Source organism: Chenopodium quinoa, unplaced genomic scaffold (assembly GCF_001683475.1).
Source record: "Chenopodium quinoa cultivar QQ74 unplaced genomic scaffold, ASM168347v1, whole genome shotgun sequence".
In the NCBI taxonomy this organism is placed as follows: domain Eukaryota; kingdom Viridiplantae; phylum Streptophyta; class Magnoliopsida; order Caryophyllales; family Amaranthaceae; genus Chenopodium; species Chenopodium quinoa.
Genome location: NW_018745286.1, coordinates 5,141,266 through 5,285,444, shown reverse-complemented (window position 1 = coordinate 5,285,444; position 144,179 = coordinate 5,141,266). Strand labels below are relative to the sequence as shown.

The 144,179-nt window shown below is 38.2% G+C and overlaps 8 protein-coding genes and 1 long non-coding RNA gene across 10 annotated transcripts; 4 read left to right on the top strand and 5 right to left on the bottom strand.

Annotated features, from left to right (window-relative positions):
- Positions 1-42,692: 42,692 nt before the first annotated feature.
- On the bottom strand, positions 42,693-51,813 carry LOC110711978 (L-ascorbate oxidase-like). Its single transcript, XM_021890416.1, has 5 exons — positions 51,503-51,813; positions 49,440-49,532; positions 47,247-47,459; positions 46,301-46,495; positions 42,693-43,899 (listed from the first exon to the last, which is right to left on the bottom strand). The coding sequence occupies exons 1-5, from the start codon at positions 51,800-51,802 to the stop codon at positions 42,937-42,939; spliced, it is 1,764 nt and encodes a 587-aa protein (XP_021746108.1). The 5' UTR covers positions 51,803-51,813; the 3' UTR covers positions 42,693-42,936.
- A 12,001-nt stretch (positions 51,814-63,814) lies between these two features.
- On the top strand, positions 63,815-69,133 carry LOC110711943 (pre-mRNA cleavage factor Im 25 kDa subunit 1-like). The gene is made up of 7 exons (XM_021890380.1): positions 63,815-64,261; positions 64,370-64,415; positions 67,248-67,341; positions 67,422-67,495; positions 67,600-67,686; positions 67,780-67,890; positions 68,676-69,133. The coding sequence occupies exons 1-7, from the start codon at positions 64,080-64,082 to the stop codon at positions 68,745-68,747; spliced, it is 666 nt and encodes a 221-aa protein (XP_021746072.1). The 5' UTR covers positions 63,815-64,079; the 3' UTR covers positions 68,748-69,133.
- Positions 69,134-70,318: 1,185 nt separating this feature from the next.
- On the top strand, positions 70,319-77,449 carry LOC110711874 (mitogen-activated protein kinase kinase 2-like). The gene is made up of 9 exons (XM_021890317.1): positions 70,319-70,538; positions 70,631-70,715; positions 71,847-71,984; positions 73,470-73,694; positions 73,810-73,992; positions 74,107-74,330; positions 75,770-75,815; positions 75,931-76,031; positions 76,996-77,449. The coding sequence occupies exons 1-8, from the start codon at positions 70,468-70,470 to the stop codon at positions 76,018-76,020; spliced, it is 1,062 nt and encodes a 353-aa protein (XP_021746009.1). The 5' UTR covers positions 70,319-70,467; the 3' UTR covers positions 76,021-76,031; positions 76,996-77,449.
- Positions 77,450-78,020: 571 nt separating this feature from the next.
- Positions 78,021-83,675, bottom strand: LOC110711873 (probable protein phosphatase 2C 50). Of its 2 annotated transcripts, none has more exons than XM_021890316.1 (5): positions 83,319-83,675; positions 81,832-82,914; positions 81,283-81,615; positions 81,070-81,175; positions 78,021-78,694 (listed from the first exon to the last, which is right to left on the bottom strand). In XM_021890316.1, exons 2-5 carry the CDS (start codon positions 82,549-82,551, stop codon positions 78,360-78,362), a joined length of 1,494 nt encoding a protein of 497 aa, XP_021746008.1. In that variant the 5' UTR covers positions 82,552-82,914; positions 83,319-83,675; the 3' UTR covers positions 78,021-78,359. The 2 variants fall into 2 exon arrangements, with proteins under 2 accessions (XP_021746008.1, XP_021746007.1); XM_021890315.1 differs by having other exon boundaries at positions 83,357-83,675.
- Positions 83,676-84,879: 1,204 nt separating this feature from the next.
- On the top strand, positions 84,880-85,773 carry LOC110712090. Its single transcript, XM_021890509.1, has one exon. The coding sequence runs from the start codon at positions 84,880-84,882 to the stop codon at positions 85,771-85,773; it is 894 nt and encodes a 297-aa protein (XP_021746201.1).
- Positions 85,774-100,281: 14,508 nt separating this feature from the next.
- Positions 100,282-101,035, top strand: LOC110711969. Its single transcript, XR_002509464.1, has 2 exons — positions 100,282-100,555; positions 100,724-101,035. It is a non-coding gene; the product is annotated as an uncharacterized LOC110711969 (long non-coding RNA).
- A 7,625-nt stretch (positions 101,036-108,660) lies between these two features.
- LOC110712016 (probable protein phosphatase 2C 50) lies at positions 108,661-116,329 on the bottom strand. Its single transcript, XM_021890443.1, has 5 exons — positions 116,154-116,329; positions 114,457-115,532; positions 113,881-114,237; positions 113,676-113,781; positions 108,661-109,347 (listed from the first exon to the last, which is right to left on the bottom strand). Exons 2-5 carry the CDS (start codon positions 115,315-115,317, stop codon positions 109,013-109,015), a joined length of 1,659 nt encoding a protein of 552 aa, XP_021746135.1. The 5' UTR covers positions 115,318-115,532; positions 116,154-116,329; the 3' UTR covers positions 108,661-109,012.
- Positions 116,330-130,666: 14,337 nt separating this feature from the next.
- Positions 130,667-131,371, bottom strand: LOC110712089. Its single transcript, XM_021890507.1, has 2 exons — positions 130,965-131,371; positions 130,667-130,883 (listed from the first exon to the last, which is right to left on the bottom strand). The coding sequence occupies exons 1-2, from the start codon at positions 131,369-131,371 to the stop codon at positions 130,667-130,669; spliced, it is 624 nt and encodes a 207-aa protein (XP_021746199.1).
- An 87-nt stretch (positions 131,372-131,458) lies between these two features.
- LOC110712088 (zinc finger MYM-type protein 1-like) lies at positions 131,459-132,499 on the bottom strand. Its single transcript, XM_021890506.1, has one exon. The coding sequence runs from the start codon at positions 132,497-132,499 to the stop codon at positions 131,459-131,461; it is 1,041 nt and encodes a 346-aa protein (XP_021746198.1).
- Positions 132,500-144,179: the final 11,680 nt, after the last annotated feature.

Sequence of the window (144,179 nt, the reverse complement as noted above, 5' to 3'; positions counted from 1 at the left end):
ATGTACCATTGTCCTCTAGAGCACGGTTTTCTTCTTTCATAGATTGGCGCCATCCATCAAATTGCATTGCTTCCTTAAAAGCTTTTGGGTCTTTACCCATAATAATAGCTGCAAGAAATCTTTGATAATTTACAGAAAAATTCTCACAATTTATGTAATGTGCTAAGGGATAAGGAGTACCTGAGGAGTGATTGGAAGGAAGAGAGAGTGGACTTTTAGCAAAAACCGTATGTGTCACAAGGTCACGATGCTTGACGTTGGGAATTTTTTGTCTACAACCACGACACAATTGCTGTTCATGAAGCCCATCATTAATGGAAGGCAATTCGAGCTGAACAGGCGTTGAACTCATGGGCTCCTCATCAGCGAACAAACTGGGCCGAGGAGAAGGCGCAACTGGAGCTGGTACCCCTGGCGCCTCAACCGAAGACGAGCCGGGCTGTGTTGATGGCCCATTAGACGCTGGAGAGGCACTGGGCTTATCTTGGTGTGGGGTTGGCTGAGCATATGTTGGATTAGGCCCAATAGGCGCTGGAGTTGGGCTGGACGTTGGATTGGGCGTGTGAGGTTGGACTTGATCCTCACGACTTTGGTTAAAATCTTCAACTTCTCCTTCTAATACAATTTCTGCAAAATCCTCATGAACTTGTTGATCAACATACTCATTATTATGAATATTCGCAACCTCCGGCTCCCAAACGGAAATACCTCCTCAACAAATTTCACATCCCGGTAAACAAAAAATTCTTTTGTATTCAAGTCAAACAATCTCCACCCCTTTTTGCCAAACGGATATCCCACAAATACACACTTTCTACTACGACTAGCAAACTTATCCCCCTTAGTTTTCTGGTTATGAGCAAAACATAAGCACCCAAAGGTTCGAATAGCATCAAACGAGGGAGGCTTGCCAAAAAGAATTTCAAAAGGTGTTTTATTTTGTAAGAGAGGGGATGGGGTGCGATAAATCAAGTGAGCGGCAGTGAGAACACACTCCCCTCAAAAGTAAACAGGTAATTTAGCTTGAAACCGCAAAGCCCGCCCTACATTCAAGATATGTTTATGTTTCCTCTCTACACGACCGTTTTGTTGAAGGGTACCCACACATGATGTTTGTAATAAAATTCCCGTGGCTCTAAAATATTCAAGCAAACAATTAAACTCAGTCCCATTATTACTTTGGACAACTTTAGTTGTTTGAGAAAATTGTCTATCGACCATAGCAACAAAGGACATAAATATTCGAAAAACTTCCAATTTATCTACTAACAAATAGATCCATATTGCTCTTGAGAAATCATCAACAATGGTAAAAAAATAACGAGCTCCACATGACGAAGCGTGTCGATATGGACCCCACAAATCGCAATGAATTTTCTCAAATATTCTAGAAGATTTATTCACTCAAAGGAAATTTATCTCTCGGATGTTTAGCATACACACATACTTCACAACCGATATCTAAATAATCTTTATTACTACGAACATGAGGAATTAACTTAACTACTTTTTTGGAAGGATGACCAAGGCGAAGATGCCATAACTCCAAATTTGATGTAGCTTCAACACGTGACATAAATTTTGGTTTGCTAAAATAGTATAGTCCATCTCTCCTAGTTCCCGTTCCAATCAGCTCCTTCGTTTGGTCCTGTATAGCACAAACATTAGAATTAAATTGGACAATAGTGTGTAAATCATCATTAAGTTGAAAGACAGAAAGTAAATTACAATTCAAGTTTGGAACATAAAGAACTCCAGTGAGAGTCATTTTATCTGACAAATGCACGGAACCCATCAAAGTAGCTACCACTTTTGCACCATTCGGTAATCCAATAGGGCAATCGAAGTTGAGTGTCAAATAGCCAAGAAATTCAGTGACATGATGAGTTGCGCCGGTGTCGATAATCCAAGAAGAGGCATCAAACTTACCGGTCAATCGATTTTCTAGAATTTGAGAGTTACCAACAAGACCCGCTATAGCCTTCCATTGCTTCGGTTTAAAAAGATGCCCCAAGGTTGAATTAGATGAAGAGGACGAACTGGCAGCCGCATTAGCACGATCTTGCCCACGTCCCTGCCCCTGCTTCCTGTTCTCGGGCCTACCCACAAGCTCATAGCAATGGCTCTCCGGATGCCCCTTTTTCTTACAAAACCCACACGCAGTGTCTGCCCAACAGTTAGAGGCGTCGTACCCCATTCGGCGGCACTTATTTCACGCAGGTTTGTCGGAGTTTCGCTCGAAATTTCGACCCTTACCACGAGCTGCACCTGCCGCCACCTCTAACCCTGTACGCACAGCGAACCCAGTAGCCTCAGTGGTTGTGGAATCGCCCTCCTGTTTTGATAAGCGAACCTATTCTTCCTGAGTGACCAATTGGTACACTCTGTCAAGGCTTGGAAGAGGGTCGTGAGATAGAATATTAGTGCGTAAAGAGGAGTAAAAATTAGAGTATAGCCCCATTAGAAAGTCATGTAATCTAGCTTGGTCTCTGCGTTCTTCGTGCTGTTTCCCAGCCGAACAAGAAGTACAACAAGAACATGAAATAAACGGCTCATGACGATCTAATTCTTGCCACAATGTATGGAGCTTGCCATAGTACACATAGACAGGCATTAATTTTGTTTGCTCACACCTTGCGATTGAAGAACGTAATTGTTGAATACGCGAACCGTTTGTTTGAGCAAATCGTTGCTTGAGATGGTCCTAGAGAGATTTAGCCTCCCTGAATTTTGACAGAGTTGATTTTAATTCGGGGTCTATTGTATTGGTGATCCATGAGATGAGCATTGCGTTTATTGCCGTCCAATCGGACTTCATACATAGGGGTGATGAGGTATTAATCGAGCCATCTAAGAAATTATACTTTCTACGAGCTTCTAAAGCTGTTTGAATGTCGGCAGCCCAAGAGTCATAATTGTTTGTTGTAAGGCGAGTAGGAGTGATGAAATTCCCCGGTCAGTCTTGTGAACTAAGGTAATATGGTGAGTTGGGTTCAATTTTCGTAGGTGGTGGTGGTGGTGTTTCATCACCGCCAGCCATGGCTATTAATTTAGCTATTAGAAAAAAAAAATTTAGGCCTGATACCATGTAGAATTGTGATAAACTTTGGCTTAATTCTCATTACTCATTAGCACACAAGATGTCAATATATAATACAAAGCAATCAAGTTTCCTTCCCTATATTAAACTCAAGGAAACAAGATAAAGATGCCAAAATATATCCTAAAACTAAATATATTATCCAACTCTAAATATTATCTTAATATTCACTAAATATATCTTAATATAAATACATAATTAAATTAAAACACAACAAAATTAAGTAAAGATAATGAAATTTACAAGTAAATTACCTTAAGATGAAGATTAACGAGTTTAAATCAACAATTTTAATGGAAAAAAATTGAAAACAAGAGAGAGAAGAGAGATGAGAGAGAAAGAGGATAAGAAAGAAAAATCAGAGAATGAGAGGTTGAAAACGGCGTGATCCGTAAGGTAGGTGAGAAGAGTTTTAGGGTTTTAGCCGTTAGACTTAGATAGTTTGGGCTTGGCCCATATTTAAAAATAAATCAAGGTTTAAATTAATTAAGTTATGCGGGTTGTGTTCGGGTTGACCCGACCTGAAACCAACTCAATTAATTAAACGGGTTTAGGCGGGTTGGTTTCGGGTTGGGATTTTCAACCTGGACTCGACCTGTTTAACTTCAGGTCGGGTTTGGGTTGACCCAATTACATAAACGGGTTGGAAATCTCACTCAAAACCCGTTTATTTCGAGTTGGGTTCGGATCGGGTTGTCAGGTCGGGTGAGCTTTTTCCAGCCCTAGGTCTACTTTAATACCAGGATGAAAAAGGTACATATTCTGAAGGTAATTTTTATAAACTAGTATTAGATTTAGACCATTTGGTATACTTCTTTTGATCATTAGTATTCCTTGAATTTGCTGACCATATTCCTTGAATTTGCTAACAATATTATTCAAAAGTTCAATAAACGCAGTCTACAAGGATCAAGAGAGTCAAAGGAAACATATTATCATCATAGAGAAATAATGAAATATTACAATGCTAGAGGTACGGTAGTAACATGTATTGCCATCGATCTAATTTTCAAAACACAAAATAATTTGTTAAAGTACAAGAAAAAATATAAACAATATTGTTGCAATAATTGAACTTTATTCTACTAGAGAATGATGATAATGTTAAAGATGTTATCTTATCTAGAGGTATCAAAATTTGACCCGATTGATCCGAATCGAATTGAAACTGATCCGAAAGATATCCGATTTAGATTTCAACTCGCATAGACAGAATAATTTAACATGACTCAAGTTTGAAATTAGACCCGACCCAATCCGACCTTACTGAACTCGATCCGAACACTTGAATTGACATCCCTATCTTATAAATCACTTTCTTTTGTTCAATTTCTCTCTTTATCTATTTATTAATTTTTTTTTTTGTGAGTTTGACTCTAATATCCTTACCATCCTTCATTCATTTGAACTAAGAACAAAATTTACTAGTATATTAATTGAACATAACAATATAACTTTTTACTACCTCCTTTTCATATTACTCGCAACATTTGTCAAAAATGGCCGCTTCACATTACTCGCAACAAATTTTTTCTTTCCTTATTTAGTAAGTTTTTGGCTGCAAAAAGACAATTTTACCCTTACTTTTTTTAACACCTTATTATAACTACTAATCTAATTTCATTATCTTTAACACTAGATTAATTATCATAACCATTCCTACCAAAATACATCAAACCGTTTAAAATCCTCCATCTCCCAACCACCTTCATTGAATGCATCTTGGGTGCAATCAATTCTGGAGATTTTTCCAAAAAAGCCACCCCCAAACTTTAGTTATTCATTTTCCCACTCTTATCTTTCTCCAAAAACGCTTTCCTTCTCACTCTTGATTTTCTGGGTTATCTCCTTTCTCTCTCTTGCTTTACTTTCTCCGATTTCATTTCTCTTTCATCACGAGTTTTTCAAAGGAAGAAAACCAAGATTTGTTTTGCTATGAGTTCCTTCCTTCTCCTACTGCGAACACTATGCCTCGTGCTTCTTCCCAGAGGTACAAGCCACGGCGTGGATCAGGTATCATGAAACCAGTTCATCGTGATTTTATAATTGTGAGGAGGAAGATTTGTGGGGCTAAATTGACGTATATCTCCAGCGATGAGGAGGAGAAACTACCGAAGACCGTTATGGGGTTTCTAGATCTAAGGACGGTGCTCCACATACTCCGGCCTTAGATCTGGTTCGGAAACCTGCCGCTGAGGGGAGTTTTGATGCTGTGGTGGCTGTTAATGGTGCTGGAGGGATCCCAGATGCTGGATCTGAGACTGGGGACTCTGGCCCAGTTGAGCTGACTGTTGAGAAAAGTTCTCCAGCCACCTGAGTTCCATCCGATGCTGGCTGGGAGTGCTGTTGGGCCTAGTTCTGGTGCGAATCGCATCAGATATGGCCTCCCCGAAGGTCTTGAGCCAGATGATGTGTACATGGCGTATCTGCAGATCTACTACCCCCAATACTACAATCCCCCAAACTAATTGGGCATCGTAATTTCTAAAACCCTAAATTTTTTTGGATGAATTGAATTTGATTTTGGTTTGGATTGTTTTTTGATATGGAAACCCTAACTGATAGCATACTGATGGTGTTGTTGGTTGCCTTGTTACCATTTTGGTGGCTTGAAGTTGTCTCTGTTGCCTTATTTTTTAGTGGTTGCGTATTGTTTGTGGTTTGATGCCTTTGTTTGTTATTGTGGGCTGTTTGTTGAAACCATGATCTTACTTTGTTACCTTGTTGATTTTATTTGTGGCCTGTTTTTTGTTAGTATGATGTTACTTGCAGGCCTGATGTTACTTGTTGTTACCATTATGGTGGCCTGATGTTACCTGGTGTTGCCTAATTTGAGGTTCTGATGTGAGCTTTTATTGGTATGCTGTTGAGTGTATTTGCCTAATACCATCTGAGTACCAGGGGTCCATGAGGCGTCCATGTACCAGGCTGTCGATCTGTGGGAGTGGGTAACTGTCCTTTGGACATGCTCTGTTCAGTCTACACATATCCGCCAGGTACCATTTGGATTTTTAACCAGGACAACGTTTGCTACCCAATCCGGGTAGTAGCATTGCCGGATGAACCCAGCATCTAACAGCTTCTTGACCTCGGCGGCCGCCGCCTGAGATCTCTCCTCGCCATGATTTCTCTTTTTCTGTCTAACCGGCTTCTTTTTTGGATCCACGGCGAGTTTGTGGACAGCTAGATCCGGGCTTACGCCTGGCATCTCTTCCACTTCAAAGGCAAAAATGTCTTTGAATTCCCTCAGCAGTTAGAGCAAGTCTGCCCCCAACACTTTAAAAGCAACCGTCCCAACCTTGACGGTTCTGTCGGGCCGGGTGTTGTCCAAGACGACATCAACGCTCTCACCTGCCGGTTGGGGTCGAAAGTCATCCGACCTTTCTCCGGCAAGTGATTGCTATTGTTTTTCTTTTTTGACAGGTGCCAGTTGGTCCGCCTTTCTTTTCTTACCGGCTGCCCTTGGAGCCGGGACTGCGGGATCACAGTTATCAACATCTATGGGCTCGCCATGACCGGCTGTACCCATAGTTGGTTTGACGTCAGAGAGGTAGCACTCCCTAGCCGTCTTCTGGTCTCCGTTTAGGGAACCGACTGTACCATCATCCTTCTCAAATTTGACCAGCATGAGAGATGGGATGATCACAGCCTTGGATTCGTTGAGGGTCGGTCGGCTAAATATCATGTTGTAGGCAGTCAGCTCTTACACAACCAAAAATTTTACGACCATATGGCGTCCTTGCCCCTTTTCACCCAGCCGGATGAGAAGGTCAATGCTTCCCACCGGATGCACCACTCCTCCCCCAAATCCGACTAAGGGGTGAGGCGTCTGATTCATGCTGCTGGGCTTGTACTTGAGCTTTGTCAAGCACTGATAGCTGATTAGGTCAGACGAGCTCCCGGTATCTATTAAGATCCGGCCAACTTTCTGGTTGGCAACCTTACATTCGATGACAATGGGGTCATCGTGAGGCCGCCTGACCTTGCCCTGGTCCTTTTCAGAAATAAAGACCTCAGGAAAGGTGTCTCTCGACGCCTGTCCCTCATCCACTGAATTGACCAGCTTCCTGATGTTGTCTTTGGTACCCCGGATGGTTGGGCCTCCGCTGGCAAAACCGCATGCTATGGTGAAGACTGTCTCTTCATCCGTTTCAGAGTTATCAAGGCCGGGTTTTGCCGCCTGCCCCTTGTTTGTTTTGGGGTTGCCTTTGGGCTTTGGCAAGTAGGACTTTAGAGCTCCCTCGTCAGCTAGACGATCTAACAGCCGCCTGAGGTTGTAGCAGCCATTAGTGTCATGGCCAACATCCTCATGGTATTGGCAGTACTTGCTCTTATCCCGGCTGCTGGCGGGACTTTTCATGGCTACCGATTTCTGGAGGGACAACCGGTCCTTGATTTCCATGAGAATGGAGGAGCAGTCCTTTGTGAACTCGTACTTGGGGACGTACGATTCAGATTTACTTCTTGCCTTCTGGGCCGGCTTACCAGACCGGTCTGCCGCCTAGATTCCTTTTTTCTTCTCTTCCTTTTTTGCCAGCTGCTATGGCCGGTTATCTTTTCTGTTAGATTTTTTGAAATCTAACGGTTGCTTTACAGCACAAAGCTCCGTCGCCTATATATAGGCTTCTGCTTTCATTAATGCCTCTTGGAGGGTGGCTACCCTTTTCCGGACGAGGTCGAACTTGAAGGTCGACCCATCCTTCAGACCCTTGAAGAAGTCTGTGTAAGCAACTTCGTCAGGCAGCCTTTGAATCTGAATTCTCATCAGATTGAACCGCCTGACATAGGACCGGAGTCCTTCCTTGTCACCCTGCTGTATTGCCCCAAGATCAAGGCTGGTCTTTTTGGCAGGGATGTTCATTGAGAAGTTTGACGTAAACAAGTACGCCAAATTTCTGAAGTTATTTATGCAGGCGACTGGCAGGTTACCAAACTACCGTTGGGCCATGCCCTTTAGGGTCGCCGGGAAGCATTGACACCAGGCGACATCATCCAACCCCGTAGATACATGAGGTTGGGTTATGTTTGGCGAGAACGCCGTAGGCTGTTCTCCCAAATTAAGCAGACGCAGCTACCAATCCGTGGGTTGGAACGACTGCTGCCCATGACCCCCGAAGAGGCCTGGTGTAGAAGAAGGGGATCCACCCGGTACATACGGCGGACCATATTGCCCCGGCTGGATCACTTTGGGACCAGATCGCGCGGAGGGTTCGCGAGACTGACCCCCTTGGTCTGTTTCCGAGTATCTGACGGAGGCACTGCGGAAGCTGTCAGGGAAGGTCGACGTTGAGGCCGACGCAGACAGCTGCAGATTTCTCTTCTCCTGGAGAAACCTCCGGGCATCAGAGAAGGTTTTCTTGGATCCATCCGGCTGTAGGTGCCGGATGGCTTTTCTTTGCTCCGCTTGAGGGAAGCGGAGCCTATTTAAATCGATCTTAGGCCCCTCCCCCACCTTGGGCTTTGGATGAGGAGTGGGCACACGATCCTTCAGAGCCTTCTTCCCAGAGGAGGAAGGCTTCTTGGCCGGATGACCCTTCTGGGGGGGTGGCTGAGCGGATGAGATTCTTTATCTCGCCTTTGAAACTATTCATGAAGGTCATGAGTTCGTTTCTCGTGACGGGAGCAGATCCCGCTGCTGCCTGGGCATCCCCAACCAGCTTATCGGTTGTGTGGCTTGGAGGAGCTTGGTTCTCACCTCGTTCCTTCATTTCTTTGGAACGGGTGCGTTTTGTTCTGAAGGACCCGTCTGGGGCCACATAGGTGTCGACTTCATAGTCGTCACCACTTTAATGGTCTGTCTGGACCTTAGGCTCGACCAAGGGCCGTTTGTCCAGATTCGGTGGTACAATCTCATAAGTCATCTTGGAAGTACTCTCCCCACAGACGCCGCCAAATGTTTCGGGGTTTTCTGAGGTGTCCTGCGTGAGAGTTACGATTCCGAGACTGAGCTGCCGATGCCTGTACCTGCAAGATCACGAAGACTCCGGTCGGTAGGAGCTCCGCCTCCGACGATCAAGTTAGTATACGTACAGGAGGAAAAAGTACGGAAAGGGTAAAGTACTTCTCGCTGATTGGGAGAATTCCGCAATTAATATTGCTTGGTAATTGTGTTTGTATTTATGAATGTCCCATTAATGAGGTTTGTCCCACTATTTATAGTGGGACAGACAAGTCCCCCATGTAGGGTTCCAAGGACACGTGTCAGCAGGGGATTGGAGCCCTGTTGACTAATGGCGATACGCCACGTGTCACCAGCCCATTCGGCCACGTGTCTAGGGTATTTTTACCCTAAACAGTTATCATCACGCCCCTTTTTGCAGGTTTAAAGGGAATTTATACTTGAAATCATGCCTAATAAGATAATTAATCATTTGATTTAGGCTTATATGATTTAAATTCAAGTGATCTCCAATAATAGATTTGATTGTGCATTAATAATCAACCAACGTAGATAAATATGCTTAGGATTAATTTGATGTATGTATGTTGATCGAAAAGCGCACATGAATATCATAAGAATTAAGTAGGGTTGATTTAGGGCGGGTTCAATCTCTTTTAGGTTGGATTCGTACCATCATCCTCGAATATCCAGTCATAATTCCGGACCACTATGAAGTTAGCGATCTCCGTGATCGTGAATGGGGTGTAACCTTTGCACCTGTGAACATTTTACAGGTTCCTTTAACTTGTTGGCGACTCTTCTATCTCTAGCTTCCTTCCCTTGGAGCGCCGCCATGCTTAAAAGCATGAACACAGTGGGGCTTAAAAAATTGAATTTGAAAAATTCCCTACAGTTTTTGGCGACTCCACTGGGGAGGATTTCTAATTTTGATTCCTAAAATTTATTTTGGCAATCGATTTAGAATGAGTGGAAGAAACTTGAAAGATTCTAGATATTCATTGTGCGTAATTTAAATTAACATTGTTGAATAAGCATAAAAAGGTTCGCATTGGAAAGATAATCCGTAATGCGTCTAAAACATAGGATATTTACACGTAGGAAAAGCCGAAAATATTTATCACAACTAAAATAGAATAAACGCTACGAAAAATCGGAAAAAACGTCGAATTCTAGGATTTCCACGACGCGCTGGAACTGTCGCGAGACGACAGAGACCATTGCCAAAGGACAGCTCTATCGCGGCGCGATAGAGTTGTCGCTGCATGATATACCCTGTTTTCTCGCATCGAGTTCTCGCGACATTGCGCTTGTTTTTTGATTTTGTGTTTTGACTTATTCTAGTACTGTTTTGCCGATTTTACTTCCTGATTGAGTTTTTTCGACTTTTTTAAACCCTTATGTGTTCTACATATGGTTTTAGCCCTTGGGAATTCACGCTCCATCCACCCTAGTGAACGCTCCGTGCAACAATGGGTGCACTCGAGATTGTGAATTCACCAAACCATGGAAGCGAGTTTAACTAGCGAGGTCCCATCCATCGTGCCAACCCTTCTAAGGTAAGGCTTCCGTGTGATGCATCTGGACTCATAACCATAGACCCTCTTAGACACCATAATCCTTAACCTTAGAGAACTAGAGTCATGGTTAGGTTGCAAACTCATTGCATCATGTTGTGACTAGTTGACTACTTGTGCATCTCTTACTTGTGCATATCCTTACTTGTGATTAAACTAACCCTTTTTGTTGACTTACTTCTTGTAAATAAAGTCTTAACGAACAAACTAAGGACTAAAAAAGACTTTGCTCATTAAGTTGGTTAATTAATTTGAACCTATAAAGTCTAAACGCTAGCCGTCTATAGGTTTACACCTTCAATAGAATCACCGAAAACAGATTAGATTAATGTTCCATTAGTGGCACGAAAATCTGGTCTGTGTCGTTAAACGTCAGCTTCATCGCGCCGCGATGGAACTAGCGTTTCGCAACAGTTCTATCGCCACGCGATGGTTCGGTGCGTTCTTTCCGAGTCTTCATGTCGATTCTAATTTCCATATTTAACTGGTTTAATGAATATATGAGGACCTCACTTGGTATTTGTTGAGTCTAATCACATATTTAGTCCCATGGTCATCACACGAGTCTTGAACGTGTCACTTTCACTCACGAGTCATTGCACACACCTTTGTACATGTTATTTCACCATGACCATGTCGTCTAAAGTCTTGTGTGAGTTTTTCCGTTATTTTTTTAGGGGGGCAAGTCGGATATTATCCTCCCAACATGAACCCTGTTGTTTGAAAACCAGATTTGATCCCCATACTTGAATCCCAAAATATGCACCCATTTTTTGCTTTTTCAACTGAATAAAAGTACGAGTTAATTCAAGTCAAATCATTAAAAGTGTCAATGGTTTAATTTTACAACGTTTGGTCAAGGAGAGAAGGAATTTTAATTAAAGACAACACCTTTATACAAGTACTCCTCTTTGATAGACCAGTTCGAAAAAGAAGAAAGATAAGAATGGCAGCCAGTTAAGAAGATTTTGATAAACTCCAAGAAATTGTGAATGGCCTTGCTGAAATGCTCAAGGAGCTTAGCACTCAAATGGAAAGGGCTGAGGACCCTACCAAGCAAGTACCAACGGAGATGATCAAGCACATCGAAGATAGTCTAAGTCAAATCTCCAACAATTACAAGTACCTTGGCATAAGCTCTAAGGGGGTCTCAATGGACAAAGATCTTCTTCCGCAGAAGTTCTCTGCCAATGACATCCCTAAGTTTAAACCTACTAACAACCTTTACTTTCATTTGAGGGCTTTTGAGACAATCATGGAGATCAAGGGGATTGACAAGAAGGTTTTCCCCTCGTTGTTCTCTCTTTTCCAGGAACCAGTATGTCAATAATGGTTCTTCTCTATGGATGCCTAGAAAATTGCTACTTGGGAGACTATTACACATGTTTTCATTGATAGATACAAATGTAATATTCAATTAGAAATCGATCATAGGGAGCTTGAAATTCTTAAACAAAAAGACAATGAAGGTTTCACCACATTTTATAATAGATGGAAGGAAACTTCTGCTAGAATGATTGAAGTTCCGAGTGAAAAAGAATTTGTAAGGATGTTCATTAAGAATCTCCAAGAAAAATACCAAAAACACTTGAAATATCAATGAAACTTGAATACCTTCAAAGCTGTCTTTAATATGGGCATTGAAATTGAAGATGACCTTGTGAAACCAAAAGCTGCTAACAATAATAACAACGGCGGCTGGAAAGGAAAGAAGAACAACAATCCTTCTTCTTCCAAGAACACCCACTCTAGTAACAATGTTAGTACCTTTAATCTTAATTCTGTCCTAGCCATGGATAGTCAAGGGTCAAGAAGGCAACTAAGGAAAGAGTTCACTCCTATTGGGATGAGCTATGACACCGCCTTTGATCGACTCCATGTTAAAGGATTTATTACTCCCATTGGACCAATGAAAGATCCTCCACCTGAAAGGAGAACATCAAATAGGAATCCAAATGCACACTGCAAATACCATCAAGGTAAGGGCCACTCTACTGAAAGTTGTTGGAAGTTAAAAGAAGCTATTCAATACTTGATTGACAACAACAAACTTCCAGTGCCTCCTACTAGCAAGAAGCCAAGCATCAATAATTCTCTACCTTTTGATTCTTTGGCAATTTCTGATGATCAAGATCCATTAGATCTATCCCTCCTTATTAAGCCAGTTGAAAATGCTTCAAAGGAAAAGATATATGCCGTTGAAGAAGAAGAGGAAATTTTCTTCGACGCCATGACTAATTTCCATGATGAAACTACCAATAAGGACATTGCTAGTCCTCCCTAAAATTCCATCAATGTGGATTTGAACAGCCTTTGTGACCCTATTCAAGAATTAAGCCTTGAACTTCAAGTCCTTTATAGGAAGGTAAACAAGCTTGAAAGCAAGCCTATCCTTAAAAGAAAGTGTGACACCTCTTCTTCCTCTCATAAATCAAACATCATTGGAAGAAAGCCATTTATCTTTAACGTTGTTGAGTCACAAGAAAAAAGGAACAAGAGGGCTTACACACTTATGATAGAGCCTTTGACATGCTCCTCGACAGGGGTATGGTTAAGCCTCTTGAACCCAAACCGCTCTAGTCCCTTAAAAGAATTGACAAATTCTACTGTAAGTATCACCAATCCGGAGGTCATACAACTGAAAATTGGTTCAAGTTCAAAGAATATGTCCAAGGACTTATAGATGATAGGAAACTTTTCATCAACGGAATGGATGTCAGTAGAATGTGGGACAATGATGCCAACATTAATGGAATTTGGGACAGTGATGATGAGGACGTATACCTCAAGGATATGGTGGAATCACCACTTGCTGCGCTCTACCCACTTGAAGACAATGATGACATTTGGGATGAGGACTCCCCGATTACTGTGCTTACGAATTCTAGGAGAGTACAACAACTAGTCACAACAGTGCCTATACCTACAACTCAACAAGCTCCAACACCCATTATTGAAGACAATAACATTGTCAAGCAACTCAAAAAGACTAAAGTGGAGATGAATGTTTGGAAGCTTCTGGCTTCATCTCATGAGCATAGGGTTGCAGTAATGGATGCTCTATCAAAGGTGGGAATAGATTCTGAGACTACTCTAGAAGGGTTGGCCAACTTCCTCACAAGTGACCTCCTCAATCCAAATAATTTAATCACCTTTTCTAATAAAGACTTACCGCCGGAAGGTGATAAACATAACAAAGCCTTAAACCTCACAGTGGTGTGCAAAAGAATGAATGTGCCAATGACTCTCGTAGACAATGGTTCAACAATCAATGTATGCCCACTTTGCACTGCTAGAATGTTGGGAATAAAGGATGAAAACTTAACTCCATCCACACAAGGCATAAGGGCCTATGACAACACTCGTCGCCAAGCCCTTGGAACCATCACCATGAATGTCACTACAGGGTCATTGAACTTGCACTACTTTTCAAGTAGTAGATATCAGGCTTCATTCAACCTACTGTTGGGATGCCCTTGGATCATGACCTCAAGACTGCCCCTTCATCTCTCCACCAACAAGTAAAGGCTATAGTTGGAGGAATTCCTATCACGATCAATGCATCCTCCATGAGAATCAAAGTGATTGACAAACCAATCATTCATGTGAAGCATGATGAGCATGACAAAGATTTATGGGGCTTTAATGCCGAAGAGGTCTCTTTTATCGAAGAAGATGAAAAGACCCCTCTTGACTATAAACCCTACTCGAATCTTGTTGTCAATGCTATTCTTAAAAGATAAAGACACTTTCCTGGAATGACTTTGGGAAAGAAGAAAGAAATAGCTAAGCGCATGGGACTACCTAGCCTCCCTAAAGGGGACACTTTTAGACTTGGATTCAACCCAACTCTAGCCAGAGGACCTCAAGCAAGCCTTGGAAAAATCCAATGCGCGGAGAAGAGCTCGTGCCCAGAAAGATACAATACCAATAGATCCATACCCTCTCACTTTGAATAGACAATTTATAAAAGAGGGAGAAGACTACCCATGCTACGAATTCCCTGAACCACTTGTCGGGAATGGGGTACGCTAGCCTGGGTTTGAAATCTTCTTGGATTGTAACTTTCTAGATGAGATTCCTGCTCCTACCTATAAGGAACGAGCACCCCCATGCTTTGAATTTAATGTCATGGGTCTCCTCTTTGGATACGAGAAAAAGAGCCTAAGTGTATCGATGACAACTTTGCACTCATATAGATTGCCTTACAAAGCAAAGAATTCAACCCCTCCAAGCTTATCACTCCAGCGGATGGACTAATCCAGGGATGGCGCAAGACCGTGAAAGTGACTACGCCAAGTAGAAGGAAAATATCTATAACTATGGGTGAAGGCCCCATGTTCGATGAGTCTGAGTCATCTGAGTCAGAGTCTGAGCCTGAGTTTCAATCTTCTATTGTTGAGTATTCCGTCTCTTGTAATGTACCCCCTACTATTAAACCTAGCTTAGCGTCTACCCCTAGAATAGTTAGTAGCCAGGTCACTACAGACCTTTCTCTTTTTGATGTAATGATTCTGGAATTTAATAATTCCGCTTACTCCTCGTGTTATTCCCTTACCCAAGATTTGACGAGTATTGCTTCTCTAATAATGAAAATGACAAAGAAATAATTAAAGCAATGGAAGCACTTGAGAATAAAACGACAATAATCGAAGAAACTAAAACTGTTAACATCTCAAAGAATCCTACTATTAAAGGAGAAGTTAAAATTGGCTTAACTCTAAATAAAGAAGAAAGGGCTGAATTAATAAATATACTTGTTGAGTTTATCGATGTCTTTGCTTGGTCATATGAAGATATGCCAAGTATAAGCAGAGAAATTGCTCAACATAATACACCACTAGTTCCTAGAATGAAACTTGTAAAGAAAAAGTTACGTCGAATGAAACCTGACGTAGCACTTAAAATAAAAGAAGAAATTTAAAAACAAATAATTGCAGGTTTTATCAAGGTGTCCAAGTATCCAGAATGGGTCGTTAATGTGGTACCAGTTCCCAAGAAGGATGGTAGGGTAAGAATGTGTGTCGACTACAAAGGTCTCAACAAGGCTAGCCCACAAGACGATTTCCCTCTACCACGCATCGACATTCTAGTAGATAATACATCTAATCACGCACTTCTCTCATTTATGGATGAGTACGCTTGTTACAACCAAATTCTCATGACAGAAGAAGACATGAAAAAGACTACCTTTATAACACCATGGGGCACTTAGTGCTATACAATAATGCCATTTGGGTTGAAATACGAGGGTGCCACGTACCAAAGAGCAGCAACTGCCTTACTTCATGACATGATGCATAAAGAAGTCAAAGTGTACATGGACGATATGATTGTAAAAACTAAAGATCGCCCTGATTATCAAATAGCCTTGAGAAAATTCTTCGAAAGGCTTCGCAAGTACAACATAAGACTAAATCTAGCCAAGTGTGCATTCGGGGTTACCTCTGGGAAAATTCTAGGCTATTTCATTAGCTCTAGAGGGAATACATAAGTAGGTTCATATCAAAACTCACCATGGTGTGTGAACCCATATTCAATAAACTCAAGAAGAATGTACCAGTGATATGGGACGATGAGTGTTAAGAAGCCTTTGATAAGATCAAAGCCTACCTTGAAAATCCTCCTGTACTAGCGCCAGCATTACCAAACATCCCTCTTCATCTATACTTGACAGTCACTAAAGAGACAATGGGGGCTATGCTCGCACAAGAAGTGGAAGGCAAAGAGAATTCCATCTACTACCTAAGTAAGAAAATGCTTGAATATGAAGTTTGCTACACACCACTTGAGAAGTTGTGCCTCGCACTTGTGTGGGCCACAATGAAGTTAAGACATTACATGCTCGTTCACACAGTCCATGTGGTGTCTCGAATGGATCCTCTCAAGTATCACTTTGAGAAAGCCATGCTTAATGGAAGAATATCAAGATGGATAGTCAACTTAGCTCAATTTGACCTAAGGTTCATTCCTCAAAAGTCCATCAAAGGATCCACAGTCTCTGATTTCTTGATAGACTTTCTAATTGAAGACTCAACACCAATGTAAAAAAATGATTTTCCTGACGAAGAGTTAATGGTCACTGAGGATGACACTTGGACACTATACTTTAACGGTGCATCTAACGATGTGGCGTAGGAGTCCTATTAGTGTCACCCAAGGAAGAGAATGTTCCAATTTCCATAAAGCTTGATTTCGACGTTACCAACAATGCTGCGGAATATGAAGCATGTGTGGTAGGCCTCGAAACATCATTAGCACTAGGAGTTACGAAACTTCGCATATTTGGAGATTCATCCCTTGTCATCAACTAGATTTCCAAGAGGAGGAAGGTAAGGAGTGAAATTCTTGCTCCATATCAAACCTACTGAGAAACTCTCACCGATCAACTCGAAAAGGTAGAGTATACATACCTATCCAGAGAAGAAAACCAATTTGCTGATGCCTTGGTAAGACTAGCCTCGATGGTTAGAATTCCTAAGGAACGTGAGCAAATGCCTCTAACCATAGAAAAAAGACATAAGCCCGCTTATGTTCAAGCTATTGATGATGAAGAAGAAATTCAAGAGGATGAAGAAGAACCATCGTATACAGACATTCTCAACTACGTCACCAAAGGGGAATATCCACCTAATGCTAACAAAAGAGCAAAACGTGCCTTAAGACTCATAGCCTCACAGTTCGTACTCATATAAGGTGAACTTCACAAAAGGGTACCTAAAGGAAGAGCTCTCCTACGCGTAGGCAAAAAGAAAGCTCAAAAGGCAATGAGAATTATCCATGAAGGAGCATGTGGAAAACACATGAAAGGTAAAATGCTAGTCTAGAAGATCATGTGCCAAGGCTATTATTGGACTACTGTAGACACCTAATTGAAAAAACCAAACCCAGTGATGAGTACCTTTCACGTCTTTGATTATCAAGTTAGGTGAAGAGTTGAAGAGTCTCGTGAATTTCTCTTTAGCCTTAACCATTTCTAACCTTTCCTTAAAATGTTTTAATTCAAAATCATTTATTTCGTGTCCTTAAAGCCAAAATCATTCATTTTGTGTCTTCGAAAATCATTCATTTTGTGTCCTCCTTATAAATCGTCCAAACCAGTTTATTTTGGTCCATAATCCTGGTCAAATTAATGTGTAGTTGGATGGGGCTTAAAGAAGTTATGGCTAAAATACTAAACTGAGCCTAAACCGAGCCTTACCTGCGACCCAATGACCATGTGGTGGGTCCATTAACCTTAACACCATTCCTAAACCAATTAGGATTTATTATAAGCTTCTAGAATCCTCTAGAAGGTTGGTATAGATCCTATATCCCTTAGGATTTAGCTTCTGGAATTCTCTAGAAGGTTCTAATTTATCCTGTTTTTTGAAAAGATAAAGATTTAAGAATTTTATATTGGATAAAACACTTGTTTTTCAATGATTTTTTAATTCTGATAAAATTAGAATACGTAAGGAAATTTGATTAACCCAATTTGATTGGAAGTCGGATTCCGGACGTATTCTATCTTTAAAAAGCATTGCTGAGCGATAGAAATATCGCACTGCGATAAGCCACGCGGCGATAAATTTATCGCGTCGTGATAGAAACCCGTTTTACTCCCAGTCAGATTCTGACTCTTTTTCTGAACTTTAAACCTCTTTTTTCCCTATAAATAGAGGTCATTTTACCCCCTTTTCATCTACCAACAATCATTATCTAATCCCCTCCCTAACCTAAAAGCTTTTCTCTCTATCTCTCTCTTTCTTTCTTAACCTAGACTAAACACATCCCAACACCTTCTTGATATCATACACCATACTTCCTTCACGAGCTTCGAATACTCCAAGCCAATCTCGAAGTTGCCTTCAACCTCAACGTGAAAGGTTGATAGCTCTAAGGGTTTGGTCCCTAATCTATATTTAAATTATTATTTGATTTATTTGTTTTGATTTAATCTTTCTTGACCTCGACGTGAAAGGTTGATAGCTCTGAGGGTTTGGTCCCTAATCTATATTTAAATTATTATTTGATTTATTTGTTTTGATTTAATCTTTCTTGAAGTTACTAACATGTGTATTGTTTTGATAGAAAGAGATACGAGGCGTCAAAGTAAGTAATTCAATTACTTATTTATTCCTTTGATATAGAAATCATGCTTGGAATATTATTCTTAGTATCATGTTAGGATGTTTATTATGATCCCTATTATCATGTTTAGGGTGTTAATTAATATTTATAATGTCATGCTTTCTAATATCTTGTTTAGGCTAAAGCTTTGATCTTTATTATTTAGTGACATGCTAGGGTTTGTTATTAATCCGTTTAGTATCATGCCTAGGATATTGCTAATATTTTTTTTTGATGATATTATGATGTTTTGATTATGATGATGATTTGTTGTGTCAATTATACATTGATTGATTATTCATTATTTATTGTTATTGCTTGATCACGCCCTTTCTTGCAGGTTTAAAGGAATTTGTATTTGAAATCAAGCCTAATAAGATAATTAATAATTTGATGATTTTAATTCAAGTGATGCCCAATAATAGATTTATTTGTGCATTAATAATCAACCAACATAGATTAAACAGATTTAGGGCTAACTTGTTGGATGTATGTTGATCGGAAAGCGCACGTGAATATCATAAGAATTTAGTAGAGGCCGATTTAGGGCGGGTTCAATCTCTTTTAGGTTGGATTCGTACCATCATCCCTGAATATCCTGCCATGGTTCCGGACCACTATGGAGTTAGCGATCTCCGTCATCGTGAATGTGGTGTAACCTTCACACCCATGAACGGTTTACAAGTTCCTAAAACTTGTTGGCGACTCTTTTATGTCTAGCTTCTTTCCCTTTGGACGCCACCATGCTTAAATGCATGATCATAGTGGGGCTCAAGGTTGATGTTTGAAATATTCCCCACAGCTACCATGGAAAGAGATTGCTAGGATATATGTGAAAAGATGTGCGAAATGCCAAATATATGCCAATTTGCAACATGTTCCACCTTCTCTTCTTTACACCTACACTTCTCCATGGCCATTCTCAACTTAGGGAATAGATATCATTGGAAAGATCACTCCCCCTGGATTAAGAGGTCATAATACATTCTCGTTGCCATAGACTATTTCACTAAATGGGTTAAAGCGGCATCTTACGCAAAACTCACTGCAAAGCATGTGGCACGCTTCATCGCAAGAAATATCATATGAAGATATGGAGTCCCACATGAAATAATAAGTGACAATGGAACTCACTTTCAAGCAGAGTGTGAAGACCTACTTAAAAAGTATGGTATTCAACATCATCACTCTTCTCCATATAGACCTCAAGAAAATGGTGCAGTAAAAGCAGCCAATAAAAATCTAAAAACAAACATTGTAAAGATGACAGAAAATTACAACGATTAGCCTCACAAACTCCACTTCGCTCTTTGGGGTTACCGCACGTCAATCCGCTCATCCACAAGAACTACGCCATTCTCTCTAGTTTATGGAATAGACGCCGTACAACCTGTAGATCTAGAAATACCTTCCTTACGCATAACGTTGGAAAGTAATCTTGATGAGGTTGAATGGACAAGAGCTCGATATGAAGAGCTAAATCTACTTGATGAAAAGAGGTTAGAAGCCTTGCATCATGTCCAATGCTACCAAAACCGAATGGCTAGACACTTCAATACAAAGGTCAAGACAAGAAACATCAAGGAAGGAGACTTGGTGTTGAAAGCACTTAGAAAGAATGTTCTGGATCCAAGAGGCAAATTTAGGCCTAATTGGTCTGGACCATACATCGTCAAAACCATCCTATCTGGAGGCGTGGCTAAGTTAACAGATATGGGCGGCAATGAATTTTCCAATATGACAAATCTCGACCAACTCAAGAAGTTCTACCCATAAGCTAATGAGTATTGCACTCAAGAGAGATAAGTTTGGCCTGATTCCTTATGAGGATACGTAGGCAAGCCTTCTGTAGGGTGCGGTCACTTTAAAAATTCAAAATCCAGCCTTTGAACGCATGAGATCAACAAAGAATTGCAAAACTCGAGCATCGCAACAAAACAGACTCTAGCGCGCCGCGATAGGACCATCGCGCTGCGTCAGAGTCATCGCGCCGCGACGGTCCTATCGCGCCGCGACCGTCGCGCCGTGACAAATTTGGTTTTATTTCAAAGCAAGCTAAAACTAATTACGATAGTTTCAAATTATTTTGAGAATTTTCCGAATTCCGTACTCGAATTATTCTGAAATTTGCTCAAGTTGTTTTCATTGCTTAAAAAGTTGTTTCCAATAAAGGATTATTAAAGAAATAAGGTTAATTTATTCGAAAGCTAAAAATTGCATTAATAATTGAATGGAAATTAGAATTTACATTATTTAAAAGCTTTAAAATAAAATTAACTTGAATTAAAATTTGTCTAATAAAATTAAAGGCAAGCAATACTCTAAAATCTAAACTTCCTTTTCCTTTCGGATCCTTTTCCAGTTCTTCTCTCCATCCTCCTCATCCGACAATTCCTTGACCAAGAGTGATCCTTTAGAGGAAGAAGTTTCCCCTTTAGCAAAGACCCCAACCTTCTTCTCAACCCAAGTCTTCTTTTCATTCTATATGAGAGTAGCTTTCCTCTTCCCTTTCCCCTCCACAACACTCTTCTTCTTAGGCATGATAGGAGTCTTGAATTCAACTTTGGAGCCCAGACGATCTTTAGGAGGAGCCTTCTTATCCCCTAAGCAGTCTTTTATGTTACTCTTCTCTACACCTCTAGAGTTTGATTTTCGAACCTTATTCTTGTCCTTTTGATCTCAAGTAAGCAACCATTGTCTATATTCCCTAGACAATGGAGGAGGGACTATCAGATACGATGGTCCATAAGGGTCTACCATACCAATAATTGTCGCCTTTCAACATTCTTTGATACGAAATATTCATAAGGACAGCGATCATCACCAGAAAGAATGGTTTGAGCAAGACCATACTGCCTCATCACCCTAGAATGGTAATAAGAGGTCAAATTTGATGAGCTTGGAACGCGGCAGAAAGCTTGAGTATTGACTCCAATCATCTTTTCAATCTTCCACCAAGGCATAACAAACTTGATGGAGAAGTCGCGAGCTTCAAATATTTTGCTTTACTCCCGACGTCCCATCTTTATGGAAAATCAATTCTTTCTTCTCACAAGACAATTAGGAGTGTATTTTTCAATATTATCAGGAGGACAGATTAATCTAAGTCTTTCCATTAGCCAAATCTTCAACATTGAAAATAAATTGTTATTACACTACAAAATTAAATATTTTTGATTTCTGTAATTAAGAGTATTGATTTTGTACTTGTAATAATATTAGAGATCCTCGAACTGGTGTTTTGGGTTCCTTTTTCAATTCATCTAAACTCATCATTGTCTCTCCAACAATTAAAGGCGTTGGATTTCTTCCAGCATCATTTGCTCCATAACGGATGCTAGTATAGCTTGACCCATATGGATTTAGTGAACAAGAATTGGCTAAACATTTAGAAAAGCTCTCCTTCTATATATGTGAAAATAATTAGACTTAGGTCTATTAAAGAAAAAAGATGTAAATTTCCTTAGATCTACTTCTTTTCCATGAATTATAGATTTTAAATCAGTCTCCCTAGGATTATAAAAATGCTCTAAATCCTTATAATAATATTCACATATTATGGGGATTTCGGCAAGATGCAAAGAGGGAAAGCCAAAAATAGAGCCAAATTCTTTCGGCAGGGGGCTAATTTCATCGTTTCCTAGCCTAAAACAATGAGTGTTGGGGTCCCAATATTCTATGGCGGTATGAGTAAAATCACTATCAAAATCTACCCCCTTTAAACCCAATAGACCATTAATATTGAGATGTTCAAGTTCTCTTTTCTCACTAGCGGTCAGAGACCGACACCATTCACGAGTGATTTCACAGAAATTCTTAGACATGATTACTAAATTATGGAAGCTAAGAGAATATAGAAGCTAATGACTCGAATTATGCAGAATATGACGAATTCGGGGGCTTTTTCTAAACAAAATTGAGTAGAAATTGAATTTTATTCGGAGACGGATTCTCCGGGTCCATCCGCCATGACAGAACCATTGCGCCACAACAGAATCATCGCATCGCAATAAACCTATCACCCCGCGATGGAACTTGACGTCAGAGATGAAAAAAGCGCGTCCTGATTAATTCATTGATTTGATTTTGATTCGAATTCGTACTTAGATTATCCGGATTTTATCCAACCTTTTTCATTTTTCCTACCTTATCCAATTTTTTTTCACCTTTTCCTATAATGACTCAACCTTTTTTGATTTAATTCTAGTTGATTTGGAATTTCTGTTTTAAGAATTTCAAATTAATTAATTATACTTATGTTTTTCCTCATTTTCTTTTTTATTTTTTCTTTTTGGGGGAGAAAGTCAGATGCCCTCTAAGTATAATAAAAATGACGGAATTTTTTGCGCAATTTTTTTGCAAAATCACACACTTGGATGCACATAAAGAGTACATAAAATAGATGGATAAAGTCTAAACAGATAGATCTAATATATACATACGTACATAAGTGTTAATAAAATGTATAATACAACATGAGCAAAGTCCAAATAGTCCAGAAAATAAATAATGATGCAGAGAAAGCTAGGGTACTGGAGGACGAGGCTCCTGAGATATGCCCATCGTATCATAGAAAAACGCACACCGAGGAGTCAACACCTGAGTAGAATCACCGCCCGTCGTGGGGATCACGATCGTAGGGCCAACTCACTGAGTGAACTGCAGATCTCCCTAAAAGTCGTGCTGCTGAGCAGAGGGAGTAGGCCCAGGCAGCGCGACGACGATCCAACCTCGTACGTCTCGCCACCAAACTGAGAAGAAGGACCAACCGCAAATGCGTTTGGAACCACGTGAGGGCGTACCACCGGAGTACAGTAACTAGGTGGGAATATATCCGTCGACTAGGACCCATGATTAAGGCTATCATCATCATCGCCCTCCGCTTGGCCAAGCACCTCCCGCTTGCCTAAGATCTCCAACGAGGTGCGCTGACGCCTCGCTCCCGCCTCTCTTGAGCCCTCTGGCCTCGAACGAGTACGTGGCCGAGGGCCAGGCTGTAACAAAGACAAGGAAATGCAAGTTAGTCATCAAAAAGCAAAATAGATAAACAAAAAGAAGTGCATAAGGACCTACCGGCGCGACATCCTCCGTACGTCGACATGATGCTCGGTGGCTCCACCTCGCCAGCTGATATCGACAGGAGTTGAGAGCAGCTGCCACTCGCACCATCACCTCTTGAGAGAACTGCGTGCAAAAATCAGATAAAATTAGAAAATAGAATTAAACATGCACGAAACAGAAGAAAGTATAAGAACTCACCCATCTATGAGAGCGAGGGATGGATTTCTCCACCAGCCGCCATTCCTCCTGGGCTGGAGGGATCTTCTCCTCAATGGGACCGTGAACCCCCTGGCAGTGAATGAACATGCGCGGGGGCTCAAACACCCCAGGCTCTCTCTCCTCCTGCAAGATAATCCAATAATTAGCACCGTTGGGGGCTACAGAAAAGATGAACTAAATGATGAATAATCTGCAAACCTCCTCGTAGTAGGGTGGACGAGCTAATCGAGGGAGCAACTCTTCCTCATAAGAGCGATCGGGGTAGATATGCCTCCGAAAGTCTTCACCTATGGCACCATCCATAGAATGCAGTTGGAGTCTCTCCTAACTCATCATCGAAGCAGGATTATCCCCGGGAACCAGAGGAACATCTCAGGAGTGCTGAATAGCACTCTCTCACCCAAGTACCACACTACATCGTAGGTACCCCAGAAGAATCGCCTCTCGGCTGTGTACTGGAAAGCCAACCGAAAATCGCCCAAGTTGGTCCGTGGACGATGTCGAACGACAGGGCACTGAAAGATATATGTCAAACACTCATGATAAAACCTAGAGATCCGAAAAGCAAGAAAAGTCCTTACATTAAGGATAGCAACCCTGACAGCAGCTGCGGAAGATCGACCAGCACAGCGGTTCTACCAGCTGGCAGCCACCGGGAGCCCTCTAGCCCTAGGCCTCATCGGGGCCAGTGAAGGAACATATTCGTAGAGCCAGATTTGCGAGAAAGCCAAGAAGGCTCAAAGCTAATGGAAAATCGAAACTTAAGATAAGATCACAAGTTTAGAGGAAGATATACCTCTACGACCTTCCAAAGGCCAGAAACGGAGATCTCCGCTCCGCAGCGTCGCTGCGACATCCTAGCCGCAGCCCCAGAAGGAGATCAGCATAACCAATGCTGGTCCAGTCAAATGTATTGATCTGCTGGAGGTCGTGCAGCGCAGGAAGATAGCGCAGCAAAGCACGGCTTCCTCTGTCAGGAGAAGTGGTCCCCGACATGAGAATGAGATCAAAAATGCGAACTCGCTACTCCGGCATAGTCGCATCATCAACAAAAGCAATCTCCAGCAGTCGAGTACGAATCAACCTCATACTCGAATATCACTGGCCTCAGCAGCGGCCTTATGTACAATTGAACCGAGAAGATCTGCAGTATCTGGAGAAGTCAGCGACAACAGCTCGTTCGCAGAAACTCAAGCTGGGAGAAACTTAAGTCCACTGCTAACAAAAAATTCGAGTGTGGTGATAGTCATCTCACCCCACGGGAAATGGTAGGTGTTCGTTGTGTCCCAGAAGAACTCCAGGGCACCCCGAACAATGAAGCGGCTATCCTGGAAAGACTAGAAGGCCTCAGCAACTCGCAAAAGGGGAGTCAACCCACAGGACTCCCAAAGCACTCTCATCCCCTCGTTCCTAGCAATGTGCTGGCGATACAAAGACAGAATGGTGTCGTTGCCTGAGCCATGGCAACATACATGTTACTCAGTAAGACCAAGCAAAACTTGCTCGGAGATGTGGTGAGCCGGTTGAAAGGCTAGGGTGTGCTTATCCCACTGAGGGAGAGACCACGCCCCACTGGTAGAGGCATTGTCTCCCTCTCGTACAAGCTCGTCCTCTCGGTGAGACGAGCGGGAACGTGAGCTAGAACCTCGACGTCGAGCCATACTATTTATTGTTGCCATAAAAACAATAAATTAAATGGTCTATAGTATCTAAGTTTGCCTAGCTGGATGATACTATGTTCGTCAAAAACAGAGTACAAAAATGCAAAAACGGATTTTGATTTGCACAACAATAAAGATTTTGAGCATCAAAACAATTTCTTGCGAGTTTATGACAAAAATTGCAACAAATTAAGCACAAAGAGCAAAAAGAATCATTAAGAACAAGCTACATTGTACTCACGAACCTAGAGTGTTCAACAATGGTTAAATGCTCGTTTCTTCACCAAATCAAACGATTCTAGTCTCAAATTGCTCACAAAGCAGCATAAAAACACATGTAAGCAATTTCATGACAAGAATTTTGATAAAAATTAAGCAAATAAGGAAGATACATTTCGGATTTTCCGGAAAAATGCAAAATAAATGCTCGAAATTCACCCGAAATATAAAGAGGTTGAGAAAAACTTACATATTAGTGTGGTTGAGTGAAAATGTGACGATTTGAGACAAATTTGAGCGAATTTAGTTAAGGAATGACCAAGATTGAGCAAGTTGAAATTCCGTGAGCGAACGTCAAAAATGAGAAGCAACAGCGAAAAATGGAAGAAGAAAAGTTTAAATTCGGAATTTCGAGAGTTCATCGCGGCGCGACGGGTTTATCGCGACACGATGAGCCTGAAGCGGCGCGATAGACTTGTCACCACGCGATGATTCTTTTTTTCGCTTGCGTTAGCATTTGAGGATCCCACAACTTGGTTTGTTGGTCCATGATTATCCCTTTGAGTCTCTTGATGAGCATTTGATTCTTTTAAGCCTCATAATGAACAATTGATAAATATTTAATTTGATTTGATTGGTAATCGGCCCGATTACAATTTTGATTGATGATCGGGCTGATGAAGATCACCTTATTGATTGATTGAGTACACTTGAGAATTGATTAAGCACATTTGAGCATTTATTAAGAGCATTGATTAATTAGTGATTGATCATAATCACAAAGGATTCCTAGGATGGAAGATTTCTACAAAAATCAATTTAAAGCTCGGTAAGACCTTGAGGAATAAGGTTTTACGGTAGATTTTCCAAGGTGAGAGAATCTACCCCTTCCAAGGAGTGAAGGCGAGAAGATTTGAAGACGGCTCAAGGAGTAGTGGTCTTCGACAACATTCCTAGGATGTGGAGGTTGTCCCCCTTTGATTTGAAGATAGAGAAGCACTGCAATCTTCGGCGACATTGTCACTTTGATTTGAAGATGGCGAAGCACTGCAATCTTTGTCACTTTGATTTGAAGATAGAGAACTACAACGATCTTCGATGGTGCTCCCTAGGATGTGGAGATTGTCAAGCAAAACAACTTTGATTCGGCGAAATTGATGTCACCCAGAGATGTGTGCTCGGCAAAACCCAGATACGCGTTTCTTTAACTCCTTTATTTGTAGAACTGATGTTTTCTACAGGTACCGGCGTTTAAAAAAATGATTTAGGATCGCAGAACGTTCTGGATAATTCTCTGTCCATTTTGACTTACTTTCACTAGCGTTTTCGAAATTTACGTTTCTCCAAACTCAGTCAAAGTGGGGGCTTCTGTAGGCACCTGATTGTGTCTCTCCAAAAACCAAACCAATTGATAAGTACCTTTCACGTCTTTGATTATCGAGTTAGGTGAAGAATTAAAGAGTCTCGTGAATTTCCTTTTAGCCTTAACCATTTCTAACCTTTCTTTAAATGTTATAAATCAAAATCATTTATTTCGTGTCTTTTAAAATCATTCATTTTGATTAGGGGATTTTTCCCTACCAATCATCACCTGACAAGGTGGACCATTCAGGCTCTGCCAAGTGTCCGCCACATGGACCAATTGGAGCCTGCCACGTGTCAAGTGTTGATCAGCCCACCTTGGACCTCTTATGCTACGACAGGTGGCCTCCCCCATGCCAAATGGGAAAACCGATCACCTAGGCCCAAAGTCTTGTGGAAGCCCAATCAACTTTAGGTTGACCTAAACCTAGGATTGGCACGCATCCCAAGGCATATAAATACCTTCATTAATCCTCATTAATGGGGGGTTAAGAACATTAATTACACTCACCTAAACACTTAGATCACTCCTCACCTAGAGGAACCAGATCTCCCAACCTTTACTTTTCCGCACTATTCACTCCTCATACACGTTCTAACTTGATCGTCGGAGGCAGAACTCCCACCACAAGGAGTCTCCGTTGTTTTGTAGGTACAGGCGCAAGGATACCAGTCCCAAAATTGTAACTCTCCCGCAGGACATCAGAAAACCCCGAAACATTTTGGCGCCGTCTGTGGGGAGAGTACTTTCGAGATGGAATCACAGTCTGTACAAAATCCAGAAGAGTGGCGTCCAGTGGACGACCCTCAAGTCTACTCAGACCAAGATTCTGATAATGAGGTCGAGGTGGAAATACACACGGCCGCAGATGGGACCCTGGAATCATAGTCTGTAACGAATCCTGAAGAGTGGCGTCCAGTGGACGACCCTCAAGTCTACTTAGACCAAGATACTGATAATGAGGTCGAGGTGGAAACACACACGGCCTCAGATGGGACCCTAAGGGGCCGACGTACCCGTCCCACCGAAAGGAGGGAACGGGTAGATTGCCAAGCTGAACCCAGCAATCCAGCCGACCCACCGCCTGAGCAACAACAGGCGGCTGAAGGATCTACTCCCATTACAAGGAACGAACTCATGACTTTCATGAGGGGGTTCAAGGGAGAGATCCAAGAGTTGATTAAGATGAGAACGCCTGTTCCTGCAAAGGAACAGTCGGCTAAAAAATCCTCCCACTCTGGTAGGATGAAGTTAGTCACTGATCGTGCGACAACCCCTCACCCAAAACTTGGGGCTAGTCGGTCACCGGTGATTGATTGGACGAAGTTTCACTTCCCGTCAACTGGGAGGAGAAAGCCCATTCGTCATGTTCAAGCGGATTGGACGAAGAAAATGTACACTGATACTCGGTTGATGCTAGAGCAGAAGGAGAGTGACCGACTGTCAGAGTCGGCTTCTACTTCAGATTTTCAGGACAATCTGAACAATACCTCCATGTGGTATTCACAATCCAAGTACGAGAGCCAGACAGGCGGCACCTCCCGTCAGTCCGAATCCCATAAAGACCAGTCGGCTCCGCATGTGCCACACCAACCATACGTGCCGCAACAACAATACTTCTTGCAACCTCCTCTGTTTGGAGGGCAGGCGGCAAGAAACGTCCAACCTTTGGACTGGCAACTACGGTTGCTAAGACTTGGAGAACTGCTGTCTGCCTTCTCCAAGAAAATTATAGAGGCCGCCCAGCCGGCCAAAGTGAAGAATGTCTTAGTAGGCGCCTATGATGGCACTACGAATCCAGAAGACCATCTGATGGCTTTCACCAACCTGATGTACCTTCAAGGATTGGACGATCCCACTTGGTGCAAGCGCTTCCCAGCCACTCTGAAGGGCATTGCTCAACAATGGTTCGACAACCTGCCGACTGGTTGTGTGAATAGTTTCAAGACCCTCACCTACTTGTTCACCTCCAACTTAGTCATGAATATTCCTGCTAAGAAGATGACCCTTGACCTAGGGACTATACAGCAGGGAAAAAAGGAGGGACTTCGTTCCTACATCAGGCGGTTTAACCTAATGAGAATCCAGATACAAGGGTTGCCGGATGAGGTAGCCTACATTGACTTCTTTAGAGGTCTAAAGGATAGGTCGACCTTCAAGTTTGACCTGGTCCGAAAGAGAGTCGCTACTCTCCAAGAAGCATTAATTGAGGCGGAAGCCTACATACAGGCGACAGACCTGTGTAATACTAGGAAGCAGTCGGATGGAAGAAAGTTCGACAAAAAAGAGAGCCGACAAAAGCAGTCGGCCAATAAAGATGAGAAGAAGAGAAAAGAAGTCTGGGCGGCCGCCTCTTCTGATCAGCCATCCCAGAAAAAGTAAAAAGAGTTTAAACCATACTCCCCGAAGTATGAGTTCAATAAGGATAGCCAAGCTATCCTCAAAGAAATCCAAGGCCGGATGACCATTGAGAAGCCGACCCCCATGAAAGGTTCTGCGAGTAATCGAAACCAAAAGAAATTCTGTGATTTCCATGAAGACATTGGTCATGATACCAATGAGTGTATTAGCCTCATGCGCTACCTGGACCGCCTGGCTGAAAAGGGTGATCTTGACTCCTATGTCAAGAAGTCCAAGGGGAAGGCTCCCCCCAAGCAAAAGCAGTCGGCCAAGAAGAATCATCGACAGGCCGACAGTTCAGATAATGACGACGCCATCGTCTACACTATAGCAGGCGGCTTCTCAGGAGGCGGCCCCACTAACAGGGGCAACAAAGACAACATCAGGGGGTTAGATGTTAATTCCATTCACCAAGGACGGACCACCAAGAGTTCATTCCCAAAAATTGTCATCACTGAAGAGGATCTGTGAGGTGTTAGGGGGCCGCATGATGACCCCATTGTCATTGAATGTAAGGTGGCCAACCAAAGATTTGGCCGGATTCTCATAGATACCGGCAGTTCCTCTAATCTCATCAGCAACAAGTGCTTGGCAAAGCTCAAGTACAAAGCGGACTGCATACACCCGGTATCTCACCCTTTAGTAGGGTTTGGAGGAAGTGTTGTACACCCAGTGGGACGAGTGGATCTACCCATCCGTCTGGGTGAGAAAGGGGAGGGCCGTCACATGGTGGTTCGGTTCTTAGTTGTTGAAGAACTGTCGGCCTACAACATGATCTTAGGACGACCCACCCTGAACAGCACTAAAGCTGTCATTATTCCCTCTCTTATGCTGCTCAAATTTGAGAGGGATGATGGAACAGTCGGCTCCCTAAGGGGAGATCAGAAGATGGCACGAGCGTGCTACCTCTCTGATATTAAACCCACTATAGCGGCTGCTGGCCCAAGTGGAGAGAACAATGACCTTGCACAAGTCAAGGAGGATGCGCCTACCTAAGCAGCAGGCGCCAAGAAAAGAAAGGCCACCCAACTGGGGGCCGAGAGAAAAGAAAAAAGATAGCAATCACTGGCAGAGGAGCGGTCAGACGAATTCCGCCCTCAGTCGGCTGGTAAGCATACGGATGTCGTCCTGGACGACACACATCCAGACCAAACAGTCAAAGTTTGGACGACTGCTCTTGCGGTACTAGGTGAAGATTTTCACCAACTCTTGAAGGAATTCAAGGATATCTTTGCATTTGAGGTACATGAGATGCCAGGCATCAGTCCAGACTTGGCAGTGCATAAACTAGCCGTGGATCTGAAAAAGAAGTTGGTCCGGCAAAAGAAACGGAACCATGTGAATAAAGAAGCCAGGCAGCCGCCGCCGAGGTTAAAAAGTTGCTTGATGCAGGGTTCATTCGACAATGTTATTTCCCAAACTGGGTTGCAAATGTTGTGTTAGTAAAGGAGTCGAATGGTACCTGGCGAATGTGTGTAGACTACACTGATTTGAACAAGGCGTGCCCCAAGGATAGCTATCCATTGCCTAAGATTGACAGTCTGGTCGACTCAACAACCAGCCACGCTTTAATGAGCTTCATGGACGCCTACTCTGGCTTCCATCAAATTCCTTTGTGGAAGAAAGATCAGGAGAAAACGGCCTTCGTCACTGATCAAGGGTTGTATCGCTACACGGTCATGCCGTTTGGTTTGAAGAACGCCCCGGCCACCTTCCAAAGAATGATAAACACGGTCTTCTTTGACCAAATCTAGATGACCTCCGAGAAACATTCACCACACTCAGGCGGCACCATGTAATGCTTAATCCCAAGAAATGTGGTTTGAAGTTGAGTCTGGGAAGTTCCTCGGATTTCTCATCAATCAGAGAGGTATAGAGGCAAACCCTGAGAAAGTACAGGCGGTCATAGACATGCATTCGCCTCGCACAGTCCGAGAGGTTCAGAAGTTAACAGGCGACAAGTGCCTTTAATTTTTTCATGTAATAAAGAAGAAAGTCAGGTTTGAATGGGGGCCGGATGTTGAGGGGGCCTTCCAAAAACTAAAAGTCCATCTGCATTCCTTACCAAGGCTGGTCAATCCCTTGCCCAAAGAAGTGCTTTACATGTATCTCGAAGTGTCTCACCATGCTCTAAGTGTCGTCCTCCTTGCTGAAAGAGACGGCTGCCAGCTCCCGGTTTACTTTGTCAGTCATGTATTGAAAAATGCCGAGTTGAGGTACCCCTTAGTGGAAAAATTTGGTTGTGGAGCAGACGTCATATGTCAGTCGCCAGAAGGCGACAGGTATGAGTATGCTCTACATTTTAACTTAAGTTGGCCTCCTCGACCTCCTGTGATACTCCAAGAATCGTCTTCTGGGAAGTTATGGAGAAGAGAAGTATCAAAGAAGAGCCTATTGGAATCCTTGACAGAAGCTCAACTTGGATGGACGACATCCGAGCATATTTAACATCCAGCACCTTGCCGAATAATCTCTCCCAGGCGGCCCTGCTGAAAAAAACGGGCGGCCAGCTTCGAAATGTGCAAGGGTGAGCTCTTTAAGAAGGGTTATCTTCTGCCCCTCTTAAAGTGTGTGACCCCAGAAAGAGGACGAGAGGTCCTAGAAGACCTGCATTCAAGGTATTGTGCTTCGCATGTAGGCGGCAGGTCGCTTGCTCAACGAGCAAGGCGGCAAGGTTACTTTTGGCCTACCTTAGAAGCAGACGTCATGGAGATGGTGAAAAAATGTGACAAGTGCCAAAGGTTAAGCAAGTTAATTCACCGTCCGGCTACTGATCTCACGGCCATGCATAGCCCACTACCGTTTTCTAAGTGGGGCATGGATATCCTAGGTCCCTATACGCCTGCTACACGCGGCAGGATGTACATACTTGTTGCAGTCGACTACTTCACCAAATGGGTAGAGGTAGAGGCTGTTAAGGGAATCAAGACGAAAGATGTGATCTCATTCATCTGGAAAATGTCATCACTCGGTTTGGGGTGCCCATGTCTATGGTTTTTGATAATGGTCCCCAATTTGAGACGCCTGTTCCCAAAAATTGGCTGGGAGACCAAGGCATCTCACACTGCTTTGCATCAGTCGGCCGTCCACAAGCAAACGGCCAAGTAGAAGCTTTCAACAAGATCATTTCAAACGGTATTAAGAAGAAAATTGAACGAGTAGGCAGCCTATGGGCAGACGAACTACCTCATGCTCTCTGGCCGTTAGGACGACTAAAAAAGGGGTGACTGGAGAAACTCCATTCTTCCTAACTTATGGGGCAGAAGTTGTTCTTCCAATTGAACATTATGAGCAGACTCTTCGTATAATGTTGTATGACGAAGAAGCAAATTGGGAAGCCATGCACCTAGCATTGGACTCACTCCCAGAACGAAGGGGCAATGCAGCCCTACGCTATGAAATCTACCGCCTGAGAATGACGAGGTCATATAACTAAAAAGTGCACAGGCGTCCACTCAAAGTGGGGGACTTTGTACTAAGAAAGATGGAAGCAGTAGGTAGGGCTAATGAGTTAGGCAAATTAACTCCCAACTGGGAAGGACCCTACCGAATCTATGAAGAGGTCAGGGACGGCACCTACCGCCTGGAAACACCAGACAGCCAACCCCTGCCTCGAACCTGGAATGTCGATAATTTAAAGAAGTATTATTTTGAATGACGTAACTAGCCGAGAGCTATTAATAAAGTTTGCTATTTTACTTCATCTATATTGTAAACAGAGAGGAATGCCGACTGCCCCATTAGCAGCCGGCTACTCTCCATTTTCTCATCAATTGAGGGGCATGCCTACTGGGGAAAACAGTGGGCTACTCTCCATTTTACTTAAGAGAGTCTCACCGCCTGTGTCTATACAGTCGGCTACACTCCATTATACTTGGTTCGCCATGAACTACCTAAGGCCTATGGCCGAATGATCAGACCAGGCGCCCAGCCAACTGATCCAATCTTCAAATTAATACGACTTGTCCCAACATCATAGCAGGCGTCCGGCGGCATCCATCCGGATGAAATTCGTCGCAGAGAGTAGCCCCCTTTTGGGTGGAACATTGCTCTATAAACTAATTACACGACACCTAGACGATTGTCCCTAAGGGCAACCTCGTAGCCGTTTTTGAGACAAGGATAGCTCTTAACACTAAACAAAACAAGTGTTAGCAGTTAACATCCGTGTCGAATGGCCGACTGTATTACTTGGGATAAGTACAGTTGGTACCTCTTGAGTAAATAGCCAACAAAAATTGGCGAATCAAGGGGATCAGCCGGCCTCCGCCGCCTGGTACCTCTACTACTCAAGCTCAGGAGCTGACAAATGAGTAATCTCAAAGATTACTCATAAGTCACTCTCTCATACTTAGTAGGAATTCAAAAAGGTATGAGGAGTCCGCCTGTCCAAAGGCAAACAAAAGCTCTCGTACTGCAACTCCTACTAAGATGATTTCCTTTCAAACCAAACATATTTGAAAATCTGGTTCGTAGGTCGACTGTTTTTAGCAAGCATTGACTCACGAACTATTCTTATCTAACCAAACAGGCGGGCTGGTTAAAAGCGGCATGTTCCTTTCTAAATAATATAAAAACAAACCTAACGTGTTTCCTAAATACGTTAGGATCCGACTGGGTGAATGGCCGACTAATTTCCTAACCTGGAACCAAGACAACCAATCGTCCAGGGGCTTGTCCATAATTTTTGCCTTACAAATTAATGTTTTCCTTACAAATTTTAAAACGTATTTTAGCCGAAATAGTCGGTATGGTATATAAGCGGATATCAATGATCCTCTACACTTGGCAAAATTAAAGCATGAACAATATTCAGTGAGCAAAGACGACCGAAAGATGGTCGCCAAATTCATATAAACAACCGGCCATAAAGACCAGCAAAATATTCAATAACCCCAGCCCCTTAGCCGGGTAAAGTGATACAAGAGCAAACGGCACGCAGGCCGGAGAAAAGTTTGAAAAAATGAAAGCTTTAAACATTGGGAGGAGCTTGAGTTTCAACTGCCGCCTGATCGAGCTTAGCGTCGGGTGCTTGATTCTTCAAAGCCCCCTCTTTTGACGACTTGCCTTCAGGGGTAGGAGCTTTATGCGCATCCACCTCAATTGGTTGCAGGGCCACCACCTACACTTCCTCTTCAGAGCTAGAGTCGGCCGCCTCATCCTCCTCATTCGCCTGCTCCATAATTCTTCGGTTATACTCTTCAGTACAAGCGGTGAACTTCTTATCCCAGGCGGTATAGTGAGCTTTTGGGAAGAGGGTTGTCCAAGTCATTTTCATGATCTGAGCCGAGTCGTCCATCATAGCCTGGACTAATTCCATCTTTTCTTTCTCGGCCTTGGCCGAAAGCTCGTCAGTGAGGCTCTTCTCCTGCTTTTGCAGGCGGTCTTTGACGGTCGCAAAAGATTTTTCCATGACCTCAAATTGGGTCATCTTTTTCCTAAGCGGCTTAAGCTCATCTCGGAGACCCTTGACCGTCGCCTCCAGCTCGTTATTCTTCTTTTTGGTCGCCTCCAACTCGGTGCGGATAGTGGAAGTGGCCTGCGCCTGATAATAAAGGATATCAGTTGTCAAAATTTCATTTTGGGCAATTTGAAACATTGCCTTATCAACGTCAGAGGCGGCCATAGCTTTAGCAGCCTTTACCTCTTTGTTCTTGGCGCTGATCGGCCTTCGGAGGCCGTGTACTCGCAGCATGGTCTGGAAAAAGGAAAAACAGGCGTCAGATTTGAGAATAACAGGTGGCACGCAAAGTTAACACTTTAAAATATTCTAAGTCTACCTTGGAAATGAGACCCATGATGCCGTCTAGGTCAAGGGTGCCGACTCCCTTGACCGCATTCCTCTCCTCTTGAGGGACGACCTTAATCATAGACTTGGCCATTTGGACCAAGTCTGGTTCTTGAGGGCCGCCTGCATCCAAAAAAAGAGAAACATCAAAAACATGAAGAAAGCGATGAAGAAATAAGTTAAGTCTAGCAGAGCAGTTTATACTTCTTGGCGGCCGACTGTCCCTAAGGACTTGTGATGGTTTCCCCACACTTTGTGGGGTGATCGGCTGCTTGTCAGCCGACTGCTTCCTGGCAAAGCCAGGAGAGCTCCCAATCGCCAGTTTGCGAGCCTTCGTATCCGGCTGCTGGGAAGAGGAGGGTTTGGACGTGCCCGCCTGTGAAAAATATGAAATGGTCAATAATAATAATAGCAGGCTTTAAAGGCAAAGTTTGAAAGATCAGAAACTAACTATGGGCGTCTCCTTGGCAGGAGAATCAGAAGAGGTCCGCTTCTGATTCATGATGGAGGTCCACAGCAAGGCGACCGCCTTCTTTGCCCAGAGATCTGGTCCATACCTTCTACTCCCTATGAGAGGCGGATGGTTCCAACCAGCCGTCCCCCTTTTCAGTCGCATGAGAAAGTCTCACCTCATGCAAACGAGAATGCCTTTCCTCTGAGTTTATAGAGAGGCGGCTTAAAGAGCTAGAGTCAAACTCACTATCAGAAGAGTCCGACACTTCCCCTCTCCCTGAGGGGGTCGACCCCTCTTCTTCTTCAGGGGCCGTCTGCTGACTGGCCAGGTCAACAGTGAAGTGGGAAGGGGCTACCTTAGCTCCCTCCTCAGAGCTCTCGGCAGAAGGGCCACCTTGGGTCCCTGCGGTATCAGGCGGCTGGTCCGACAGCTCACTAATCTGAACCCGGAAAGAGGAGCCATCAGAGTTTTCAATCCTCTTTTCCTTTTTTGTTCTTGCCATACTGTCCTACATAGATACAAAGACAGTTGGATTCCGGGACTTGCGCAAAGTTTGAAGTACCGCAGGGCAGTCGGCACCCCTAGTCCTAAACTCAGCCGTCCCCGGTGACCGGCTGATTGCTAACCTAGGTCGTGCCGGATGCTTTTGAGGTCTCATTTTCAAAAAAGAAAGAAAAAGTGCAAAAGCAAAAAGAATAAGGGTACAGACGGTTACCTGAAACTTAAGTTCTGAAGGAGAGCTTGATCGAAATGACGCCTAACAAAAGCACTCGGCCTGTTAGAAAAAATCGGCAGGTCAAAAGTTGCAAGTGTCAGAGCTCAAGTTCAGGGGTCCGAGAGTTCTCTTGAAAAGTTCGCAAATGTGAACAAAAGACTTGGTCAACATGCCCTTATATAGGGCAAAAGGAGAATGCGAAGGGTCGCTTCCAAATTCAAAAAACGAGCGGGAAAATTGCTCGGCCCAACATAGGGTGACACTTGTAGCAGGTCGTCGCCTATTACACGCCGACACCTGTTACAGGTGACATGTGAACAGTCACGTGCCACCTGTGAGGGGCAAATGATTAGGGGATTTTTCCCTACCAATCATCACCTGACAAGTGGACCATTCAAGCTCTGCCAAGTGTCCGCCACATGGATCAATTGGAGCCTGCCATGTGTCAAGTGTTGATCATTCCACCATGGACCTCTTATGCTATGACACGTGGCCTCCCCCCATGCCAAATGGGAAAATCGGCCACCTAGGCCCAAAGTCTTATGGAAGCCCAATCAGCCCTAGTTTGACCTAAACCTACCACTAGCACGCATCCCAAGGCATATAAATACCTTCATTAATCCTCATTAATGGGGGGTTAAGAACATTAATTACACTCACCTAAACACTTAGATCACTCCTCACCTAGAGGAACCAGATCTCCCAACCTTTACTTTTCCGCACTATTCACTCCTCATACACGTTCTAACTTGATCGCCGGAGGCGGAACTCCCATCACAAGGAGTCTCCGTTGTTTTGCAGGTACAGGTGCAAGGATACCAGTCCTGGAATTGTAACTCTCTCGCAGGACATCAGAAAACCCCGAAACACATTTCGTGTCCAATTCATGAAAACGTCCAAACCTGTCTATTTTGGTCCATAATATTGGTCCAATTATTGTTTATTTGGATGGGATTTGAAAAGAGCTTTCCAACGATATATTATAAGCCTAAATCCGACTTATAACGAATAAGTTATGGCCAAAATACTAAACTGAGCCCAAACCAAACCTTGCCTGCGACCCAATGATCATGCGGAGGTTCCATATACCTTAATCCCATTCCTAAACCCATTAGGATTTATTGTGAGCTTCTAGAATCCTCTAGAAGGTTCTAATTTATCTTGTTTTCCAAAAGATAAAGATTTAAGAATTTACATAGGATAAAACATATGTTTTCCAATGATCCTAATCCCGGTCAAAATAGAATTACGTATGGATATTTGGTTAACCCAATCCGATTGGGAATTGAACTCTGTACGAACTCTATCTTTTTCAAAACCATTGCTGAGCGACAGCACCGTCGCGCCGCAATGGATCAGTCGTGTCGCGATAAAGCTGTTGCATTGCGATGAGACCTGTTTTACTTTGATTTGAATTATGACTCTTTTCTGATTGTTTCGACTCTCTTTCTCTATAAATAGAGGTCGTATGACCCCGTTTTCATTCACCAACAATCATCATCAATACCCTTTCTAATATTCTCTCTCTCTCTCTCTTAATTCTTCATAATTTTAGCCTAGCCTAAACACATCCAAGACATACATCCTTGATACTCTCCTCGATTAAACACCATACTTCCTTCACAAGATTCGAATACTCCTAGCTATCCTCGACGTTGCCTTCGACCTCGACATGTAAGGTTGATAGTTTTGAGGGTTTGGTCCCAAATCTCTATTATTATTTGATTTATTTACTTTGTTGATTTAATCTTTCTAGAAGTTACTAACGTGTTTATTGTTTTAATGCAAGAAAGCTGAGGCATCAAACTGAGTAGATCTACTACCTTTATTCTTTGATTCTGGAGTAGAATTCGTGTTTACAATGTTATTCCTAGTATCATGTTAGGATGTTTTTATGATTTCTAGTATCATGTTAGGATGTTGATTTTGATTGATAGTATCATGTTTAGGGTGTTAACTAATATTTCTAATATCATGTTTCTAGCATCACGTCTAGGTTAATGCTTTGATTATGATTTTTATTAGTGACATGCTACGATTTGTTATTATTTAGTTTAGTATCATGCCTAGGATCTTACTAATGAAGTTTTGATGATGATTGTTGTGTCAATTAGATGTTGCTTGATTATTCATGATTGATTGTTATTATCACGCCCCTTTTTGCAGGTTTAAAGGGAGTTTATACTTGAAATTATGCCTAATAAGATAATTAATCATTTGATTTAGGCTAATATGATTTTAGTTCAAGTGATCACCAATAATAGATTTGATTGTGCATTAATAATCAACCAGCGTAGATAAATATGCTTAGGATTAATTTGATGTATGTATGTTGATCAAAAAGCGCACATGAATATCATAAGAATTAAGTAGATGTTGATTTAGGGCAGGTTCAATCTCTTTTAGGTTGGATTCATACCATCATCCCCGAATATCCAGTCATGGTTCCGGACCACTATGGAGTTAGCGATCTCTGTGATTGTGAATAGGGTGTAACCTTCGCACTTGTGAACGGTTTACAAGTTCCTAAAACTTATTGGTGACTCTTCTATTTCAAGCTTCCTTCCCTTGGAGCGCCGCCATGCCTAAAAGCATGAACATAGTGGGGCTCAAAAGGTTGAGTTTGAAAAATTCCTTACACTTTGTCTCTGTTGTTGCTTTTCTTCTTGGAACCTTCATACTTGACAAAAGGGAACAACCCATACTTCCCATCATGCAAGAGGTTCTTGTGTTCATCATACAGTGGCTTGCCTATCATACCCATGAGCAAAGCTTTTAGCTTGAACCTCTTAGATTGTTGTGCTCTGTGTGGGTCTTTCTCATTTGGTAGCACATAAAATGTTCTTGTTTCTGGGTTTTAGTAAAACCACTTCTCATCTATGTGAATTTTTTGCTGCATATCCCTAAAGGTAGGATCTCCTATAGCAGGAATGGGGTTCACAAAGCTTGGAACCCACTTTAGTCTTGCTATTTTGTGATTATCAGTGAGTGCTGGATGATTAGTTAATCTGTGTCTTCTAAGTCTACCTTTCTTCTTTAACCTATGTATGGTGGAGGATGACACGTGAAGGGCTGCAGCATAGCTCCTTTCAGTGGTCCTCTTATACAAAGGGACACATGACAGCCACTCATTTGAGTACTATTTAGATTTGGGACCTATTTTACCTATATTTTTTGTCCTAACATTAATAACATTCCCTTCCTCTAAGTGTTTTTTAACTACTTGGAACCATCGTGTTGTTGTTGATCTATGAACATTGTACTTTCTGGCCAATGTGGATAAATATGAAAGGAATGGTGTCCTTCCAACAAGTGTATTATTCCGATAGAGGGTTCAGAATTATTACAGAGCTAATTCTTCAGTAAGGTCAAGTGATCGGAATGCCTAGGTGGAGGCCGCTTCCGATCAGTAATATCGAGGTACAATTGATATTACAGCTTAATCTTAACTGAACCCTTCGGGTCGAACCCAATCGAATCTCCGATCCGAGACGTCGAATTAATCCGAAAGGATTTAATGAGTCGACAGATTTTTACGAATACAGACGTCGGAAATCGAGCCTAGGGCGTCGATACCGAGCGTCGCAAAATCACAAGCAACAAGTATGAGCGTAGCCGTAGCTAGGCTAGGCTAGGCTAGCTCATAGCATGCCTAGGTGCACCATGTGTGTGCTAGGCGCACCATGGTGTGCTAGGCACCATCGCAGCCTAGGCGCGCCCTGGCAGCCCATCGCAAGCTAGCAACATGCTAGCATGAGTGCCTTGGTGCGCATGGCAGCCATCGCAAGCCACACAGGCACCAGGCAGCCCATCGTAGCTAGCAGCGTGCTAGCGTGGGTGCCTGGGTGCATATGGCGCCTATCGCAGGCAATGGCCGCACCAGGCGCACCATGGCAAGCACTAGGTGCTGCGTGCGTGCGTGCCTGGCTTGGCAGCACCATCGCAAGCACCAAGTGCTGGCATGGTTGGCTGCCTGGCAATGGCGCGCCATGTGTGTATGCTTGTGTGCTAGCCTTCGCATGGCAGCACCAAGCATCGCAGCACATGCGAGAGGCTGCGCGCCAGCGTGATGCTAGGCCTCGTACAAGCAGCCTCGCACCACAGGCGCATTGATGCGTGTGGGCTGGCAATGCGTGAGGTGCAGCGAGGGACGCGAGTATGTGCGTGGTGCGTGGCGCATGGCTGATGCGTGATGCGGGGCATGTGCGACCAGCCAATGTGTGGGATGCGAGGGCCAGCATCAGCGATGCCCAGCAAGCACTAGCTGGGCGATGCATGGCTGTGCATGCGATGGCAAGGCAGCATCATGCATATGTGTGTGTGTGTGCCTGCGATAGCATCAAGGCAGCACCACGCATATGTGTGTGCGTATGCCTGCGGTAGCAAGGCACCAGCGCCAGCGATGCCAAGCAAGTGCTAGCTGGGCGATGCATGATGTGCGTGCGATAGTGGCGTTGGGCAGATTGGCTGGGTGATGCATGGTGCGCCAGCCAAGCAAGCTAGCTGGCTGTGCGTGCTGGCAGCGCCAGGTGGCAGCCAGCCTAGCTGCCTTGCAAATGGCGGTTTGAAGGAGAAGTGGGGACCAAAGCCACCAAGCTTCCCTTGGGGAGGAAGGCAATGGTCCCCCCCATGGGATATGGTCCTCACCTAACCCATTCTCTCCTTTTGCCACTTGTTGGCTTGTCATTGTTTTGCATAATTATTTATTTTAGAATTAAATAAATTATTGCAATTGCACATGATCCAACATTGATCATGAAAAGGGGGTTCAAGTCTCCATTCTCTATAAATACCCACTTGGTTGGGATTTTGAGAATACAACCTTGAGTGGAATTAAAAAGGCAACTCTAAGAAAAGAGTAAACCTTTGATTCGTAAAACTCATAGTTATTTTGTCCGGGTCTTGACTAACCTTCAAGACTTAGGACGCTCGGGTCGGGTCGAGGGTACGATCCGTCGGAGATCTCGTCTTTTCGGGATTTTGAAGTAAGAGCTCTTTGGGAGCGAAGCACGCGTCAAAGGTATAATTCTTGTCCTTAATCTTGTTTGATTAAGTTTATTATGCTGGTTTAATTGCTTTAATTAAGGGGCGGGTCTTGGTGGGTTTCCTTCCGCGTAGTGTCGGGTCACTACGAAACCCTACAAAATATCCTCTTGGCATTGAGTCCCCTTCCATGTTTAGCAAGATATCATCAACAAGAAGCCTCTTTTCATCTATTGTCGTTTCTCTCCTATCCCTTGTCACATTTGGTTCATCTTCTTGGTCTGCATCATCTTCATCTTCATCTGCATCATCATCATTTGGTTCATACCCTTCCTGTGCATGTTGATTGTTGCCTTGTTGGTATGCCATGTTTGATTTATGACTGAGTTAATCATGATGTCCCACGTCTGCTTCATCCATGTTGTGATCAAATGTTGCATGTTGTTGTTCTTCTTCATATAGCTGCTGAAGTCCATACAATTCTGCTTCAAAGCAATCTGCCATGAGTCCCTTTGAATTTTTGCAGATTTGATGAAGGTGATGAAGTGGCGGCTGATGTTTTTTTTTTGTGGTCTTCAATGAAGCCTAATTTCTGTACATAAGGATGCTGCTAGTGGAACTAACAGGGCAATTAGAAATTAGGATAATTGGCTACTAATTTTAGAAGAATGTAATTTGTAGGGCTGCCTGTTTTTGTAAACTTAAAGTTGTTGATTTTTGTGAACAAATCTGATGCTTATCCCCCCCCCCCATCTCCTAATCCCATTGAAACTGAAAGGAAAAAAAATGGGAGTAGTTGGTTGGGTGACCTCTTTTTATAGGGGTCCTTTTGATTGAAATGAATGGAAATTTAAATTTGAGGTTACTTTGGCAAAAAATTGAAATTTCGTGGAAAAATAAGGAGGGAAAAGGGGGGGGTCAATAAAATTTGGGTCCCTTTCAAAAAGTTAGACAAAAATATGGGTGGGAAAAATCCAACTCAAAAAATTTCCCACTTGTTTCCATAAAGTTAAAATAGGGACCACTACCTTTCCCTCCTTTTTATCTCTCCTAATACCATACCCTTCCAATTAATTAATCACTCTTCAATGTTTTGCCTAGGAATCCGTGCGCAACGTGTTTGTTGCGAGTAATTTGAAGCGGAGGTAGTATAATAATTATAAACTCATAAGAACCCTTACTTGAACAAATTATAGGGATTACATCCACAAAATTAAGCTAATAAATATGTAAATTAATATAAAATAGTAGTCCAAACCCCTAAATAAATTAAAAGCTTACATTACATGGCCTTTGCTTCTAGATGATCCGAAATTAATACCCTCTTCAAACTTCAGTCAAGAATTATTATTATCTCATAATAAAATTAATTAATCACCCATTAATCAAGGAAGATATTTCTTCTTCAAGAACATCTTAGCAGTAAGTCCACAAGAAAGTGCATCACTAGGAATACCTTTAACTCTATCAACTGCCAAAGACAACACCACTCCCATACCCATATGCAAATGAGGCTCAATATGACAATGAAATGCCCACGCCCCGGGATTATCCGCCACGAACCGTAATGCGGTCCATCCGTAGGGGAATATCACGGCCGTGTTTCGCAATGGCGGGTTCTTCAAGTTAAACTTAGCCTCATCCTCCTTAGTAAATTTCCCTTCACCGTAACCTAACACCCAAAAATCATGCCCATGCAAATGCCAAGGATGAATTTCACTTGTGTTAGCATTTAATGCATTAGCATTTTGTAAAATTATATCGACCGTTGTGTTGTACTCAATTTTGTAGACCCCACTTCCGGTAGTCGTATTAGGGTTTGGTGCTTGATTCATAATATCATAATCCCTAGGGTAATCCTCGGGCGGGCTCTTTTGGTCGAACGCGTGCTTTAACCCAAACTTCACTGACCCCAAAAAAGGGGTCGGTGGGAAAACAAAGGAAATATTATTAATAGACCATTTAATATGCCCGTCAATTTTGTTCTGAGTGTTGAGGAAAACGAGCTGTCGGTCGAACCTATTAGGTGGCGTCGGGGATCCCATAAGGGAGAAAATCTTCTTGGTAAATGACTTACTGTGGTTATAGTCATTCCATACAGGTGTTATTGGAGGCGAATTTGTGGGGAGTTCTTTAGCAGAAACGCCCTTGTAATGAAGTAATGATAATGCTGGTGGTGTCTTTGGTTGACGTCCTCGAACACCAATTGAAATCCAATAATTCTGATTCGGGTTTTGATTTGTGTTTATTAGTACTGAGTAGCTTTCTCCTGAGTAAATGTCTAAGTTTTCTACTTCAAATGGTTGTACGTAGTTTCCATCTGCTTCCACTACTATCATCTTATGGTTCTGCAAATTATACACAACATGAAAATATCAATAATGTGATCAAATTAAGTTAGGACAACAAAGGGGTGTTCTTTCAAGGTCCTTTGTTGTAAAACTTAAGTTTAACTACTTTACATACAATGACGGATTTAGAATTGAACTTAAGATCTTCAACTTAAAGTTAATTTCTTCAATCACTAGATAACTTAGAAGTGACTTATTTATTAATGACCTCTGTTGAGAGAAAGTAGACCCGTTCATGCTTATATATTTATATGAATCAAATTTTAAAGGTCACTAACATGGTATTAAGAGTCAGCATGACATAAAAGTCACGGATTTTTTGGTTGAGTTGGTCCTCTAACAACAACAAATTTGATTGTGATGGATAATAAATTAATAATTAGATTAATTAATGTCTATGTAAAGTGAGAGTGAGAGATAGCTCAAGTGGTTAGAGTTTTCTCTCCAATTTCAGGAGATTCTAGGATTGATTCTCACCCCCGCCCTTGTGACTCTCTAAACACCAAAAAATGTGTATGTAAAGTTAATTGAGTAAATTTCTTTAATGTTTTGTGTGAGAGAGGAACAAGAATAATTAGTGCTAGAAGAGTAAGTGAGAGAGAAACATGAATAACTAGTGCAAGTGAGGTCATTACTATATAAAGGAAATCATCAATAACATAATACTTAAACAGACACCAGGAATGACACGTTCTGGTACTGTTTTTTCCCTCCAAAACTCCCCACTTCTTTTTTTTTTATTTTTTTTTTAGCAAAAATCTTTATTTTTAGAATATATGTATAATACAATTATAATAATATATTATTTAATTTTATATATTATCAATAATAATTGTATTCATTTTTATTTCGTGTTCAATTTACTTAAAATAGTTAAACAAGGTTTTGAGATCTTTTAATTAAAGGATAATAAACTATAATTTAGAAGGTTGATATATGGTGGAGAGTATAAAATAACGGAGCCAAAAATACAATATTAACATTTATACTACCCTATCAAAAAAAAAAAAAAAAACATTTCTATTCATGGCTTTGATTTGAAATCTTATGAAATAATAATAATTAAGTTATTTTTTCTGTTAAATACTTCTGTAATAATTTTACCAAACTTATAACTCTTTTTCCTTCAAAAAATCTATTAACTATTATTAAAACAGGTTATGCTTACATCGATAATTTTGGACATATGTCGCTATCTTTAAAAAAAATTCCGCCAACACAATATATGATGTCAGCTTTAAGGTTTTTTTTTTTTTTTTTTTTCCTTTTTTTTTATACTTATTCTACTTAGCTTATTGTTTTGGAAGTACATTGTATAGTTTTTTTTTTAATCAACTTAATTCATTAATAAAAAGTCATACGACATATAGTTTTATTGGGAATAACATGCATCATTAATGTAATATAATGTATATTATTTTTAAATATTTTCAACTAACTAATCAAAACTTTTTTTTTTCTCTTCTCAATTGTAGTTTTAATAATTTTTGTCTTATCATTTCATCTTTCTTATACACATTGCATTTGTTTATTCTATACGAATTGCTTTATTTTTATATTATATTATAAATTAATAATGGGAAAAAAAATTATTTACTGTACAGCGTACGGGCACTAATCTAATAAAACAAAATTATAATGAACTTATATAAATATGGAAATTAAAGTGTTGCACATATTTGTAAACAGACAAAATAGATAAGTGTTGCAGGAATTTGAAAACGGAGAAAACATAATGTCAATGTTATTTTCCAAAATAATTTAATTGTTCACGATCAAAAGATTATCAATGTAAATAAATTATGTTACATATTCAATCTAGATTATTAACTAATGGTAAACAAATCTACATTTTTAACTTAGAACCTACTTGCTTATACTCAATTTTTTTGGAACTCATACTTAAACTCACATTGATTTACACTTAATTTGTAAATTCATTATTTATACCAATTTTCCTAAAAACGATATCAAATCTCATACGCGTCATTCTTATATTTTTTTTTTTAAGGTAAGATGAAGGAATCTAATGAATCAGCACCTCTCACAGGTTTAGCCAGCCTAAGCTAGCTCCGAAGGTCAACCGTTTGAGAGTAGAGGGGGGGAGGTAAGGGGATCCCCTTACTCCCAAGCATTATTTAGTTGGTGGGGCTCGATCTTATAACCTTTGAGGTCACACGGTGAGTTCCCCACCAACTCCACTAAGCAATGCTCGGTAATACGCGTCATTCTTAATGCCTCTCTAGTTACATCAAAATGACGTGTCTCTATATATATACGTACATAAACAAGTTAGATGATTACACAATCAATATAATTATATTCGAATAAAAAACTCTGGGGCATGTATAAATAAATATATTGTTGAGGCGAAAATGTATAAATGATTATAGCTTACCCCAATGGCTATGTTGAGGGAAGCAAGAGCGGTAGTACTTGCGAGTCTAACTCTATAAGTCTTGTTTGGAACCACAGAAAGCAATTGTGGGGCGCATTGCTCATTTCCTTTGAATTTGCATTGTGTTGATGATGAGTTACCGAAATTTGGCATTAGGGAGCAATTGTATTGTCCTCTTCCATTGATGAGTAGAGTCTAACATTAAAACAAACCAATTCAAAATAAAAATTGGATCGTTAAGAATTTATGCTAAGTCCTCTTTAAGTTTTTAATTGTTGCATTGTTTTTATCTCGACAATGATTGTTTTGCAAAAAAAATTGAATTAAAAGTGATATTCAGACGAATAGAGTAGTTAATTGGATGATAATAAAATATAATTATTCGAACAAAAAAGAGTTCAAAGTCGCTAAACACAGCTTCACATGACCACATTACACACTGGCATGAAGGGGTCAATTGGTCAATAAAGAAGAAAAAAGTGTCTACTTTAAATCTTTAATAATAATTGGATGGAGAATTTATTTTACCTTTGTTTAATCCTTAATGCACGTGTAATCATGCTTTAAGTATAATAAGAATTTGTTTATGTGATTAGGTTATATAAAGAGGTCCTTTTTACGAGTAGTACTTTTGCTTTGCATAAAAGATTAAAAAAACTAAAGGTGTAATAAATAATATTCTCCATGCATGGCCATTTCCATTAAACACCATATTATATAGTACTCTGTAAATTATATCTTTAAAGCAAATTCAAGGGAAGAATAATCATAATTATATTGCAAAATTGATCATTTGTGATGCAAATGTAAAATATCTTAATTGATTAAACTATTAGGGGAAATATTCAAAATTTTGAATCAAATCTCGGATATAATTACTTTACATTATTACTTGCAAATTGTAATGATATATACATAAAAAATAAATCAAATTTTAAAAAATTACCTGTGGTTCACCTATCCATCGCATTGGCTTAGAATTCAAGCCAACTTCTTGCTCATGCACGCTTTGGTGCCACCAATCGCTTAATAATAAGTTGAACTCCCCATCGTAATGAAATGGCTCATTTTGTCCTTTTGGTAATTCAACTATCAATGATCCATATAATCCTGCTGATCTTTGCATACCATAGTGTCCATGGTAAAAATATGTGCCAACCTGCACCCATATTTGTAAATTGTAATGAATGATGATGATACTGTTATAGGTTAATAATTCCCACATTTTTTTTTTGGATTTTTTGAAGGTAAGATAAATGACCCTATTGAACCGGCACCTCTCATAGGTTAAGCCAGTCTAACTCTGTAGGTCAACGCTTTAGAGTAGAAGGGGAAGGTAAGGGAATCCCCCTATTTCAAAGTAAATGTAGTTGGTGGAGCTCGAACTCATGATCACAAATTCACAAGGTGAGTTCCCCACCAATTCTATCAAGCTGGTACATTATGCACACAATTACTAGAGAGTTTTCTATACATGTAACCTAGTTTAGCCGATGAAATTTAAGGTGTTAATTTCTAAATTTAAGATTGAATGTCATTTACAATACAATGCTAATACATATGACTTGTTATATACACAAAAAATCAAAAAGGATTTTTTAAATTTCTTTTAAAAAAACATATACAAACATTATAAAGTTTTTTTTTTTTCCGATCATTAACAAATAAGAAGTAATAAATTAGTATCCCGAGCCTTATTAAGTTTATGACGAAGAGAAAATATTTTCACTAGACAAAGTCAAACTTAATTATTACACGGAATGTTCACTAGAATGAGCAAAATTAAGATTTCTACACCTGGTATATTAGCCTGTTACCTAACTAGGTAACCCAACTATATGGCTATGGCCCAGTGAATTTGGGGCTACCTCTCTTTTTCTTTCATATGATTAGGTCCAACCATACATTGTACTCCCTTCTCAAAACTGCAACATTTAGACCGATAGTGTTTTATATAATTGATTTGAATATGTACTGTTAAAATACGAACTATTATGTAAGTGGAATTTGTTAAGGAATTAAAAAAAGTTAATATGTTAACATATACTCCATTTAATTTTATTAAGTCTTATTTTTAATAGTAAGAGATTGAACACTATAGCAACTAGTTCCTAACACCCGCTTTCGACGATCAATCCTTAATTCACCAATAATGAATTTGAGATTCCTAGGAACTTTATACACAAGTAACAATAAGCAATGATAAATGGGCATGGCCATGTGATCGGGTAATAATATTTAATTCCTAGGACGTTATAAATTATAAATCAGTAATAATAATAACTCCTAGGACTTTATAAATCAGTGGTAATAATAATACAAGTAAGATAGATGGCATGACTATTGGACCATGCATGTTACAATCTACTTTGTATAAAATTATAGCACATACTATAATTAGATCTATGTCAAAAAAAATATACTATAATTAGATTAACAACAATTTATACTATTATAAAGTTTTCACATGCATGGAATTTCGTCTTTACACGTACATCACCAATAAACAAATTCTAATTGTCGATTTATACTTTAATAAATTCTTATTCTAATTAATTGCAATCTTGAGATACAAGTCAAATAGATTAGGTTGGTTGCCTTCGAAGATAAATGGAATGCTCTATAATATGCTCATTGCTCCGCGTAATGATAGATAGTAGGTATGACCACCTTTAACATTAGTAGAATGAAAATAGGATACTTTTATAAACTATATTGCTATTTTATATTTTGTCACTTCAATATAACAAGCTAAATTTCTAGGGTTGAAGATGATTGAAAAGGAGAGACTAAGAATTATCAAGCATTAACATTAATCCGTCTGTGATTTTACCACGAATAATTCTCAATTTTATATCATTTCAAAAAATGTATTCAATGTTTATATGCATAACTATAGAAATCACTACCCGCTAGTTTGTTTATTACCTCACCCAAGATTAGTTATTGAGAGAGAATTAGCTGGATAGCAATAATGATGCGACTAGTATAATTAAAGTGCATATTTATGACGATATGCCATTTTATATTCACGAAAGGTGACCGAGAACAATGGCAACTAATTGTAGACAGAAGATAAGATTAATCAAAAAGAAGAAATAGATCATTAGAGAGTAATAAGATGGTGAAATGTTATTACCTTGTCAACGACGAATCTATAAGCAAAAGTCTGTCCAGGATTAATGGGACATTGAGAAATTGATGCAGTCCCATCTGCCCAAGGTGTATTTAGCTGAAATAAAACAGAAATAAACCCTAATTAATTACATTTTTAATCAACAAAAATCTTGAAATTTGTACAAATTAAACGTTAGCTATGGTTACTCATTTCAATAATAATTAAAGTTACAAGCTAAGTAAGCATTGCACATGCAAAGATTCCAAAGTCTATATTATTTTATATGGGATATTCATGCTAATGTCCAAATGTTGTCCATATTACATGTGTTTTTAACATTGAATAAGCTTCTTTTCATTTTTCTTTTTGAAAATCATAACTTTAATTTCCATGTATACTTATACTAATACAAGTAGGTGTGGTAATAAGTAATTATCAAAATTAAAGTATGCAAAAGTCTAAACTAATAGGTAAAATGTTGTTAAGATAGAGTATGGACGTATAAATCCAAAACATAGTGGGAAAGCTAAATTTAATTAAACTCACTATTATAAATGTCCTTTATTCACGGCTTTAATTTTGGACCAAATTCAGGATTACTTTTGAATAAGATCATAATTAAGATTGTAAACCCACTTTAATTTATGAAAAGTATTCACACCATTATTTAGGAATTAGAATAGCACAAAAATTTTGATATAAAAATGTGCAATACCTATAACAAATTAAAATAGTTTACAAAAAGCTACGTATAAAAAGAATCCATGATGAAATTTTTGACGAGCATATTGATGCATGTATTTCAAAAAGGTTTGGGTAACGATTTAGGTCAACTAATATGTCCATAATAATCTTCGTTCATTTTATGTCAACTTCATCACTATCATGTAACAAGAAGGATATGAAACTATGAATTGATGAACTATATTAGTACGTAAAAGACTATATAATTATTATTATTTTTTTTCATTACAATGCAATTTTCAATATTTAATACTTTTAGTCATTTTGGTATTACATGTAGACATCAAAATATTGTAGTTACTTTCTTTCCTAAATAATGTTTGCTCTCTTCACTTGGCAAAAACAACTATAGTAAGTTCGGATAAGTTCATTTGATGTCCAATCAGGTCCAATAGTTGTTTCAAGCAATTGCAATGAATATGCTCTTTCGAGTTTTTCTATTGCAGTAATTAGTCTGATAAACTTTATTCAAATTTAATAAGTTCAGGTTGTTTCGAAGAGGGTAAAAAAAAAAGCCCGAAAACCCATAGAAACAAACATTAATTTTTCATTATAAAATATTATATTGCCGTTCTCCACCAAAACCAAGTTGTGCATAATGGGATAGGAATCAAAATCGATCTGAGTTCACTCCCCCTCACCATCAGTCCACCACCCATATTTTAATAATTTAATAATGTAAGGACTAATCCCATTTCAAACTATTTTGTTATAATCTGACAAAAAAAGTATAAAGAATACAACATAATAATAGATGACAATGGACAAAATCTCAACAACACATTGTGTCGAGATCCGATTGTTCAATTGCAAGATTGACCATAAATTATGATGTGGCATAAGAAAAATTTTATGCTCTCGTATTTGCCCTCTGCAACACATATATTACGATAAAATATACTTTGTTTGAATGTATAGATTTAATGGTCAGATTTATCGTGTATTTTAAAACAGCTAGTAAAATTACAATAAAATCAAGGTATTATAAATTTTGATGGGAAAAACTTTTTTTCCCCCTAGGTTAACTTCATTTAGTTAAACTTTTGTTCAACTTGGTTAATGTATAATTAATTTATTGATACTCGTCAAACTTAACTTATTTTGCTAATTTTAATCTATACATTGAATAACTTATTTTAATAGCTAGTCGAATTCATATTGGCTGAACTTAACTTATTTTTACTTGAATAACGCATTATATTTGTAAAACTTATTTGAATAAGCCGAGAAGAACAAAGATTCAATATGTGAAACGTTTAGACTTGCTTTTTCAAGAAAAATGAAAGCCAAGATGGATCAACGTAACAAAGTAATTCAAGCAAAATGTATAGTAGGTTTACCTGTCTAATACCATGCCAATGTATAACAACACCTTCAGTACCAAGCTTGTTGGTAAGGTCAACATGTATGATGTCGCCGACATGAGCACGTATGGTCGGTCCAGGGAACTGGCCGTTGATCCCCATCACCACCCTCTCCTCGCAATCCGGTGACCAAAACATGTACTCCACGTCCCATTTGTAATGGTGTACCCTCGCCGATGATCCCACAACCATTGACGATATTACGCTACACCATAGCGTGAGTAGTAGTACGAGCCTTGGCCTTGAGTTGGCTAAGGAACAAGGAAACGTACTCATAATAGTAGGGGAGAGTTACAATTCCGAGACTGGAGCCGGACGCCTGTACCTGCAAAACAAACGGAGACTCCTTGTGGTGGGAGCTCCGCCTCCGACGGTCAAGTTAGTACTTGATTAAGGAGTAATTAATGCGGAAATTAAAGTGATTGGGTCTCTCTAGGTGAGAGTGTTTAATGTGTGTAATCTCAGTTCTTTCCCTTAATGAGGATTAAGAGAGGTATTTATAGCCTCGGGAATCGTGCCAATCTAGGTTTAGGTTAACCTTGGGCTGATTGGGCTTCCCTCGGAAATTGGGCCTAGGTGGCCGGGTTCTCCATTAGGCATGAAGTATGCCATATGTCATGGCATAATAGGTCCAAGGTGGACGAATAAGCGCGTGCCACGTGGCAAGCCCTGAGAGGTCCAACTGGGGAAACTTGGCAGGACCTGATTGGCCCACGTGGCGCATTCCGATTGGTGGGAGCAAAATCCCTCAATCATTTGCCCCTCACAGGTGGTACGTGACTGGTCACGTGTTACCTGTGACAGGTGTCGCCCTGTAACAGGCGTCACTCGGCGAAAGGCCGACAGATTCTCCGCCAAAATTTTGAATTCTGGAGGTGACCCTTCGCCTTCTCACTTCGCCTATATAAGGGAGTGTTGACTTCAGTCATTTTCACACTTGAGAACTTTGTGAGAGAACATTCGGACCCCTGAACTTGCTCTGACATTTTGGACCTTTTCTGCCTACCGCCTGCTCTGACAAGCCGACTGCTTAGGATTTTCAGAACTTCATCAATCGTCATTCGTTCAGGTAACCGTCGGTTCTCTTACTCTTAATTTTCTTGTTTTTTAATTCCTTTTTGAAATGGTACCACGGAAGCACACGACACGACCTAGGTTAGTGATCAGCCGGTCACCGGGGACGGCTGAATCTAGGACTAGGAGTGCCGCCTGCCCTTTTCCGGACCCATCTTCGCCCTTTATACATAGTCCGACTGTATCTGTGTCTATGCAGAACGTGATGGCCAGGACAAAAAAGACTGCCAGGATATCGAACTCAGACGGCTCCTCCCACAGGGTGCCGATTAGTGAAACATCTGACCAGCGCCAGATGTGGAAGTGGTACAAAGCGGCTTGAAAGCCGGCAATTCTACCTTCTCTCCTGCTCCTTTGAAAGGACAGGAGGCGGGCCCCTCCGAGAGAAGGGAGGAGTCGTCCTCTTCGGACTCGTCAGAGGACGAGTCCGAATCTAGCTCTTCTGGCCATACTTCTCTGGACACAGAAGAGAAAAACAGTCGTCTACAAGAGGCGAGGCTGTCTCACGCAGTTGAGAAGGGGGATGATTGGGCGGAGCCTTCCGCCTCTCACCGAGAGAAAAATACCCCGTACTACTGCAAGGTACCTCGGGCCGGATCACGGCCATGCAAGAGAAAGTGGGAGCTTTATCGCAAACCACACAATGGGCCCCGGCTTCTTAGTGTTCGTGCCGGATCCAGAAGACACAGTCGTCTGGCCGGCTGGTACTAGTTATGACAGCGCCTGCTTTGGCTGCTACGAGGCGGCTATCAAGGCTGGGCTGCGCTTCCCACTACATCCGGCTGTTCAGCGGATTTTGGATGGGTATGAGTTGGGGTTATGGCAGTTAGCCCCAAACTCCTGGGTCAACGTACTCGGCTATGTGGCCGGGTGCGAACTGCACGGGTGGAGCCGAGCTTCGAGGCTTTCGCCCATATGAACTACCTCAGCCGGACCCCTAAGGCAGGCGGTACCGCTGGTATCAGTTGACGAGCCACAGGGGCTACCTCATGTCAAGAGGTAAAGCAAACAAATGGAAGGACTGGCGGAGCACCTTCCTCATCATTGAGAGTTCAGACAAAGAGCTGAACAAGCGCTTAAACAAATGGAACAGGAATCCGCCCCTTCTTGCAGGCGGCCGCAGCATGCCGCCTGTTCCCCCAAAGGCTAAGAGAGAGATCCTAGATAAAGGACTCTTTAAGGTAGAGTCGAGGGTCGACTCTACTACAGGGGTACGAGAGCAAGTGCCCCTGCACTGCGTCCCGAGCTTCAAATGGCTCTACGACGAGTACTTTCTGGCCGCCTGTGGCCTCAGCAGTCGGTGCTCAAGAGGTAGCCGGCCTGTCGAACACTCTGTTGTTGTGCACATTCCTTGTTATAATTTTACTAACTTTGCTATTTGCTTTTGTAGCGGACGCCATGAGTAAAATCACCGCCTCCAAGACTGCGGCGGCCATGTTGCGGGCCTCAATCATGCAACAGACTTCAACCGACTCCCCAACAAGGGGGCACCCTTGGTGGGCTTTAAACCTTTCTCTCTTGTTGGAGTTGTAGTTATGCATATACTGACTATTTTTCTTCTTTTTTAGACGGGCACTCCAAGAGCTTCTTCCTCACAACAGCCGGACCCCAAGGCCCGGAGGACGACTGTTTCGAGCTCTCCTGGTTCTGCCAGGAAACGTGCGGCGGCTGAGAAACAGCCGGCCGCATCCTCTAAAACTCCAGTTGGGCCGCCTAGAGGTATGAAATTGGCCTTGTATATTTTAGACCTTTCTTGTGTTTTTTTTTTTTTTTTTTTTTATAAGTCTAATTTTGTTTATGCTTGATGCAGCCGGCCCTCAGGAGCCTGACTTGGTCGAAATGGCCAAATCTATGATCAGGGCTGTACCTCCAGCTGAAAGGGAGGCGGTCAGGGGTGTCGGCACCCTTGACCTAGACGGAATTGCAGGGGTCCTTGCTGAGGTATGCTTAGCCTATTTTTGAGTACTTGAATTCTAGGACGCCTGCTTTCTTTATGTTTGGGAACTGACGCCTGTTTACTTTTTTACTTAGGCCCTGCTCCGAGTGAACGGCCTTCGCAAGCCGCTTGCCCAGAAGAACAAAGAGGTAAAGGCTGCAAAAGCTATGGCCGCCTCTGACTGTGACAAGGCAATGTTTCAAATTGCCCAAAACGAAACTCTGACAGTTGATATTCTTTATTATCAGGCGCAGGCTAACGCCGCTATCAAGGCTGAGTTAGAGGCGGCCCAGAAGAGGAATGGCGAGCTGGAGGCGACCATCAACGCCCTAAAGACCGAGCTGAGACCTCTCCGCCATAAGATGTCCTCATACGAAGCCATGGAGAAATCTTTGGCGGCTGTTAAGGAACGCCTGGTGACCCAGGAGAGGAGTCTTGTTAAGGAGCTCTCGGAGAAGGCCGAGCAAGAGAAGAAGGAGCTGGTCAGGGAGATGATGGAAGACTCTGCCCAAATTCAGCGCATGACCTGGGGCCGCCTCTTCCCCAATGCCGACTTTGCCTCGTGGGAGAAAACGTACCGCCAGTGTTCTGATAGATACAATCAGGAGATCCTGGCGGCTGCTGAGGACGAGGCGCTGGAAGGGAGGAGGAGGAGCCGGTAGTGGCGCTGGTGCCGCTTGGGGGTAATGCATCAAAGAAGGATGCAGCTGAAGCCGAGTCCAGCAAGAAGAGTGCTGACCAGGCGGTAGCTGCTAATATTGAAGATCTGCCCCCTTCTTAAGCTTTATGTATTCTATTCACGGCCTGCGTGCCGTTTGTTTGTATTTACCCGGCCAGGGGGCCGGGGCTTTGAATATTTTGCCGGTCTTTAATGACGGCTTTCTTTTAATGAATATATTTTTTCTTCAAATTTACTCAAGTATTGAATATTCAGATATCCAATTGTAGACTATACCGACTGTTTTACATGGCCGATAATTGCACAGGTACGGATAGTTAGTCACCGCTATTTAGTCACGCCGCCTATGCCCCTGGACGACTGGTTGTCTTTTTCCAGGCTAGACGATCAGTCGGCCATCTATTCAATCGGTCTGGTCATTTGCAAAATTAACCAAATAGGAAACATGGTTCAATATACTAAGTTTTGGTACTTAGTTTATTTCGTTAAGGGATGGCTGGTCGTCAGCTTTTGGCGGCTGCATAGTAGCAGGCGTTAAATAGGACGTCCAACCAAAGTAGGTACGCCTGTTTGGTTACAGACGACAGTCTTAAGTATAGACAAACCTAGTAAGAGTAGTAGACGAGTACCTCTGTTTACCAAAAAACAGGCGGAACTCCTCGTACCTTTTAGGTTCCATGCTAAGTTTGAGAGTGACTATGAGTTAACATGGGAGTTACTCTGTCTCCGTCACTCTCTAGCTTGAGTAGTAGAGGTACCAGGCGGCGTAGGCCGGCTGATCCCCTTGATTCGCCAATGTTTGTTGGCTATTAACCCTAGTGGTAACCCAGTAGGAGTAGTGGTTTGAGTGCCCCTGTTTTGCCAAAAAAACAGGCGGTCTACTCAAACCTTTTAGGCTCCATACCAAGTTTGAGGGAGTGACTATGAGTTAACGTTGGTGTTACTCAGTCGCCGTCACTCTTGCTTGAGTAGTAAAGATACCAGGCGGCGGAGGCCGGCTGAACCTTTTGATTCGCCAATGTCTGTTGGCTATTAACTCAAGAGGTACCCCCTGAATTTATCCCAAGTAATACAGGGGATCATCCGAATCAGATGTCAACTGCTACCACTGGTTTGGTTAGTGATAGAGTTATCCTTGTCTCAAAAAACGGCTACGTGGTTGCCCTTGGGGACAGTCGTATAGGTACCGTGTAATTAGTTTATAGAGCAATGTTCCACCCAAAAGGGAGCTGCTCTCTGCGACGAATTTCATCCGGAGGGATGCCGCCGGACGCCTGCTATAATGTTGGGACAGGTCGTATTAGTTTTAAATATTGGATCAGTTGGCTAGGCGCCTGGACTGATCATTCGGCTTGTTGCCTTGGTTAGTTCTTGGTGAACGTAGGTGCTAAATTAGAGGAGGGTAGCCGCCTGTTTAGGCACAGGGTCGGCCAGGCCCTGATCATTTTTTAGCTAAGTATAGGAGGGTGGCCGTCTGCTTTGGAAACAGTCGGCCATCTTCTATGGAGAGTAGCCGACTGTATGTCCAGACGGCATGCCCCTCTAGTGATAGAGTGAAATACTGAGTGGAGAGTAGCCGACTGTAAAGGTACAGGCGGCATGCCCCTCTGAAGATGTAGTAAAATACTCAATGGAGAGTAAGAATTTAAACATGGAGAGTAGCCGACTGTTTGTCAGTCGGCTTGCCCCTCGTAAGTAAAAACTGTGGAGAGTAGCCGACTGTTTGTCAGTAGGCATGCCCCTCTTAAGTACAAAATTGAATATCAAGTATGCAAACTTTTATTAAGTAGCCCTTGACTTTACATCATTCAAAAGAAATATTTCTTAAGATTATCTACATTCCAAGTTCGAGGCAACGGTTGGCCGTCTGGTGTTTCCAGACGGTAGGTACCGTCCCTGACTTCTGCATAGATTCGGTAGGGTCCTTCCCAATTGGGAGTTAGTTTGCCAAACTCATTAGCCCTTCCAACTGCTTCCATTTTTCTAAGTACAAAGTCCCCCACTTTGAGTGGACGCCTGTGTACTTTTTTGTTGAACGATCTAGTCATTCTCAGGCGGTAAATTTCATGGCGCAAGACAACATTGCCCCTCTTTTCAGGGAGTGAGTCTAATGCCAGGCGCATGGCTTCCCAGTTTGCCTCTTCGTCGTATAGCATTACTCGAAGAGTCGGCTCGTAGTGTTCTATTGGAAGAACAGCTTCCGCACCATAAGTTAAGAGGAATGGAGTTTCTCCAGTCGCCCCTTTTTCAGTCGTCCTAATGGCCCAGAGAACATGTGGTAATTCATCCGCCCATAGGCCGCCTGCTCGTTCAATCTTTTTCTTGAGACCGTCTGAGATGATTTTATTAAAAGCTTCTACCTGGCCGTTTGCTTGTGGTCGGCCGACAGATGCAAAATAGTGTGCAATTCCTTGGTCACCCAACCAGCTTTTGAGAACAGGCGTCTCAAATTGGGGACCATTATCAAAAACCATAGACATGGGAACCCCGAATCGAGTGATGACATTTTTCCAAATGAATGAAATTACATCCTTCGTCTTGATTCCCTTTACAGCCTCCGCCTCTACCCATTTAGTGAAGTAGTCGACGGCAACAAGTATGTATCTCCTTCCGCCTGTAGCAGGCGTATATGGACCCAGAATATCCATGCCCCACTTAGCAAACGGAAGTGGGCTTTGAATGGTAGTGAGGTCAGTAGCCGGACGGTGAATTAGTTTGCCAAACCTTTGACACTTGTCACATTTTTTCACCATCTCCATCGCATCTGCTTCTAAGGTAGGCCAGAAGTAGCCCTGACGCCTTGCCCGTTGAGCAAGCGTCCTACCGCCTATATGGGAAGCACAGTAACCAGAGTGGAGATCGTCTAGTATCTCTCGCCCCTTTTCTGGAGTAACGCATTTTAAGAAGGGTTGAAGGTACCCCCCTTTTGTGAAGCTCTCCTTTTATCATTTCAAAACTGGTTGCTCGTTTTTTTAGTACTGCCGCCTGATGGTTATCATCCGGCAGAGTACCGTTTGTCAGATATGCCCTGATTGAATCCATCCAGGTCGAGCTTCTGTCTAAGATTCCAATAGGGTTTTCTTCAATGCTTCTCCTCTCCATTACTTCCCAAAAAACAGTTCGAGGAGTATCACAGGAGGCGGACGATGCTAATTTTGAAAGTGCATCCGCCTGGTTGTTTTCTGACCTTGGCACTTGGGTCAGATGGAAATCCTCAAGGGAGCCGACTGCTTGTCGGACCGCCTGTAAATACTTGATCATGGCCGGATGGGTTGCTTCGTATTCACCATTGTACTGACTCACTATCAGTTGTGAATCGGAACAGGCGTCTATTTTCCTTGCCCCTGCGCCTTGCACATGCGGATTCCGGCTAGTAAAGCTTCATATTCTGCCTCATTGTTTGAGGCCTGAAAACTGAAGCGTAGAGCATACTCGTACCTGTCGCCTTCTGGCGACTGACATATGATGCCTGCTCCACAACCATTTGAAGTAGAGCTCCCATCCACATATACCTTCCAGACTTGGTCTGGAGCTTGAGAGTCAGGTAGACGAGTCATCTCAACAATAAAGTCAGCAAAGGCTTGACCCTTCACTGCTTTTCTAGGCTCGAAGGTAACTTCGAGGCTTTGTATTTCTATGGCCCATTTGATCATTCGGCCTGACGACTCCATGACGGTCAGTGGCCGCTTGATAGGTTGGTCTGTATACACGACGACCGCATGTGCCATAAAGTATGGCTTCAATTTTTTAACAGCCATGAAGAGTGCAAGACCAAATTTCTCTACTAAGGGATACCTCAACTCCGCATTCTTCAGTACATGACTGACAAAGTAGACCGGGAGCTGACAGCCGTCTCTTTCAGCAAGAAGAACAACGCTTAGTGCATGATCAGAGACGGCCAGGTACATGTAGAGTACTTCTTTGGGCAAAGGGCTAACCAGCCTTGGCAAGGAATGCAAGTGAACTTTCAATTTCTGGAAGGCCGCCTCAGCATCCGGCCCCCATTCAAACCTTGCCTTTTTCTTAATTGCCTGGAAAAAGTATAGGCATTTGTCGCCTGATCGGCTTAGAAACCTTCCCAAGGTCGCCAGACAACCTGTTAACTTCTGAACCTCTCGGACGGTACGAGGCGACTGCATGTCGATGACCGCCTGTACCTTCTCAGGGTTCGCCTCTATTCCTCTCTGATTGATAAGGAATCCGAGAAATTTCCCAGACTCAACTCCAAAGACACATTTCTTGGGATTGAGCATGACATGGTGCCGCCTGAGTGTGGCGAAAGTTTCTCGGAGGTCCGACAGATGATCTCTCTGTAGTTTAGTCTTGACAATCATATCATCAATGTATGCCTCGACATTTCTCCCAATTTGATCAAAGAACACAGTGTTTATCATTCGCTGGAAGGTGGCCGGGGCATTTTTCAGACCAAACGGCATGACCGTGTAACAGTATAACCCCTGATCAGTGACGAAGGCCGTCTTCTCCTGATCTTTCTTCCATAAAGAAATTTGATGGAAACCAGAGTAGGCGTCCATAAAGCTCATCAAAGCATGGCCGGCTGTTGAGTCGACCAGGTTATCAATTTTAGGCAGAGGGTAACTGTCTTTGGGGCACGCTTTGTTTAAGTCTGTGTAGTCTACACACATTCGCCAGGTGCCATTCGGCTTTTTAACAAGCACCACATTTGCAACCCAGTCTGGGAAGTAACATTGCCGAATGAACCCTGCATCAAGTAGTTTTTTTGACTTCGGCGACTGCCGCCTGACTTCTTTCTTCGCCATGGTTCCTCTTTTTCTGCCTTACCGGCTTCTTTTTCGGATCCACGGCCAGTTTATGTACCGCCAGATCAGGACTTATGCCTGGCATTTCATGGACTTCGAAGGCAAAGATGTCATTGTATTCTTTCAATAGTTTTTGAAAGTCGTGACCCAAGTCTCTTAGAGCAGCCGTCCCAACTTTGACAGTTCGGTCAGGACGAGAGTCATCTAAGATCAGGTCCGTATGCTCACCAGCCGGCTGAGGGCGGAATTCATCCGACCGCCCCTCTGCCAATGATTGTTATTTCCTGTCTTTTCTTGCAGCCTCCAGCTGGGATGCCTTTCTCTTCTTGCCGCCTGCTTTTTGAACAGGCGCAGTCTCCTTGACATTGTCAAGGTCCGTTTTTCCACCACTTGACCCAGCGGCCGTAACAGTGGGCTTGACATCCGAGAGATAGCACTCTCGGGCCATCTTCTGATCTCCCTTTAGGGAACCGACTGTTCCATTATCCCTCTCAAACTTGAGCAGCATTAAAGATGGGATTATAACAGCCTTGGAATTATTCAGGGTTGGTCGTCCCAGAATCATGTTGTAGGACGAGAGCTCGTCTACTACCAGGAACCGGACTACCATGTGTCGTCCTTCCCCTTTCTCGCCCAGGCGGATGGGTAAATCTACTCGTCCCACTGGGTGGACGACTCCTCCTCCAAACCCTACTAGAGGGTGGGATACCGGGTGTATGCAATCAGTCTGATATTTGAGCTTTGACAGACATTTGCTACTGATGAGATCCGAGGAGCTTCCGGTATCTATGAGAATCCGGCCAACTCTTTGGTTGGCCACTTTACATTCAATGACGATAGGGTCGTCATGCGGCCCTCTTACCCCTCCTAGATCCTCTTCGGTGATGACAATCTCAGGAAATGAATATTTGGAGGGCCGTTCTTGGTGAACGGAATTTATATCTAACCGCCTGATATTGTCTTTGTTGCCCCTAATAGTGGGGCCGCCTCCTGAGAAGCCGCCTGCAATGGTGTAGACGACTGCATCATCTGTATCTGAGCTGTCGGCCTGTTGATTCTTTTTGGCCGACTGTTTTTTCGAGGAAGTGTTCCCCGTGGATTTCTTGACATAAGAGTCAAGATCACCTTGCTCAGCCAGGCGGTCCAGATACCGCATGAGACTGATGCATTCTTTGGTGTGATGACCAACATCTTCATGATAATCACAGAATTTTTCTTGGTTCCGGTTGCTTGCAGAACCTTTCATGGGGACCGGCTTTTTCAATTGAGATCCGTCCCTTGATTTCTTTTAGGAAAGCTTGGCTGTCCTTGTTAAACGCATACTTTGGGGAGTATGGTTTGAATTCTTTTTTCTTCTTCTGGGACGGCTGTTTAGAGGAATCAGCCACCCAGACCTCTTTTCTTTTCTTGTCTTTGTTGGACGACTGCTTCTGTCGTCCCTCTCTTTTGTCTGACCTTTTCCAGTCCGACTGTTTTGTACTGCAAAGATCAGTCGCCTGTATATAGGCTTCTGCTTCAATCAAGGCCTCTTGAAGAGTCGCCACCCTCTTTCGGACCAAATCGAATTTGAAGGTCGACCCGTCTTTGAGACCTCTGAAAAAGTCAGTATAGGCTACTTCATCCGGTAACCCCTGGATCTGTATTCTCATCAGGTTAAACCGCCTGATGTAAGAACGAAGCCCCTCCTTCTCGCCCTGCTGAATTGTCCCTAAGTCAAGGGTCGTCTTCTTCGCAGGGATGTTCATGGAGAAATTGGAGGTGAATAAGTAAGCCAGCGTCTTGAAATTATTTACACAACCAGTCGGCAGGTTGCCGAACCATTGTTGTGCGATTCCTTTGAGAGTCGCTGGGAAACACTTGCACCAGGTGGGATCATCCAACCCTTGAAGGTACATCAGGTTGGTGAATGCCATCAGATGGTCTTCTGGATTAGTAGTGCCATCATAGGCGCCTACTAATACATTTTTTACCTTGGCCGGCTGAGCGGCTTCAGTAATTTCCTTGGAGAAGGCCGACGGCTGTTCACCAAGTCTAAGCAACCGTAGCTGCCAGTCCATAGGTTGGACATTTTTTGCTGCAGGTCCACCAAACGGAGGTGGCTGCAAGAAATACTGTTGTTGCGGTACAAACGGTAAGTTTGGTACCGCCTGGTCGCTATGAAAGCCGGACTGACGGGAGGTGCCGCCTGTCTGACTCTCATGGTACGACTGAGTATGCCTCATCGAGGTATTTCGCAAACTATCTTGGAAGTTTGAAGTAGAGGCCGACTCTGACAGTCGGTCATTCTTCTTCTGCTCTAGCAGTAGCCGAGCGTCTGTGTATGTTTTCTTCGACCCGTCCGCCTGAATATGACGAACAGGTTTCCTATTTCCTGGAGTAGGAAAATGGTATTTTGTGAGATTAAGGGCAGATGGCTCCCACTTCCTAGACTTAGGATGAGGGGTCGCCTCTCGCCCCTGAACTGGCTTTCTCTTCCGTGAGGTGGAAGGCTTCTTAGCCGACTGCTCTTTGTCCAGAGCAGGCGACTTCTTAGTGATCAATTCTTGAATTTCTCCCTTGAAGTCCCTCATGAAGGCCATGAGGTCGTTTCTTGTAATAGGAGCAGATCCATCAGTCGGCTGCTGCCGAACAGGCGGTGCGCCTGCTGGCTCGCTTCCTGCTTGAAAATGTTCCCGATCCCTCCTTTCGGTAGGACGGGTACGTCGGGCCCTTAGGGTCCCGTCTGAAGCTGTGTGAGTTTCAACTTCAAATTCATTCTCAGAATCGTGGCCCGACTGAACTTGAGGGTCGTCTAGGGGACGCCTCTCTTCAGGAGTCGGTACAAACGTGGATGCCATCTCAGAAGTACTCTCCTCACAGACGGCGCCAAAATGTTTCGGGGTTTTCTGATGTCCTGCGGGAGAGTTACAATTCCGAGACTGGAGCCGGACGCCTGTACCCGCAAAACAAACGGAGACTCCTTGTGGTGGGAGCTCCGCCTCCGACGGTCAAGTTAGTACTTGATTAAGGAGTAATTAATGCGGAAATTAAAGTGATTGGGTCTCTCTAGGTGAGAGTGTTTAATGTGTGTAATCTCAGTTCTTTCTCCTTAATGAGGATTAAGAGAGGTATTTATAGCCTCGGGAAACGTGTCAATCTAGGTTTAGGTTAACCTTGGGCTGATTGGGCTTCCCTCGGAAATTGGGCCTAGGTGGCCGGGTTCTCCATTAGGCATGAAGTATGCCATATGTCATGGCATAATAGGTCCAAGGTGGACGAATAAGCGCGTGCCACGTGGCAAGCCCTGAGAGGTCCAACTGGGGAACACTTGGCAGAACCTGATTGGCCCACGTGGCGCATTCCGATTGGTGGGAGCAAAATCCCTCAATCACCTGGGTGATTAATAGTATCACTAGATGATCAAAAAGTATCATTGAACATTCAATGGTACTATATATTCATTCAATGGTACTGTATATTCATTTAGTGGTACTAAGTACGTATAGAAATAATATCACTACATACTCAATGATACTCCGTATTATATAAATTTTCAATAGTACATTTAAAAACTGGTTTCACTTGCCCATCTCTCTCCTCCTTTCTCTCACCCCATGTACTTTACAATACTTTTTAATATTTTAAGGTTTGATATGTATTACATATCAAATCTATGTTAGTATTTCCTCCTGAAACGCGCCTTTAAAAATGGGATGGAGGGTGTATTAGGACTCAAGCCAAAATTTAAATTTCTCCAATTTCCAGTCATATAAGTTAATCCTCATATTTATTGGTTAGCCCTGTCACCTCTGCCAGGTGCTGAGGAAGTGCACAGTACATTCATCTACAACTTTCAAAATGTCACAATCCATAAAAAAGTTTAAAAATCCATCCACCCTCTAGAAACTCCACTTTCTCCCACCTCAACACTCAACAACAACTCCACCACCTTCCACCCACAATCAACCCTCTCTCTCTTTCTTCTTCCACAACCTTCGCGCAAAATCCGCTATCATCTCTTTCTCCAACACCATCATATATAAAGTTAAACTCCCAGTATTTACTCTTTACAGTAAACAACTGAAACCTTCCCAAAATAGAAAGATGAGAGAAGGAGAAGTGGTCGTACTTGCTAATGGCGCCGATGACAACCCACAAGAGGGTGAGAGATTAGCGGATTATGTGGTTGATGTTTACCCTTTAAACCGCTACTATTTTGGGTCTAAAGATGCTCTTTCTACTAAGGATGAAACAATTGCTGACTCGCTTCTTCGCTTGAAATCTAAGTACTATTTTCTCTCTAATCTGTTTGTTTTTGATTGAATTGAATTGGGGTTTGTTGAATTTTGATTTGATTTTGTTGTTTATTTTTATTGGGTGTTGTTTTTGTTTAGTTATGAAGCTCGTGGATTAAGGACTAATGTTCAAGCTGTTATTTTGGTAAATCCTTCTTTCCTTGTGTTTATGTTTACTGTTTTTGTTATGAATTTATTAACGGTTTTGATATACGCAGTTCTAAGGGCTAATTATAAGCAATAAAAAGGTTTCGTGCACTAGTAATGGTATAGTGGTTGATTTTCGTGCTAACTAGGAAACCACTACTAACCAAAATAAGAGTAGAATAAAGTAGTGAAAATAGTATAGTGCACCATGGTGCACCCACCCGGAAAGAACATTAGACATATTTTAAAGAACATGGGCAAAAAAAAGAACATGCTAGTGTTAGAAAAAGAACATACCTATGTTTGACAAGAGAACATGTTTGTGTTTGACAAGAACATCACATTACAAAGAACATAAAGTCTTTACAAAAAGAACATGTTATTTTTCATGGTTATTTAGGTGTTAACGTGTTTGAAAAAGAACATTATATTTGACAAAAAAGAACATGTTCGTGTTTCACAAAGATGTAGGTGATCATTGAGTGGGCCGGGCCAAAGTTAAAAAATCAGCTCACTTCTCGGGTCGCGCCAAATTTTGGGCCGAAGTTTTTGTGCCCAAAATTGTCCGGCCATGCGGGCTTTTCGGGTCGAGTAAAAAAATCAACTAAAATGCATAAAACGCATTCCCAAACCCGCCCAATAAATTAAATTTAAGGGCCGGGTCCGACCCGATTTTGGGGGCGAAAAAATTCTGCCTAAAACCCGTCCAATTCGGGTCGGGCTATTCTAACTTTGATCACCTCTAGCCGAAGAACATAAAGTCTTTACAAAAAGAACATGATAATACATTAAAGAACATGTTCTTTTTTCTGGTTACTCGAGTGATTGATTTTGTTTTTTTTTTTTTTAATGTACATACATTAAAGAATATATTGTATAATATAAAGAACATATTGTATAATATAAAGAACATATATTTCAAACTCAAAGAACATAATCATCAAACTTAAAGAACATATTATGCTCATGTTCTTTATAAATATATATAATGTTCTTTTTTTGCCCATGTTCTTTTAAATATACCTTATGTTCTTTCCGGGTGCACCCGGGTGCACCAACCATACATTAATAAAGTAGAGATGGATATATCGAATAAAAATACCTCAAAATGGGAGCTTCCCCCAGTTCATGTCTTATGAACAATTTTTGTTCATAAGATGGCATTTTCGTTAATATTCAAGCATCTTTCAATATTTTCATGTTTTGTAGCTGACATGGCACATTACTGTTAACTGTTAACGTCTGTTTTCCCTTCTTCCTCATCCTTCCTTCTCAACATAACAATGGCAGAATTTTTACCAACATCTCAGATAACAACCCAACACCAAGACATACGGGAACCCCGACCCACCATTTCAGCGGCCGTTTCCGGCAGCTCCGCCGCCAAATTTTACGAAAACCCTGAGGAAAAAGTGAGAAATATAGGGCAATGTTAACCCCAAAGAGTAGGTATTTTATCTTAGGAGCTGTCAATCCATTGAGATGAGCTTCGTCGGATCTGAAAAGTGTTGAGCTTTGCTAGGTAATTGTACCAAAATTTGACCAAATTCGAATCCTCCAATTTACCCTATAAGCAATGAAATTCCTAATTTGCGACGCTTCAAATTCTGTCAAAGGAAGAATTCTACAGAAGGAAGAGTGAGAATTGCAGCAGAAGATCTTGGGAATCAACAATGGAGGTCGAGATTGATTGCAGATGAAGGTGGTGGTTGCTTTCAGGAAAAGCGAGCGAGAAATAAGGGTTTAAGATAAATTCAATCAATTTTGGACCAATTGGGGTTCGATTAAAGATGAACAAAAAGGGTACAGAGGAGAGTGAAAGAGAGGAGAAGAGAAGGAATTGAACAAGGGAAAGATGATAATGGAGTGTTGTTCTTCAACGCCATTTTTGCATTTCAATTGGTAAGTTAACGCCGTTAGTCTGAAGTTAACACCCATATTCCACTATGCCGACTTTACCCTTAGTAAAGGGGGCGAAATGACGCGCATACCCTCTTATGAACACAGGTCGTTCATATGGCATATGAACAAGGATTTTCTCTCAAAATGGAATGGGGTTACATTTTTCCTTAACACAAAGGGAGTATAAAAGATTTGGTATGAAAAATGTTTCGTTTCCTAAACCTGGAAAAAGAATATTCTACGTATATTCTCTATGATTATTGTTCTTTAGTGAGATTGTGTCACTCTAGTGTTGAATAATCTAATTTGATTTGCTTTAGGGCCTGTTCTCATAGACTGGCTGGGCTGAAAATAAACGTATGAGAACAGGCCCTTAGTAGTTTATGCTAACTTGCTAAGTATCAATCACTATTGATTTACCCTTACGCGCAAGGTATCGTAAGGTGGGGGTAACTAGTAAACCTTTCGGCTTATTAGTTGTTAATCTCTGTTAGAAGCTTAGAACACAAAATGTTGTGCACTTGTGCAGGTGAACTTGTGTTATAATGTTGAGGAAACATATTATTTGAGGTTGAGCTGTTTAGATATCCACATCTAATATTGTTAAATGGGTCTAAAGTCTCTAAACTCTAAAGTCAAAATACATTGGTATTGTACAAGGTTTGGTGTTTAGCTTAAACCACTATAAGGGTTTGATCACTAGACGTAAAATGTTGAATTTTTTAGTCTTGTGTGAGGGCATGTCACGCTAGTGTAAAATTTTTAATATAATTGGTTATAGTGGATTGTGTTAAGTGTCACCTAAAGCGTGTAAGGAGCCAAGGTATTGTTAGTTGAGGATGGCTAGTTAACCTTTCGGCTTATTGAATTAGTTGCTTGATTTTGTAAAAATACAATGTTACAATGATGAAGGAACTTGTCATTTCAGGTTGAGTTGTTTAAACATCCACATCTCTTATTGTTACAAGTGAAGAATCGAACTTTTGACCTTCCTGGAGGCCGCTTAAAGCAGGGTGAATCAGGTAATTCACATCATAAGTTCATTACTGTTTCGAGATGTAGAGGTAGGGGAGTACAATTGCTTACTTTGCTTGTGATTTAGATCTTGAAGGATTGCGTCGCAAACTTTCAAGGAAGCTATCTCTTGATGAAGGCAGTGATGAGGTAGAATGGGAGGTAATTATATCATTGATTGCTCTTAATATTTAATTTATTATTGCTTAACTTTAATTATAATCTTAGAATATTATAACTTTAATTAGCTATCTTTCTAAATCTAGGTGGGAGATTGCTTGGGAATGTGGTGGAGGCCAGATTTTGAGACCGTGCTCTACCCATATTTGCCCCCTAATATTAAGCAGCCCAAGGTTGGCTCGTACGTATTATCATTTACTGTACTAGATTTTCATGTCTATATAATTGTGTACTTAACTGATTTAATTTGACTGTCATGTTTGTAGGAGTGTGCCAAGCTATTTTTGGTGAAGTTGCCAGTAAGTCGAAAATTCATTGTGCCAAAGAACCTAAAGTTGCTCGCTGTTCCGTTATGTCAGGTTCATGACAACCACAAGGTATCAACCTTGTTTTGAATTGTTGTATGATTCAGCTATTTGTGTGGATTTGGAATTACATGGTACTGTAGTTTCCCTTAAAACCTTAACTTAGATGGGTGTTATAATTAAAAGCGTTTTGCCTGGATTATTTAATGAAGTCACCATTTTTGTCGTGATGTCCGTTTAGTCAATAAGTGTCAGATCACAAGTTTGTTTGGTGCATATAAAGAGAAAACTTAAACACTACTCAGATCGAAGTTGCTTGTGAGGTACCATAGAACTTCCTAAGTTATTGCTTATCTCATTCCACTAATATACAGTTGACATGGTTAAATAGAAGCTCTTTTAATGTATTGGATCTGGACCCTCAGCTAGTCAGCCTCAACCTGCTAAAATGTGGTTCGAATATACTTGTTCAGTTGGTTATTCAAGTCAGTTGGAGATCTTGTAAATTTGATCAGTTTCAGCATAGTGGGTGGTATTACTTTGGGATTGAACTGTTATTATTTTAATCTTTTATTTCAGTTTATTGGAGTGAATCCCAACATTAGTATCATCTTGTGCTGAGCCTAAAATTCTAAAATCGTAAATAAATTGTGCCAAACTGCCAATTATGTTGCTTTTTCTTCACTAAGGTTCATATGTTTTGTGTAGGAAGTCACACCCTTTGTACTCTCCTGTCTCTGATCTTTCTAATTACTTTTTTCGTGGACAATTGCAATAGCTTTTCATCTTATATGATGTTGTGTTGCTGAAAATGCTTTTGTTAGAAGATTGATAAGTTTATAATCTTATGCTTGTAGACATATGGACCCATAATAGCTGGGATCCCGCAGCTATTATCAAAGTATTCGTTCAACATGATCGAGGCTTAAAGTTCGTGGAAGCAATTATATACAATATATTGTGTTGAAGATAAATTGTATGTAGCAGAAAGGATTTTAGTTCTGGGCAGAGCACATTGTAGTCTACTGGCGCTTTCTTTGTATAGTGAACTTTTTACTAGTATCATAGATTTGTTGATAGTGGTTGTAAGTTGTAACTGTATTGGTATATAAGAGATTTATTTGGTTTTGAAATTAGCTAGGTGTATTTTGCTGTTACATTTGTATCAAAGGGTCTTTTTGAGGAAGAGTAGTACTACTTTGTATATCAACATAATATTGGAACTACATTGTGTTTGACTGTTTTTTATGTCTCCAAAACGTGTTAACTAAATACTTTGACCGTATTTCCTTAATGTCTAAATCTTGAACTATATGTCTATAGATTTTCAACCCATTCTGTTTTTTATGGCATGGATCACTTCTCGGACAATCACAATAAACTTTTTTTTTTCCCTTCCTCTTTGTGCAATACAATGTCTAAATCGCATTTTGACTCCTTTAACCACTTTCCATTCTACTAGAAAACTAACTAATTCTCAACACAATGGGTGATTCTTGCAGGCGGATGCACGATCCACATGGTGCATCCGCTGCGGTCCTGCGGAATGTACATGGTTATAGAAAGAACATATTGTTCAATTCTAATGTACACGAGTTATATTGAGCTTCTTTATTGTAAAAAAGCAAAAAGATAAATAATAGTTATTTTTTTTACCATACAGTAATTTTAAATCATTTTAACCTATACCTCTCTCTAGAATTTTTCTCTCTCTACAAGATTTCTCTCCCAAAAAAGAAAAAATTGAAAACCACTTCAAGTTCATCAAACCTTAATAAAGAAATCGTTAATTTCAAACTTCTTGGTGCAAAATTGTTCAAGATGGCTGACGAAAACAAAAGGTAAGTACAATTTCGACATGCATAGTTGTTCAATTTGAGTTCGATTGGTAGTTTTTTTTCAAGTTCTTGGTGTAAATTTGTGATTATGTGGTTTTGGTGTTGCAATGAGGAACTAGAAGTTCTTGAAGTAACCGACAAATTATTACATTTTGAAAAAAGAATACAAACAAATTAGGGCTTGTTTGACATTATTTTTGGTTTTTAGTTTTCTGTTTTTTTTTAAAACTAAAAACCAAAAACAAGAAACAAGAAAACGGTGTTTCCACTTTTTTTTATAAAACAAATCTGGATGCACGAAGCATCATGCATTCGCCTGCAGGGAAAAAATTTCATTCTCAACAGCCCAAATTGGAGCTAAACTGAACTGAAATGAATTGTTTATGTAAGAAAGAAATTAGAAATTTAATTAAACTGAAGTAAAATTAAGTTGAATAAAACAAGCCCTTAATAGGTAAACTAATGTTGCACGACTTAAATCTAAAATGACCTTTCCAAAGCGAACCGATAAATCGATACCGCTAGACTGCTAGAGTGTTAGTGGCCTAGGTCCCAAATTTTCCTTTTTCCACTCCACTTGAGAGAAATCATCAACTCCGTAGACCGTACCTACTTTGTATATACTCGTATATATCCGCGTCAATTATGATGAATCTGACATGTCAAAACCCACCGCATTTTCTTTCAAATTTCTCCCTCTGCTTAATCAAATCAACAACGACGACTTCGTTAGACTTTTCTCTTCTTTCTCTCTCCTAAATCATTCTCTCTCTCTCTCTCTCTCTCAATCTTCTCTTCAGCTACACCAACTATGCCCAACAGAGGCGGCTTCAATCTCAGGCTCGATGTTCCTCCTGATGAAGATTCTCTTGCCAAATTTCTGTAATTCTTTCCTTCAATTACTTGATTATGATAATGTATTTCATTTTGTATTCTTCATCATTTTAATTTCTCTGATTTTGATTTTTTGGTAGAACTCAAAGTGGTACATTTCGTCATGGCGATCTTCTGGTTAATTTGGATGGAATTCGAATTGTTTCTCAAACTGATTCTGATGCTGTAAGTTACTTTTCTACCAACTACTTAATTATTCAAGTTTAATTCAATTTTCTGATCTTAATACTGTTGATTGAAATTTAAGTTTGATGTTGTGAAATGAAATGGCGGAAGTAATTGTTGTGAAAGGATTTCTAATTCCTTACTAGAGATTTTGATTAGAAACCTAGAAAGCTGTAAATGAATCGAAATGATCGAGATTTCCTAATTTCATCATAAATTTCTTATACTGTTTTTAAAGGAAAGGTTTAATTTAAATTGCATAATTTTGTTGCATAATTTTGTTCATAGGTATGATTGTTAGCTCCTACACAGTTGAATAAATTAATTATCGAACTACATTGTTAGATTTGGATTATAAGGAACCAAATTATATAAAATACGAAGTAAATTTCGCTAAGTTGTCGGATTTTTCTAATTTATTTCGTATAACGGAATGACAATTTAGTAAATGTCTAATCAATAAAAGGGAGTGACAAGCTGGCCTTTCAGTATACACTGGACCTACTTAATTTCCCTCTTCCCTTATGGAATCCATATGACCGGAAATTGGATGGTGACTGGGTACGGTTCGGTACATTGACTTGTTTGTGCTGCTTGTGATGATCTTATCAAGAGATTTTAGTGGCTTATCCTAATTTCTGCCTTGATGATACTTCTTCTTTCCTTTGATGGATTTTGCCATGTATAGACAAAAATATTCATGCATCTTATATACCAAAAGAGTGTTTTTAACTTTCTAGTTGCTAAAAAATAATACTTCATAATTAAATATTTTTAAGAAATATATATACATCAAAATGATTCCTTTTTTCTCTTATATATAAACTATTTCATATGAAGGGCAATGTTAGCACGACTAGGCTCTATAAAAAAAAAAAAACTCTTTAATTTGGCATGTGGAAAACTCTTATTGCTCAATCTCTTCCCTTCCCCAAAGTGCAAGAATGGTAGTTAACTAATTAAAATCATCGACACTTGGTTTTATAATAAGCATTAAGGACACCAAAAGCCATTCTTTTCCAGCATTCAATGTTCTTTTTAATGCCTATAATGAAGTGCAACTTAGCGCTTAGTCTTGATTTTGTTTGATAAATAAATAACTGCTCACTATCATCTGATTTGTTTCCTCAGCCTCCTCCCCCCATCAAGCCGTTGGACAACCAGATAAGCTTGGCTGATGTAGACACGATTAAGGTCATTGGCAAAGGTAGTGGTGGACTTGTGCAGCTGGTACAGCACAAATGGACTAACCAGTTCTTTGCTTTGAAGGTAAGAAATTACTAGACTAGAAGGTTGTAGGGTTTTCAATGCATTCTGATGCAGCTGAACCCATATTGAATTCGGGAGAAAATTCGTAATTCAGAGGAAACAAAAATATAAATTAAATATAAACGAAAGTACTGTGTAACACTATGAATGTCCGTAACTCAGTAGTCAAGTACTTTAATTGAAATACAATCACTAGCTTGGCGCGGGATCAAACCCCTTGCCAAACCATTTTTTTTTCCACTTCACATTGAAATCTGGTTGTCCAACAGTTTACTTCAAACCTTAATTTCTGCCATAATTTCAAGTGAATTACTTCAAAACCCCCATCTAGTGGTGTTTCTGCCATAATTTCAAGTGAATTACTTCAAAACCAAGCCCCCTAGAAAGAGGTAATGTAAGGAGAGTAACGACATGGCCCATGGCATTTCCAGGCATAGGGGTTTTTTTAAAGGTGGTGAAGTTAAAAAAAATCCTCAAATCAAAGTTTACATTCTACTTTTATGGTTTTACCCCCTGTTCATCCTCCTTGAGACACACACTCACTACCCATTTTTTCTCTCTAATTTATCTCCATCAACCTCCTTACCTTAATGTTTATATTTTTGGTGTACTGAAGGCATCATTACATTGAACATCATTCAAGAATGCAAAACTATTGATTTAGGCCCTGTTTGGTAATTAGCTGTTAGCTAGTGATATAATTGGTTGTATAACTGATTTGACTAGTTGGCTGGTTGTTTAAGTATGTTTGGTAGCTATTAATTTTAAGCTGTTTCAGTGTACGTGATAACTAAAATGTTTATGCTTAACAAACCAAAAAGATCCTATTATGAGCATTTTCAAAAAGAATTTTGTAAGCCCAAAAATCTCATTCAATAAGCAGTTTACCAAACTCCCAATGTAGCTTTTGTCAGTAAGGCTCTAACAGGCCTCAATAAGCTAAAAGCTCTCCAAAAAGCTTTTGCCCGAACAAGGCCCAATCCGGAATGCTTGGGTCAATCCCCTGTCTTTAGTTAGTTCAATTCTGTAACTAATTTAGTGATCTAGCTGAATTTTCAGAATAAATTGTTACCAACTCTTTAATTGGGTAGATCTCTATGTCCTGGTTCAGGACATTTAATGTACTTTTCTGGAATTGTTGATCCCTACCCCTTTGCCTCATGAATGAAGTTGATTACAAATTATGCACGTTGGACTGGTACTTTGAGAAGCCTAGGATCTCAGTTTTGGTTTAATGAGCTCCAAGTGGAATTCTAACTTATTCACTTGACCAACCTGACAACCTCTAAATGTTTGTCCATTTTAGATTTGATCTTGAACAAAATTGATGGTGCATTTTATATATTGATCTTATTGACTTTTTAAATTCTGACTTTAGAAATCTGATATTTGGAATCATTAACCCCTACGGCCTATGTTGACTATGTTAGTAATATGATGTATCTTATTTTGGCAGTTTATTTATTTATACAACCTTACTTTCAGGTTATTCAGATGAACATTGAAGAGTCTGCTCGCAAGCAGACCGCACAAGAACTGAAAATCAATCAGTCACTTGAATGTCCCTATGTTGTTGCCTGCTACCAGTGTTTTTACCAGAATGAGGCTTTCTCAATAATTCTGGAGTACATGGATGGTGGATCCCTTGTAGACTTATTGAAAAAAGTAAAAACTATCCCAGAAGAGTATCTTGCAGCCATCTGTAAACAGGTAGATAGTATGCAATAATAAACTAAGCATATTAGATGATGTCTTCAATTTCCTAATGTGTTCTCTTGTCCTATTTTTTACTTTTGATAACATCTGATTGATTCTACATTTTTAGGTGGTAAGAGGTATGTATTATCTTCATCATGAGAAGCACATCATTCATAGAGACTTAAAGCCGTCAAATTTGTTGATAAATCATAGAGGAGAAGTCAAGATTACTGATTTTGGTGTTAGTGCAATTGTTGCAAGTACTTCCGCCCAGGCTAACACTAGAATCGGGACGTATCACTATATGGCTGTAAGTTTTACCTTAATATGATTTATTGTGCATACGATTTCACGAGTCTGTTTTGAGGTTCTGACAGCTGTCTGGTGATCTCTCTAAATTGCCATGTGCATTGATGTTATGCAGCCTGAGAGATTCAGTGAAGAAAACTATAATGCCAAAAGTGACATCTGGAGCTTTGGTTTGGTTGTGCTAGAATGTGCAACAGGAAAATTTCCCTACCCACTACCAGATGAAGATGATTGTTGGATTAATTATTTTTCAATTATGCAGACCATTATTGAGCAGCCACCACCTTGTGCTCGCTCTGACCTGTTTTCTCCTGAGTTCTGTTCATTTGTATCCTCGTGGTATCTCTCTCTCTCTCCCTCGCTCTCTCTCTCTCTCTCTCTCGTCAAGTAATATATTGTTTTGGAAGCATTTCATTCCAAGGACAAATATATTAAAAATTTGTGAAGGGTACTTTTTACTTTCCCATCCACAAAATACTGTGAGCTCTTGCATATATAATTTGACTTACAAAATTAGAAAATGTAAGAGAGAGAGAGAGAGAGCCACTGCGGCCTATTTTTAAATGTTTTGTATCATCAAAGGTGGGGTTTAATTAGAAAATGGGTGAACACTGGAGTATTCATGTCAATTCTCCCTTTTTGAAAGCAATGTCATGAGAAATCATAAACAAGACAATTAACATTTCAACCTGTGAAGGATTGTTGCATCAGGTTTCAACCTGACATTTCTTCAATGTTTCGGGTACCTTCTGAAGATAGTCCAAAGTTTTATACATAGTACTATTTACACACTGAACAAAGTGAAAGACCCACCAGAACAAGAGGAGGACCCACTGCGGGATATTTTGAATTTTTTTTTTTTTCCAAGTGATGTCATGAGAATAAACAAGACAATTGACATTTCAACCTGTCAAGGATGCTTGCATCAGATTGCTGACAGTCAGTATAGTAGTGTCAGTAGCATGGATATTGCAGGCTGTTTTGGTGGTTAAAAATTAATGTGCTAAGCCATGTAGTGCTCTTATGCCAAAAGTCTAGTTGTGGTTTGAATTATAAGAAACAACTTGCTTCACTGTGATCATTAACTTTAGAGTATCATATGTCCACTAAAGTATTGATCACATAGAGAAACTGTTTGTTGCACAGCCTTGCACCTTCTGCCTCCCTCAATCTGTATAACATACCGCAATAATCAATGGCATCTTGCCTACTTAGTGTTCGTATTGTGGAGCATAGCCTTTGGAGCCCTTTGCTTACTAAGCCACCACAACATCCTTCTCCAAACCACCCATGCACCCACACAGTTAGGCTTAACAAAAAAAATAGATCTTTCTGGTCATTGGACTCATTTTCTTCTTTGCAGAGGGCAGGTGTATAGAAGACCATTCCTGTATAGGCTGTCTTTTGTAGGGCAGTTTTAATTTAAGGCTTCCTTCTAAATCTAGTAACTTTGACAAACATTATTTACGGACTCAAGTTTGCAATGGCAGTAGTAATAAATCCTGACTTCAGGCTTGCCGATCGTGTAAACCGCTGAATTAGTTAATGTGTTTTCCATAGGAAAATTAAACCCAACAGGTATGGCTCTAGCAATCCATGGACAATCCCAATATAATGTGTGTGCTTGTGCATCCTAGGACTTTTGAGACAACATTTAACTTAAAATCAAAAAATTGGAGAGTATCCTGATGTAGCAAATTTCAAATCATACCTTGCATTTCTTGCAATCTGCATTAGCTTTATAATTTTTCTATGCTAAATTTTGTTTATATACTCAGCTTACAGAAAGATCCAAAGGCTAGGCTCTCAGCTCAACAGCTAATGGTATGTGGCTCAATTTTTTGCTCTCCTCATACATATACTTCGTAATTAATTTGGGTCTGAAGCAATTTGTTCTGCAAACCTTACAAAGTACTGGCTGGTTTCATATGTTATTCAGGAACATCCTTTCCTCAGTATGTATGATGACTTGCATATTGATCTGGCGTCATACTTCTCAAATGCTGGATCTCCACTCACAACCTTGTAGGATTTGTTCTGGTAAGTCTTTGATTTGATACTAGTAAAATGTTACTTGTTAAAATTTATTCAATGCAGTTGAGTCAAAGCCTCAAAGGTGACAAATTACCTAGGAAGTCGGAAGTATGGCCTCAATTAGAAGGAATAGCAAGCTGGTCATGAAAATCCTTGATGCTCTGTTTGGGTGTTGAGATTTCATTTGAAATCCTAAATTGAATATCAAGTGTTTGGCAGATTAAAAAATTTGGAATTGGATTTGATCCAAATCCAAGACAAACTAAAACATTGTTGAGAAATAAAAATTTAAAATTACTCTCCTACACTCTTCATTTCAAATTCTTCATTTCTTGTCATTCTCACTCCTCTCTCCTTTGCCCCTTTCTATCTCTTCTCTCCTCCAGTCCTCCTTCCGTCCATCTCTCTCCTTTTTATGCCATCACCATTAAATCAATCAAAGCCGCCACTGGCGGCAATATTTTACCATTAAAAGATATGAAAACTCTGTCAATGGTGTTTTTTGTTTATGTTTGAACTCCTTTATCATTCTTCCCTCAACAATTCTCACTTTTCCACCAATAGTTGTACATCCTTTTCACGCTCTCAAGCTTCGGTTTATCTCTGCCTCCTTTGCTTCTCCTCAAACACTGGCAGCGGCAGCGGAGGAATTTATTGGCTATATTGGCTAGAATTGGAACACCAATAATGGTGTAATTAACTATATATTTAAGTTTAGGCATAAAATGCTAAAAATGTATTGAAATTTTGGAATTGAAATTATTAGTGTCTGCATAGCACTTAATTTGGAATTCAATTTCAGAATTTCAATTGGATTTGAATTCAAAGAATGCAAGTTAAATTTGAGTAACCAAACACTAGCTAATTGAATCTAGCAATCATGACAACATATGGTAGCTAAAAATGTATATATTTCTTTGTGGTCTCGGGCGCATAACTCCTTTTCTGGAATTTGGACTTCAATTATTAGGTACAAAACACTATGGAGGCAATGTTCTATCAGAGCAAATGAAATTAGATGCGGAATTCTTGTCCCAAAAACCACACAATGCTTGAGAAGTTGATGGATGTTGAAGGGTGCTAATGCCATGAGCCCATGAGACTTTAGAGTTAGGAATATGTATTTTTGTTCATGACAGAAAGCTTTTGATTGATGCAGTTTTCAGCATTGAAATGATCAGCTGTCCAACTGCAGTATCTGTCAACTTTAGGTTTTTACTCTTGAAGGAATCAATGTTTTGTCAATTTTTCATGCACATGTGTATTGCTAAGCTAAATTATGGGCATTACTCGATGCTTGAACTACACTGTTTGATATTGCTGAGCTTTATGGGCATTACTCGATGCTTGAACTACACTATTTGATGTATTCTGTTGGGCATTGGTTCCCCGGATTGGCGTTGTGGTTGGTTTTCTGAAAACTATACCGTAAGGAGTTTTTTTTTTTTTTTCATTGATCACCCTTTCTTTTCTCCGCCTGTTTTATAAAAATGAGTTTTACTATGGAAATACTTCAGAGGAAATACAAGTTTATTTCTGTGATAAACTTGTTAATATGTAACAAGTCTTTTTATGTCATTTCTCATGTTTCTATATTTGCCATTTTAAGGAAAAAAAGCTTCAATCTGTTTCAATGAGACTTCATGAAAATGAAGCTCACCACCACCATCAATATATTTCTGCCATTTGCGATCCCAATTTCAAAGAACTACAAGCTATGCTGCTACTTCGTATCATTCTATTAGATCAATGCTACAAAACTTTTACATCAAACCAGGAAACATTGCACATGGCAATCACATTCATGTTACCTTCCCCTTCATTGCTTTCTCAAGAATCATAATATAAAATCATCCAATTACTGAAAACAAAAGACACGAAATATTAGGTGTAGATCTCCCAAACAATGCTTCCACAAGATTTAACACGCGAATATGAAGATCAGCAACAGAGACTTGAACCTGAACATTGCACTAGAGAGTTCCTCACATTCAATTTGCATGGAAAGAGCTTTTCTTAGAGAAACTGTTCATAAAGTTGTTCTTAGTTAGAACTTATACCAACAGAAACTAGGATATTCTTGCTAGCTCTATCTGAAATATACTATACATGTTCTTGAGCTCCAAATCAGCCCATTTTAAAAAGATGGGCTTACAAATATATGTTACAATCCAAGATTATGTGATGCTTCTGAGAGCTGACAGATATTTCTACCTCATACAAACTACAGGTCAAAAGAAGCAAAAAAAATTATAGAAAAAAAATAAAAATATAAAAAAAGAAAAGAAAAAGAATTAACATTTTGCCAAAATAAAGGTGAACCTTTGAAATGTTTCATGTTTTAGTTTTGAATTTCCTATAAGGTTTCAAGTCAACCACAATGACGGTAATGTTGTCTTTGCTTCCTTTCTGGAGAGCAAGCTTGGAGAGGTAATCTGCCGCAGCTTGAGCAGCCAAATCAACGCCCTTGCCTCTATCCGAAATGATATTAGTGCCATTCTTTTTATGCCAAAGCAGAATTCTCCTTCGTGCCGCATCGCAGGCTTCTTCATTGCTCAGGACATCCCATAAACCATCACTGGCAAGAATAAGGCAATCATCATCCTTAGCCCGCTGAACTATTGTCACTTCTGGGTCTGGTATAATCCATGGTTTCAAGTAACGATCACCTGAAAGAAATTCGAGTAAAATAAGAATCTATATTTAGAATTTTGGTTGCAAGTATTTATACATAAAGTGAATAAGCCTCCATCGTCAACTACTTTTACCCATCTATGAACAAAGTGCCAAGAAAGTTCAATATCCATGTGGGCAATCATTTGATGCATGGATCTCCATAACATTTAATATGACAACCCATTAATGTACTTAATCACTAGCTTATATAAGAGGAATAATCACATCTTGTTTATTCAATTGATGAAGTGACTTCTTTGTATATCAATCAGTATCAGCAATCTGAAAACTTTAAAAGGCAGCAACATATTTTGTTCAGTCATCCTAATGCATTAAACGTATAACATATATGCTGATCTAGCTACATCACAAAACCCTGAATTGGGTTAAAATGTTGCCATTGTTACTCATAAAACATTAGACAGCTCAGATTCTTCACTTCGATTCAGCATCTATGTTGGATATTCAACATTCTGACACTTGATACTTCAATTTGGACCAAAATCATCCAATTTTTCAATTATATACACATCCAACACTTAGACACCTATCTGTGTTAGACACTGCTACAGGTAGTCAAATCCAACACCCATAGACCTAGCTTCTTCATATCACAAGCACTCATACTGAGCATAAGTAGATACTCAAATATTGATATTGAAGCTCCATTTTGAACTAAAAATTAGAAAGGAAAATGTTCATAAGATGAACAAGTCTGACAATGGGCAAGTCTCTAAAGTATTCACTGACGATCAGATATTCAAAGTGCAGAATATGCCTTTCTACTCTACTCTATGGTACATGTATGACAACTCTAGGACTACCTTTAATGTAAACAGCAGCAATCCGGATAGACAAAAACCATTCGAAAAGTTTTAAAGCCAATTTCATGATCCATACTATCCCAAAGTCTGATCCTGCAAAACTACTTCGAGCATTAATGAACTTAAGGCCTACAATCCAAAAACTCATGGGCAAGTTTATGTCTTCAACTGTGGCTACTCAGTGCTTCCCTATAGATATCCTAGAAGAATTTTGGTATATGGCCTTTCTTTAAATAATGGCACTTTTGTTGTACACCTTCAACTAATTGACATTTTCAAGTAGTATTTCTACCCGTAAGAAGTGCAAATAGCACTACAGTTTGTCCAACTCGCTCTATTTTGTAAGTTGTGAACAAAATGCATCCTGTTGCCTTATGACATAAAGCCATAATTGGAAGATTCAGTCTAAGCCTCTAAGTTGCTTAAGGTGAACATTCATCGACAAAGAAAATCAAGAGAACGGTTCAACCACTCACTAGGCACAAACACAGATGGACTGCAAAGTACTTAAGAATACTCAATCAAAGTCTAGAAAAATAGCCATCATAATTATATCACCTTGAAAGGTCAGTGCTCAATTGTCAATTCATATATTCCACCATTCATGTTTTGACAAGGCATTGCTAGAAAGATTCGAGGACCCAAATGTACCAATCATTCCTATAATACATATTCAGGTACCAATCACACTGAATATCAGACAATATCTTGTGGGAGTTTTAAATAGGAAATCAAAACGAGGCAATATAACCAACCAGATGCCAATAGAACATGATCAATAACCAAATTCTTAAGTGTCTCAATTCCTGAAGCTGCACCCAATAAAAGCTGATACTGCTCAAATATCTGATAATATTGTGGCCTTGTATGAACATTAATATTCGAATCCTCTTTCCACAACTTACTCCAGGGAACTTCTCCAATATATGAACAACTCAACCATATAAACCACAACAGGAATTATCAGCTAATCATAGACACCTTTATCTAAAAGATCCAATTATCTCAATGGTTCTCAACATCTTGGCTTGAATCACTCCTTGGCCCAAGAGACTAGATATTTAGATAACTGTATTTAAAAAAAAAAAAAAAATAGTCGCACCAAATTCGCCACCTGCCATTTAATTCAAAATTCACATATTGGCAAAAGCCACATCTCTTGTAGCCAAAGCCCCAACAAACAGGAATGTTTAAATCCATGTACAACTGTACAAGGTGAAGTTACTATATTAGCTAAATCCCTGTTAGCAGCATGAGTAAGCCATACCAAGTCACCCACCACTAAATGCTAAAAAATCTCCCACAACAATGTTGCCTTAATTGGCTAACATAATAGACACACAGTATACAAGGAACACAAACATATTTGCAGTAAATTACGAAAGCCTACGGTACTCCGTATATGGTATAAGGAACACAAACTCCTTATTAAAATTTTAAAAATATAGAGGTAAAATTCTTCCTTCAGGCCTTGAACTTGCAGAGCTGCATTATTAAATAAAAGATAGCATTTAGATTTTAGTAACCAGCAAAGAAAATCTTACCGATTGATCTTGACATAGCAAGAACACCAAAGACACGGTAGCCATTCCACTGTATAACCTTGCCATCTGCAGCTTCTATCCTATCCCACTCATCTTTTCGATCAGGCTAGAAACAATTAGGAAAAACAAAATGAGCTACAATTTTTCCGAAACCATCTTTAACCAAAAACAAAATAGCAAAAAGAGAATAAATTAAGCTGAACAGTGACCTACTTTATGATCTACAGACAATGGCATGGGTGCTTTCCCACGACAAAGAACAGCCCTGGAATCTCCACAATTAGAAACTATGATATGGGTTGGGCAAACAATTGCTACAACAGCCGTTGACCCAACAGTTTCAGGAGCAACAGGTTCTACACTAGCCTCAGGCCCTTGCTTGACTCCCCCAACCTCAGCATCCACTTTCAAAAAACAACGAGAGAAAGCCTTCTCCCATTGCTGTTGCAAATCCTCCCCAGATCCTCCACTCAGGAAGCTCTCTTTTACAACTTCAATTTCCTCTGCCAATGCTAAATGCAAACGATCCCGACAATAATTGGCAACCTGAGAAGCAAGTGGCATAAGATGACAAGCCATTCACACAAATATACAATAATATCACTATACATAGCACAAATCTTTATTTTGACGATTCCTCCTAGATTTGAAAGTTTCCAATGTAAACTATACTTTATTTATTCTTTAGAACCAAAAAAAGGCTCTTAAGCAAAAACAAGTCAAACAAAGGCTAACTGAAGGAAAGAAGAGATGACTGTATACCTGACAGCCCCCATGTCCATCATATACACCATAGAAGTGCGCAACTTGGCTTATACTTTCAGTTATACCATTCACTGTATTTTCACCCATCAACATTTTAGCAGGAAATCTCTGGAAACACGGCACAACTGCAAGTGCATCTTCCATCTCCAGCCTTCTACCACAGATAGATGTAAACCCCCAAAGGGGCACAGATTCCATGTCAAAAGCACACTGGCTACTCATTGTTCTGACTATCTTTTCGTGATTTACTTCATCTCCAGGCAACAAGGTTGAATTGCGTAAATCATTACCCTCCACATCAAGATCCTCTGCCACTGCCAATACATCTCCAATAGGCTCCAGCCCAGATTTTAATTCCAATTTGCTGGAAGCAATTGTGACTTCAGATTCTTGAATACCCTTATCCAGATCCACTGAAGCAGGTGACTGGGGCAAAGAATTAGGCTCGGATGCCAAAAATTCTTCACCATTGATGCTGCTACTTCTATCACTAGTCACAGACTGAGAACTTGAATATAAACCTTCCTCTCCGCTTTCTTGATCAATGTTATCACTAGAAGCACAACAACTATCAATTTCAGCTAACCCTCTAGATGAATTAGGTTCTCGGTTGTTCTCTTTTTCACACAAGGGCTCCTTCACCACTACCAAGTTCACTACCGGATTCTCACAATAGGAGCTATCGTCTCCTATCAAAGAAGAATCCTCCGTCTTCATCACAATATAAGCTCGTAAGAAACCTAAAACTGTATCTGCTTAGCCTAGTAATCTACTAGAAATAAGAATCTTCACTTCACTAATGAATAGAGTACCCATTACAAATAACCGCAAACTCATTGCTCGTGCTATGTCATCGACCCAATCCCTTTTCCCCATTGTGATCAATCTGATTATCCAAACCCTCAACCAGAAGCACACCCCACCTCGGTCTCGGCCTTTCTCTCTATCCCTTTCTCTCTCTCTTCACATGATCCCTTAGAAACAAAGGCAATCACCTAATTCCAGATACCCAGAAGCGTAAATCACCAAGAACCACAAAAGTTGACCAATCTCAATAGCTATAAAGATGAACTGCAAAAACTGGGCACCACAAATCTATTAATTTTGATTCATTCACACCTTCAAATAGCAAGAATTAAACAGCAAATCTAGTCCCCAAATTGCAGAACAATGAAGAAACAACAATCTAACTATGAAAATGAGATTCCCATGCTTCTTTAGCTCTACTCACAAAAAAATTCACCCAAAATAAAACAATTGTTTAAAAAAGAATCAAAAAATGCCCAATTTTCCCCTCTTTCTCACTCAATCACACACCACAAATTTCATAATCTTGTGATCCAGAAAAAAACTTCAACAACCCAGAAAGCAAAAGGCTAATAAAATTTATGAACTAACAAGAACTAGAAAAAGTAAGCATAAAAAGGCAAAGTCATGAAAAAGAAACACAACAAAAAGGGGTCAGAAATCACAAGAATGTTCACCTTAGTTGAAAAAATTAAAGTCCAACAAGATTTATTACCCAGATCTGAGGCTATCTTTCTCTCTCCAAAATCCCAGAAACTGTTTTTGTAGCAGTAGTTGTAGTTGTTCTTGCAGTTTCTTTCAAAGTTCACCAAACCCAATTAAAAATCCTAAATTTGGGGTCAGTCAATCAATCAATCAGCTATAAAATCCGATCCAAAATACTGCTTGTAATAAAAGCGAAAACCCACGAAATTTGTGATACTATGAACTAATAGTATGTGTATTTTGGAGGGGAAGAGGACCATTGTTTGTTTGATTGTTCTCGTGCTATTTTTGTTCCATGTAATTATGCCAGCTGTGTTGTTCTTGATAAGGTTAAACACATACCATAAATCATCTGCCATAGAGGTAAGAATACAACGATAACACTACAACAATTTCACCCATCTTCTTTCACTCTTTTACTCCTTTTATCAAAACTTTTCTATCGGTAAATTCTTTAACACGTTATCAGCACCAGTTTTCAGTCAGGTATATTTATACCTACTTCTATAAATTTATAACAAATAATACTATCTACTTCTAAATGTTTCGAGGAGTATGCTCTATAGTTGCCCATATTTGGGATCCTCTATAACAGAAACTCAAACATTTACTATATATATACCTCAAAAACAACGGTGAAAGTTCTCTACTAGATTAACAAAAAGATGCAGCCTTTTATACTTATTATTTTTCTTACTTTTACATACTTTTTGTGTTTCTTTCCGTTTTCGAACCCATGATCTTTTATAGATATTAGGGCTCTCGGACCACTATGGCTTGCATTCCCAGTGTGATAACCTTTTACAATTATAAATATATATATATATGGACCATAATTTTATGCCAGTACGTTAGACTATTATATGATATTTTTACAGTTGTACAGAACAGTAACGGATAAACCTACCTCTATAAAAGACGGATTTTTTCCCCAATTTCACCACAAATCCCTTATCCCTTCCCACTTTTTATCCAAAAATCACCTAAAAAAAAAAAAAAAAATTTCACCCCCTTCTTCTCCGATATGTTCCCCGACGACGGCAACCAAAACACCCACAACTTCACTTTTGAGGAAGATTTAATGAAGATAAAACAATATTTCCTTCTAATTACGGCGCTTGTAATTTTATTAGTAGCAATATTAATTTTTGTCATTATGTATAAGTAAAACTCACTTATTTTGTCGTTTTAGTATATTAAAAGCTTGTTTTTGTTTTATTATGTATGTTTGTTGTTATTAATCATCATTGTATAATATTACCGTTATCATTATAATTATTGTTACTACTGTCATTGTTGTCGTTTTGCTGTTTTTTTTGCAACTAACATGATTAATTTTTGTCTAATCATATAATTACTCACAATAATAAACCAAGGGGGAGAAAAGACTATATTATTTATGGTTTATTATTATTAAATTTAATTATCACGTGTCTTATTAACTTAATTATAAATATGGAAGAACTAAACATGTGAGTTGTACATATAATTTGTTATTATAAACTAATTATCACGAAATTTGTTGTAGCTAAAATGGGAGACCTTATGAAAAGACAGTTCAGCATCTTAGATTTATCTGGAAAGAAATTTCTGGAATGGAAAGTGGACGCAATGATGAATTTGAAAGCTCAAGGCTTGGAGCACACTGTTAAAGAAAATAAAAGTCCCTCTGGTCAAACAACTGATACTACCACTTCTGCAATGACAGTTGCAAAACCTGTTACTGAACAAGATAAGGCAAAAGCCTTAGTGTTGTTAAGGCATCATTTACATGAAGGCCTTAAAACTGAGTACATGATGGTTGAAGATCCCAAAGAATTATGGGATTGCCTTAATGAAAGATTTGGACACCACAAAAGGGTGCTCCTTCCTAAGGCATTATTTGACTGGACAAATTTACGGTTCCAGGATTTCAAATCTGTAATTGATTATAATTCAACCATACATGAGATAGTGTCTATATTGAGATACTGTGATCATCCAGTTTCGGATGAACAGATGATTGAAAAAACACTCACTACCTTTCATGCAAGTAACATACTGTTGCAAGAACAGTATCGTGAAAGAGGTTTTAAAAAGTTCAATGAATTAATGAGTGTATTGCTTGTTGCGGAACAAAATAGTGAACTTTTGTTGAAAAATCATAACCTGAGACCAACTAGGTCTTTGGCCACTCATCATGAGGCAAATGCAACAAATTCCTATCCACCCGAGTTAAATGCTACAAGAAGAGGTGGACGTGGAAATTACAATGGCCGTGGAAAAGGCCGTGGAAATTATCGCGGACGAGGCCGAGGACGTGGTAGAAACAATTTTCAAAGAAACAAAGTAATTTCAAAAATTTTGAAAAACAGAAGGGACAGTCATCTGGAAGCCACAAACAAACTCTTTCAAAAGGAAAAGACACATGTTACAGAGGTGGCATGACAGGACATTGGGGACGTACTTGTCGTACGGCCAAACATTTGGTAGACCTTTACCAGGCTTCTGTAAAAGGCAAAGAGAAAAATGCAGAAGCAAATTATGTTAATGAAGAAAATGCTCCATGTCCTACCCTTGATGTGTCCGATTTCTTCATGGACAATGCTGAAACTGGGAATGATTTCATTCTTGGAGAAAACAACAATGCTTAGGTTCCCCATCTACTAATGTAACATATGCTATGTTTTAATGTATTTTCTTAGTTCCCTGTATTTTAAATTTCTAGTCATGTACTTTAAATCTTTATCATCAATAAAAGTTTGTATGATATTATTCTAAACTAATCTTAAATTTATTTTATGAAGATATGGATCTACCTGAAGTTAGTTCCGAATATCAATGCCTTTTGGACAGTGGAACAACACATACTATCTTAAAAGATAGAAAATATTTTTCACAACTAAAGTTGTTTCAAGCAAATGTAAACACCATTTCCGGGTCAGCTAAATTAATTGAAGGATCTGGAAAGGCTTGTAATGCTTCCAAATGGAACAAAATTAATAATCAATAATGCTTTATATTCGAGTAAATCTCGAAGAAATCTCATAAGCTTTAAAGATGTACGCCAAAATGGCTATCATCTAGAAACAATGACGACAGATCAAAAAGAGTATATATGCCTCACGGCAGAAAAACATGGCAAGAAACATATATATGAGAAATTGCCAGCATACTCTTCGTGGTTATACCGTATAAACATACGACCCGTGGAAATCAATATGATATCTAACCAGAAGTTAGATGACAAACATTTGATTATTTTATGGCATGATCGTTTGGGACATCCAGCAACTGGGATGATGCAAAGAATAATAGCACATTCAGTTGGACATTCAATAAGAAATGTCAAAATTCCCCGATCAGATGAATTAACATGCTCTGCATGTTCACTTGGCAAATTAATAATAAGGCCATCTATGAACAAAATTGCTACTGAATCTCCAAAATTCTTGGAAAGAATTCAGGGAGATATATGTGGGCCAATTAATCCAGCATGTGGACCATTTCGATATTTCATGGTTTTAATTGATGCCTCTACACGATGGTCACATGTTAGTCTACTTTCAAGTAGAAATGTTGCCTTAGCAAAATTACTTGCCCAAATCATCAAATTAAGAGCACAATTCCCAGATCATACAATAAAGAAAATAAGACTTGACAATGCTGGGGAATTTACATCCCAAACATTTAATGATTATTGTATGTCAATTGGAATTGATGTTGAACACCCAGTAGCTCATGTTCATACACAAAATGGTCTAGCTGAATCACTAATTAAGAGATTACAATTGATTGCAAGACCATTATTAATGAGGTCAAGATTGCCATCATCTGCTTGGGGACATGCTATAATACATGCAGCAGCGCTAATTAGATTGAGACCTACAGCTTATCATAAATTCTCACCACTACAACTTGTTTGTGGTCGAGAACCAAGTATCTCACATCTAAAAATCTTTGGGTGTGCTGTATATGTTCCCATTGCTCCACCCCAACGAACAAAAATGGGTCCACAAAGAAGGCTGGGAATTTATGTCGGGTTTGAATCCCCCTCTATAATTAAATACCTTGAACCATTGACTGGTGACTTATTTACGGCTAGATTTGCGGACTGTCACTTTAATGAAACAGTATTCCCAGCCTTAGGGGGAGAGAAAGTGGACCCACATAAGAAAGAAATTGAACTCATTTGGAATGCAACACAACTGTTGATGTTAGACCCACGAACAAATATGTGTGAACAAGAAGTTAAGAAAATTGTTCATTTACAAAGTGTTGCAAATCAATTGCCCGATGCATTTGTAGACACAAAGAAGGTGACAAAATCACATATACCAGCAGAAAATGCCCCTGCACGTATTGAAATCCCAACTGGTAATAAGGCCATAGAAAATGAATCTCAGGCACGCAGAAAGCGTGGAAGACCACTTGGTTCAAAAGATTCTAAGCCAAGGAAACTAAAAAGATTGGATGGAGTAGAAAATGAGACTAATAATGTTCCCCCGTCAGAAGGTCAAGAAAGACCAAATGTGGATGAAAGTAAAGAAAATGATGATAATCCAAAAGGGGACGAACAAGAAGACAACCCTACGGGGAATGAACAAGATGTTCTAAACATCGATAACAATGAAATTTCAATGAATTACGTCTCTACAAAGACTCAGTGGAATAGGAAAGATGTTATCGTTAATGAAACATTCGCAAATTCCATCGCAATCGACATCGTGTCTGATGAAAATGATGTTGAACCAAGAACTGTAGAAGAATGTCGACGTAGGAGTGATTGGCCAAAGTGGAAGGAGGCAATGCTGGCTGAGTTAAAGTCACTTGAAAAACGAGAAGTTTTTGGGAAAATAACCCTTACACCAGCAGGTGTAAAACCCGTTGGATACAAATGGGTATTTGTAAGAAAACGTAATGAGAAAAATGAAATAGTTAGATACAAGGCAAGACTTGTAGCCCAAGGATTTTCTCAAATTCCAGGGATTGATTATGAAGAAACATATTCTCCAGTGGTTGATGCAACTACATTAAGATTTCTGGTAAGTTTGACAGTCACAAAAGGACTGCAAATGCGATTAATGGATGTAGTGACTGCGTATTTGTATGGGTCACTCGATACGGACATTTACATGAAAGTCCCCGAAGGACTAAAACTACCAGAAAACCACAAGCCTAGACAACTGCTTTCCATAAAACTAAAAAGGTCACTTTATGGATTGAAACAATCTGGAAGGATGTGGTACAACCGTCTGAGTGAATACCTTATGAGAGAAGGATTCAAAAACAACCAAGTTAGTCCCTGTGTTTTCATAAAGCGATCACAATCAGGATTCGCTATCATTGCAGTTTATGTTGATGATTTAAATATCATCGGAACCCCAAATGAACTCGAGAAAACTGCAAAATACTTGATGAAAGAATTTGAGATGAAAGACCTTGGGAAAACTAAATTTTGCCTTGGACTACAAATTGAGCACTTGAGTCATGGCATTTTTGTCCATCAATCAAACTATACAGAAAGAGTTTTGAAACGTTTCTTCATGGACAAAGCAACCCCAACCAACTTCCCAATGGTTGTTCGTTCTTTGAATATGAAAAATGATCCATTCAGACCCCGAGAAGAAAATGAAGAGATTCTGGGTCCAGAAGTACCATACTTAAGTGCAATTGGAGCCTTAATGTACTTAGCTAACAATACTAGACCCGACATAGCTTTCTCTGTGAATTTGTTAGCCAGGCACAGCAATGCACCAACATATAGGCATTGGAAGGGAGTTCGACACTTACTCCGGTACCTACGAGGGACACAAGACCTTGGTTTATATTACCAACCAAAACAAGATGCTGCTCTCATTGGGTATGCAGACGCTGGATACTTATCAGATCCTCAAAATGCCAAGTCACAAAATGGATATGTATTCACTTATGGCGGCACTGCAATATCATGGAAATCAACAAAGCAGACATTGACCGCGACATCATCAAATCATGCAGAGTTGATAGCCCTCTATGAAGCAGGACGGGAATGTGTGTGGCTGAGGTCGATGATCAGTAATATCCAAAAGGAGTGTGGAATGAACGCAATAACAGAAGACCCAACCATCATCTTTGAAGACAATACAGCATGTATCGCTCAAGTAACTGAAGGATATATTAAAGGAGATAAAACGAAACATATTGCCCCAAAACTGTTCTTCACACATGATCTGCAAAAGGACGAGGAAATAAATATCCAGCAAATTCAGTCTTGTGAAAATCTTGCCGACCTTTTCACCAAATCACTTCTTTCGAAGAAATTTGAACAGTTAGTTCACAAAATCGGAATGCGACATCTTCGTGAACTATGCTGAGATCAGGGGGAGTATTATATGTACTGCACTCTTTTTCCCTTCGATCAGGTTTTTATCCCACCGGGTTTTTCCTGACAAGGTTTTTAACGAGGCAGTATACCAAAGCATATAATACAATAATATTGGTGTACTCTTTTGGCTATGGGTCTTATCCCACAAAGTTTTACCTAACAAGATTTTTAGTGGCATTCAAGGGGGAGTGTTAGAAGATAAGTCTAATAAGTGAATGCCAATTATTGATTTGATTACACAATGCTCATATAGGTCCAAACACTTGTGAACTCATATGGCTCTATGTGAGTAATTATTGTATTATTAGTGTAACTCATGGCTATAAATACAATGCCATAGAAGTAAGAATACAACGATAACACTACAACAATTTCACCCATCTTCTTTCACTCTTTTACTCCTTTTATCAAAACTTTTCTATCGGTAAATTCTTTAACACCTTTTTGTTTCTCTATTTTTTGTTCCTTTGATGACACTTCATTTGGACTTTGTTTTCATATGGTCTGCCCATCCCATGGATGACTGTCTGGAGTGTTAATGTGATATTGAAAAAAAAAAATGTGTAGTTCAATGTAATTAAAGAAGTTCTACACTATAAGACCATCTCCAATAGTGAAACTCAAATTTGAGTATTGATATACAAAATGAGTTGCTTTTTACTCCCTCCGTTTTTAAATACTTGTTCCATTTTTTCATGCGCGGAGTTTTAGCAGAAATTGGAGAAAATAATAATATATGGAGGTAGTGGGGTAAGTGGAAGAATAAAAAATTGGAAAAAGCAAAAGTAGTGGAGAGGATTGGAGGAGAGAAAATATGTGGTGGGTCCACAAGGTGAGAGAAATTAGTTAAATATTGTAAAAACTTTCCAAATAAGGAAATGGAGCAAGTATTTAAAAACGGCCGAAAAAGAAAAGTGGAGCAAGTATTTAAAAACGGAGGGAGTACCTTTAATGGTGATACCATACTCACTTCTCAATTTAGCAACTCATGTGAAGCCCATTTCCCAATGGTGAGACTCTTTAAAATATACAAATGTCACTTTTTAGTTTTTATTTATGGCTCACCAAATCCATTTATTTTTAATATCAAATATTGTAAGATATTAAACAAAAGGTAAAACTAAAATTAATTACAAAATAATTAGCATATTGATAAGGGGCCCACACTTTTTGTCAAATGAGACTCAAAGTTGAATATCTAAAATTAGCAACTTTCTTTTGGAGTTGCTAAGTTTAGATACTAACTTATTGATATACATTACAAAAAATACTCTCTCCTAAAAAAAAACCCACTTGAGTCTCACCATTAGAGGGGGTCTAAGGGTCTGTTCTGATTGACTGAACTCAGCTGAACTGAACTGAACTGAACTAAACTGAACTGAACTTATTAATTAGTGATTTTTAACTACGGATTAGTGATCTTTGATTATTTATTACTATACATATGTGTATATACAAATGTACATATTAAAATATTTACGAAAAATATACTATATAATTATAAAATTTATGGAAAATATATAAAAAAAACTTGAAATCTCTAAACATTTTAAACACATATACTATTTAATTTAAAAATAAAATAGTATTATGAAAAAAGAACACAAAATACTTACATGTATCTAACCCATTTAAACAAATTTTTTTTAAAAAATATTTTTAAAAAAAAAAGAAAAGAAAAAAACACGAAAAGCTAACAGAGGCAACGGCCCAACAGTCCAACACCCCTAACCTACTCTCTTTAATGTTTTAATTAATACATGTATCTAACTAGTATCTAACCCCAAATTATTACTATTAGTATTATTATTGTTGTTGTTGTTGAACTCTCTTTAATGTTTTAATAAGACCTTAAAAGAATAAAATTTGGCTTTATATCATTAGCAATATCATTAGACATAAATTAGTGAATCGCTAAACATCGCCCGCAAATTACTATATAAAGCCCACAAATATGACTTAGTTTGACATTTATGCCCATTTTCCAAAATTGAACAAATCTCTAAAAATAAAAAATGTGGAGCCGTACTGGGTCGTCGGGGGAGACCGGAGGGGAGGCCGGAGATGCGGGGGACGCGGGAGGTACATCGTCGTCGACGGAAAACGAGGTAATTCACCGTTAAATTTGACGTTTTACGTGCCGGCGTCTGAAATAGGTGGCCGTGCAGTGGCGCAGGCGCCTAGTTTGGACGCCAAAACCGTAGGATGGACGTCCAAGCCAGACGCCTTAACCACCACACTGGCGTCCAGCTTGGAAGCCACAACCACTAGGCTGGCGTCCTGGCCAGGCGCCAGTCCACTGGCTGCGGCGTCCTAGCCAGGCGCCAGGCTGGTGGTGGTGACTTCCAAGCTGGACGCCAGCCACCCTTTTTTTTTTTTTGTTTTTTTTTCTTTTTTTTTATTGTTGTTTTAATTTATTTTTTTTTTTTAAATTTGAAAAATCGAAAATGAATTTTTAGAAAAATTCGAAATTGTTTTATATTTGAAAATTCGAAATGGGTTTTTTTTAAAATTAATTCTGAAAATTTGAAATGGTTTTTTTTTTTTTAAATTAAGTATGAATATTCGAAATGGGTTTTTTAAAAAATTAAGTTTGAAAATTGAGAATGGTTTTTTTTTTTAAAATTAAGTTTGACAATTCGAAATTGAATTAAAAAAAAAATTGGAAATGGTTTTATATATATATATTTTTTAATTTATTTCAAATTGAAAATTGAAAACGGTTTTTTTTTTTAAATTAAGTTTAGTAATTTAATGTTTTTATTTATGTTGTGAGTAGATTTGTGTTAATGTATATCAAAATATTTAATTGTTTATGTAAATGTTATAATTGATTGTGTTTAAAATTTGTATGTGTATGTGTATGAATAATATTATACATAATTATGTTTTTAATTATGTGTTAATTCTGTGCAAATATAGAAATTAAATGTATTATCCGTTAAACGTATTTATTATAATATATAATTGATGCAGGATTATGGTGGAGACGGAAATGATTACAGTGGGATATTTGGACATGATGGTCCATTCGAAGATGCTCAGCAAGCGATTGATTGGGCAAAACAGGTTGCAATTACAGCTGGATTTTGCTTGGTAGTAGTAACTCATAAATCTCAACGGGATGGTAGAATGGATCGCATTTTGAGATGCGACCGTTATCGCAAAAGAGAAGAAAGAGATTTCCGTACAGCCACTCGGTTTGATACAAAGCGGAAAGGTTGTGGGTGTGAGTTCAGAGTAAAGGTTCGACAACTCCGCAGTCGTGATGGTTGGGAAGTGATTAGTTACTCTAAATGGGGGTATCACAACCATGAGATGATAGTATATGAAGAGGGTCATCGACAGCTGAGCGGCTTAAGTCCTGCTGCAAAATTAGTTGTGAAAGAAATGAGTGATGCTCAAGTCAAGCCTGCTAAAATATTAGCATCTGTGTTAGAGAAATTTCCAGAAGACCATCCAAACCGAAGACACATCTACAACGTCAGACAACAACTCAGGTTTGAACGGTCAGAGGGAAGGAACCCTATACAGCAGCTGCTACACCAGGCACAATCACGTGGTTACCTGTTCTGGTTTGATTCTGATGAAGATACAGCGGAGGTGACTCATCTTTTCCTTGTGCATCCTGATTGTGCCGATATGATCAATTCTTGGCCATTTGTGGTTTTGATCGACTCAACGTACAAGACAAACAAGTACAAGTTCCCACTGGTTGAGATCATGGGGATGACTCCAACGAACCAGAACTTTCTGATTGGTCATGCAATCATGAAGGATGAGACGGCTCCAAGTTATTATTGGGTCTTGGAGAAGCTGAGAAACTACATCGAGCCTAATGTTCATCCAGCAGCCATCGTAAGTGACTGTGAGGGAGGTCTCTTTGCCCCCATTAGGGAGCTGTTTTCAGAGTTGAAGCACCTATTGTGCACATGGCACATCAACAACTGCGTGAAAGTGAAAGCCTACAACCTTTTCAACAAGAACTTGGAAAGGGCAGAGAGATTGGTGAATGGTAAGTGGCGGAAAATCCTACAGGCTACCACAGAGGAAGCGTACGAGCGAGAATTGGCTAACTTCAGGGATTCGTACCAGTGGTGTCCGGCACTGGTGGACTATGTGATGCAGCAATGGGTCCCTCACAGGGAAAAGTTTGTCAAATATTGGACAAACTAGGTACTGCATTTCGGGAACACTACAACATGTAGAGTTGAGAGCGCTCACAGAGCTACCAAGGACTGGATTGATTCATCGACCGCTGCTTTGGATACACTGTTCGATAGACTTAACAAGTCAATTGAAACTCAGAAGAACGGCATCAGGAACTCTCTAGAGGACTCCAGACGACGACATGGTACGATGTATAGCCATTTCATATTTAAGATTCTCCATGGTCGTGTGTCGCACTACTGCTTGGGGTTGATTCTCACTGAGTTGAACAGGATGAGGGACTTGGCTGACGAAGTGTATGCTCGGTGCGGGTGTGCTATTTCAGTAACTCATGGATTACCTTGCGCATGCACCATTCACCGCGTTATTACAGAAGACAGGGCGTCGTTACATGTTGATCAGGTTCATTCATTCTGGCGGACGCTCGTTATTGGTGAGCATGCAGATACTGAAACGGCCGACCGTGAACAGGAGGAGCGTGAGCAGTTTCGTTCGATGTACGACCGAGTGTCCTCCAGCCATCCTTCTATTATACGTGACGCTACGCATGTACTTCATGACATGTTCCACAAGTCTACCTTAGATTTCGAGGAACCCGAAGGAGTTGACTGTCCTCGAGGTCGGCCACGGCGGAACAGGAGTGCGTTTGAGTATATCCGTGGTCTTGGTCGTGGTCGTGCTCGTGGCCGGACATCGTCATCTAGTCGTAGTCAATCTTCATCGTCTGTGAATATGCCCCTAAGAACTGGTACGGTTGCTTACTTTATTTTGGATTGTACATTGTTTTTGTTACGTTACTTCTGCCTTGGTAACTGGGTTTAGTTATATGTTGAATAGGAAGAAACGATGTTGATCAGTTTCCGTACAAGGACAGGATACCTAACATCATCATGCCGTACTTGGAAGGGTGGAACGATGTAGTCGGAGATGGTAACTGCGGATTCCGGGTCGTGGCTGATGTTTTTCAAATGGGCGAAGACAACTACGGTTTGGTGCGTCAGTTGATGTACAGCGAAATTGCCTCTAACCGTAATGTTTATCGTCATGTGTACCAGGATGACTTGGATAGGGCTCTGCGGCGTATCCGGTGGGGAGGTGGACCATGCGGTCAAAATCATTATTTTGACGCGCCACTAGATCTGTTCGCGGTTGCAAACATTTACAAGTGTACAGTCGTGCATTTCGGGCTTGGATTGCATAGTCGAGCTTATTATCCTTGTACCACGGTTCTCCCTTGGTCTTCGCGTGAGACTGTTACTACACCGGAAAGAGAGGTAGTTATTGGTTTTCTTGGGTCGTCATACAGACATTTCATCCGACTAGACATGTCAACCGATTTTCCTGTGCCACCGATTATACCTCGTTGGTACGACATTCGCACACCGAGCGTAGAGGGTTGGGATGCGCTATACCATGACCGGATCCACGAATGGAACACCCTAGCTGCCTTTTAGTTTTTCATGTGTACATTGTTTCTATGTAACCTTATTTTTACTTTGCTGTTTTAATGACAACATTAATTTAAAAACAGCAAACGATGTTGTCGCATTTTGAAATCTAAAACAATAAGCTGAAATGTTACAAACTTAAACCACAATGTTAAATTCATCGACATGCAAACGTAAATGAAAAATATCAAAAACTAAAATAAAAATGTTTAAAATGATCTACAAATAACATGCCGTGACAATCAGTAATCTCTCGTGGACGCCGACTCCCAGTGCGCAAGTGTCTGTTCCAAACTATCAACAGCAGCTCTCGCTGGTCCGCTCATGCTGTCCTTCTCCAAAGACAGTTTCTGTACGTCTTGCTGTATCTTGCCCATCCACTACATACAACAGAAAATACGACATGAAATACAACAACAACGTATAAAACTTAAATAAAAAAAACAACGACAAATGTTTTAAGAGACATACCGCTTCCACGGCAGTTCGCGGTGGCATGTAATCAGCATCACTGTGGTCGAGGTCTGCAATCAACCTCGGGTGCGAATACCGGTTGAACCATTCCATGTAGTAGTGGTCAAACATGGGAGGAACCCCAGATGGCGGCCTCTGCAACTCCGCAGTCCACAACCGGGCAACCATCGGAAACTGGTCCCACGTCGCAGTCATGATGTCCGGCCACTGCACGACGTAGTCCTTCGACGATGCTGATCGGACCGCCTTCATCGGCCATGCCGGGGGAGGAGGGACGACTTGGACAAATCCAAGCTGGCGAAGACAACGCTGGGGCATGTACGCCTCCACGATATCACGATACTGAATGAGGCCGGTGTACAGGGTCCTGGGTACCCTGTTACTAGGGTTCGAGCCGAATGGCATCCAGTTTACGTGCACATTATTTTAAAAGTTATTAACATTCATATAATAAATGCATTACTGAAAAACTGTAGAAATAATATATAAACTTTACCTCTAAGGGGGACATCCTGTCGAGCACCAAACGTATCGATCGGAGCCGGTCAACGGACTTCCTCTCAGAGCGCGGTCTCCACGCACAGGCACGCGGCATCCCCTCATCAATGGGAACCGGGTCACGATGTGGTCGCAATGCAGGAAAATACTCGTAGATCCAGGTCTGCAACAAAGTCAGACACCCAGTGATACCTGCCGCGTCAGCCCGACTCGCAAATCCTAGTTGGCGATACAAATACGCCAACGTAGCCGATCCCCAAGAATACTGGCCTAGATCGTCGGGGTCACACGCCTCAGCTATGTCGCGCGGCCTGAGCTTGTTTCCGCCGCTCTTATCAGGAAACAAGGTACATCCGAGGAGTAGAAAACAATGAGCGGCCAGCTGTGCGTCGTGCGTCCTACGCGCAGCGGGGTTCAAACACCGCTCCAACACGGATGCGATCTTCACACCGCCGTGATCCCAAACACCAAGCGCCTCGGTGTACAGTGCAGCCCTGTCCACCGCCAACAACTCCGCCAGCATATCTGCCTGATCCGCATCAGCCACAGTACAAAGTCGTTTACCCTCAACACGAATCCCCAGAATGGCCTCGACGTCGTGTAACATGATCGTCAACTCACCGAACGGAAGGTGGAAAGAGTTCGTATCCGGTTGCCACCGCTCAACGAAAGCCGTGATCAGCGTAGTGTCAATCTTATCGTGCATGGTCGCAGGAACGTGACCCACCCCAGTGCCCTGCAATCGATCGAACATCTCGCTCTCCACCGGCCAAGAATCAGCCCATGTACGCAAAAAGCTACAAGTCTTCTCCCGGGTATGACATTTCAACAAGCCCGTAACTGAAGGCCTCTCCTGGTCCTCCCAAATACGGGCAGCTATGTGTCCTAGAAAGCTAGGAATCACACTCCCGTCAACAGGCCCACCGGGCACCTCACTCCTAACAACCCAAGAATCATTAACGGCCCTCGACCGTTTCCTGCTTGCCCCAGATACAGTGGACGCAGATGATGTGCCAGATCTGCTAACAAACCTACCATCCCTACCCTTACGCACCTCCACCATATGTGCCTCGTACATGTCATCAACCCTCTGACTGAATGGACCGTAATCATCATACGGTCCACTCCCATCGTCCACATCCTCATCCTCATATGCGCCCTCCTCCTGCTCCTCCTCCTGGTCACCCTCCTCCTGGTCACCCTCCTCAGCATCATCATCGTCATCGTCGTCCTCATCCCGACGGTGGATTCGTTCTCTACGAGCCGAGGCCGAAATAAAACGGGATCTAACATGTCTATCCCCCGACCTCTCCACTGAATAGCTTCTACTAAGAATGGCTAGATTCTTCCCCGCACCTTGACGACCCAGTGAATTCTACAAAAAATTATAAAATATATAAACATACAAAAGTTTTTTAAAAAAATAAATAACTACCTACAAACACAAAATACCAACACTTCCAACATATCGTCATTTTTATAAACATAAAATTAATAAAGATTATAAAAAATCAAACACATAATAAATAAATAGGAAATGTTACAAAAATTTCAAATTATTTCAACTAATTAAACATAGAAAAATATTATACGGCATACACAAATACACACATAATACCCTAATATATTACAAAATTTAGGATTTCAAAAAAGAATAAAAATTATTTCAAATAATTAAACATAAATACACACAAAAAAATAAATAAAAAAAACAATTACACATTAACACAAACAATTTCCACATACTACATCAATTAAGGGATAAAAAATGTTTAGTCATCAAACACAAAACAAAAAAAACATACACACAAAAAAAAAAACTGATTTTATAAAAATAAAATATACACGACTTATTAAAAAAAACACATAAAGTTGATAAATATTTAAAAAAAAATAAAACACAATAACGAAAAAAAAATAAGAAATAACACAAAATTATTTTAAATAAAAATAAATTTCTGATTTTGCGAAATAAAAAAAAAAAAAATCAAAACAAAAAAATAAAAAAAAAAATCAGAAAAAACAAAAACAAAATAAAAAAAAATTAAAACCAAAATACACAAAAACAAAATAACAAAAAAAAAATAAAAAAATAAAAAGGAGGTGGGGCGTCTGGTCTGGCCGCCACAGCCACTGGCGTGGCGTCTGGCTTGGAAGCCCAGCCACCAGGCCAGGCGTCCAAACCAAAAGCCACGCCAATGGCCCAGGCGCCAGATCTGGCCGCCACAGCCAATGGCGTGGCTTCTGGTTTGGACGCCTGGCCTGATGGCTGGGCTTCCAAGCCAGACGCCACGCCAGTGGCTCTGGCGGCCAGACCAGACGCCCCACCACCAGACACCGTTTTCTTATTTTTTTTTTTTTTTTTTTTTTAAAAAAAATATTAAATAATTACCTTTCCACCAGGTCGCCGCCTTTCCTCCGCCGTCGCCGCCGCCACCTCCTTCCCTTGCCGCCTAGACATTGTCGTATTTAGGAGTGGTAGATTTTCTTTTTTTTAGAGAGAAGTAGAGAGTGTTTTTTTTTTAAAAAATGATAAGGGCAATAATGTCTCACCAAGTCATATTTGTGGGCTTTATATAGTAATTTGCGGGCGATGTTTAACAAATCCCATAAATTAAGAGCTGAACTGAACTGAGCTGAACTGAACTGAACTGAATTTCAACGGAAGAGAACAGGCCCTAAGTCCATAAACTTCGAGTATTGGCTTTTTTAATCTATGTCCCATCCTTTTGAAAATTACACACTGTAACTTTTAACTTACAATTATGTCTCAATAGTGACCTTGTCGTTATCCTATCGTAGTGGTCACCGTTAGTGGAACCCACTTTGCATTTTTTTAAAAAAAATTCTCGATTTGTGTGTTGAAAAATATTCCGTCTATCTTTCTTTTCAAAGTTTGTACGATGTTTGAAAATGGACACACTTGGAACCATCCTGCCTAAGAAGAAATTTGATAGCTCTTTGGGAACTTCTTTCCTTTGGAAAGGCGGCGAGGGAAGAGAAAGATTAGCTGAAATAGTTGCGCTGTTAAGGGTTTTAGTGGTCATTTTGGTTCTTAAGGGTCCAAATTGAGCTAGGATTTTACCAAAAAAAAAACTTAGAAGCCCCGTTTTGTGAATTCTAAATTTAACTATGAAAATGTGAATTCACAAAATGGGGTTTCTACATTATTATTTTGCAAAATTTAAGCTCAATTTGGAATCTTATGAGAAAAATGACTCTTAAAACCTTTAGCGGAACATTTTTAAGCACGAAAATTGAGAAAAAAAATAAATAGGTGTAAAGTGGGCCCCACTAACAGCAACATGAGGTTTCAAAAAAAAAAAAAACCAGCAACATGTAACGGAGGGTTAACGAAAAGGTTACTACATAGTCGATAAATGGACCTTGAGGTTATAGCGTGGAATTTTTAAAGGGGGGCACAACGTGGAAAAGTGAACACATGAGGGTTACTGTGTAGAATTTAGGATGATTAAGAAAATACGAGTATTTAACAAAATGATATGATTTGGATTGACAATTTGCGTCGTGATAACACTTGCATAACTTAAAACAGAATTACGATTAGCAGCAGCGACAGTGAACACGCTTTAATAATCATGATCCAAACACCTAAAGGTAACAGTTATTCAAGTAAGCAATAACTTTATTTATTGACACTAGCAAATTTGACTTTTTCAAAATATTAATGTGGATTATGCACCCATTGTAATAATATAGGTGACCTAAGATGAACTAAAAGAATTAAACGAAAGAAAAAAAATTGAAAAAGAACAGCAAAGATTAGGGCTGCGCAGAGTATAGTCTAGACCACACCAAACCGCAATTTTGCGGTTTGGTGCGATTTGCGGTTTGAAATGCGCGGTTTGTGGTTTGAAAATTGCGGTGCAGTTTTCAAATTTGACCAAACCACGATTTTGCGGTTTGGTGCTGTTTCAAAAAAGTTTCAAACCAAACCGCACCGCAAACCGTTATATGATATTATAATATATATTTTTATAAACAAATATAAAAATAAAAGATCGTAAGGGTTACCGATTTTATTATGAAGTTTCTAGTAGCCGACATCTATCTCTAATTCTCATCTACTCCCGGCCCTCCACTCCCTCTTTCTTTTTCCTCTCTAAGTCTTTGTATCAATTTCTACTTTCTTTCTCCTTTAAAACTTAATATGTGAGAGATCAAGTCCATATAAATTCAGACAATCGACCACCACATGCAATCATATTGCAAATTGTCAGCCTCCACTACAAGATTCACAGAGATATCTAAAGTAAGTAGTACTTTTTTAAAAAAAAATATTTAAATCTTTGTTTAGAAATCTATCATATTCATGTTCGTTTTATACATAGTCATAGATTTTATGTAAGTAATCTGTGTATAGTCTATTTAATTTTAAATTTTGTGCACCTAATTTATTAATTTTTTTTTTTTGGTCTAGTTTGTTCGTCTCATACGTACAACAGAGTCGATTACAACGGAGTCCAAGTTCTATGGGGACTCCCCTTGCTGAAGATGTTAATGAGGAAGGATTTCTTGAGAGAGAGGATATGCCACAACCTAAACAAGATGATAATTGTGGAAAAACAGCAAATCGCAACGCACCAAACCGTATATTGCGGTGCGGTTTGTATAAAATTGCGGTTTGAAAAAAATCACAAACCGCAATTTTACGGTTTAGTGCGGTTTGAGACCCAAACCGCACCTTGCACAGCCCTAGCAAATTAAAGATTATTTGATCTTTATTTCTATAGCTCGAGCTAGCTTACAAATGAAGTTTATTACAAATGAATTGAATAATTAAAACAGAAGCTATGACCAACTATTTATATTACAACTAAATAACAACTTTGCTGATATGACTTGTTTTGTAACAAACTCGTAATTGCCTTTGCTGACATGGCATGCTCTGCAACAACCTTCTAACTGCCAATCTTGATTTCACTTCTAGAAGCTTCTAGAAATTCTAGAATATTATTAGCAGCAGTTTTATTCTCATCACCCCCCTTAAATTAGGCAGGTTAGACATGCCTAGTTTGCCAAGAAAAGAATTAAACCAAGCAATGGTTACAAGGGCATTTCTCTTCTTGATAAACAAGGAATAATCATTCTTGTTTTGCTGAAATCCCATTTTCTGTAACTCGGACAATAGTTTTGCAAACCACTGCCTATATGCCTGTTTGAGGCCATAGAGAGACTTTACTAATCTGCATATTTTCTCATCTGAGGAAGCCCTTTAGGAACTACCATATATACTTTTTCATATAAATCTCCATGCAAGAATGCATTATTCACATCCCATTGGAACAAAGACCATCCTTTAGAAGCAACAATGGCAACGAGACACCTGACTGTTCCCATCTTAACAAATGGACTTTGAAAATTTATACCAAACTTATGCGTATAGCCTATGGCAACCAATCGAACCTTTACACCCTATTAGCTTCTTACTAGCAGGAAGTTCAACTAGTATCCAAGTGTTATTCTTCTATAATGCAGCTAGCTCTTTCTCCATATATATAGCATCTACCCACTCTGATCTTTTATTGCTTGAACATAACAGGTTCTTTCAAAGTTTCAATTGTAGCAACAAATGAATGATGCGACTTGGGAAATTGAGAGTAGTGTACTAAATTACGTTACACCAATGAGAAGAAATTGATGAAACAGAATTACAAATATAATCATGCCTCTAAGTATGACGATGCCTTTCTATAATAGACTATCTAAGACTAGGAATATAATCAACTGCATCGTGATTCTCATGGACAAGATTCTTAGGAATGTCAATGTTTGAAGCTACATCAAACTTCTTGTGAAGAATTTGTTTGATCATAATTTTTTTTTTTTTTTTTCTGTTCAAGCTTGATGAAAAATGTCAAGATTTCAGAGTTAATAAATGGTGTGAAATCAGTCACTTCAGGAAGGAAAAGTGTGAAAATTGACTGATTGTTTGACTATGAAATATAAAAAGGAAAATGTTGCTCATAAAAACAACATCCCTGCAAAAATGATCTTTGTTTCAATATTCATCCCTTGTAAACTTTTTACCCTTGCTAGTAACCAATATGCAACACATAACACTGATCTCCCCCCCCCCCCCCCTTCCCTCTAGAATGACATTGGCAGTTTAGCTTGAAAGAACAAAAATCTTGCATTTTCTAAAAGATGCATGTATTTTATCTCAACAATTTCATTCTGTTGAGGAGTGTCTGTACAACTTCTATGATGTTCAATCCCTTTTTTTTATTTAAAAAGAAAAAAAATCATATCTCCTGCACAAAGCTCATTTTCTTTATTAGATCTCACTTTCTTAACTTTTAATCCAAACTGATTTGTAACATAAGCAACAAAATTGACAAAAATAGGAACTACATCTGATTTATTATTCAAAAGATACACCCAAGTCATTATACTAAAATCATCCACTATGGTAAGAAACAGATTACAACCATTATGATTTAAGACATTGTAAGGACCCCAATATCTATAAGTAGCAGCTCAAAAATTTTCTGAGACTTTATACATCTAACACCAAAGGGCAAAGGGTAATCTAGTATATTTAGATATTGGACACATTGACTTGATAGTAATCACTTACAACACCCAAATTAAAGCAACATATCGTCAAAACCTCTAACTACATCTTTAATAGCACGTTCTTCTTTCATTGATTAAAGAACTCTCCACCATATATAATCCTCTGAAATACTACCAATAAGCAATGGCTTCATCATAGAACTCTGAAGCACATTTGTCATTAGTAAAAACATCATAACAACTCATATCTACACAGATCTTGGGAATAAAAATGTGATTGAACCTGAAATTAGAAATATATAAGACATCATTCAGCACTATATATGCCATTTCCTAGATGAACGGTACCAATACGAGTAACCTTAACTCTTGTCCCATCAGGAATTGTAATGAAATCATCATGACCCTAGCACAATGATACTCACTAAAATATGACAAATCATAGAATATGTTATATGTGGCTCCATTATCCATTATTCAAGGAAATGGTGCAGAAGAAATGAGTTTACTTGCCACATAAGCTAACTTAGATGATCCTGCAGCACTTAAACCATCATTCTGCTTTGCATAATACTCCACCATTTGTTGATATTGCTCATTAGAAAATGGCAAATCCTATTGTTTTGAATCCATGTTCACTCATAAATCTTCTGAAGTATAGTAGCAACCCTTTTTCCTTTACCAAATCTTTAAGGATGACCATTCACCTTGTAATACCTCTGAATATTATGACCAGGAATCTTACAATGATCACAGTAATAGTTAACTCTCTTGTTATCATTGTAAGACCTTTGTCATGTGCCATGATAATTGTTCAATCTTGGAGCATCATGGAACCTTATGTTGCCTACTGCAAAAGCCATTGGTTAATCTGTATCTGGCTTATAGGTCCGCTTGTGTTTCTCTTCTTGTACTAGCAATCTGTAAGCATGAGTAATAACGGGCAAAGGCTGCATGAGTAACAGATTACCTTTGACAATCTCAAAACCAACATTCAATTTCATCAATAATTGAATCAATCTTCTATCTTGCTAGGATTTCAACAATTTTTGAGTGGTTAGACAAGAACAGTTCGTATAATTGTAGGATTGAAATAATCCAATTGATCCCAAAACCTCTTGATTTTGGTGAAAAATATTATAACATCATTTGTACCTTGATTTATGTCATTCAAACTCTGATGTAAAGTATACAACACTGACCCTAATGATGATACACCAAAACGCTCTTGAAGAATCAACCAGATCTCTCTTGTTGTATTGAAGCAAAACACACTTCTTGCCAAATTTTGATCCAAAACTCCAACAATCCAGGAAATTAACATGTTATTGAAACTTTCCCGGGATTTAATCAATTCATATTTTGGATTTGGATTTATAATGCTACCATCGATGAAACCTAGCTGTTTTAGCTAATAAGCTAATCATCATTGATCTCTTCCAATCACTATAAGCTTCACTTGTAAATTTCTTTGAAACCAATTTCATTCCTAGATTGTCGAAAGGATGAATATAGTAAGGTGGGGAAGTATTTTGTGATGGATCTAGTGTTTGATTTTGTGCCATTTTTTAGCATAAATTTGAACTAAAATTTCTGAAATGAAAATGTTTAAAACGAAGAACTAAGCGTTTCCCAGAATTGTACCAAAAGCTCTGATACCATGTAATAATCTGTGATCTAAGATTAACTGAAAGAATTAAACGAATTAAAGAATGAACAAGAAAAGCATAAAATATTTGATCTTTATTTCTGTAGCTCGAGCTTACAAATGAAGTTTATGACAAATAAATTGAATAACTAAAACAGGAGCTAGGATCAACTAATTTATACAACACTTGTTCAAGACAAGCATAGATTTACAACACTAGCAGATAAGGGGAAAAGGATAGGCACGAAAACTAAGTACCAAGCTACCAAAGTTGTAACACCCCTCCATAAAGAAAATCTAAATGATAAAGGAGGGAAAAAAACATAAAAATAAAGTAAGGGTCTGTTCTCATACGTTGAAATTCAGTTCAGATTAGTTTATGTCTAATGATATTGCTAATGATATAAAGCCAAATTTCATTCTTTTAAGCTCTTATTACAATGACGATAATAATAATAATAATAATAATAATAATAATAATAATAACAATAATAATAATAATAATAATAATAATAATAACAACAACAAAAAATTTAAACTTTTATTTTATTTTATTTTATTTTAATTTTTTTAAAAAAGTGTTTTGTGTTCTTTTGTCATAATACTATTTTATTTTTAAATTATATAGTATATGTGGTTAAAATGTTTTGGGGTTTCATGTTTATAATATATTTTCCATAAATATTATAATTATAAAGTATATTTTTCATAAATATTTTAATATGTACATATGTATATACACATATGTATAGTAATAAATAATCAATAAATAATCAAAGATCACTAATCCGTAGTTAAAAATCACTAATTACTAAGTTCAGTTCAGCTCAGTTCAGTTAAGTTCAGTTCAGTTCAGCTGATTTCAGTCAATGAGAACATGCCCTTTAACACTGTCTTCCACATAAATCCAAGGAATCCATCACATACGTTGCAGTTCTTAACATCATTTTCATATATTTTATGGTAAGTGGCATGCTATGTTGCATATACCAATAGGCAATTGGACAGAATAATCTATTATCAAACCTTACACTAAAGTGACTAAAATAGGCTAATGAGGTCATTATTTAATTTATCTCTTGGATTTATTAGGAAACTCTTCTTACACTCAAAAGCAATTGGTCTTAGGTGCATCCTCATGCACCTAAGATAGGTGCAACAAGTGAAGGCCCAAAACGTGCGGCCCAAATTAATAACCAGACAACATATCCGCGGTCCGCCAAAATCAACACTACACTCTACAAAATGAACATTTAGTAAAAAAATATGAACATGAAAAAAATGAACATTTAATAATAAAAAATGAACACGTAAAAAAATGAACATTTAATACTTATAATGCATATATTTCATAATCATATTATTTTTTATTTTTTCAAATTTTTATGTTCATAATTAAATGCATAATATTCATAATAATATTTTATATGTTCATATATAATTTCAAATATTCATAATGTAAATATGTGTTGTTCATGAAATAGTAATTAAATCTGTTTATGCATATGTTGTCTTTCTTAAATGTTTATGCTCATATTTTTTACGTATATGTTCATACTTTAAATGCTTATATTCACTTTAAGAAAACCAATGCTTACGTTCATATTTTGAAATGTAATAATCACTTTCTGAAATGCATAAGTTCATATTTTTTTATGCCTATGTTCACTTTCTGAAAAGATAATGTTCACATGTAAGCGAACCTATGCATATGTTCATTATTTGGATACCTTATATTCTTAGAATGTTTTAAAACGTTCATAATATAAATATTTGTTGTTCATATGATAAATATTCTTAAGTATATATTACGAAGTAATGTTTATAAAATATGTTCATATTTTGAATGCATATGTTCACTCTCTAAAATGCATATATTCATATTTTGAATACTTATGTTTACATTCTTAAATGCATATGTTCATACATTTTTTATACATGCGTTCACTTACAAGGACCCAATGCATATGTTCATATTTTGAATGCGTATGTTCATTTTCTAAAATACATATACTCACATTTGTAATGCATATGTTCATATTTTTAATACTTATAATGCGTATGTTTTAATTTTTATGTAATAAATGTTCATTTTTAGTATACTAAATGATCATTTTTAGTTACTAAATGTTCATTTTGTACTAAATGTTCACTTTTAAAGTACATCGTGTTCATTTTTTTCCAAAAATTATTCACAAATATTAGCAACTTAATTAAAAAAATCAAAATCGTAATTAAAAAAAAAAAAATTTAAGATGCAGCAATTCAATAATTCATCACAAATTCATCGACCATAATTTTTGCAATATCGATTAAAAATTAAACCTAATACTTACAAAATCAAATGAAATTCATCACATATTCAACAGTTGAATTAATATTCAAATAATCAAATTCATCCCAAATTAAACCCAAATTCATCAATCTAATTGATATCCATCATAGCAAATTCATAGAAACTAACTTGCATTGATCTTTTCGGGAATAACAATCAAATTCATCTATTCAATTCACAAAATCAATGGAAGATAAAAATAGAAAAAACAGAGGAGAGAGAAAGTTTAATCAATGGAAAATAAAAATAGAAAAAACAGGGAAGAGAAAAAGTTTATGAAAGTGGTCGAAAGTATAGAATTCAGAGAAAATTTTGATGAAAAATTTGATGAAAAATTTGATGAATATTATTATATAAATAAAAAGTGAAGAAAAAATTTAAAAAAAGGGGAAAAAAATCATAAAGAAAAGAAGAATTACAGGAAGAATAATATCTGGAAAAAAAAAAGATAAAGGTGGACTGCATTTCATACACTAAAAGTTGCGTTTAAGGGGTGTTGCACCTATTTTACATGCACAAACATGCACCTAAGAATATGCCTGCTTTGAGAAAGAGCTCAAGGCATGTTGTGCATCACTGCATTGTAGGCCTTCGTTGTATTTTTATCAACTTAGCCCACTTAGTTATCATGCAAGATAATAATGGGCTAATGGCTAACTTTACTTATCTCAACAATATAAAATGAGTCTGAAGACTTGTGGTTAGACCTGGCAAACAGGTCATTCAGGTCGGGTCATTCAAGTTGGGTTCAAGTTGGGTCAATTCAGGTCGGGTTAAGTTCGGGCCAGTAAATGTTCGGGTCGGGTTTGGGTCGAGTCGGGTTGATTTGGGTTTCGGGTCAAAATCGGGTTAGCACTTCGGGTCAAGTTCGGGTCGGGTCTGTTCGGGTTGGGTCAATTTTTAAGATCAATTTTCGGGTCAATTTCGGGTCGGGTCAAATTCGGATCGAGTCACTTCAGGTCGGGTCTATTCGGGTTAAATTTGTGTCGGGTCACCAAAATAGATTCACTTTAAAAAAATAGTTGGAAAAATAAAGTAAAATCGTTAAAAAAATAAATAAATAAAAAATCATGAGTACCTATTTCGTAGGAAATAAAGAAGCCCTAAACTAAGTAATTCACTATTTCACCCTATTCACTTAGGATTCGGGTCGGGTCACTACGGGTCGTGTCGATTCGGTCAATCAATTTGGGTTAAAATCGAGTCGGGTCATATCGGGTTTCGAGTCATTTCGGGTCGGGTCAAGTTCGGGTTTCGGGTCAGGTCATTCGGGTTGGGTCACTTCGGGTCATGTTCAGGTCAACTCTTTTTCGGGTCGGGTCGGGTTAGTTCGGTTCGGGTCATTTTCAAGTCAACTTTCGGGTTATGAGTCGGGTCATTCGGGTCGGGTCAATCAGGTCGGGTCAGGATTGCCAAGTCTACTTGTGGTTTATCTACAACTGAGCTAGGCAGAGCACATGACTTGTCAAAAAAAGTTAAATGATAGGAGGGATAACTCAAGTGGTTAAAAGCTTCCCTTCCAAAGCTTCCCTTCCAATCTCGAGGAATGTTGGAATCAATTCTCATCACCCGTCCTAGTGGCTCAACACCCCAAAAAATATAAAGTTTTCGTGTAACAGTATTATAATAAGTGAAGTTAAAGGTAGCTCACTGGTTGAATTGTTGGGCCTGTTGGCAGCATCCTTCACATATCAAGAGAGCACAAAGGCCAGTAAGGCGCAGCAAAGAAAGTGTGTGCTCCCTCCACGAGTTCTTCTCCCTTGAGTCCCTTCACTAATTATTCCATTCATGTATTCAACCAACAGCCATAACTCAATCTCATACAAATCAAATTTCTCGAATGTACGGATAGTGCTTCTCATTTGTGAATATAACTATCACAATCAATAATCAATTACCTTAGCAAAGAAAAATGCACAATTTATTGATCCCTTTAGGCTAATTATCAAACTATCAGCGCGTGCATGACATTTTATGTCATCCACTCCACTAATTGGGTATACATAACATATATACATCATGCTACTCCAGGAGCTCCTTACAAAAACTATACGGAGCTACTTGGCTATTTGTTACCATATAGCTCAGATGATATTTCTATATCATGTCTAAAGAAAAAACAAAGAGAAAACCTCATAACTAAGACTTGAGTAAAAAGATTGTAAAAAATATTACTAACTCCACTCTCAAATAGGGCGGTGTTACCTCTAAGTTTTGCATTTCAACTTCCTATGAGGTTTCAAATCCACCACGATAACCGTGATGTTATCCTTGCTACCCTTTTGTAAAGCAAGCTTGGCAAGGTAATCGGCTGCAGCTTGAGCAGCAGGATCAATACTCTTTCCCCGCTCCAGGGACATGCTGCCTCCATTCTTTTTATGCCACAGCAAAATTCGCCTTCGTGCTGCTTCACAGGCTTCTTCATTCGTCAGCACATCCCATAAGCCATCACTAGCTAAAATGAGGCAATCATCGTCCTTCAACCTAGGAATTACCATTACTTCTGGATCTGGAATAATCCACGGCTTTAGATATCTATCCCCTGGAAAAGCAAATGAAAGTGCAAAAGTATAAGCAAATTGAAACAAAGTATTACCTTGATAAAATACGAATTAAATAGAATTAACAGATTTTTTTAACACTATAACCCCATTAATCCATGCAGTCCTCAAACCTCATTGTTTGACTATGCAAGGGATGCAGAATGCACCTGCAACCAGGGGTAAGCCTTTATACCTGACAGGACTTTATAGTTTATAACAAGGCATTGTAAAGCTACACCAAGTGCAGCACAATGGTCAGTATGTATCTAAATTCGCGACATCACTATCACTGCACCAATCTAACAACTTAAACAACTCATGTCTTCAAAATTGAATCTCATTCCACCAGATATATATGAAGTACTTAATTGAAAACATGGCCTAAGGCTCTATTAAACACAATTACCTATTTAGCATTTCCCAGAATTTTCTTAACATGGGAAAATACACGTGTTTGAATGGAACCTTTTCAGAATGTAGATTGTAAACATTCATCATTAGAAAAATAAACCCGAATTTTTTTGTTAAGAAGAATGCAGTTCCAAGGTTGGAAACATTTCAGAAAGCACTGCCGTATATATGAAGTACTTAATTGAAAACATGGCCTAAGGCTCTATTAAACACAATTACCTATTTAGCATTTCCCAGAATTTTCTTAACATGGGAAAATACACGTGTTTGAATGGAACCTTTTCAGAATGTAGATTGTAAACATTCATCATTAGAAAAATAAACCCGAATTTTTTTGTTAAGAAGAATGCAGTTCCAAGGTTGGAAACATTTCAGAAAGCACTGCCGTATTTTCCAAAGAATGCCTTCCTATCCTCCACTTCCTCCCCCTTCCTCTCCAATATGTTTAACAAATGAACCAAACAATGAAAAGTGACATTCGAAAGCTGGATTCTGAAAGGTTTTCCCTGATACATAAAATTCAGGAAATTTTGCAAAAAACCACCTTTTAAATCTTGTTTTTTTTGCATTTAACCACCTTTTAAAAAAAATGTTGCAAAAAAACCACCAATTTTAAAAATTTTGTTGCAACTTACCACCAATTCAAGGTAAAACAATTGATAAATTTGGCTAAAAAAGTGGTTATTTGCAACAAATTTTTTAAAATTGGTGGTCTTTTGCAACATTTTTTTTAAAAGGTGGTTATATGCAAAAAAATAAGATTTAAAAGGTGGTTTTTTGCAAAATTTTCTAAAATTCAGCTCCCAAAAAAATTATTTTGAAACCAAACATAACTCAAATTCCCTTACCCTGAAATACTGAATAGAGTTTATTACCATTATACTAGGGACCCATATAGAAGTGGAGCACCCAAGGAGAAAAGCAAAAATGAAAGGAATAATATCATTTTTTTATACTTGGTGTGCACTTTCTTGAAGAAGTGGCAATGGAACCCACATGTTTGACCAATGCATCAGGCACGATATATCTTTCACTGCTGAATTTGGAACCTGGCAACATCATCAGAAGTTGTAAAGCAATGTAATCAACTTTCTACCACCCCCTTATAACAATCGTATCTTCCAGCTGATCCTAAGTTTTACGAGTAACAGATAAGCGTTTCTCTTTTTCCTGGCTCACTGTAGCTCAATAAAAGGAGTCTCTAAAGCACTATGCTTGACACAACTGTGGAGACAATTGTGCATCAGCGACTGGAACAAATGCAGTGCTATCGCAATAGTTTCATGAAGTGAGAGAACAATTATATGACAGTCTTATTTCATATTACCACATGACGTGCATCTGGTAACTAATCTTATATTTGTATATAACATGTCTAATAATACGGGAAAGTGGATAACAATTAACATAAATAGCAAAACCAATAAAAAAAAAGGTCAATAACTAATAATATAAGAAGCATAATTAGATACCCTATTTGCATATTTAGTTACCAATAGTGCTAAATTTCACAATTAGTAAAGCTTTTATACTTTTAGTTGTCCTTTATTGCTCAATTAGCTACCCTATTTGCATATCAATATCAATCAATATAAATTATAAAAACACAATGGCAAGACATACAATCCCACCATATGTTGCCATTGCTTATGTGGCGTCATGTCGTACTACAATCAATCAGTAATGTTTCCTCATTAAAAAAAATTGTAATTTGTTAGCGGTAATATTTAACCACCGCTCCAATGACACAACTTATGACAATAAAGTCATATTAGAAAGGGTTATTCTCATTCCATAAACCCTAAAATTTTAAATGTCAACTTATATGTGTATATTTCAACAACAATATGATTACAAAATTAATTTCATTTCTTTCATTTACTCATTCATAGTTTTTATATATAGGTAAATATGTAACCTAAAAATGCACATGTAAAGGGTTTTCTATTAACCACAAAATACGTTTGCTTTAGCAAGGAATTTTGTATGACAACCGAAGAATAAAATCATTTTAACAAATAAATTAAACTTATGTAAAATTTAAGTTATTGCAGATTGAGTAATGAATTTTAATGTTCAATAATATTTGCAAAAATAAACAATTGTTTTTTTTAATAAAACAATGACCCAAGGCATCGCCTAGGCCAAAAAATAGATTAGCCAACAAAAGTGCTAATGATATGCTAATATCATAGTGGTATTACCCGATAGGGTCATCATAAGTAGACAGACTAGACTTGAAAAGGATAAGATTTTAATTTAGTTCACATTCTCAAGCATGCTTGTAGAGCAGAATCATCTTAATAGATTCGCTAAATGATACCATGAATAACTAACCCAAGAGTTTGAATTACAACCACTGATCACGTTGAATTCATCAATTACAACAACACTGATAACAAAGAAACCCAACATTGCCCTATGTGGACTTTACTATGTTCACAATGTTAAATGTCTGGACATGATGGGACAATATCAACCCAACATTCATCCCCCTACTATAGGTACAGTTTTTGGTGATCAAAACAGTCTTATATAGCTAGTCAAATTTCATAGAATAAGATCCTGGATAATAGAACAGTCTCCAATCAAGTATCTCCACATGAAAAGTCAAAGCTCATACAGAGGTTGATTTGATTAATAACCAAACTAGTTTTTGGCCCGGACGATGCCTCGGCTCATTGTTTTATTAAAAAAATCAATTAATTGAACATCAAAATACATTATTCAATCTGCAGTAGCCTTAATTTAATATTTGTTTTATTTATTCATTAAAAGGATTTTATCTTCGGTAGTCATTAAAAATTCCTTAATAAAGTAAACGTATTTTTTGGTGAATAAAAAAACCTTTAAAATTGTTATGCATATTTAGGTTACATATAATCAAAATACATATAATCTATATATAAGAATTATGAATGAGTAAATGAAATAAATGAGATGAATTTTGTAATCATATATATTGTTGTTGATATTACACATAAGCTGACAGTTAAAATTTTAGAATTTATGAATGCGATTAACACTATTTAATATGACTTCATTGTCATACGTTATGTCATTGCAGCAGTGAGGTCATGGGTTCAATTATCACAAATTACAATTTTTACAGTGGGAAAACGTTGGTGATTGATTGTAGTACGACATGACGCCACATAAGTAATGGTGACATGTGGCGGGATTCCATGTCTTGCCATTGAGTTTTAGTAATAATATATTGATTAGCACTAGGCTGATTCCTATAGAGCATATAATAAATAAAGTTTATAAAACAATCGCAAAAGTTGGTTGAACTTGCAAGTTGCAAACACGACTCAACGAATTACAAATCTAATCTTGTGTTACCTAATTCCCCAAACAGCCCCACCAACTGAGAAAGTGAATTATAAATGAAAGTGGTACATTTTTTGCCTAATTTAACAAATAAGGTACCTATGCAGTCTAATAAATCATCTAGATTTAGCTAATAATTCATGCAGCTAAGCCATCAATGAAATCTGTTTTTAAGATGTTAGCTCATTGCTTCCACTCTAACCTATTGCACTGATTTGTAATGGATTCTACTAAACCAAAAATGAAATGATTCACAACTGTTTAGATTAAAAATAAAAATAAAAAGTAAAATAAAAAAAAAAAAATAAAAAAAAAATAAAAAAAAACCCTAGCCAAAAGTGGTAAGGTTAGATATTTGGTTGCTTCATATTCTGCAACAGAAGCCATGATCTTTATATCAAAGTACCAAAAAAAAAAATTCAGGTTGAGAATATGAATTAATATAGACCTTGCGAGATGTTGCAATATTCTTGTATCATGACAAAAACAATAAGCAAAAAATCTTGAAACAGCAAGAAGCCCAAAATTATGTACTGTTAACTAGGGAGACAAGAATAGCTTTGCAAAGTGTGAAATCACTAACCAATTGACCTTGACATTGCAAGTACACCAAAAACACGGTAGCCATTCCATTGTATGACTTTTCCATCTGCAGCTTCTATCCTATCCAATTCATCTTTTCGGTCAGGCTGAAAACAAAATGACAGGCGAGATGAAGATCAATCATCACATCCAAGCAGTTACTGAAGTGAGGAAAAAAAATGACAAGAATATAACGTATGTCTTACTTTATGATCAACTGACAAAGGCATGGGTGCTTTTGCACGACATAGCACTGCCCTTGAATCACCACAGTTAGCTACTAGGATATGTGTTGAGCAAACAACAGCCACAATAGCTGTTGACCCAACAGTCTCAGGTGCGATGGGTTCAAGACTAGTCTCAGGTGAATCATCATTCACACCAGCATGGTCTTGATGAACTCCTCCAACCTCAGCATCAATTTTATGAAAAGCACGAAAGAATGCTTTTTCCCATTTCTCCTCTGAGTTATCTAGAAAACTTCCATTTTGGGAACCCCTCTTCATAAATTCTATCTCTTCAGACAATGCAACATGGAGATGATCTCGGCAATAATTAGCAACCTAAATAAAAAACAATCAAATAATAAGATCAATAATTTGCGTAATATAACCCTCTTTATACAAAAACCATTAGTGCTATTCTTGCAACTTTAAAAAAAAGACAAATATAAACTAGAGGTCCGAAAATTGGTCAATCTTAATTGCATCACGCCATCACGGCCACAAGTATAGACCAAACGCATCTGCAGCAAACTGAAGAAACAATACACCAATATTTACCTGAGAACCTCCATGTCCATCATAGACAGCATAAAAATGTGCAGTCTGACTCATTCCATTCAATATGTGGTCTCCGGCCAAAACTTTTATTGGAAGCTTTTGGAGACACGGTATAACAGCAAGAGCATCTTCCATTTCTGGTCTCCTCCCACAGATAGATGTGAAACCCCAAAGAGGTATAGAACCCATTTCAAATATGCAATGGCTGCTCTTTGTTCTGTTGATCTTATCATGCGATGCTTCAAGAAGACCCATCGTCATATTTCGATCATGTCGACGAGTATCGTCCACATCAAGATCTTCTGCAACTGCAAACACATCTCTAACAGGCTTCGACATTGAATTTGATCCCATAGTATTATACTTTTGGGGGGCAAATGATTGGGTGTTCTTCTCGGTATCACTTGAGGCTGGTGAGTTTGCATCAGAATTAGACTCGACAACTAGGGATTCCTCACCATAATTGCTGCTATTTTCACTAGCCAAAGACTGTGAGTAGGATACAAAATCTTCTTCCCCGTTTTCCTGACCAATGATATCATTAGAAACACCAGAACTATGATTGGAGACCACCACCCTCAGTAATTCAGGCTCTTCCTTGTGATTCTTAACACAGAAAGATTCTACAGATGTACTGAGTTTGGCAGGCTGATCATTGCAATTAAAAACCTTATTCCCAACAGTACTAGGCACCAAGAGTGCTTTTGTTTCAGGTCTATCCGGAGACAGGCTATACGAATTCGCTTTCAGCACAAGCCCAGCAAGCTGCAGAGGCGTACTAATAGCCTTATCCTCACTAACAAGATTGCCAATCATTAACGGCATACTAACTGCTTTCGGAATCTCCTCCACAAACTCCATCTATCATAAACCAATTAACACAATTTCACCTTTCTTCCCACTTCAGTATGAGTCATAAGTGTTGATCACGAAACTCGGATAAGGAATCCGGTGCCAAATCAACTTCTCAATCACTCAACACCAAGGCAAAAACTACCAAGTTCATCAAATAGGCGGTACCTAAATCTATTCAAAATCACCTTCCTCTCTCCCCTCACTACTCCCCACAAATATTACTGCTCAAACAAACAAAAATAAACAGCAACAAAGATCAAACAAAATTTTGATCAGTTTATTATCAATAAATCCTGTACAATTTTACTAAATACCCAATTCCATTTCATATAAATCTAACACCATTTCTTTTCAAGTAACCCTTATCAATCAAATGAACTCAAATCCTTTCAAATAATCTAATTACTAATAACCCAGAAAATTATGAAAAAAAAAAAATAAAAACCAACAAGAACGTTTTTTTAATTTTATTTCTATTTACGATTCCGAAAATCTCAAAAATTAGAGATAAAGCAAAGGGTCATGAAAATTTTTAACAATAACAATAACTATATAAAAAAAATAATCACATGAATGCCCTTATTCCCAAATTAAAAAGTCCACTGTATGTTACCCAGATCTGAGGCAATCTTTCTGCACCCTTCAATCATCTGTACCTTTCAACTTCACCAAATCACAAAATTAATCTACCCCAGAAAAAACCCAGATAATAAAATGAAGAAACTCAACTTAATTCATCATTAATATTCAAGAAAAAAAGAAATACATTAATAATTATAATTACTATTAAAAAAAATAAACCAATAAAAGGGGCTAGAAGATGAGGCGACAGAGTTGCTTACCAGTATATAAGAGCTGAGAGAAGGAGAGAATGAGAAGAAGAAGACGCAACAGAAATTAAAGCAAGAAAAATGCTTTTTAGTAATTAATTAAAATAAATTTGATTAATGAAATGTAATTAATCCTAATATAATCTGTATTAAAGTTTGGAAATTTGAAAGATTTGTTTATTTTAACGGATAAAACAAGTAAATGGGAAATAATTAGGGGAGAAATTAAAGGTGAAAGTGACAATGGAGGGGAGAACACATACACGTGTCACAACCGATGAAACCAAGAAAAGTGGTATGGTATTTTTTTTTTTTAGGTGAACGCAAGCTCCCTTTTTGCTTGTTTTACTTAACAAAATTGTCATCATGTAATAATGAAAACAAACAGAATAAGCATGGAAAGTTTGGTGGGAAACAATCTTTATATAGGGTATTATACTTGTTAGTTTTATTCCCATTATGCACAATAAGAGAGATTAGATTGCGAGTGTATATATTATGGGTGAGCATGGGACGGGTACCCGTATCGTTAGTACTAACGGTTCGGGTACCCGATAACCAAAATCACTAAAAGTGATACCCATAATCGGAACCGATAAGTTCGGGTACCCGGAATTTCGGATCGGTTATCAGGTATTCAATAAGATATCCAATAATTATGATTAAACTTAATTATGTAGTTATTATGATATAATTTACAACTAATTAACAACAATACCATATGATCTTGACCAAATTATTAATAATATTACTAATCATTGATATTATAAAGTGATTATGAAGTAAAGTAAAAGTTTAGATTTATATTAATAGATTTAAGTAGGGAAAAAAAGCAAAAAAAAATGCTTATCGGATCGGATCGGATAACCGTTAATTTTATAATGATACCCATAACCATACCCGATAACAAATTATCGGAACGAGTACCCGAACCGTTATGGTTATCGGATCGGGTACCCTAATTTTCGGAACGGTTACGGATCGGTTTTTCGGATTTTCGGTTTTTCGAGTACTTTTGCTCAGCCCTAGTATATATGTTGTCTGAAATTATCTCGTTTTGCTTTAATAGAGATTGTAACTTATTTACGAACTAAACATCTGTTGCTACTAATCGATCTGAAAAAGCTTTTATCCAGTTAGTTATGTTAGGTATTCATTGATGAAGTCTAATTCGTTTAAGCCTGGGAGGAGTTTCGCGATCCTTAACGGAAGATGTCATAACTGCAGCTTATTAAGTATCACGTACGGATTATAGATATAAACTCTGCAATATATGTAGAATATTTGATGTCCTTTGTTGTAGAAGTTATAGTTCTTCATGTGGGATTAAGCTTGTCTTTGATGAAAGCAAAATCATTATTGACAGACAATCTTCTAGCTATCAAATCATTCCAAGATTATTAAATTTACCTTTCGCAATAGAACTCTTATTATAGATATTTTTTTTTTTTTCTTTTGTACAACCAAAGGGCAAGGCCTAGAAAGAGAACACATAATAAATAAATAAATAAATAAATATGTAACAGTTACTACTATCGACATAGCAAGTTAGCAACGTCCACTATTGGGTGTAGCTCCGTACAATGCAAGCTCTTGAAGTGTTTTTCGATGATCCATAGACATGATGGTTCCAAATAATGTTTTGGACAATACCAATCACCATTCTAGAATCCTCGTACAAATTTAAGCAATATTCGTAATTCTGCTCCACATGTTTGACATGCATTAGTTATTAATAGATTGTGTCTGGATGTATATAACAAAATTAGTAGCTTCTTGTAAAGTTAGAGCTAAGGACTTAGCTTGGGTCAAGCAGTTGTGCTTAGGGGCTTAGTAGCCTCCATGTAATCTTTTTTGAGATTTAATAAAATTTTGTCTTTTCTCAAAAAAAAATGTTTGACATGCATGTTAGCTTTAGGCTCAAACACGTCAATGTCGCATAACCCCTTGCAATATATATGCTTCTTAAGACTCTCAACCAAAGAACTTTAGATTAGTAAGCCCCTTCAACCTAGACTCAATAAAATAAAATGAAAAAAAAAAAAAAAAAAAAAAAAAACCAAAAAAACCAAAAAAACCAAAAAAAAAAAAAAACCAAAAAGAAAAAGGTTGCATTTGCTTGTCATCTTTAGGCTCAAACATGTCAATGTCAATTCTCCTCTTGCAACATTTGCTTTTTAAGATTCTCAGTCAAAGAACACAAATTAGTGAGCACCCTCGGTTTACTCTAACTTTGTTAGAAGGTTGAAGTTGCTTGTCTGATGGACTTTATTTCCGATCCTCCTAGATAAAGTTGTATGCGACATTACTCCTCAATCCCACCCCATACAACTCTTTTTGCCCTTTTTTCTATATCATCATGGATGGATTGTCTTCAGTATTTTTGTCGTCTACATAGCATATGAAGTCATGCATTTTCCTAATGGTGAAGTTGGCTAGCATGATTATTCCCACAAGCGGAATGTATTAAAGGTTTCTAGCCAACAAGTCTTCAATACATTCTTTCACACATATATTTAAATGTATCCCTTGTAACACTGTTTATGATGGTTCATCGGAATTCCAACGTACATACCTAAATCCTTTTATCTTTGATATGTTAAAGATGTATTATTCACTTATTTTGTATAAAATAGGAGACATAATATTCCACAAAATATTTAAATGAAAACTACTTATAAAATGAAAATATATATTTAAAATAAAAATTGAAATTTACAATTTTTAAAATTGTACAATAATAAAGAGAACAAAGTTTTAAATTATTTTATGTAATTCTAAACAACATCATAGGCAATAAAACTTTATTTATGAACGTAATTGATATTTGATGTGTTAAAAATATAGATGATAGTATATATATATATATATATATATATACATATATATATATATATATATATATATATATATATATATATATATACATATATATATATATATATATATATATATATATATATATATATATATATATATATATATATATTAAATGGCAATCCAATATTCACGATTTATTTTGATCAATAATGCAATTAAGATGAATTAATATATTTTTAAAATAACAATAAAATTTAAAAATATAAAACGATATAAAAAAATTAAAGTTTAAATTGTTTTTTTTAATTTTTTTTTTAAAAAACTATTTCTAGGTTTTTCAAAACCAATTAAGTTGAAGCTCTTGATGAATGTAATCATGTAATTAATACTTAGAGTTGAATTTCTTGTTGAATAACTAGTTTGGGGTTCGGACAATGCCCCGGGTTATGTTTAAATACAAAATGAAATAAATTACCTTGAGTTTAAATAATATCTTGGAATATTACCTTAAGTTTAAATAATAAAAAAAATGATAAAAAAAATTGCATATATAAACTTTTAGAATTCTTAATGGAAAGTTACAATTCATGAATCTTAATCAATCAATCAATCAATCAATCAATAACTATATATACTAGCAATGACATGTGTCATCTCCTAGTGTGTCCTTAAATTAGTTTATTTATTTTTATTAAATTCAAATAAAGAAACAAATCTTATAAAAAATAATTCCCTAATTGTTTTCAAAAAAAAAAAACATAGAAGAGAGATAAAGGAGAAGCAACTAACCTCTGGCGACAAGAGATGGTGAATTGTTTATGCACCAAAAACAAGAAGGGGAAAAGAAAAGAAAACATGACAAAAATGAAACAGGATGAATAGAAAAAAAAAAGGAAAAGAAAATCAATCAGTCAACTATATACTAAAAGACACACCAACAATGACACGTGTCATCTTCTGGTGTGTCCTTATTTTTTTAATTAAACTCTAATAAAGAAACAAATCTTATAAAAAATAATTCCCTAATCTGTTTTCAAAAAAACACAAAAATTCCCTAATCTTATACTATATATTACTTTAAATAAAAAGATTTGATTCTTTAACACAAATATTTATATAGCTATAAAACAATTTCTTAACATAATTTTGATTAGTTTCTACATCATTTTATATCTAACATACTTTTCATAATCATTCATTTTGATCAAATTTTGTCAACTAAGTTTTTAGAATTTAACTTTTTTGTTTATAAAATTTAATTATGATTGTTGTAAATTATCGTGCATGGAACGGGGACTAACCTAGTATCAATAACTATATACTAAAAGACACACCAGCAATGACATGTGTCATCTCCTGGTGTGTCTTTAGTTTATTTATTTTAATAAATTCTAATAAAGAAACAAATCTTATAAAAACTCATTCCCTAATTTGTTTTCAAAAAAACATAAAAGAGAGATAAAGGAGAAGCAACTAACCTCTGGCGGCAAGAGATGGTGAATCATTTATGCACCAAAAACAAGAAGAGGAAAAGAAAAGAAAACATGACAAAAATAAAATAGGAGGAATAGAAAAAAAAAAGGAAAAGAAAATCAATCAATCAATCAACTATTTACTAAAAGACACACCAGCAATGACATGTGTCATCTTCTGTTGTGTCCTTATTTTTTTTATTAAACTCTAATAAAGAAACAAATCTTATAAAAAATAATTTCCTAATCTTTTTTCAAAAAAACACAAAAATTCCCTAATCTTATACTATATATCACTTTAAATAAAAAGATTTGATTCTTTAACACAAATATTTATATAGCTGTAAAAAAATTTCTTAACATAATTTTGATTAGTTTCTACAACATTTTATATCTAACATACTTTTTCATAATCATTCATTTTGATCAAATTTTGTCAACTAAGTTTTTAGAATTTAATTTTTTTTTTGTTTATAAAATTTAATTATGATTGTTGTAAATTATCGTGCATGGAACGGGGACCAACCTAGTAACATAATACTAAAACAAACACCTGGAGTGACACGTGTCATATCTTGGTGTTGTTTTTTCCCTCCAAAACTCCCCATCCCTTTTTAACTTTTATTTTATAAAAAATTTAATTTATAATAAAATCATTCCAAATATTTTGTATCATCATTATGAAAAATATATATTCCTTTTTATTTGGTGTTCATATATATAATTATTCTATGTACATTTACTTAAATAATTATTTCAAATTCTTTCAAAAAAAATAAATAAATATTTCAACTCCTTTTTAACTATCTTTTTAAATGGAGTATTATTAGATTTTGTCAAAAAAGTTATAATAAACTGATTTTTTTAAGGGAAATAAATTGATTCATTTAATAGATGTTAAAGAAATTACTTTAAAACATCACTAATTTTTTTTATATTTTATTTCAATTTCAATTCAATATAACTATACATTCAAGTTAATTACAATTTGAATTTGAAATTTTACGACTATACGTACATGTTATCACAAATTGATTTCTAGAGTATAGTATAGCTATAAAATAAATGGTTGTGTTTAACAAATAATTTTTTAGATATAAAGGTGATACATTATTTGTAATTTTGCGTATATTTGCACTTTTGCTAATAATTTTAGTGGAGATTTTAGTTTGTTGTTCGATTGTTTTTTTATGTTTATTAAAAGTGCATTTATAAATAAGTATTCACTAATAATGACACTAGACCTGATCAAGTCCCGCCTGAAAAATTCTAGAGTTTGGGCAGACTTACATATCCATTTTTTAGATGATTTGTTGTTTTGCTATTAATATAGATTGTGACATTATAATTTCTATATATTTGATTTGTATGTTTTATCAAATTTAATTTGTTGGATATTAAGCAAATTAGACGAACCGTGCATGGCACGGGCCTTAAGCTAGTTAAGTAATAAAGTTGAGGATCATGGAGTTGAGGGACGGTTTTTCCCTCCATCTCCCCTAGTGACTAGGGTTCAGTCATCACCCCACCCCTCCTGTGATAGGAGGGACATCCCTCGTATCTTACCGTGTAAAAAAAATTAAGTAATAAAGTGACATTAATTGTGGAATAGAAACAACAAATGTTATAGTAGAATAAAAATGAATTTAATCCATGGCTACTTGATATAACAGTGGTAACAAAAAGTTGAAAATTCCAAGGGATGCAATTGTTCAAATCTAATCCAAATATTAATGTGCTATCAATTTATCATGTCATCATCTATGTGGCGCTATGTCATAAGTTTTATGATGACATAAGATTGACACATGTCATCAACATGTGTAATCCCTTGAGTTTTAATAATACTAGATGTAAGCTCGTGCGATGCACGATTCTAGATATTATGATGTGTGGATCGCTATAATTTTTAAAAATCACAATAATAATATACTAGATAAAAGCTCGTGCGATGCACAGATTTTTTTTATTTATTCATTTATTTTTCACGGAGTAATTAAATCAACGTTGGGCTACCAAAGCTCCTCTTATTGAATCAGTTATAGATGCTCACTACAACAAAATATGGATAAAGAACCATATCTAAATCACCATATATATAAGTCACTTCACTCACTTGTAAGGTTTCTTAGATTAAAAAACCATATATTTGAGATGTGTGGTTTCTTAGAAAATTAATAAGATACCACAACATAGAGATAAATGGTTTCTTAGATAAAATAATGAATATGTAGATACGCAATCAACCTAAGACACCACAAATTAGGGACGAATAGTCTCTTATCTTTTTTAATTAAGTGAAAAGCAAAACCCCAAACCCTAACATTTTCATTTTTTGTTCATATCATCACTCCAAACGTTTTTAGTCTCGTTTCATTCTCATCTCTCTCTCTCTCTCCTCATTAATGGTATCAAAGTATGAGTAAGATCGAATTACATTGCAGGCCAAAACCAACCCAATTGATCTTTCAATATTTCACCGCCTCACCATTATTGTTGTAACTGTCAGTGTCTCGCCGGAGCATCAACATTTCCACCGCGCCACATCTCCAGCAGTCGTTGATGTTCGTCGTTTTCCTCCATTGAAGCAGCTATGAGTTTCTCTCCATTGATCAACTACGGGTTCTATATTGAGCGATTTTACCTCGATCCAATCCATTGATGCAACTTCTTTGTGCTTCTCCTCCAATAAATCATCTTTGATAGGAAGAACAAGAGGAGGAAAAATTAACCCCATAGTTATTTTAGTTAATTTGATTATTTTGTTATTTATTTTTTCAGTTTTAGATCGATTAGTTTTATTAATTACTCCTATCACCTCATAATTTGTTGTAATTTTTGTAAAACAAATTTAATTTTTTTGTTAGATTATATATTTTTTATTATTATTATTAAAGAATTTAATAGTATAATGTTTTGTGGGATGATTGTAATTTGAACTTGTAAATTTATTTTTTGTGATATAAATTTTCGATTGATGTTCATATATGGTGTTTGTGATATAATTTGTTCATGTATGGTAATTTTGTTTGGTGGGTGGTTGAAGGTGTCGATTGGGTCACTTTGGTGGAGGTGGAGGGGCAGCGTGGGTGGGTGGTGAAGGGGCAGCTAGCATGGTGGGTATGATGCGCGGTGCGCGGTGGCCCTTTTTTTTTTTAAAAAAAAATGTTCAAAGACACCAGACTTCTTACAAATGTGGTCTCTTATCTCCATACAAAGAAACCATTTTTTGTTGAAAAGTGGTGTCTTTGTCTTCTTGAATAGACAAATTAAAAGGTATCTAAAAAACCATACATCTTGTAACCATGGTCTTTTTGTTCAATCTAACAAACCATACTTAAAGTATGGTTTCTTATGCTAAGAGACCATTGATATAGAAATTATACAATTGTTGGTTTTTTAGGCCTATTTTAAATGGTTTCTTAGCCATTTTTTGTAGTAGTGGCTCCTCCTACTACAATGGTTGATTACCCAGTGGATGAGATGTGGGACCTTGCAATTAGATGGAAAATCGAATACTTTGCTGATTTTTTACCAGGTAATGTGCTGCAAGAGATTTACTCTCATGAGTTGATTGACGATGAAGAATCTGTTGATAGTACTGTGTGGAATGGCTCGCCTGGTGGTGGTTTCTCCTTGAAGTCTGCCCTCAATATCATTTGAACAGGTAATGTTGAATGTCCTCAAGAAACTACTAGATGGAAGGATATTTGGAAGCTACAAGCCCCCCCAAAGAACTCGATTGTTTATGTGGTTAGCATACAATGATAAACTTATGACCAATGCAAATCGATTCCTTAGGCATCTTATGGGCTTTTGAGGTGCTATATGTGTAGCTATGTTGAGGAAAATATGAATCATATTTTGAGAGAGTGTCTAGCAGCTCAAGTAGTATTGCGCAAATTGGGAAATGCTTTCAATGGTGAGTGAACAACTTAAATTTCCATAATTGGGCTATGAATAATTTGAACCCAACCAAGATAGAAGATGGCAGTGAGTGGAACCTAATATTTGCTACCACTTGTTGGTGGATTTGGAGATGGAGGAACTAGAGATGCTTTGAAAGGGACGTTGTGATTCCACTTGATCACTGTAGCTTTATAATGACTAAAGTGGGTGACATTTGCCATTCTTTTGAGAAGGATATTGTGGGCTCTAACATGCGCAAAAGAAAACATATTCAAGTCTTGATTCGATGGATAGCTCCTCGTGAGAATTTGGTTTGTTTGAATACAGATGGAGCTTCTCATGGCAACCCTGACCCACCAAGTGCAGAAGGTATTAATAGAAGACATCGGGGTGAGTTATTTGAATGCTTTGCTTCAAACTGTGGAATTTGTTCGAATACTAAAGCTGAATTGCTTCCAGTCTTGAGGGGTCTTTCTATAGCTTGGAATGAAGGGCATAGAAAAATCCTAGTTATAGTGGACTCGGAGGTAATTGTTTGTATGTTGGTGGATCCAATTCCCCTCAACTCTCCTTATATTCATCTATTACGAAAGTGTAAGACCTTAATAACTAAGCGTGATTGGGAGCTTACTATTAGTCATTGCTACAGAGAGGCTAATCGGGTTGCAGATTGGTTAATTAGCTAATTATGGAGTAACAACTACGGGAAAGATAGTCATCTTTGAGGCGGTCCTAGAGGATTTTCAAACCATTTTATTGAAGGACTTGAGGGGAGTAACAAGGGAAAGGATCCCAACCAAAGCCACTTGATGTAGAATAAAAGGCTGCTTTGTGTTGTTTAACTTAGCAGCCTAGTTTGCAAGGGTTTTTTTTTTAATTTTTTTTAATTTTTTTTATATATATATATTTTTTAATTTTCTTGTTTTCTTTCTGTTTTGTTTGCTGCTTTCGTTTTTCTTTTCCTTTCTAGCTTTCTGTCTTAGGTTTTCCTTTCTCTTTTTGGGGCTTGCCCCTCGTGTATACCAAAAAAAAAAGATAATATTATCATGGAAAAATTGCCCGGAATAATCCCATCTTTCGGTCGTCTGCCCAAAATAATTCCACCTTTGGATTATTTTTAAATCATCTGACGTTTATAGCTAATTTGCTTTCAATGGTCCCAATTGACCTATAACCGGTTGAGTGGATAATTGTTTTTTTTTTTTTTTTAAGTTTTTTTTACACTTGTCACAACGTGATTGGTCAAAAAACAAGTTTTAATTTTAACTTTGTTTTTAAGAATTGATTATTAATAATTAACATTGATTAACTATTTTTTTAAAAAAAGAAAACTAAAATTTAAATCAACCACCACATCGCCCCACAGCGACCCCAACCACCCCAACCACCTCTCCGCCCCTACCACCAGTTCAGACGAGGCCCAAAGAAGTCAGCCCCACCACGACCACACCGCAGACCCCCGCGCGCCGTTCTCCGACCCTCCCTACCCCCTTCCGTCGTCAACAATCCACCACAACCATTACTGACATCAAGGTATGCGAAGAGGAGAAGGGTCAAAATCGAGGCGTGAGAAGGGGATAAGGGATGAAATCGGAGCGTGGGGAAGGGAGGTAGACGGAAAAGGGACTGAAGAAGGGGAAGGGGGCTGGGATCGAGGGTTTTCGAGTGTTTGCAAGGTGTTTCCGGCCACCTTTAGTTTAGGATTTTCGTGGTGGTAGAAGGGAGGTTGGTGGTTCTGGGGAGGGGAAGGAGGTCGTCGACGCTGCAGGAGAGTTTTTGGGCGGTCGGCGCAGCGGGACAGGGGAGTTTGGCAGCTTGGTCGGTGGAAACGGGCTGCGGGGAGGGTGGTTCTTGCTGGTGTGGGCTTATCAAAATAACTAGTCATAAACCCCTGCAATACACAGCTGTTTAATGTATTATAATAATTATTTTTGTATTGTATTTTTACTTATAATAATTATTTCAATTTCATATATAAGAATAATACTCTAGATATATTTTAAATGTATTACTACTAAGTATTGTGAAAGCATCATCTTCTAGTCGTTTAGTCGAACTCGCAAATTTTATTATGCAAGATTAATATTCTGTAACTTTTTCTTATTATTAATATTCTATAATATGCATTGCACACATGTAAGGCTTCTTTAACTTTCTTTTTCTCCTGCCATGTGCAATATTGTAAGGGCAAATAAGTTTTAAGACTATACCATTCTTTTGCCATATATATGTACAATATCAACCATGCAAAAACAAATCATGAATTCCCTTGTATAGTACAATATACATAAGAGGACTACAAATTAAAATTTTCCAAGTTATTAAAACTGTATTATACACCAAATTGAAGAAAAAGGTTTACCTAAACATAATTTGAAACCTTATTTAATCTTCACTTTCACTGTTAAATTTGCAAACAAATTGATCATACATAATAACATAAATGAAACTTAAAATATGAATACATATATAATGGAATGAAAAATAGAAAGGAACTTACTATTTTCAATAGGGTGGGTCTATGAGCAATTAAGTTTATTGTACAAAAAACATAATATTTCTTTTTTAGAAAAAAAAAAAAAACTAAATTTGGGTTTTGCATCCCTATATTAATATTTTTAAAATGAACTGAAGTGACATCTTTGTAATTTTGTGAAGACTTTTTTCACTTTTTTATTTTTTTTATTTTTTTTTTATAATTAACGGTTGAACTTTTTTTTTTTTTGAAAACAAGCAAGTCACATGTCATTAATTAGTGGACAAATTGTCCATGAGTACATAGGGCGTTACAACATTCGGACAATGATGTATCTATACTTGTTCGTACCCTATCGGGATAATACGTGCTATGATGCGCAACATAATTACCACCTCTTTTTACATGTGACCAAGCAATGAAAGAAAAATAAGAACTAACATCTAGAACATCTTCAAGAAGCAAATCCAAGTCTGCTAAGTAAGTGGATGCATTTGAGAGTCTTGTAATAAGCCCTTGGCAATCTGATTCCAAGATAATTTCTTTGATCCCCTGCTTCTTGGCTAGACAAACCGCAAACAAAATTGCTTTACATTCAACGAGAGCAGGATCCCAATTGCCCCTTAATCTTCTCGTGCCTGCAAATAGCACCTCTCCCAAGTGATTTCAAGCTACAGCCCCCAACCCAATCCATCCTTCATCACAAACGAAGGCATCACAGTTCACTTTTATGTGTCCTTGCGGAGGAGGAACCCATGTAGCAGGGCTCTTCAATACACTAGCCACCTTGCGACCATAAATACTTGTAGCATACATATCATACTCATCTACCTGCTGATGCATTCGAGAAATCACAACCATGTGGGACGTGTCGATATTGTTAAAAATCAGGTCATTGCGCCTTTTCCATATAAGCCACAATAGCGCTGCTCCTCTCTGCTGCAGCTTTGTGTTTGCTTTCCCCCAACTCTCGAACACCTCTCTAAAATCAGTGGAGTGATCTTCCCACAACAAAGCTTCACAAGATGCTTCCACCCATAAATCACACACCGCAGGACATGTAAATAAGGCATGCCTTAGAGTTTTTGGTTCCTCTTTACACCAAGGGCAAATATCCTCTTCAGTCATGTGTCGTGCTTTTAGCAATGATTTCACTGGGAGGGTATGGGTGCATGTCCTCCATAGCATATGTCGTATCTTAGGAGTAGTTTCCAGCTTCCAAATCTTAACCCACGCTTGATGAAACAAGTCAAAGTTGCATCCCTTGCTGAGCATGTAAGCTGTTTTTACTGAGTACTGACCATCTTTGGAGAAAGCCCAAGTGAGGCAGTCCTTGGGAAATCTGATACTGATGGGAATAGATCGGATACAAGCCACATCCCGCTCATTAAAGATGTGTTCCAGTAAGGTATGGTTCCAGTTCGCAGCCTCAAAGTCAATTAGATCGCTCACACGGCTTACTTCCGTAGTCAATTCGGAAGTAATTTTGCTGCCCTTCTCATCTGCAACCCAGGAATCTTCCCAAATGTTTATTTCACTCCCATTTCCTACTCTCCAGATAAGCCCCTTCTCCATAAGATACCCCGCCCCGAGAATACTTCTCCATGAATGACTGCACGATGATCCTGCTACTGCCTTCATAAAATCGCCACTTGGGTAATACTTCATTCTCATTACTCTGCTCAGTAGCGTATCAGGTTTGGAAATCAGCCTCCAAGCTTGGCGTCCTAGCATTGCATCATTAAATATGGACATGTCACGGAACCCAAGCCCACCTAAACACTTAGGAGAGCACATAGCATCCCAATTAATCCAATGCACCTTTCTTCCTGTACCCGAACTACCCCACCAAAATCTAGCTGTCATAGCTCTGATTTCATCGATCACACCCACGGGAATTTTATAAACACTCATAATGTAGGTCGGAATTGCTTGTATGACCGATTTTATAAGTGTTTCCTTTTCGGCTCGAGAAAGTAGCTTCTCTTTCCATCCTTGGAGTTTCTTCCAAATTCTCTCTTTTAAGGCTGCAAAGACACTTTTCTTCTATCTTCCGATGATGGTTGGCACACCAAGATATTTACCATGATCATCCACTAGTCGCATTCCTAAGAGCTCAACCAACTCCTTTTGCTTCTCGGGACAAACACCTTTGCTAAATGAAATCTCGGATTTTTCATAATTTATTTTCTGACCGGAAGCTGCTTCATAATTGTTGAGGATATCAACTATCTTTTGAGCACTCTTTCCGATTGTCCCTGGCAAATAGCAAACTATCGTCCGCAAAAAAGAGATGAGATATTTCGGGACCGTTGCGACTAGCTCTAGCCCCATGAATCTCTCTGTTCAAAACCGCTTTTGAGAGAAGACCTGAAAAAGCATCTGCAATCATGATAAACAAATAGGGTGATAATGGATCCCCTTGTCTCAATCCCCGGGAGGGTTTAACATTTCCGCAAACAGTCCCATTGATTATGAAGGAGTAAGAAACCGTCTTCACACAGTTCATGACCAACCTAACCCATCTGTTAGCAAACCCCAATCGCAATAGTAGTTTTTCCAAAAAGTGTCATTCCACTCTATCATATGCCTTGTTCATGTCAAGTTTTAGAGCAATGGTCCCTTTACGGCTAGTACTCCTCTTTTTCATAGTATGAAATAATTCCAAAGCAATGAGGGAATTGTCAGTGATCAATCTTCCCGGAACAAAAGCACTTTGATTCTCAGAAATTATTCCGGGCAAGATTGATTTTAGCCTCATGACTAAAGCTTTCGACGCAATTTTATATAATACATTACAAAGTGCAATTGGTCGAAACTCAGATGTAATTAGGGGATTTTATCTTTGGAATTAAAACAATATTAGTGCGGTTCTCTTCATTAGGAATACACCTAGCTTGGAGAATGCTACGAACATGATTGGAAACATCATCTCCAATGACGTGCCAAAACTTCTGGTAAAAGATTGCGTGAAGTCCGTCAGGACCCGGGGCTTTGCAAGGGTGCATCTCGCAAATGGCTTTATATATCTCGTCCTTGGTATACGGCTTGAGGAGCTGCTCATTTATTTCAGTGGAGACAGCAGGAGCTACCGCCAATGGCGGAGCCAGGAATATACAACCGGGGGGACGACAACTAAACGTCGCATCATTTGACAAAAATATATTAAAAAAAAAATTAAACACAACGATAGGTTTATAGTTAAAATATTACAAATAAAAAAACGACAACTTATAATTAGTCCTACAATTCAAAAAAAAAAAAGATGAAAAAAGTACATAAAGTTTATTATTAAATTATAATTGCATCCTTCGAGTCTTCATATTTGGAAAACGATCAATGATTTTTTCATCAGGAACTTGTAAGAACACTTGCTTCTCAATAAAAGTGACCAAACAATCATTCATAAATTGGTCACCCATGCTATTTCGCAACTTACTTTTGACATATGTCATTGCGGAGAATACTCTTTCAACACTTGCCGTAGCAACGGGGAGAATCAACATCAACTTGATAAGCAAATATACAAGAGGATATGTCTTATCCTTCTTGGTATTAACAAGCATCATGGAAAGAGAGTTAAGATCACGCAAATTTTGAAATCTCTCATCATTGTGCATATTTTCCATGAATATATCAAGTTGACCTTCAAGTGTCATCAAATCAAAACTTGAAAATTCTTCGGGATAAAAAGAGGCAAGTTTGAGTACCTTTTCTTTGTCAAACGATGAGAAGTTATCTTTAGGACTTAAGAAAGCCATACAAGTAAGTAACTCCATGCTTCTCTCACTGAATCGATTATCAAGCTCTTGAAGATGCAAATCAATTACCCCCAAAAATATTTCAACTCAAAAATGATGTAGATTTGTTGCTTTTTCGACAAAGCGTCGTGATCTTCCTTGAGGAACATAAAGAGCATCCATAGTGGGAACATCAATGCCATGTTTAGTGCAAAATAAAGTAACCTTGTCTAAGAGAGTCTCCCACCCTTGTTCCCTCATTTTTTGCAACACACTTTTTGTGAAAGTAACTAGTTCCATGGCATTTACAATATCTTGCTCCTTTCTTTACAAAGCAATACACAAATCATTAGTGTAACTAAAAATAGTCAACATCAAGTAAGCAACAAAAATAAAATCAAATGACTCTAATTGTCCTAAAGCAATTTGAGCTTTAAACTTATCTTCCGATGCACCATGTTTCCCAATGTGAACAAGTACCTTAACAATTGTAGAAAACAAACGGATGACATTTACAAGACACTTGTAATGGGATCCCCAACGAGTATCTCCGGGCCTCTTCAAACCAAGCTCTTGATTCAAACCCGATCCACTCAAAATTTCCCCCACTTCCAATGCTTGAGCAACTTCTTGAGCTTGACTATTACGAATCATTTCTCTTCTCTTGCAAGAAACTCCAACAACATTCAACAAGTTTGCAAGTATTTCAAAAAGCCAACCACAACTATCATTCCTTTTAGTAACGACAACTAGTGTTAGTTGAAGTTGATGAGCAAAACAATGTATATAGTAGGCTCTTGGAGTATCATTCATAATCAAAGTCTTAAGGCCATTTATTTAACCCTTCATATTACTAGCCCCATCATACCCTTGCCCTCTTATCATAGATGGGCTCAATGATTATTCCACAAGTACTGACATAATTGCATCTTTAAGAGATAAAGCGGTAGTATCACCAACATGAACAATGCCTAAAAATCTCTCCATTACCTTTCCACTATTTCTATCAACAAAGCGCAAAACAAGAGCTAGTTTCTCTTTTTGGGACACGTCACTTGACTCATCGGCCAATATAGCAAAGTAATCATCACCAAGCTCTTCAATTATGCACTTAGTCGTTTCTTTTGCACAACAATTAATAATGTCTTTTTGGATCGGGGGAGAAGTCATTTGACAATTTCCGGGTGCATTTTCAAGAGTATGATCACCTACTTCCTTAACCTTTTCTCCTAACCATTTCAATAGCTCAATGAAATTACCCCTATTATGAGACTCATCACTTTCATCATGGCCACGAAATGCCAAACCTTGTCCCAAAAGAAACCTTAAACAAGTTAAAGATGCATTCAAACGAATATAATATTCATTTTTAATTACCTCACTTGCCTTTTCAAAAATATTCACAATTGATTTATTTTTCCCATCTTTTAAATTCACATACTTCTCATACGCAAGATTATGAGCACTCTTAATTCCACCAACATGCTTCTCAAATCGTTCCGGTTTATTCCATTTCCTAAACCCTCCATCAACAAATGCATCACCTCCCATATTATTTTCAACTTCACCTTTGAACAAATAACATACAAAACAATATGCGGCATCTTTTTCAATGCTATACTCAAGCCAATCCCATTTGTTGAACCAATTCACACTAAAACGACGCAAACCTCCTACTTGTCTTTGAGGGAAGTTGTGAGTTTTTGGTTGACAAGGTTTTTTTAGAATATAAGCTCTCCTTACCGCATTTCTTTGATTTGGGGGATAATCCATTATGTTCATTCTTTTTCCCGGATCATGGGGAAGTAGTTCAACATCATATATCAATTCTTCCTCCTCCAGTGGTACATTACTAGTACTTGTACCACCACCATTTTCTACAACATTTTCTTGAGTTTCGGGGGAGGTAAATGAAGTGGGTTCATTTCCTTGAGATTTCATTCTTTTAAACATAAATTGTCAAAGATCGGGTTGTTTTGACATGGCCTAATTTAATCAATAAGAATGTAAACAATGAATCAATAATAATTCAATTACCATCGTATATTCATAATTTCATATCATACAATCCAAATAACCAAACAATTAAACACAAATAACAAGTTATAAAGTGAACTATTTGACAACCCTAACTAAACATTGGAATTCAAACAATTAACCATTAGAAAATTAGGATTTAAATAATTAACACTTTAAAAAAATTGGCACTTATACAATTAAAAAAATAATAAGATTTAGGGTTTAGAGGGTTAATTTATAATTAGAAGTTACTTACTTTGAATTTGGGGAAAAATCAAAGACAAATTAATTGTTGATGTGCCGTCGCAATCAGCGTCGCCGACGTCAGACACTCAGACGTGGTCTCGTCACTTCGTCAGTCAGTGACGTCACTCGTGTCTCGAGCCTCGTGGTCCACTGGTCCGTGGAGTACAATTTTGGTCTAGAGGAATTGTAAAAGTCTTAATATTTTTTTTTAACTTTTTATGTTTGTCTTTTAGTATTTTTTTTTTATTCTTTATAATTTTGTTTTATATGTGATGTGACTTAACTTCCTTACTTTTGCTCTCTTTTTGTTTGTGGATCAGTACAACTTGTACCTTGTGCGTGATTTGCAAGGCTTTTTTTCTTTTTTTTTTTTAATAATAAAAAACCGATTTTTTTTTCAAAGTGGGGGGACAGCTGTCCCCCTTGTACCCCTCTCCCTCCGCCACTGGCTACCGCACTGAGCACTTCATCACATTACGTGTCTGGTTGAGTACAGGACGAGAAGAGGTTGGAGTAGTAGCTAACAACAATATCTTCGAAATCTTCTTCATCAGAATGCTATACTCCATTAGCATCATACAAGCCTGTTATCTCGTTCTTTTTCTTTCTCTGGGATGCCTTATGATGAAAGTAAGAGGTATTACGGTCCCCATCCTTTATTTCAGCTGCTCGAGTTCTAAGATACCAGTAGGCTTCCTGTTTATCTAGCACCTCCTCTCGTTTTTTCTCAAGCTCACAAATGCGGATGTGATCTTCTTAAATCTCTTTTCTTTGCATCTCTTGAAGCTCTTTCTCCAGGGAGTCAATCCGTTCGTTGAATTTAATAAATTTCTTCCCACTCCAATTTCTCAACGAACCCAGCATCAAGCCTAATATGTCCAGCATACTTCTACCTTAATCCTTCCAAGATGATTTGACTGTTTGTTCACATGAGGGGTCCAACAGTCATGCCGTTTCGAATTTGAAGGACTTATTTCCCCTTCTCCGCTTCCGCTTAGGCCTCTGAAGTCTCACCAATATGGGTGAATGATCAGATTTAACCCGTACAAAATTCTCAACTTGAAAATCCGGAAACAAGTCAAGCCATTCCTTGTTAGCACAAAATTTGTCCAGCCTCTCTCGAATCATTATAGCCACTGAACGACCCCTTTCCCAAGTGTACCATTGGCCTGTATAGCCTAAGTCACGCAGGTTACAGTCATTAAGAGCTTCTCGAAAATTGTCAATCTCCCTCCTCTCATTCTCAGACCCACCCCTCTTCTCCTCCGTACTGAGAATTTCGTTGAAATCCCCTCCAATTAAGATCGGTCCATCCAGCTTTTCACACAAAACTCAAATCAGTTTCCAAGTGTTGTGCTTTTCTCCATTAGCAGGCCACCCATAGATTCCAATAAAGTTCCAATAGGAATTTCCTTGCTCCACCCTCCCACAGATGTGATTACTAGAAAGAGAAATGAGATTGAAGGAGATAGTATCTTTGTTCCAGTACAAACATAAACCGCCAGCCTTACCCACACTACTAACACCAATTGCACTGTCAAATCCTAACCCGTTCTTTAAAGCTTCCGAATCACCATTGCTGATCATTGTCTCCGACACGAAAACAAGGCTAGGGGCATGAGATGAGCACCACTTTCGCAGTGCTCGAACTGCACGAGGGTTGCCAATGCCTCGGCAATTCCAACATAAAGCATTCATTGCTTTTCGAGGGGTTGGTTTTTACCAACTCCCTCTACTTGATTTACCCCGTCTCCGGCTTGACTAAGTAATCCACCCTTGGTTTGTTTAGTTATCACTTCCTCTTCAACCTGCTCTAACCCTCTTTTTCGACTCCCCTCTTTCACCTTGGTACTAGTCTCACACCCAGTCAGATTGTCAGGCCTATTATCCCTCACTAATCTTTTCCAGCTCCCACCAATGGACATTCTTTTATCAATACTGCATATAATGTGAGGGATATAAGAGGTCCCCTGCCCCTCTGAAGTGGAACTTGGCAGAGAACTAGCTTTTGCAACCTCATCAAAGCTAAAGCCTCCTTTTTCAACGACTACTTTCCCATCAGGTTCAGCAAACATAGGGCTTGCTTCCATCCCTTCTTCGGCAGCACTTATTTCACCCCTGTTTTCATCGCTCTCTGCCCCATCTACTTTGCTTATGTCATTATTTGTAACCTGGCCTACAGCTCTAGTTCTGAGTACACTCTTCGAACCCTCCTGCACCTTCTCAATCCTTAATTGCGCTTGTCTCACCTTTGGAGTTTGATCAGCCCGAGGCTCCTCACTTTTGTCCTGCTCCTTTCTAAAAATTAATTTTCTGGCCACTCCTGGAGGGCCTAGCTTTATAGCACCAGGATCATCATAGCTTAGGGGCTTAGCTAGATTCCTTGACTTGAGGCCATCCCTCCACTTCTTATCCCTCTCCCTTTCGGCTATACTGATTTTCGTGCGTTTCCTCGGGGTTGCACGGAGCCACGGTCCATACTGGAAGAAAAGTCCTTCATCTTGATCATTAGTGATCTCCTTGAATTGGCAATCCCTGTCAGTGTGATCAACTCTCCCATAGAAAAAGCGGAAATCTGCCAATCTCTCATATTTCATGTCTATCCACTTCGAAGAGCCAGTACCTGTCGCAAGCAACAGGCCCCTTCGTAGTGGCTTGCGAATATCCACCATGATTTTCATACGGACAAACTCATTCCATCCTAGGGGATCATCGTCATCCAGTTCTACGAAACCCCCCAAAATTCGCCAATTTCGTCTAGTATTGTTTTGCTACGTTTGTTAAAAGGAACATCAAGGAGTCGAATCCACATCGGAGTATAGGTAAAGCTAACTTCGGAGGGCTGTTCATCGCCTTGAAGTTCTTTCAGTAAGAGAATCTTGTCATCAAAAAACCAGGGGCAACCTTCAATTACTCTGTCTTTATCGCTATCACAAAAGAATTGGAAAACGAAAAGATTGGACTCCACCATTCGAATAGCAACTGGGTCCTTCAACTTCCATACTGCCTGCAGGGTGCGTTTCAGCGCTTCTGAGTTGTAAGGTTTGGTTTTGCACAATTTTCCGACTAGTGTTTATCGCAATTGGTCATTGGTATCTTCTACATCAGGTCCCGACAAATCGCCATCAATGACCTCTGTCTCCTCCTTTGTGAGTTTCAATTTTTCCCAATCCCGCAGCAATTCTTCCTCCATGGGTTAAAGGATTAATTCGCAGGCTTAAGAATTGGTTTCTAAAGTGTAAAATAAGCAGAAAATCACCACAGATCGACTACAAATTGACCACGAACGCGTACTACGAAGCCCTCGAGAGGACTACTATTAACCCTAAGCGAGGGACTACTTGGTAGTTACTTTACTTCCTCAGTTAAATAACGGTTGAACTTAAATTTACAATTAGTTAAAAAAAAGTTAGTTTTAATTTGTAAAGGCATGATCAATTTTTTTTCGAAAACGCATTATCAATTTTCATGTATAAAGATAGTTTGAAAAATAAGGTATTTGTAAAGACATGCGATTTTTTTTGTTAAATAATTTTTTTAATAAAAAAAACATGAAGAGGACACGTGTTCTTCCAACTTCTTGTTTTAAAATAGTAGTATAGATTAATTATTTTTTTCTAAAAAGAAAAATAATTCTTTTTTTTTTACCAATCGCAGGCTAACGTGTGTCAAGCGACTTGTTATAATAGGTTAGTTGACTGGTTGTGACCATTAGGAGCGGATTGACTATAAAAGTCGAATTATTTAAAAATAAGCCAAAGGTGGAATTATTTTGGGCGGACGACTCAAAGGTGGGATTATTCCGGGAAATATTTCCTATTATTAATTAAAATATATATAGTATTTTGATTAATTTTCTTGATAGAAAAAGATAGTTTTTTGTTTTATAGTTTTTACGGAGTATTATTCATCTCACGTAGAAATAATATTCATAATTAAACCATGTAATATTTTGATTAATTTGCTTGTTTTTTTTTTATAGATTTAATTATTCATCTCACAAAAAGATAATATTTTATTATTAAACCATATAATATTTTGATTAATTTGCTTGTTTTTAAAATTAATTTTCTTGTTAGAAAAGGATAGTTTTTATAATTCATTGGTGTTAGTTATGTGAAAATTGTATTTATAATTAATAAATAAATTATAAATATGGTATCTCATTCGCCAAAGGATAAATATATCACTCATAAACATTCTTTTTTGTAGATCAAATTATATTTATAAAATTTATAATCAACCAAAAAAAATTGTTCAAATCCAAAACTTGTTAAAATAACTAAAAGTATATATATAATTTATCTTCTATTTCGATAGAATCATCAACTTCATTCATAACCAACTACCTCTAATCTAAAATAGTAGATAAACTATTGTTAGCAAAAATATAATTGATATAAAAAAAATCTTTACAATTTTATAAAATAAATCAATAATTTACGAGGAGGTGAAAAATTGTCCCAAAATAATCTTAAAATTTTAATTGTATAAAATCAAATATATGCATTGGAATTTGCAGTTAAAAAAATGAAACACACGGGAAAATGATAATCTGATAGAAAAGAGAATATAGTTACAATTAGCTTCAAAATACAAGGCCATGTTCAGAGCGCATCAGCAAGGGCTTTAACACGTCCATGGTAAGGGTAACCACCTCGGTCAAAAGCTACCTTAGTTATTCCTTTTTATACAATTTTTGGCAATCATTTCTGAGCCACTACCTGCATCAAATTCCACAATAATCAATATGCGAGTCATGAGCAATAAATTTTTTTTAGGGAAATCCCAGGTAACTCTGTACTTTAGCATTTTTTCCAAAATAACCCTGACCTTTACACCCCTCTCCATGGTAACCCTGAACTTTTAAAAGTGAAATTTTTGGTATTCTTTTTAACGAAGACTTAACGTTTCATATATAATGGGCCCACATGGGGCACGTATCAATTGTCAATTCGCTCACAGGGGTTGAATATCATTGTTAATTTGTTAAAATAGCTAAGAAAACAAATAAAGTAATTGAGGTTTTAGTAGTTTAATAGGGGAATTTGAAGGGGAAACACAACAGGGGTGAGAGAGGAAGAAGAAAAAGGTAACAATGCTAAGTCTCCGTAAAAAAAACTCTCCAAAATTTTCATTTTTACAAGTTTAGGGTTACCATGGAGAGGGATGCAAAGGTCAGGGTTATTTTGGAAAAAGTGCTAATGTACAGGGTTACTTGGGATAATTTCCCAAAAATTTTATAACAAAAATGAGAAGGCATTTCGTGTAAGATCATCAGCAATCTCAGAAAGGACAATCTTTTGCCTTTTATAAACTGTATCCTAAAATGGCAAATGTGGATTTCTACGATTGCTAATTATCACTATACAAACTTAACTAGCTTGTCAAATTCATCATAAATTTAAAAAATTAAGAATGAGACATAGCAAAACAAGAATTTAATGGATTATCAAAGTGGTGAAAAAAGGAAGAGAAGAAAGCTACAAGAACTGCAGATATATCTGTCTTACACCAACCAACCAGGGCACTTCGAGTGTCATTATAGTATACGTATACTTACAACGGTGGTACCTGATAAAAAGCTCAAGTCCTTTGAAATAGGTTTCTACATTATAGAAGCAGAAGCAAGAGTGTGCATTTCAGAATCATCAATTACTTGCACATAGAGGTGTTGGAGCGAAACACACAAAGTCTAGGCCTTTTGGTTGTCCGTTCTACCTAGGGAACACAAAAGATTATTATGGAGGGGAGTGTGCTATTATCGCCTGAGATCTTAGATATGGATTATGATATACAAAAGAACTTATGCTCGAATAACAAGCCACATAGCATTGACAAGTAGAATAACAAGTCAAAGAGGGTGGGGTGGGGTGTGTGTGGGTGTAAGATAGGAGGGGTAAAGAACTGCTTCAAGTCCATACATAAGCTATCTAAATTAACCAACTTGATCACTATTCAAAACATTAAAACAATTTGTGCACCCATAAATCATGTTTTATACAAGTAATCAATATGGGTAATACTGTCAAAACGGTTTGACAGTTCGGTTTCGGTTCGGTTTGAAATCGGTTCAAAAGTCTTACGGGTCGGTTTCAGTTCGGTTTAAATAATTATCGGTTCGATTCGGTTTCGGTTTATTCGAACCACGGTTTAAATTCGGTTCGGGTTGTAAACGGTTCGGGTAGTAAACAGTTCGGTGCAGACAGGTTGCGGGTTTGTTAACGGTTCGGTGTAAACGGTTTTTATCCCGGTTTAAATTCGGTTCGGGTTGTAAACGGTTCGGGTTGTAAACGATCCGGGTAGCAAACGGTTCGGTGCAGACGGGTTGCGGTTTATTAACGGTTCGGTGTAAACGGTTTTTATCCCGGTTCAAACAGTTTCGGGTTAGAAACAGTTCGGTTCTTTTTTGGTTCAGTTTTATTTTAGTTCGGTTTATAACTGGTTCGGTTCGTTAACGGGTTCGGTTCTTAATTAGTCAACAAGACTGTTAATCAAAGACTCGTTTATCATTATATATTTGCATAAAGTTATATATGAAGATATTACAAAGTAGTTTGATTTGTATAATGAAAGAAAACATTAATGAATAAGAAGGTAATATTGATTCTTTCAATCGATTATACATATACATAACATCTAACCATCTCATATTCTCATAGTTAAATATTTATTAGTATAAAGGGATGAGAATCATCAGATTATTATATTTTTGTATATCCTTTACTGGTTTACCCCTGAGGCTTAAGTCATTAATTAGTTATTACTAATTACTTAATTAGACTAACAAGTTCATAAGAAAGAGTAACTTTTAACTTGAGTCTAATAGATCAAATACTGAAATGCTATTAGTATATTACCGAGTAGGATGGTCTAGTACACTGTTAATTAATCTGTTATGCAACTATGCTAAATTGACAATTGCTCATATAGTCATATTAGTCAATCACTCATGTAGTCATATCTAATTAAGTAATTTGTATTTATGTACTAATCTACCAGTCAATTATATCATTTATAAGTTTACACGATTACAAGTGTATTGCTTACAGACATAGCTAAACTGATATAAATATAATCTTATAACAAATCCGTAGTACTTCTAACTCTCTAATATATGACGTCATTATATTATTATACGGTATTCGATTTTTTATTAATCGCAACGCTAGACATATACACGCTAACCGATTCACATTTTATAATTTAAATAACTTAATAAGTTAATGTGTGTGTTAAAAAAAAAAATATAAAAGCTGATATTATGAAGGTATATATCGTTTTATCGGGATTCGAGAAATGTAATTAATTTATAAGCGGTTTGTAAACGCTTCGATTTATAAGTGGTTCGGTTCATAAACGGTTCGGTTTATAAACGGTTCGGTGCAAACGGGTTGCGGTTTGTAAACGGTTCGGTGTAAACGGTTTTTATGTCAGTTCAAACGGTTTTGGGTTAGAAACGGTTCGGTTCATTTTCTGTTCGGTTTCCTTTCAGTTCGGTTTAGATTTGGTTCGGTTCTTAAACGGTTTAACGTTTACTCGGATCGGTTCGGTTTCGGTTTTACTAACATGCGGTTCGGGTCGGTTTTCGGTTTTATAAAATCGGTTTTTAATCGGTTCGGTTCTCATTCGGATCGGTTGAAACAGTTCGGTTTCACCGGTTCGGTTCGGTTTTTGACAGTGCTAAATATGGGTGTTAAGCAAGGTCTCTTAAGCTTATATATTTATTAATAGTACTCTCTCTGTTCCTAAATGTTTTTTATGTTTCCATTTAGGGTGTTCCTTTTTATTCTTTACATTTAGTATCTTTCCTATTTTGGTCATAAATTTTAGACAAAATTACCCTTGTTTTACAATTTTTATACTCAAAAGTTCTTACTTTTCCATGTGCTATGGTACTTTTTGTACTATTGTAATAGTTTTTAACACTTATTATTACTTTCTCTCTCCTCTCTCCTCTAATTTCTTCACCCCACATGTTTAACATTGTATTTTTCAATAAAATTGTACTTTCAATCCTTGAAATATTCCAACATATCTCAACTTTACATAATTTCTTAATAATCGCGCATAATTCCAAATGTAAAAAACATTAGGGAACGGAGGGAGTATTGTTTTATTTTATTAACTTGCTAATTTGATTTTCCTTATGTAGAGACATTTGCAGCGGTTAATCAAGCAAGGTCTCTTAAGCTTCATGAACAAGATGCATTTAAAAGTATAAGAGATTCTAATCCACTTAAGATGAAATTAGAGGGGTAATTCTTTTTTCCTCCTAGTGTTTTTAATCATTTTACGTATTATGGTTCAATAACTGTTTAGTTATTGTTTTCTTTATTGGTGAATGAAGAGTTTACTATTTTTCAGATTTCTGTTGATTTCTTTTGCTGCAGAATATTATCAATTTTTTTTCTTCCCAATATTAGCATAATAGCACATGCATCATGCATGGTTCTTCGAGTTTAAGCATCAGTGAAGATGGTTAGTTTTATATTTATTTTTCCATTTACTGCAGTGATGAATTGCGTGCAACAAAACAATATGAGAAAGCCCTAAAGAAAAATGGCGAATCAAAGTTGATTTTTGAGTCCGGTGTTAAGGGGGCAGTTGAGATGCTAGAGGGAATAATAAAAGAGACGAAGAAAGAGATGATTTTCTCTAATCTCTTGGATGACATTAATAAAAAAAAAAACTGCAAGTCCATCTGATGGATCATTATGGTTTCTCAAGGCCAAAATTTTGTTAAAGAATGCTGAAATGGTTGAGGGTAAGTCTGAGATTATACATTAGAAATATGATATATCGAAAAATATATGTGATATATTTTTCGTATAGATATTATTATGAGAATAATATATTTGGGAAATTCTCAATGGTAACACTAAACTTTCTAATTTTCAAAATGGTGAATACTAAAAATTTTAATTATCCTTGGTAAACTCTAATTAGTTATATTAGTCAAGTGGTAACATTAATGATTTTTATACTAATTAAAAACCTAACCTTAGTCAACTAAAGCCTAATCAAGGTTAATTATTCATTTTTTAATAATAAAATTATATTAAAAATTAAAAAAAAATCCCCTCCCCCATTTACCCAGCCACCTCCTGACCCACTCTCCGACCGGCGGCGCCAAGCTCACCTCTTCCACCAGCGATCCCCAACCCTCCCTCACCCCCGATTCCCATTTCCCATCTCCACTCTCCCACGCCCCCACCCTGATTCCTATCCCTCCTCCTCACTCCCCCACCAAAATTTTACTCTTTCGGCCTCCACTTCCTCGAAAACTCGACGAATTCGCATCATTCTACGCACACAAAGTCCTACAAATCAGCCTATTTTTCTTGCAAATTTGTTTGAACAAGCTTAATTCTTCGTATAATGTAGTGAAATTGAGATGGGTTTTTGGATTCAAGGACAAAATAAATGAAACCTGCAAGAAGTAAGGTTTGTCGAGGTTAGTGTTGCAACCCATAGTGTAGATTGGGTAAGATAGAGGGAGGGGATGAATGGCAATGGAGGAGAGAGTGGAGTTGAGGAGAGAGAATGTGAGGTTTTGAGGTGAATTTAAAGTGTTTTAATGGCGGAAAAGCAATGAGAAAATAAGAGAATTGGGTGGGTCGCCGGCAGGGGAGAAAGGGAGTGGTGTTCGCCGGTAAGATCTAGGTGCCGCCGGCCTGGGAGGGTCAGGTGGTGGCTACTTGGCTATGGTATTGAAAACTATTTAATTATTATAAAACTCTAACTATAGCTAACCATGGTTAGACTTTAACCTAATAACATCATTAATGTTACCATTTGCTTAATATAACAAATTGAGGTTTACCAAAGATAATTAAAAATTTCAGTGTTCACCATTGAGAAAATTAGAAAGTTTAGTGTTACCATTGAGAATTTCCCTAATATATTTAGTATTATCTTATGTTAAGATATTTTATAGATAATATATCATTAAAATATATGATATATCTTTTAGGAATATTGTTTCATATTTTATAAGCGTAGTATTTTGTATATAATACTATTCTATTTCTCTCTAATTTGTCATATTAATGCAGCGGCTCTAGTATACCAACACCAATCTTCTCTCATCTTATTTATGGAATTATCCAGATCTAGGTTCGCAGTAACCAAATGATTAATGCTAGTGCTTACCTACGTCTATAATTACAAATATCAACTGCGAAATGATGATGGTAGTGATATTGAATTGCTATTTGTATTTCCTTAATTAAGAGTAATATGGTTAAGATGAGTTCTAAAAGTTCCATATACCTTGGGTCACGACATTGAGATTCATGTGGAGGTACAACTAGCTATCCAAGAAGATGCCCGAGTCTGTGTGAGAGTAAATTAACAATTCTTTAATAATTGCAGAATGTCAAAACAATAAATTATTACCATTCAAAACAAATAGAGAAAAAAAAAAAAAAAAAACTGGATAGAGAATATTAAATAGCTTTGAAAGACTAAGGAAAATAATATTAATTACCTTTCTCAATTTATGGAATATATTTCTCCATACAAAATGTTTTGGAAAGGATACTATCCTAATAAACAGTGATAAATTATATGTGTCTGCAATGATATACTAATATACTGTATATAAGCAGTGATAAACTATATAAGCAGTGATAAATTATATATGTCAGCAATGATATACTATATATAAACAATGATAAACTTTATAAGCAGTGATAAATAATATGTGTCTACAATGTGTAATATAATATTTACATAACTATATGTAATTTATTAATTTATAAATAATTTCACGTAATTTGTTAATATATATATAATCTTAATTTATGTATTTACAACTAATTTTATTAATTTTTTTTATTTTTTATTAACTTATTTTATTTGAACTATTATATTGATTCAGCTGAAATTCAGTTTATACATTATATAAAAATATTAAAATTACCATACTAATGATTAGAAAATTTGTAAAAAAAAAAAAAAAAAAAAAATTAAAGCAAAATTCTAAAAGAGATAGTAGCTGAGTATGTCTATCATTGAGAGCGTGAATGGAAGATCGAAGCGAAAATATTGAAAATAAAAGTAATTGGTATAAGTAGAATGTAGATTGATATTTATAATTTAATTTTTTTGGGTTCATAGATTATATCATTTTGTTTTCATTATTAGAATTTAGGGAAATTCTCTTTGGTACTCACAATTATTTTCTCTTTGATTAAAATAAAAAATTTCAATAATTATTGATAATCAACTATTAATGTTATTAATTCAATTATTAGGATGAGTTTTAGATTATTTTGTGTGGAAGATGGGTTTTAAAACAACCATTTTCTTAAGCAAAATCTCGCGCTTTGATACAAACCTTTGAACATTT

Bases quoted from the DNA above. Each gene is read 5' to 3' on its own strand.
- LOC110712090 (XM_021890509.1), top strand. From the start codon at position 84,880: ATGGGAGACCTTATGAAAAGACAGTTCAGCATCTTAGATTTATCTGGA.
- LOC110711943 (XM_021890380.1), top strand. From the start codon at position 64,080: ATGAGAGAAGGAGAAGTGGTCGTACTTGCTAATGGCGCCGATGACAAC. The intron at 67,342-67,421 runs GTAATTCACATC...CTTGTGATTTAG, and splicing joins CTTAAAGCAGGGTGAATCAG to ATCTTGAAGGATTGCGTCGC. The intron at 67,496-67,599 runs GTAATTATATCA...TTCTAAATCTAG, and splicing joins GTGATGAGGTAGAATGGGAG to GTGGGAGATTGCTTGGGAAT.
- LOC110712088 (XM_021890506.1), bottom strand. From the start codon at position 132,499: ATGAAATCTCAAGGAAATGAACCCACTTCATTTACCTCCCCCGAAACT.
- LOC110711978 (XM_021890416.1), bottom strand. From the start codon at position 51,802: ATGAGTACGTTTCCTTGTTCCTTAGCCAACTCAAGGCCAAGGCTCGTA. The intron at 49,533-51,502 runs GTAAACCTACTA...GTTTTATTTCAG, and splicing joins ATTGGCATGGTATTAGACAG to CTAAATACACCTTGGGCAGA. The intron at 43,900-46,300 runs GTAAGCTATAAT...TATAATTTGCAG, and splicing joins CCCTCAACATAGCCATTGGG to AACCATAAGATGATAGTAGT.
- LOC110711874 (XM_021890317.1), top strand. From the start codon at position 70,468: ATGCCCAACAGAGGCGGCTTCAATCTCAGGCTCGATGTTCCTCCTGAT. The intron at 73,993-74,106 runs GTAAGTTTTACC...GATGTTATGCAG, and splicing joins GGACGTATCACTATATGGCT to CCTGAGAGATTCAGTGAAGA. The intron at 75,816-75,930 runs GTATGTGGCTCA...TATGTTATTCAG, and splicing joins TCTCAGCTCAACAGCTAATG to GAACATCCTTTCCTCAGTAT.
- LOC110712089 (XM_021890507.1), bottom strand. From the start codon at position 131,371: ATGAATGATACTCCAAGAGCCTACTATATACATTGTTTTGCTCATCAA. The intron at 130,884-130,964 runs GTCATTTGATTT...TGCTTTGTAAAG, and splicing joins ATTGCTTTAGGACAATTAGA to AAAGGAGCAAGATATTGTAA.
- LOC110712016 (XM_021890443.1), bottom strand. From the start codon at position 115,317: ATGGAGTTTGTGGAGGAGATTCCGAAAGCAGTTAGTATGCCGTTAATG. The intron at 114,238-114,456 runs GTAAATATTGGT...TTTTTTATTTAG, and splicing joins ATGGACATGGAGGTTCTCAG to GTTGCTAATTATTGCCGAGA. The intron at 109,348-113,675 runs GTTAGTGATTTC...TTGCTTTTCCAG, and splicing joins TGCAATGTCAAGGTCAATTG to GGGATAGATATCTAAAGCCG.
- LOC110711873 (XM_021890316.1), bottom strand. From the start codon at position 82,551: ATGAAGACGGAGGATTCTTCTTTGATAGGAGACGATAGCTCCTATTGT. The intron at 81,616-81,831 runs GTATACAGTCAT...CTTGCTTCTCAG, and splicing joins ATGGACATGGGGGCTGTCAG to GTTGCCAATTATTGTCGGGA. The intron at 78,695-81,069 runs GTAAGATTTTCT...AATTTCTTTCAG, and splicing joins TGCTATGTCAAGATCAATCG to GTGATCGTTACTTGAAACCA.